Here is a 116,431-nt window from a genome sequence, read left to right as displayed (position 1 = left end):
TATTTTTTTTTTTTTTTTTTTACATAGCAGTTTATTTTTTTAAATTTTTTTAATTTTTTTTTTTAGTTTTTTTTTTCTTAAATACTTTATTGTCAAGTTGGTTTCCATATGGCACCCAGTGGCTGGGCTGGGTTCTAATCCTGCCTGTCGGCCTACTGTAGGGCCCTGAGCAGGCTCCTTCCTGAGTCTGGGCCTCAGTCTCTCCATCTGTACCATGGATACAGAGTCTTCCTAGATTCCGTACGGCCAATGCAAGGCTTCGAGATGGACTGTGGGCAAAGGTGTCATCCAGAAGCCCTGTGCTTGGTACAGTGTGTTGAAAGAGTGGAAACCCAGGGGTGGCAGAGTTGATGTTGACATGCAGAAGGGAAGGGGGTAGGGAATCCAAACTGGCAATAGGAAAAGACATGAAGGCTGGACCTAGAGGAATGAGGGAGCAGTTGGTGAGCCCAGAGTATCAAGGATGCCTCCCTGGAGAAAGTAAGAGAATGAGTGGGACTGGAACATCAGGGAGACTTCCCTGGAGGAGGTGAGGGAGGCCTCTTTAAAGGAGGTGAGGAAGGTGAGCAGGGATGAAGCATCAAAGGGTCCTCCCTGGAAGAGATGAGAGGGACAGTGTATGCGACTGAAGTATCAGGGAGGCTTCAGGAACCAGGCCACTTGCAGGAAGGAGGAAGCCAAGGGTGAAGGGAGCCCTCCAAGCCTGGCTGGCCTAGCCCACTCCTCCGTGTAGATGGACCACTCTGTTGCCTGTCACCCTCACCCTGTAGGCCTCTTTCCTCCTACTAGAATATAAAGTCCATAGATGATTGCTCTCGTCTGCCTTGTCTCCATGAGATCATCAGTATCTGCAGCAGTGCCTGGCACATAGTAGCTCAATAAATTTATGTTGAATGAATGAGTGGTACCCATAGGGATCATTATAGTGCTGCTCCCGATCGACATGGGAAAGCAGACTCAGAAAGGGGACCCCAACAAGCCTGGGGCCCCAGTCTGTGGTAGGGAATGAATCAATGTCAGGAGCTCCAACTCTAGGTCTGCAGCCCGCAGGTGGGCGGAGGCCACAGGTGGCCTGGCCCATAAAATTTGCATATGATTTCCCTGAGGCTGTTATCACAGCAGGAAGCCATCTTCCTCTAATTCCCTTCCTTTTCTTTTCTCCGTTGGAAAGTAAGACCCAGCAAGGGCCAGGGAAGGGCTCACATCGTGAGCCAAGGCAGACGTCTTTCTGCTCCACCCTGGGGCCCTATAGCTGGTTAAGAGTCCAGGCTCTGAAGTCGGGCTGCAGGCTCCATCTCTTCCTGGTGCGGGTCCATGGGCAGGTGACCTCACCTCTGTGCCCCAATTTTCCTCATCTACAGAATGGGGTAATAGCCGTCTCACCTCCCCGGGTAGTTGTGAGGCATAAAGGTGTGAATCCTGCCCACACCGGTCTCAGAACTGAGCCTGTCAGTGCGGAAGCTCTGTAAAAGTGAGTTGTTGTGCTGCTGTTGTTGTGATTGCCTAGGACACGCTGTGGCCCAGATGGATGTGCAGGCGGCACAAGGCGGCTATGAGGGCTGACGTCAGGCCCTCCACCCTCCCTCCTGCCTGGATCAAATTCAGGTGACTAAGCATGTCTGCGCAGGAGGCACTGGGGAGGCCCCAAGTTCCAGCCTCATGTCCAGGCAGCAGCGCCTGCCACCTGAGGCTATGCATCTGAGGGCCTGTGTCCACACGTGAAAGAATGTGTCGCCACATGAGAGAGACCGTGTATTCAAGCAGGGATGTGGGCTGGGGTCATGTTTGGGGAGTTGGGTAGGGAGTCCACACATAGAAGTGCATCTGCATGGAGATAGAACTCCAGCAGTGGGGTCTACACAGGCGTATAAATGTGTTAATGTGCACTGGGTGCCTATAGGTCCAGAACAGGGGCGGGGTGGGGGGGAGCTGCATGAGGACCAGGGGAACCTGATCTCAGAAGGTCAAGTCTGAACTCTCCATATGGTCACCTGTCCACCAAGCTGGGCTGTGTGTCCTGGGCAGGTGCCACCCCTCTCCAAGGGGCCACTGAGAAGGTCTCTCAAGGCCCTCCCCAAGCTGAGGCCTCATGAGTCACTTTGTTGAAACCGACAAAGGAGGCAAAGGGGACTATGTGGACAAACAGAAGGACAGACACGGGCGCTTGGGTGGCTCATTTGGTTAAGTGTCTGCCTTGGGCTCAGGTCATGATCTCCCAGTTCATGAGTTTGAGCCCCATGTTGATCTCTGTGCTGACAGTGCAGAGCCTGTTTCGGATTCTCTCTCTCCCTCTCTCTCTGCCCCTCCCCCACTTGTGGGAGAGCACATGCACACGCATGCACTCTCTCTCTCTCTCAAAATAAATAAACTTAAAAAAAAAAAAGAAAAGAAAAGACAGACTGATAGGCTAGGACCGAGGCCCAGGGCCCAGCAAGGACTCTATGGGCATGGAAAGCCTCCCAGGGACCAGCTTAGTCTAGTAGCCAAGACTGACCAGACTCAGGCCCTCTCTCTCACTGGGAAAAGCTACCCTAATCCTGTTCTCCCAGACTTGGGTCATAGTGCCTTGGAAAAGTCATTGAGATTCCCAGAGCCTCAGTTTCCTCATATGTGAATCAGACAAGGGGCTGCCGTCCGGCCAACTCCCAGGGCTATAGGAGTAGATGAGACGTGGCTAGAGAAGCAATTTGTGCTGAGTGATATGGGGCTAAGATGTATCCATCTGTAGAAGACACTGAGAGAGAGCCCTGATGTACAATGCACAACCCCATATCTGCCCCCTGGCTCCAGGATGGCCTGGCACATTAACCCCCTCAGGCTATTCCCCCATCCCCAGGCATCTGGCTCCTTCCAACATGCAGACTCTTTCCAACATGCAGACTCTGGCTCCAGAGGCCTACTTCACCCGGCCTCCTCCTCCAGTTGTGCCCCATCCACATAGGTCCCTCGGAGGAGGCCAGAGTACAAGAAAGCAGGCAGATCCCACTCTTGTCCAACTGTTCAAGCAGCCCCTCTGGGATGACTTTGGGCAGCACTCAGACCTCACCATGAGTTCTGGAAGGCTGCTGCAAATCGCAGGGGCAGGGTGAGCAGCTACCATGCAGGCAGAGAAGGCACTGGCCATCCAAAAACTAGCCAGAAGGGAAAGCTGCAAGGAGGTGGTCTAGCCGCCCAGGCCAGACACAGAAGGCGGCCCTGACATCGCCAGGCTGCCTCACAGGAGCAGTGTTTATGCTCCTGACAAGTGTCTGGGTGCCCTCTGCAGTTCCTGCCTCCGCCTGGGATGACTCAGTCCTCCTTGAGGGAGGCCCAGGCATCAGTGCCAAGTCATGCTTGAGGATGCCTACTGTGAGGATGCCCCCTCCCATCATCCCTGGAGAGGCCCCAAGCACCAAGGTGGGCCCTGCGCCCAGTTTCACACAGCAACTCTCAGTGCTTCCTCGGCACAGCTCCGCTGATGGCCTCCAGGCATCACCTTCTATCTCTGCCCCTCCTCATCTTCCACACAAGGTCTGCACCTCCAGCCCCACTCTTTCCAGCCATCTGGCTCCTTTCTGCAATGTTTCTGGGCAGATCAGACCCACAGGGTCCCCATTCCACTAAGCACTTCCCCCAAGCCTGCTCTTCCTCTGCCCCTGTCACAGAGCTAGGTACCATCATTCTCCCAATTCTCCAGACACCCAGCAGTCCTCCATATCACTCATCTTCTCCCTTTGCTCATCCTTGCTCCCTGAGCCCCACACTTACTCTCTTCTCTGGCTGCACCACACCACTTGCAGCTTCCCAAACTGCTGGCTATCCTGCTGCCAGGACTTTGTACAAGTTGTGCCTTCTGCCAGGAACACACCTCCCTCTAGTTTGCTGCTGGAGGATAGCTCAGATATCTCCTCCTCCGGGGGCCCTCCTTGATCTCCTCACTGCTGCATGAGGTCACTAAGTCAAATTCCTTACAAAATCAGGATGTAGACCTCTGCTTTTCTTTCCCACTGCTTCTGCCACACAGCCTCCCCACTTCCAGGCTTGTACCCTGACTGCACCCCCTCCTCCACGAGTTGCTAGAGGGACTATTTCTAACATGCAAATATGGTCATGGTACTCCCCTACCGGGCCTTCCAGGAATTTGTAATCTGGAGGACAGAAGAGGAAGATACCTAGCCTCATACAGGGGCTCATAGGCTAGGTAGCAGCCAGAGACACGGACTTCTGGGATCCAAATCCGGAGTCACTCATTCATGCAACAAATATTCAATAAGCACCTGCTATATATGTGCCCAGGGACTGTGATAGGTGCTGGGAGATAAAGCAGTGAACCACAAAGTCCCTGCTTTCACGCAGCTTAATTTCTAGTTAGGGCAAGAAGCAATAAACAAGAAAGGCAATAATTAACAGATGATATGTCAAGTAGTATGTGCAGTAGAGAAAAATACAGTCATGTATGGGGAAGAGTGAGGGGCTAGGGGTACTATTTATAGTGTGGTAGGAATGGTCTTTCTGCAGAATTTGAATAGAATCTGAAGAAAGTGAGGGAGCAAGCAGTATGCACCTCTGAGAAGGACATTTGAGGCAGAGGACCCAGTCACTGCAAAGGCTGTGAGGTGGGATGGTGCTCACACTGTCTGAGGAACAGCAAGAAGGCTAATATTGCTGGAGTGGGATTCTGCATGTGCAAGGTACCCAGGGGAGCAGGGTTACACCCAGAGAAGACCCAGCCATTCACTGTGCCTGGTCCCAGGGATGGCTTCCTGGAGGAGGGGGCACATAAGCTCTTTCATGACCACTGGGTAAGGATTTCAGAGGGGGAGAGGATGGAAGTTCTCACTGTGCATGTCAGAGAGCCATTTTTGGCTGAGATTCAGGGCTTGGCTTTGGAGAGGTTTGTGGACAGAGACCAGAAGGCCTCAAAATCCAGAAGATGCTTCTGAGCAGGGGGATGACTCAGTTGGATGAGGTTTAAAATGATCCCCCTGCCTGCTGTGGGTACTGAGTGAGAGGCGAAGGAGGAGGAAGAGGTCCCCGGAGTCTGTGGGCCTAGGACACACTCTGACACACAGTGGGTGTTCAGTCTGTATGTGCTGAATGAGGAGTTGGGGGGGGGGCAGTGCATCCCCAAGGACACACGCTGTGTGCTCCTCCCAACTCCCCCGCCCACTTGGCAGATACACAGCCCCATATGCACCCAAGCAAGACACAGTCCTATGACCTGGGACACAACCTTTTCTACACACCTCTGCACTCTCAAGGCACACACATACGCCTCTCCAGAGAGGCGCACGCCGACGTCCACGTCCATGTGATCGGCCCTCACACACCACTCCATCCAGTCATGCACTCCCCTCACACACACAGGCACACTCGTGTCCACGTGACACACACACCCACCTCCAAACACCACACACAGGTCCCCGCGCACGTGCGTACCCTTCCAGCCACCAGTTCTGTGCCTATCAGGCCCCTGAGGCCGCAGCGCCCGCCTTCGCCGCTCCCCACCACCCTGGCCCCATCCAGGGGAGGACTGCGCAGCTGAAGCCACCCGCCACATCTGTCCCATTCAACCACCCCCTCTCCTCCTCTCCCCAGCTCTTCTTGCAGGAAGACTCAGCGGAGGGCCGTGTAGGAGGAGCACTCAGCGCAGATCCACACGTGGGTGCACAGATCTGGGCCCACTCCGCATAGACACGGCCTCCCACCCAGAGCTGGGGCGGGGGTGGGTAGTGCGCAGGGTTATGAACGCAGTCCCGCAGACTAGAGCTAGGGAAGGGACGCCGATGGCGGGGCGCCTGCATAGATGCGGTCCCGGCTGCCGGCGCCGACAGAAGCATGCTCCCGGAGGCACCCAATAGATCCGGCCCCCAAAACGGAGGGAGGATCCCCGCACCAATGCGGTCCCAGCTGCCCTCGTTAGACGCGGCCTCGCGGACCATCCCTCCTCCCTGCAGGCTCCGCCGAGCAGACGTTCAGGTGTTAGTCCCCTCCCGCTCCCTGCCCTGGTCCCCTCCCCACCGACCCCTACCNCGCCGGGGCAGGGATGACAGAGCTCAGACTGCCGGCGCCGCTCCTCCAGACAGGGCTCCCTCCCTCGCTCGCCGCCGCGCCCGGCCCTCGCTCATTGGTCGGGCTCCGCCGCCCGCGGCACCGCCCAATCAGTGCCGGGGACTCCCGCCTGGCTCCTGGAGGGGCGGGGCCACGGGAGGCAGGGGCCCAGGAGGGGCCCCTCCCCCTGCGGCGGGGCTGGACCTCATCGCGCCCCGCCGCCCCAATTAAAACTGCCTGGGCTCCCCCAAAATCCCTCCAACCCGAGGTCTGGGCCTCTCAGCCGGGCCTGGAAGGTCCAAGGGCTTACCCCGCGAAACCCTTTGTCTCCTCCCATCTTGGCCTGGCAGGGGCTTGGGCGCATCGCGGGTGGGGAGTTGAGGGTGGAGATGCGCGGTGCGTACTAGGAGAGAGGCAAAGTGAGATCCGCGACTAAGGGATGAGGCGGAAGTTGGGCGCCAGGGGAAAAGGCTATGAATGGGACCCTCGGGAGTTGAGCCTTCTGCTGGGTGGGGGTAGCCAAAACGCGAAGTGGTTTATCATAGAGTGTTGGGGTCATAGTTGGATTCATGTTTGAGGAAGGGCTCTATGAACTGGTGGCAGGAATGCCCTAGCTGGAGCAGAGGGAATGGGAAGAACTCAGCAAGGCGTCCTGACCTTCACAGTGGCAATTCCTGGGGATTCTGCCCACCCCCATATCTGTCCTCGGGATCGCTCACCAATTCTTGGTTCAATTATTCAAAGTTCCCTTGTGAATCCTCTGGCACGTCACCCCACCACCTGCCCAAAACAGAGTCCCATATCACTCCCCCAAACCTGGCCTCTTGTGTCCCTGTCTCAATCTGGAGCCAGAACACCAGGAGTCATTGTAGCCTATCCCTCCCGGCAACCAGTCCTGCTCATGCTGCCTCTTAAACACGGCTGGAAGCCACTCGTTTCTCACCAGCTCTCGGCCTCTCTGTTAGCTCAGGCCACCATCTTCCTGCATCTGGATTGCTGCCACAGCCTCTTCACTGGCCTCCAGCCTCAGCCTCTAACTAACCTTTCTCCATTCAGCTCCTGCTTAGGAATCTTCTGTGGCTCATAGTATCCTGAGAATGGGTCTCAACAAGCCCTCCATGACCTGTCCTAACCACCCGCCTGTCTAACTCCTTTCAGGGCTTGGTTCAATGTCCCTTCTGCCAGGACCTCTTCCCTATGACCTCCTCACTGCCCAGCAAGGGTTAGCAGCCCCTCGTAGGGACTTCCTTCTACTCAGCATTCGTTCACCTGCCTGTTCCCCCTCTGGACAAGGTCTGTGTCTGATTCACCCAGCATGCATTCTGATGCATCATGAGCATGTAGCTGCTCAAAAGATGTTTGTCTGATGAATAATTAGATATGACACTTGGTTTCGATATGTTGAGACTATAGTTTAGGAAAGAGGGCTGGACCAGAAAGACAGTTTTGGAAGTTGTCAGAAAAGACCCATGATTGTAAGTAGAGCCATGGGAAAGGGTGAGATAACTCAGAGCAAATAAAGCAGGGGCCCAGAACATACTTGCTTTTAAGGGGGAAAGATTTCTGTACCAAGTAGGATCAGTTTTGACTTAGTAACAGATATCCCACACAGTCTCAGAGAAGATAGTCCAAGGCTAGTATGTCAGCCCTGTTCCGCAAAGACCTTCCAGATGTGGGTCTTTCCACTCACTGCCCACTCCAGCAACCTCTTAGTATGACTCTTGTCCTCATGATTCAGGGTAATGGCCAGAGCTCCAGTCATCGCATATGCATTCCAGGCAATGGATGAAGACAAGGATGAAGAAGAGGGCAAAGGATCTGCACTAGCTCTCCTTTAAGGAAAGTTCCCAAAAGGTGTTGCATGATACTTCCACTTATATCCCATCAGCTAAACCAGTCACATGACCAGACCCAGGTGCAAGAGGAGGCTGGGAAATGCAGTTTCCATCCTAGGCAGCCACATACCCAACTAAGAACCAAGGTTAGCATTACTGTAGACTAGATATCCAGGGACAACTAGTTGACTCCACTATTGAAAAAGAGGCTAGATGGAGAGGCAGAGCACTACTGGTGTGTCAGGCTCTGTGCTGGGCACTTTACATATCTTATCTTACCCAACCTGAGTAGAGATTATTGTTATCCCTGCCTTGTAGAGGAGCTTGGAGAATGAAGCAACTTGCCTAAGGACATACGGTGACCCTTGGCAGAGCTGCAGTTGAAAACTGTCCTTTCTCTGCGTACCGGTCTGGCTGGAAAATCAGGAGAGGGTGGGTCCTAGGAGCAGTTGGAAGGAAATCTTTTAACAAAGGAGGGCCCAGTCACCGGTGTCAGCAGCTGACAGGCCAAGCAGGATATGGGCTGAAATGTCTGCTTGGATCTGGCAGCAAGGACACTGTTGGTAACTTTGCCAAGGGCATTTAGGAGAAGTGGGGGTGGTGGCTGGAGGCCAACTGCACAGGGTGGGATGCAGAAGGAAGTGTAGAAATGTAGGTCTTCCTGGAATGGTGGCAGTGAAGGGAGAGCACGAAGAGCTGCAAAAAGGAGGAGGCAAAGGCAGCTCTTGGCAGAGAGGAGAGGCAGCATCTCCTGGGAGGCCTCTGGGCTGGATAGAAGGGTTGGATGCAAAGGAGGAATCCTCTGCTCATTCAGGAGGGAAAAGAGCAGGAGGTGCAAAAGCAGGTAGGACTGTGCAAGGAAGGGAGGGAAGAAGAAGGAGGTCCCGTCTTGTAAAATCTGAAGAACGGTTCTTGGCTGGGGAAGAGGGTAGAAAGCCAAGGACCTGGAGGACGAGAAGGGGTAGCTTGTGCCATCCAATATGGTTCCTTACTGCCACCAGCCATGTGTGGTGATTTAAATTAATTAAAAGTGGCTAAAATTAAAGGCTCCTGGGTCGTTCAGTCGGTTAAGTGTCCAAATCCTGATTTTGACTCAAGCCATGAGCTCATGATTCGTGAGATCGAGTCCACGTCAGGCTTGTGCTGGCAGTGCAGAGCCTGCTTGGGATGTTCTCTCTCCCTCTCCCTCTGCGCCTCTCCCTGCGTGCATGCTCACGCCCACACTCTCTCAAAGTAAATAAATAAACTTAAAAAAATAGTGAACAAAATTAAAAATTAAGTTCCTGGGCTGTATTGGCCATGTTTGAAGTATTCCGTGGTCATGTGTGGTTAGTGAATATTATTTTGGGCAGCGCAGATAATGTTTGCATCATGTGTTGGACAGCACAGGGCTAGATAGAGCACGGTGATGGGGGCTTCCCAGAGACACTGCCTGGACACAAGTCTCGAGCACCGGTCTTGCCCGCAGCAGGGCCCTGGAGAATCCCTCTGCAGTATCTCCATTCAAGGCCTTCCTCTTCCCTTTGGGATTCCCTCAGACCTCCCCCCAGGACAGCCCACCCCATTCATATCCTTGCTGTCATGGAGCCACTTCTGAGGGTATCTGCTTGTCCACATGCCAGCCCTCTCAAAGCTGTGGGAGGGGCATATGGAGGACCAGGAAGAGCTCCAATGTTCGGGTACAGTGGCCCAGGGACAGAGGCAAGCTGACCTCTAGCACTGACCCTGCTGGTTTCAAGGCCTAAGTATTGGCTCACCGCTGTCTACCAAGAGATGCAGAGGACCTCAAAGATCTCTCAACTCAGCCCCCCCCATTTCACAAATGGGGACAGCTAGTTTCAGAGGAAAAGTGGGGGAAAGTACAGAAAGCAGAGGTATGTCCTCATTCTTTTTATTGTACTCCGCCCCTCACTTTCCCCAGACCTTGGATTCAAACAGTACCGGGCAGGCCTTAGGCGCCGAGGCTGGGCCGCAAGCAGGGAGCCCAGAATTTGGCCAGGTTTCCACCCCAACCAGAGGTAGCCAAGTAAGGATTCATGGCTAGAAGGGACTGTGTCGGCCTGACACACTCAGGGAGAAGTATATGCCCCTGGAGGTGCTGTGGCATGGACCACGTGTCTGTACTTGAGGGCATGGGTATGTTTCGATGGTTGTGTTTTCAGGGCTCTAACTATTCAAAAACAAAGTGTGGATGGGCCAGGGGTGTGCATGTGGATAAGTGTGTGCAGAGGGGTGTGTACATGAGACACCACGTGGCTTACAAACACACCACACACCTGCTCACTACGGGCACCTGCCAGGTCAGGCAGGCCCAGGCTGGATCCAGTACCCAATCAGGAGCTGTTCTTAAACTGACATCCTGAAAATGGTCTGGAGTTTGCCATCCTTACAGCTCTGTGGCCAGCCCTACAGATTCTGGTTCGGGAGGTCTGAGGTGGGCCCAGGTGCCTGCTCTGTTGATAAGCTCCCTAGGAAAATCTGGGGCCAGTAGGAAACAGGGCTTAAGCAGAGCTGTCCACTAGAACTTTCTGCAATCTTCTATGTGGTTCAATATGGCAGCCACTAAACACATGTATCTCTTTAGCAGTTGTGATGTGGCTAGTTTTAGGAACTGCATCTTGTATTTTAATCAATTTAAGTTAATATAAATTTAAATGGTCATCATGGCTAGGGACTGCCTCTGGGAAAGCATGAATCTAGACAAATGAGGCAGTGGGGTGCATGAGGGCCCAGGGAGAGAAGCACACATCTCTGCCACAGGAGTGTGAGAGGAGCCTTGCCCAGCCCCAGCCCCAGCCCCTCCAGACCAGGAGTGGCTGAGGCTGGGGTGAGGCTCCCTTGGAGGTCGTGGAGTTGGGGCCAGAACCCAGAATTGCACAGGTGTCTCCCAGTGTCCACACTGAGCCACAAGCCACCTAGTGTGTGCCTTGCTGGGGGGATGGAGAGCTCCCGAAGAGACCACTGTGTCCCGGCAGGGGCCCTGGTGGGGGCCTGAAGCGTCATGCTGTGTCCGGTCAGGAGTCAAGGGCTGAGGGTCAGGACGTCCTCATGTTCTCCTGCAGGCCCAGGGTGGAGCTGGTGGCTGCGGGGTCATGTTCACCCTGTGGAAGCATTGGAGGGGAGAAAAAGTCAGCCCCAGGGAAGCAGCTGGCCCTGCAACGCAGACATGTGGGCCTAAGGCCTCAGAAAGGCCCAACTCAGGGAGTTCTCTTACCGCCCCTGGCCCCATGTCCTCCGCATACTTGAACTTCTTCTGCTTGTAGTAGTGCCTCTTGGGCAGGATGTGGAGCAGCAGCAAGTCACAGAGAACCGTGGCCTGAGGGCAGGGAGATGGTGGCTATAGCCTGGGAATATGGGCATGGGGACGGAGCCACCCCCTCCCACATCAGTCCCTACTGGCTTGGGGGCCTGGCTCCATCCTGCCCTATCTACACCTCAGGTTTTGAAGGGGGGATGATGCTCTGTTGTTCCCTCAGGAGATCAAGATTGCCCCATCCCACCTCTGTCCTGCCCCAGCTCTGGGCCTCAGTTTCTCCAGACATACTGTGGGTCTGGGGTAGTGGCGTGGGCTCAGTGAGGATGCGGTGAGAGACTTGTTGCTGCCACTGAGATGTGGAAGAGGGTCTGACACTAGCAGAGTGACCCCACAATTCTAACACTTACCACTCCAAAGATGCCAATCCCAGAGCCAATGGTCGTCATTGTGGGGATGATGTCAAACTTCCCAGCCTGGTGGCAGGGCCCAGGGAGAGAAGAATTAACAGTCAGAAGGAGCTGGGTAGAAAAGGCCTTTCTCAGAAACCCTAAGGCCAGACCTGGGGCAAGGGGCTCCCCCTCTCTACCCCGACTCCCACCAGTAGCTGGTCCAAAGACTGCTCCCCACAGCTCTGGCTCTACATGGGGACCCAGCTGCTGGTTAGAAGCCCTGGGTTTTGACGTTGGCTCTGCCTCCCTGAACACAGGGAGGTAGTGAAGGAGGTGAGGTCACAGACTGGAAAGACCTGCCCTCAGCAGGTATCCAGGTCTATCTGTTATTAGAAGTAAAAGTACTGAATGAAGCCCAGTCAACTTCCTGTTGTCCATAACCATGAACACCCAATAAGTGTTCACAGGAACTGAGATCGTGCCTCTGGCTGTCCCTCACACTGGACACTCACCTTGCCATCCACGAGAATGTCAAAGCGAATCCCAAACACCTTGAAGAGGTTCCGGTGGTTGGTCCCGTTTTCCACGAAGTACCTGGCAAACCTTGGGGAAAGGGTGAAGTGGCAGAAATGAGGGATGGAGAACAGTTTTAGGTCCAGTGTTCTCCGGGCTCAGCAGGAGAGGTTCCTGAGGTTCCTGAGGACAGGCCCATGCCGCCCTAGTCATTCCAGGACTGCTGCATTCAACCCTCATCCTAACTCCTGCTGTCGGCAATTTCACCTGGCAGCCCTGGCCAGGCGGGCCTCACAGGGTGGAGTGCAGGCTGCCAAGGCCTTGTTCCCTTCAGGCTCCCCGCTTTGTCAACCCCAGGAGAATGGGAGCTGCCCAGCTTCCTCTGCTTCCTTCCTGGGGACGCTTGCTTGACCTCAAGGGGTTCTGGGACCCCAAGGAAGGGTGCACTGGTGGGGTCCTGGCGGGCACCTGAAATTGAAGCCTCGAGACAGGTTTTTCTCCTCATACAGTCCATGGAACTCATAGATGGGCTTGCAGTGTTTCACATGCCAGTCCAGGTCACAGTTCCAGTCAATGGTGATGCCTACCACGCCGCCCTACATGGACACAGGGTGTCAGGGTCAAGAAACTGCTGTCTTATGCCGATGCCAGCAATCTCTTGAATGGGGGGACATTTATTTTGTTTGGGAAGAGACTTTGAGAAGCTGCTTCAGGGTGAAGGTCCTGTCACCTTCTCTGGCCCCACCTCCTATCCCCACTTCAACTTTCTGATGCTTTCTAGAAGACACCAAGTTCTTTCTACCTCAGGGCCTTTGCACATAAAGTTCCCTTAGTTCCAAAAAGCTGGCTCTTTCTTATCTTGTGGTCGCTTTCTCTGAGAGGCCTTCCCTAACCACCACTTCCGGTCTCCAATGTGTGCCTGTTATTCCCTCTGTGTTTTCTCCTGGAACATTCGCCACTTTGAAATCACGTATTTATTTCATGTGATTATTAGCCCATCTTCTCTAAGATTCCAAGCTCCATGCAGGTAGGGCTGGCTGTCTCATTCGTCAGTGACCCCCGAGTTCCTAGTGGAAGTCACAGCATGGAAGGTGACCGTGTTGAATTAAAGAGTGAGTCTGGAAAGACCTGGGCTAGGAAGAGAAAACTTGAACAAGTGAAGCTCCTCCGGGCAAGACAAGAAGCAGGGGCAGGTGGGGGAGGGGGTCAGGGACGGGGCCGGGGTAGGCTGTGAGCTACAGGAGAGCTGGGAAGTGGTCAGAGTGAGCTGAAAGCTGGGCAAGTGAGCAGGAGGCACGTACGCAGGTATCTGTAGATGATGGGGAGGGGTAAGAAGTGCAGATGACATGGAGATTTTAAGGACAGAGAGCTCTAACAGGAGCTTTCTGGTGGCCGGTGTTGCCACAGTGTAAACCCCTCCAGGGCTTGGCAATCTGAGTTCCGAGGGCCGAGTTTGTCTGCAGATTGTCTCTGGCTGCTACAGCCACTGACTTGAGTGGTTGGAACACAATCCATACAGTGTGCAACACTGAAAATACTTACCCTCTGGCCCTTTAAAGAAAAAGTTTGCTGGCCGCGGTGCTAGATGTGTTGTGAGCAAGTTGTGTGTGTATGTGTGATATCCCAGGAAAGAAGCTGATTTCCTTCCCTAAATAGGCAACTGCAGGAGAAGGATGCTAATGATCACGTGGGAACATGTGCACAGGGTGGCCACGTACCAGGCAGCCCTGAAGTGCTGTCCCACGCATGAACATGAACTCACTGATCCTCCAGACAAGCCTCCGAGCCTGGTACTATTATTGTCCCCACTGTGCAGGTGCAAAAGCTCAGACACACTGAAGGTAAAAGACTAGTCTGAGGTCACATTGCTCATTAGGGGCAGAGACAGGATTTCTCAGGGCCATGGGTCATGGCATTCAAGCTGCTTTCATCTAATATTTAAAAACCAGTGTGACCTCAGCAGACATCCAGGTGATAACATCTGCTCACATCCAGTCATTCTGGGTACCTCCTCTGCATCAGGTCCATGCCAGGCTGTCTGTGGACTAGGGCCTCATCCTCAGGAGCGCCCAGTAGTAGGGAATAGATGCATGTATGTACTCAGACCACACCAGAGGGGCTTGAGGGGAGCATTGTCTGGGACTGAAAAGCCTTCATTGACCTCTATGATCCCAGGACCCAGCCTCCCTCACTCGCCGGGCACCATACCTTTTCAGCCAGGGCGCTAAAACTCTGTCCTGACTCTTGTACCACATAGCCGAGCTTGAAGACAGGGCACAGCGGATGCAAGACCTTGTGGTAGAGGCAGGTCTTCATGTAGGCCGCATCCACCTCTTCCACCAGGTTGCGCCTATAAGGGGGGTGGAGGGCATCGGTGGCAGCAGAAGGCCAGCTGGGAGGTTGCCCACTGTGCCCCAGAGCTCTGGGGATCCATCACAAACTCCATTACGCCCCTCCTTCCACAGCCCTTGGAGACTGAAGGCAGCCCACCCGAGGGGCCCAGCTCAGGCTCCTGTCTCCAGATTGAAATCACCGGGAGTGGAAGGTGACAGAGGCGGTCAACACCAGCTGGAAGAGCCTCGAGGGACTGCTGCATTGCTGCCCCCTTTTCCCACAAACCTGTTGACCTTGAAGCGTGGAAAGCTGATGCTGTTCTTGATGAAGAGAGTGAAGTTCTCGGCTTCTTGGAGAAGGGCAGGGCTAGAGGAGACCATACTCACTCACTGCCCCCTCCCTGACTTCCCCGTGTGCCCACCAGAGTTTGTCTTGGGTGTGGGGGTGTGATAACTTATGGGATCTTCCTGTGGCATTGGCCTGGCGGGGGATGGGAGTGCTGTAATGACCAGGGGCCGGGGCATCGTTGGCTTGGGCCATACAGATGGGGTAAGGGTGAGGTTGGAAGAAGGGAGGACAGATCATTTCTAGAACTAGATCCAGATGCTCCTTTGTCTGTATTAGGGAACCTGCTCCCAGCCCCCGGGATAAGGCATTACCGTGGGACATTGTCATCCACCTCCACAGGACACCATCCAAAGATCTCACATGTCTGCACGGTGTCGTTGAAAGCCACACACTTGCCCGTGCGGATCCCTGGAGCAAGGGAGAAACCTGTGGGTGCCCATCCCAAGCTGGGGTACAAAGGAGGCCCCTCATCCACAAGAGCCCCCAGGGATGGGACACCCAAGAGCAGAAGCCTGAGGACAGAAATGTGGCTGCATCTGGGACAGGATAGGCCAAGGCTAGGACGGCAGGGAGGGAGAGAGCAGGAAGGACCTCCTGGTGGAGGAAGCCTGGAGCTGACCAAGGATGTGCAGAGGGACAGGAGGAGACTGAGCTTACCTTGGGCCTTCCTTTCTGCCTTCCCTGGGGTGCAGCCACTGTCATCTCTGCATATGCCCCCTTCTGGGTGCTAGGGGAAGAGAGAGTCCTAGGGCTCTTGGAGGCTGGTCCTAGGCCTCTTGGGTAGGGCCCTAAGAAGAGCCCCTCTTACCCTCAGGGCTCTAGGGAAGTCATGGGGGCAATCTTAGACCACTTTGGGGTGAATTTTGCTTACAGCTTCCTCCCCCCAGACTCCTCCCAGGACCCTTCTGGGCTCATGCCCAGCTGCCCTATTGGCAGTGCCAGCTTGCAGGGAACAGGGACGTTAGGGCTTGGGGATTGGGTGGGCATTGAGGCTCGGCATCTTGCTTGACACACAGCTGAGAGGGAAACCTCAGCACCGCCAATAGCAGACTGCTACTTTGAATCTATGCCTAAAATTCCACCATTATAGTCCCCTCAGGAATCCTATCCTCAACCCTCAGGGGGACTTTCTCTTCCATGTTATTCTGCCCTGGGTCCAAGAAGCAGGGAGGGGGGATGGGTAGCAGTCCTCACCTCTGCACAGTAGCCTTGAACCTGCCGGGGGGTCGCAATGAAATTGGTCATGATCACGAAGGAGCTGTCCCCCTGGAAGTGAGGGGCAGGGGAAGGGGAGATCAGGGCCCTGAGTTGGGAGCAGCCCCCAGAACCCAGGCACTGCCCCAACAAGCCCCTAGAATCCACAGGATACCCAGCAGCCTTCCCAGCCCATGATGGCAGAGTGGGATGGTATAACCACTTGCTCTTGCTGGTTAGGGAAGCCGAGGCCCAGAGGGGGATAGGAGCTGGGCTGGTCCCATCTGCTGTTGGTCAGAGGCCAATCCTGCTCTGAGCCAGGTCATCTGGGTGGAAGGTGTAGCTCACCTGGGCTGGGAAGACATAGTCAGCTACATCCCAGACCTGGGGGCCCAGGCCTGGGAGCTGTGTCACGGCCAGACCCTTGAGTTTCACAGACACGCTGCTGATGAGTCCACTTGAGGTCTGGTAGCCTTTCTCGTAGACAAACACCCACCTGTGGAGTGGGTTGGGGGTTAAAGGAGTCAGAGCTGAGCAGGACCATTCAAAGATGGCACAGGCTACATGGGCTGCTGCCCTTGCTGGCACCAGCTAGACATGTCACATCCTTTCCCCCCTGTCTCCAGACGCATCTCTGAGCCACTCTCTGCTCCTAAAGTGACATCTTGGGCTGGGAGCAGGAGAGCCTCACCTGCCTCCCTGAGCTGGCCTGTACCTGAAGTTCCACCCTGCTTTTCCCTGGGAAAATACTAATTCCCAGGGAGGAGACTCACTGAAGGACTCTTTCAGATCCTTTCCCAAGAGCAGGATTTGCTGGGGCCTGGAGGCCAAGCTTCTTAGCTCATAATCCTTATGCCCAGAGTGCTCCTTCCTTCCTAAGATTCTCCCACTGAGAACTAGCAAAGCATGATGGCTGATAACTTAGTATTTGGTGCCCAAGAGCCTGCATTAGAATCCCATCTACACTACCCATGGCTGTGTGATTTTGGATAAACTATTCAATCTCCCTCTCCCTCAGTTTTTTCATCTGTAAAATGGGAATAAAAATAATAAATAGTACTTGTGGTTTAATGCACATAGATCACTGAGAGTGGGGACTGGCCTGCAGTAAGTGCTATGGAGACATTAGCTCTGATTATCTCAGCCATGCTGGGAGCCCCTAGCAAGGAGGACTGGAAGAGAAACAGAAGGGGGCAAGTGGTCCTCTGAAGAGCTCACATTATCTGGCCCTATTTGAGGCCCTCGTGGGAATGACTCAGGCTGGAGGCCTACCAGCTGTCTTAGGAAATTCTGGCCTTCCCTTCCAGCATGAAGAACCCCTGTTCCTTTCGATTCCCCCACTTTCTGCTGGGAGGTTCGGTGAAATTTACCTCCATCCTAGCCTTGGGGACTGGAGAGTGTGACACATGACCAAGGCTATCAGCAGTGGTGGGTCTCAAGATGGACACACAACCTGAGGAGTTTCAGCAATGAGGCCAGGATTTTTCTAGGAATTACTGGGAAAGAGACATCCTTTCTCCTGGGTAGCTAAGCAAGGTAGCTATAAGACCAAAACTATGGTTAGTTGTTTTGCTACCTCACAGAAAGAGTAAACGTGAGAATGAAGCCAACTTAGAGGAAAGCTAGGCCAGGAGATGGAGAGGGAAGCCTCCTGATAATGCTTGAGCTCCTGGATCTAGCCATGCCTGAAGCATGCTTAAAAAATTTACTCCTGGGGGTGGCTCAGTTGGTTAAGCATCTGACTCCGACTCAGGTCATGATCTCATGACTCGTGAGTTTGAGCCCTGAGTCAGACTCTGTGCTGACAGCTCAGAGCCTGGAGCCTGTTTCAGATTCTGCGTCTCCCTCCCTCTCTGCCCCTCCCCTGCTCACACTCTGTCTCTCTCTCTCTCTCTCTCAAAAATAAACATTAAAATTTTTTCTTAATTTACTTCTGGACTTTTCTCTGTTACATTAGCTAATAAAGTCCCTTTCTTTATTTAAGCCAGTTTGGGTTTTGTTTCTGTTACTTAACAACTGAGGATCCTGGGTATGCCCCATTTCCTTCAGGAGAGACTGCATAGAGATTCAGTGTAACTCTGTGTGTGTGTGTGTGTGTGTGTGTATGTGTCCATTTGTGGTGCCCGTCAGAGTGTGTAGCTATGTAACTCCAGGGAAAATCTGTAACCACACCTGTGGCTGTGCCTGACTGTGGGCAGGTATGTCTATATCCGGTTCATCCCTCACCCTACCCTCAGCCCACCTGTCCAAGCAGAGCTCAAAGCCTCTCTCCTGTGTCCCAGAGTTCTGGCCTGGTAGCAATTATCTGGGCATCGTAGTCCCAGAGTCAGTGCTAGCTCTTTGAGGGCTGTTTCCCTGCCCCAGGCCCCAGGAAGTCAGCCCACCCCTCCCATAGTCCACTCTCCATCTTCTCTAAGTCCCTCCCCCAGCCTGGCTCTGGAGGCACCCCCAATCTTAAGCTTGGTCACTGCTGCCCCCTGCAGGTCCCAGGTGGAAAGAGGTGAGGCATGACCAAGGCCTCCAGTCCTGTGCTTCCAGCCTCATCAAGGAGAGTTGGGGGGGCATCACCTACTGGGAGGATTCTGGCTCCATACCCAAGCTCGGGGCAGCTGTTGGGGATGATGGGGAGCTGCTCCATGCTCTGAACCCCTGTAGGAGGGCCTCAGGCCTCCTTCCTGGCAGCCCCCGTCCAACATCCCAACAGAATTTTCTCTGGGCCCAACACCAACTACTTAGAGTATAGATGGGGAAACTGAGGCCTGAGGGAGTGTCCCTGCCAAGTCAGGGGGCAGACCCCAGGCTTGAGGTCCCAGCCCAGGTCTCTGCCCCTCTCCACTGAGCAGCCCAGCCAACAGCACGTCTGCCAGGAGGTGGGAGCATGGGGCCACACCACGGCTGTGTGCAGGGGCTGATACAGTCACTCCCAGCTATGCCCGCCTCTGTGGACTGTCAATCCTGGGGGTAAAATGGTAAAGTCAATCTGACATCCATGACCTCGGGTCTGATAATAATGGATTAACCATGGCCCCGGGCTCACCCCTCCAAAGCCATGCTTACCTTGACCTGGCCTAGCTGTCACCATCAAAGGGGTCTAATGCGAAAGTTATGAACATCTTCAGAAGTCCCTCCTTTCCCAGATATTATCTTTCTCAATCTTTCCACTTCACCCTCATCAATACCCTATCCCAAGTCTCTTCTCTAACAGCCCCCCAGTGGAAGAGGGCACATAGTGGAGTGGCCAAGAGCGTGGCCCCCTGAGGGAATAGAAGCCGAGATTCAGGTATGGGCACTGCCATTTACCAGCTGTGACTTTAGCCTCACCAGGCTAAGGACTAAACCTCTCAGTCCTGGCTTTCTCAGTAAAACAGAGGTGATGGCACCTACCTCAAAAATGCTGTTCATTCAACAAATATGAGCAAGGCCCTACCACGCACTCAACTGTGGGCTGGGCCCCAGGAAGAAACCAAGTCTAGGTGACAAGGGGACGTTCCCATGAGTTCTCTTTAAAGCAATTATCATGCAGTAGGCACATAATAAATAATTCTCTTATTTTCACTGTCTCGAGTCAGTAATTCCTCTTTAAATGTGCACCTGCCCCCATGGCCCTGGCTTCCCTCCCTTCTCAGCCCAGAGAAACCTCATGTCACAGATATATTGTGTCCCCAGATGTTTATCTCTACTTCTGCACTCTCCTTAGAGATCTAATTCCACAAATCCATTTAGTGATTCAACATACATTTATTTCTTATTTCTTTACTGTTCCAGGCACTAAAAATACAAAAGTGAACAAAACAGACCAAAATTCTGCACTCAAGGAACTTACATACATGCCTATATGGCCCACTGCTTTGTGACACACATTTGTTCCCCATTCCTTGGTCCCTCACCCCAGACATCAATCACACAGCTACCTCAAATCAACTCAACCCTTTGCAAAATAGGCTGGCAGTTCCTCAAAACCTTAAACATAGAATTACCATTGACTCAGCAATTCCACCCCTAGGTATATGCCCAACAGCACTGAAAATATGTCTGTACAAACACTTGCACTTGTAAGTGCTCACAGCAACATTATTCACAAAAGGCAAAAGTGGAAACAATCCACATGACCTGACACTGATGAATGGACAAACTAAATGTGGTATGTCCATACAATGGAATATTATTCAGCCAGGAAAAGGAATGAACTACTTATACATGTTACAACCAACATGGATGAAGTTAATAAATATCATGTTAAGTGAAAGAAGCCAAACAAGAAAGGCCACATATTATATGATTTTATTTATATGAAATGTCCAGAGTAGGCAAAATAGGCTGTAGAGAGAAAGAACAAACGGTGATTGCTAAGAAGTACAGGCTTTCTGGGGCGCCTGGGTGGCTTAGTCGGTTAAGCGTCCGACTTTCGCTTGGGTCATGATCTCGCAGTTCGTGGGTTCGAGCCCTGCGTCGGGCTCTGTGCTGACTGCCAGCTCAGAGCCTGGAGCCTATTTCAGAGTCTGTGTCTCCCTCTCTCTCTGACCCTCCCCTGCTCACACTGTCTCTCTCTCTCTCCTAGAAATAAATAAAACATTAAAAAAATTTTTTTTAATCTTTAAAAAAAAAGAAGTACAGGCTTTCTTTTTTGGAGTGGTGAATATTTTGTATAGTGATAGATAGTGATGGTGGTACAGCTTTGTGATTATACTAAAACCACTGAATTGTATATTTTTAAGGAATGAATGTTATGGCATTTGAATTCTATCTCAAAACAAAAATTCTGTGGGACCACCCCGAATGCCTCATGTCCCCACAGAACTTGCTCCTCTGGTGCCTTCATCTTGGAGGCTGGTGCCGTACCTACTGCATCCCCTCTCTAAGCCTGGGCATCATCCTCTCACCCTTGTTCATCCCCGTCATCCCCACACTCTTTGGGGCGGATGCCAAGGGAACCCAGGCATGGGATGGGAGGGCAGGTTGTGGCTAGTGGGACACAAGGTGTACCTGTGGGCTGTAGCAGGAGGTGACCAGCCCAGGCACATGCTATGGGACACGGCAGCCTTGGGGAGGGGTTAGACCAGACTCCAGGCACCGGAAGGACTGAGTTCAGAGCTGGGGCCCCTGCTGAGTGTTCAGAGGTTAATCAACATGCAGTCTGCAGATAAGTTAGGCTGACGATTTGTGTTTTTAAACATTTAATGAGTCACCAACTTCTGAACACCAAGAGGCTCCTTTGTCCAAAATTCAAATTTCCCACTGCTCTTGAGAAATCAACAACTCTGGCTGTGCTGGGCACACGTCCCCCTGCAGTGGTGATGTGCAGAAAGTGAGCATGGGTGCCCCCTCCACACACACCTCCTGGGTGGGGACCCACCAGGGTAACCACTTCTGTCTTCCTGGTCACTGCTTCTACATGGGCATGGTCTCATCCTCGCCTCTTGTCACAGCTGTCTCTTCACAGCTGCCCTGCTTCTGGCCTCCACCCCCACCCCAACACCTGCCTGCCCTGGGCCTTCCCCTGCTAGACATCCTTCTATGGCTCCCCCACTACCTTCTGTGGCTCCCCATGTTCCTTAGCCTGGCATTCAGAGGCCTGAATCAGTGGCTGTGCTCACCTCTCTACTTCTTTTCCCTTGGGTCCTCTCATGCTCCACAGCCTAACCCTAGTGACTCTTTTACTGTTCCTTTCCTGCCCCAGGACCTTTGATCACACTTTGCTTTCCAGCAGGAGTGCTGGACCAGGTAGGCCCATAACCAGATTCTACTAATCCAAGTATCTCATTCCCTTGGCCATAACAACTGGTTTTGTGGTAGGCCCCTGACCCAACCCCTGCCAGTAAGAGCTGGATCTGGGACTTTTGCTGGAACTCTGGAAGATGATACAGTGTTATGCCCCAGGGATGGCTAAGCTGGTGGGATGTCGGCCTGGAGCTACTGGTGGACATTTTGCCACTATGAGGACAGAGAGGCTGCCTCAGAATGAAGCTCAGAGGATGGCAGACTGGGGAAGGGGAGAAGATCCTGGCTTCAGTGGGGAACCCAAATGGGACCACTCTGAACTCCTCACCATTTCCCTGTGGAACTTGCTCTTCCTGGGCTCTCACCATGGAGGATCCAGCCAGGCCCGAAGCCTCTTTGATTTTTTTTTTCCCCAGTTATATAAACCACTCAATAGCCCCACTCTTCACTAGGAGCCAAAGAAGTCTTGGCTAATTCATCCTTCATTCCTCATTTTTCCTTTGCCTACACCTTTGTCCCAGGGGGCCCAATACAGCAATAGGCATAGACAAGATGCTGTAGAAATGTCCCTGAATGCTTTTTTCCCTTCAATACTTTGTATCTGTCCTAATCCCAGACTGGTGTGCTCCAGGATTCATATGAAAATCTCAGAAGCACGTGGACTTCTCAAGTGCTCTGTGTGGAGGTGCACAGGCATTAGGAAAGCCAAGAACAGGCTTTCCTGGACTAGGGCTCCCAGCAGCTCAAGGCTGCTTCCATCACTGTGTTGCCTCTTTCAGGAAGCCTTCCCACATTCTTCTTACCAAGCAGCATTCACAAATCCCACTGGGACTCTCCTGTGAGCCGCAGCCAGACCTCTCTCCTCTCTGAATCAGAGCCCTCAGGCAGGGACATAACCCAGTATGCTCCTTGTATGGGCCTGCAAGGTCATGGACGGCGGCCATTGCCTGTATACTCAGTTACAGAGAGCGCATCACCTCCCAGAAGATAGTTCTGACTGCAAAGTAACCATTTTAAAAAGTGTTGATGTTTATTTACTTATTTTGAGAGTGTGTGTGTGAGAGAGAGAGAGAGAGCACAAGCAGGGGAGGGGCAGAGAGAGAGGGAGAGAGATAATCCCAAGTAGGGGCCACACTCAGCATGGAGCCTAACTCGGGGCTTGATTTCAGACTCCAAGATCACAACCTGAGCCAAATCAAGAGTTGAACGCTTAACCAACTAAGCCACCCAGGCACCCCGCAAATTAATCATTTTAATTTGAGCCAAAAAGAGTAACATCTTAGCTCAGCCCACTGGGGCCTCATGCCCACTTGCTCCCTCCACTTGCCATGGGCTTCCCAGAAGAGTGTGACTGATAGAGAACACAGCCTCAGTTTCCCTCCTAAGAGTCTGTTCGAGTTCTCGGCATCTCAGCCTCTCCACCTCCATCTCAGAAACTCTCCATCTCTAAGTCTCAGGGCCTCTCTCTTCATCGGAGTGGTTGTGCTCCAGTGTCTGTCCCTCCGTCCAGTTCTGTCTCTGAGTCTGCCCATCCCCCATCTTGTTTGTGCCTTTGTCTCTGGAATGTGGGAGTCTGGCTCCTCTCCCATGCTCCCCTTTGTACCCTGCAGCACCCACAGGACCAGACATTCAGACAGACAGGGGCCTTGGGAAGGGGATGGAGGGTTAGTAAAGAAAAGCCATTCCTCCTCAGGAACGCGCCTACGTACAACATCTTTAGAGTGGCTCTCCCCGCCCTTGCTCCGTGGCACAGTTGGGAACTTGAAACCTGAGATAGTAAGACCAAGTCCAGCCTGGTTTCAGTCTCCAGCTGAATGGGTAGCAAAGCAGTGAGCAGTGGCCAGATGAGGGCGCCAGAGACAGCGGGAGTAGCAGTCGGAGCAGGACTGGGCTGGAGGGTGGGGTTGTGGGGGTGGGTATTGTGGGACACCCTGCCTTCCTCTCCCTGCTATATATTTGGGCAAGTCAGTGCCCCTCTCTGAGGACGTTTCCTTTCCAGGATATCAAGGCCAACTTTGGAAACTTGCAGCTGGATTCAAATCGGGTTGAGCCTCTTTCTAGTTGTGGGATCCACACTAAATCACTCATTGTCTCTGAGCCTCACCAACACAGAGGAGGCCACATCCACTTGGAAACTGAGTAGACTGTCCTTGGGAGGGAGGAAGGGAGGGAGAGAAGCAGGCAGGTCCCTGNGGGGGGAGTGGGGGGGGGGAGGGTCTGCCCCTTTCCCTCTGACAGTCTGTGACCAACACACAAGATGGCCCTGGTGCTGGTCCCAGTGCTGACCTGAAAGCAGAAATAGGGAGCCACAGGGACCACAGTGAGGACAGCATTCTCCCGCCTCTTTGGGCAAAGGATGGGCTGGGCCTAGGTGGGCGAGTTCTCTCTTCCCTGGAGGGTCAGGGGTGCAGCTAATGGTGACCTTTGAAGCCTGTCCTGTGCCTGGTATTGCAGCATCAGCGGCCCATTACAAAGTTCTCAGCCTGTGTGAGGTGGGAAAGGAGAAGGCAGCGCGAAGGCCTGGGAGTCAGGAGGCCTCGGTTCTAGCTGCTGACTTGCTATATGACCTGCAAGGCTCCTCTCTGGGCCTAAGTTTTCCTCAGCAGCTCAAATGACACTGCAGATGTCCAACGGATCTGTGAACAGGAGGGAGGCAAAGGCTGAAGGTATCAGAGGGCTGGGTCCTAGCTCTGACTCTACCTGACCAGCTCTGAGACCTTGCGGGCCAGATGGGAGTGGTGGGAAGGCTGTTTTGGGTAACAGAGGCCCCAGGGGGACCGGAGAGATATGGTCACCGTTTGGCCCCCCGGTCAGCCTGCCCTGGGCTCCAGTCAGCAGTCCGGGTTTGGTCCCATAGCAAAAATGGGGATATGGAGAGCAGAGGGGCAGGGCCCTCAGAATCACAGAGCAAAGAGCTCCTGCCAGGCATCCCCCACCCTCTCAGCAGGTGCTGAAACCCTTTCAGTGGCCCCGGGGCCTCCAAGAACCCTTTGCAGCCTCACTATGAGTGGACGTGATCCCCCCACCTCCACACCCAGCCAGGGGCGCACACGTCAGATACCTCGGCCGCAGGACATGCACATGGGGATACCCAGCCATAGGGACATACCCAGGTGGCACGTGCCCAGACACATGAGAACACACAAGTCCACACAGAGCTCTAGGTACAACACACACACGTGCTCACACAAGCACACATATGTGTAAGCCCCTCCCAGGCCTGTCGTGGCTTCTGGGACAGCAAAGCTGAGTTTAGGGAGATGGCCTTTGCGAGGTTCCCAGGATGGCCAGACTGCAGGGGAGTCCCACCTTGCTCCTGCCCCTGCACGCCTGGGACAGGGCTCAGGGCTTCATGCCTATAAAGGAGCAGTCATCCCTGCAACCTGAAGTGACCTCCCACCTCTGCCTGACATGCCACCAGGAAGGCACCAGGTGTCCTGAATTTGAGAGCTTCTTTGCTCTGGGGTCCCAGATATCGCAGGATGCCTCTGATGTAGGCGGGGCAGGTGGAAGCAGGGCCTCTCCCTCTTTGGCCTATAAAATAGGCTGCAGCCTCCGTCTCTTAGTAGTGACCAGCTTGGCCGGAAGGTCAGAGGTAAGACTTCACCTGTGGTTCGCTGGGGTCCTGGCCTCCAGACCACTCACCGCTTGAGAGACTGTTAACAGTGAGTCAGTTCCTTAGAACCCAATTGCTTTGCCTCTTGTTCACCATATACCCCGGAGCAAGGTTTCCCCTGTCTACCTCAGTGTCCCCATCCTGACAGTGAGTTATCAGGCTCCGGTTCCTTCTGAATAGCACTACAGTTTGTCATGGAGGATGACAATGGATGGAGACAGAAAGAGGCTCCTTGGGATCCTGGGGGATATCCCAGGGCCCAGAGGAAAGGCCAAGGTTGGGAGCTGCTACAAGAGGGTGGCAGGTAGGGGGCCCAGACTCACCCAATGACGTAGACCAGAACCACAAACTGGATCAGGCGGAAGACGACGCCCACCTTCTTGTTGCGCACGAGCACCATTCGGGGAGTGTCGTACTCAAAGAAGAAAGCAGACAGCTCATCCTGGAGCCGCTGTGCCATGGTGGGCCAGGCTGGGGGCTGAGAACTGAGCGCCGTGCACAACCTTTGCTCTCGAGGTGAGGAGCCGCGTCAATGCTCACGTCTACAGTGGCGTTTCTAGGGGTTTCCAGGTCCCTTAGGAAGGGTAGAGCAGGGCAGCTTGGGGCCAGAGGTCAGAAGTCAGGGGTTAGTTGGAGGCATTTGGATTGAGAAGGAGAATCCTTGGGTGGTCAGAGCCGCTCTTGGCCCCTGGCAGGCAATGGACTGTGGGCCAGCCCTGTCTGTGGACAAATAAATTCCCAAAGATGGACGGGGGCGGGGCTGGTGGGGCCACCCAGGCCCAGCCCCACTGCCCCTCCTGGCTCCGCCTCGGCCCTGCTGAGGCTCCGGAAACAGAAGCTGTTGGCAGGAAACCACAGGCCACTCGTCACAAGGCAAAGATAAAGCTGTCAGCCCCCAACGAACCTAAAAGAACAGAACAGGGCCAAGGGCTTAGGTGGAGTGGCCTCAGGCTGAAGCCCTTCCCAAACCAGGGACCTATCCCCAGATCCGAACATCCTTCCCACTCTACCTGTGCCCCCAGGTGGGGAGTTCAGTCCCTGAGAGGTTTGAGGCCAGGAGAGCAGAGGAGGAAGTGGGGCAGTTCTCGTCCAGCTACCTGATATTTCCAGAGCTTGTGACAGGAGCCCCACCTGTGTCCTTGTAGACCACCTTCCATCCACCTGTCTGAGTCCAAGCCTGGCCTGTGCCCAATCAACCTTAGCATTGGGCTGGCACCTCTATAGCTCACCTCTCCTCGCCCAACACCTGTTCTGTCCTGTCCTGTCCTAGCCACACCTCCACCTCCCTGAAACAAGCAGAGGGAGACAAGAGCCCAGAAGAGTCAAGGGCCATATCTGTTACACATTGCCACTGGGCTCCCTCCGATGCAACCGGGAAAGCCTAATAGCAGATGGCCTTGGTTAATATCCTTGGCTTTGCCACTAGCTGCCGGTGAGGGCTTGGGTAATTTGCCTCACCTGTCTGAGCCTGTGTTCTTATCTGTGAAATGGGGATGATAATGGATTTCCTTCATAGGTAGAGGCCCCAGCAAGGTGGGTCCCAACAATGTTGAGGACAGAAAAACCAGAGGCCACTATTGATCTTGGGGTACAGCCCCTCTGCATCCCTGTCTTCAACCCCAGCTCAGGGCAGAAATGCAAAGGCCCAGGGGAATGGGGTGGGGCAGAGGTCGGAATTTTCGCTTTTGGAGCCCTAGAGCCGAAGGCCTCCTCCAACCCCATGCCTTTGTTCTGCAGATGAAGAAATGAGCTCAGAGAAGAGACAGGAATTGCCCAAGCTCACCCTGGGCATTACCAGAAGCTTCAGCTTGCGGCAGGAAGGCCTTGCTGGCTGGCCCTCACACCAGGCCAGGTGTCCTTGGGACTTCCTCTAGAGGTGGGAGGTGGAGGCTGGGTGTCCCCGGGGTGTGGGGCAGTCCCCTGCAGTCCAAACTGCCTTGCCCTGAGGGCTGATAAGAGTCTTCTTCCTGGCAGGCCTTCAGCTGGGAAATTCCTCCAGGCAGGGAACCAGGTTCGAGGGCTGGAAATCCCAGCTGTACAGGAGCAGAGCTGCTCTCTGGACAGCAAGGGCCCCCAGAGAGGGCAGGCACCTGGCCCCTTCCAGTAGCCTGGGTCAATCCCCCCTTTTCAGACAGATCAGCCTCACCAATTTCAGACTCGACTGTGTCCAATGCCACCTTCAAGCGGGGCAGGCCAGAACCACGTCCTGGGATTTTCTAAGGAAACCATCCAGAGCTGCTGGGAGCCAGACCTAAGGGGGTCACGTCCCCTTGGCCTGGTCTTGATCCCAAACGGACCTATTCTCTTTCCAGCTGATCCCCTGGCTCTTGGAATAGCAGGACCCAGGACATGAATTGCTTGTAATGAATTGTGGATGCTCGCATTATCTGAGCCATGTTTGTGTCCCACTCCACCCATGATTCCTGGATATTAAGGAGGGCAGCCGGCACTTAGGTGAGGCGGGGAGGAGGGGGCAAAGGAAGTCAGGCAGTCATTCTCCAATCTGTATCTTCCCTTTTGATCCCATCACCATGACCTCCTCCACCTCCTCCTCCTTCACCCCTCTCTCCCGCTCCAAGGAGCCAACCTTGCTGACAGACAGATGGACCGATGGACAGAGGGCTTCCTTTGCCTGGCTACATTTTGGGGCCAGTGCCGTGCAGTGGGGGCCTGTGCTCATCCTGGGGGCCAGCCCAGGCCTTCAGGGGGTTCGGCACAAGGCTCCAATGGGTCTCCTTAGCTACTTGGACACCCTTGCTTGGAGCACACACATGTGCTCCTGTTGGAGCCTCAGTTCTGACCCTGACATTCAGAAAACAGACTGTCATGGAGGATTCTTTCGCTTGGCAGAAAGAATTGTCGCATCCAGACCACGACCCAAAGAAAAAGAAGTAAAAGCAATTACATTTCTCTTCCCAAATCTCTTTTTTGGCTAATAATTTTGCCAGAGTAAGACAGGCAACTGATAGGATCAATGCATCTTTTACCGGTTCTAAAGTACATCTTTCCCTCCAGGACTATGTTTTCCCGCCCTTGCCCCAACTCCAGCATCCCCAGGGACGGACACCTGTGATTATTCTGGGCGTTGTGGGGGACAGGGGCGGGCAGGGCAGGGGCCAGAGTTTACAGAGGACATGGTGCTTTCACACCCCACAGATTTTCTTTAAAACAGCCCTGTGAAAATAAATAAATAAATAAATAAAAAATAAAACAGCCCTGTGATGTAGGTACTGAAAACCCCCATTTTACAGATAAGGAAACTGAGGCTCTAGAAATTGAATGCCTTGCCCAAGGAGCTCCCATGTCTGCTAATGGCTGGAAAGGAGGCTCCCCAAAGTCTGAGAGCTTGGCCCAGAGCCCACCCCAAGACTCCAGATCTTGAGAGCTGCCAGACCTGCCTTATAAGCCCAAAGGCCAAGTGGCTGGCTCTGGTACGGGGCCAGACCTTGTAGGGAGACAAGGCAGTGCTGCCAAGCCCTCAGCCCCAGAACAGCCTCCTCTGCCTTGCTAAATTTAGCAGCTCCATGGAGTGTAGAGGGGGCCTGTGTCCATCCTGGAGGCCAGCCCAGGCCTCAAGGGGGTCAGCACAGTTTCCAATGGGTCCCTCAATGGGTCCCCTTAGCCATTCAGGGTCCCAAGGTTGCAGGGATGACACCTCTGCTTGAAGAGTCCAGGCCAATCCCCGACACTGGGCCTTCAGTGTCCCGGGGCTCACTCAACGCCACTCAACTCCTTAGATGCTGGCCAGAACAGGGCCCTGGGCCAGCGTAACAGAGATGGTCAAAGGGAGGTTGTAGGGGCAGGCATTTATGGGGAGGCCACAGCAAGAATCCTCATGGTTGGCTTCTCCCAGACCTTGCACTACTTCTCTGGCCTCTTCGACCCTCCCCAGCTATGGGCCATGACCTGGTTAGAGCCCCTTCTCCATGGCATCTGAGACATCACAACCCCCTGGTTCTCCTTGGTCCTTTTGGGTCATTTCCTCTTGGTCCCCATCCCCTTCCTGCTCCTGGAATGTGGGCACTCCTTGGGCTGACCTAGGTCCCTGCCCCTCAAACACTGAGCGCCCCTTGGGAGGCTTGTCTCCTTGCCTCCTGATGTTGCTGAAACTTCTACACCCACATGCCCACCCACCTCCTCGGACTCCTACCTCTTTCTTTTCTTCTAAATCAAACTATATTGAGGTGTAATTGACATACAATAAAATGTACCCTTTTAGGCACAGGTTTGAAGAGTTTTGACAACTGCATGTAACCCCACCCCCACCCGTCATCTGACACCCTAGAATGTTCCCTCCAGTTCTTTTGCTGTCAATCTTTCCCTAACCCCCAGGCAATCACTGGTCTGTTTTGTCAGTAGATTTGTTTTGCTTTTTCTAGAACTTCATGGAGGTGGAATTGCACAGTATGAGCCTCTTTCACTCAGCACAAGGGTTTCAAGCTTCATCCGTGCTGTTGCATATATGAAAAGTTTGCTCCTTCTTTTCACTGAGAAGTATTCTGTTGTATGGACATACCACAGCTTGTTGTCCTTCCCCTACTTTTTTTTTTTTAATGTTTTATTTATTTCTAGGAGAGAGAGAGACAGCGTGAGCAGGGGAGGGTCAGAGAGAGAGGGAGTCACAGACTGAAACAAGCTCCAGGCTCTGAGCTGGCAGTCAGCACAGAGCCCGACGCGGGGCTCGAACCCACGAACCGCGAGATCATGACCTAAGCGAAAGTCGGACGCTTAACCGACTAAGCCACCCAGGAGCCCCTGTCCTTCCCCTACTGATGGTCATTTCGGTTGTTTTCAGTTTGGGGCTATTATGAGTAAAGTTGCCACAGAGAGTTGGGTTCAGTTCTTGGTGTGGACATTAGGTCTTCACTTTCTGATTTTGCCCCTTCATTTCTCCCGGTGTGGCCCCAATGAAGTCTCCCTACCCCTGTAAGGGACGCAGCATGCAGCATGGGGGCCATGGGGAGTACAACATAGGCCGGCCAATGGAGGGGGCAGGGCAAGGCCACGGACATTTTGGCAGCTGCCATCCCCGAGCCAGTGAGAAGTGTGCCAGGGCCTGCCCCGGAATTCCCTCTTGGGTGAGTGGCTGTGAGGTAGGAAACCTCTGTTTACCTTGGCTGCTCCATCCTGACCTGTCAGGCTCCATGCTGTGGGCTGGCAAGGCTGGATTTGTGCAGGCCTGGGTGGGGACAAACGTGAGGCTGGCCTGGCTGTGACCTCCAGCAGCTGATGGGAGTGCAGGAACGGCCCTGTCTCCTAGGCAAGTCCCCCCTCCCCCCCCAGACCATCTTAGCTCCATGCTCTGCTTATACACCAGGAGGAAGCCACCTACATAGTCAGGCTCTCAGGGAGCCTTGGGGGTCTTTTATCTGTAAAATGGAGCCCTAACCCCTGCTTGACCCACCTCAAGGAGCTGGCTGGGCACCCAGGGAGATGCAGAGTAGGGAAAGGTTTTGGGATCTGAGAGGTCTTCCTGATGGACCATGCAGAAGGAGGAATCCTGCCCATCCTTGGCCCCAGCTGTGAGCTATGCACCAGGTCTCACCCTTCCCCAAATAAAATCTAGGAGCTCCTAAGGGAGTGTTCTATCTCTTCCAGTCACGGCTGGCTTAATGGATGTGGGCTCTGTGCAGGAGCCCATGATCAGAAAGGCCCTGCCCTTGGTTTTAATGCTCTGCTGTCACTATTATGAAACTCTTAATTTTTAAACAAAGGGCTCTGCATTTTCATTTTGTAAGCAGCTGAAAATTTCCATAGTCAGTCCTGTCTCTGGCTCTGTGGGTGCAGACTGATTTCCCTTCCCAAGGCAGCTGGGCAAAGGATTAGATACAGAAACTTCATGAATGAATCTTCCTAGAGAAAGGAAATAAGGGAGATAGGGGCGCACAGCTATCCCTTTCACAGAAGGCAGGGCCACGTGGGTGAGTCAGGAGTTAATATCAAGCAGCCTCTCAAAGGCTCTTGGACAATGTGAGCTGAAGGAAGTCTTGGGGAGGTGCCTTTGAGCTGGGCTTAGAAGGGAAAGAAATTGAAGGCATTCTGGGGTTCAAGGAAGACAAGGAAGCAGAGTGAGAAACCTCAGGGAGAGATTCAGGACCCACAGCATGGTCAGGGCTGGACGCCCTGGATATTTAGGTCCCAGGCCTAGCCCTGCCCAAGACCAAATCATGAGCCCCTCCCAGCCTGTTTCCTCACTGATGACATGTGATTTTTAACATGTGCAAAGGACTCTGAACACAGGCACCAACTATCAAGTGCTGTCCCTGCGAGGAGCAGAGCTGTGTCTCTGCCATTTGGGAGTGGCTCAGGAAGGCAGTGCCTTGTCTCAGAGGAAGAGGGCAATCCCTCGCCAGCAATGTGGGAACCCCAGACTTTGGCTCTTGTTTCCTGAAGGGAGGTGGGTACAGTTTGTGGGAGCCAGGTAGACACAGGGGCGGAGCCGCTCACTAGGAAACCAGATGGGGATGGTCCTCCATTGCCCCAGGCACTCAACCTTTATTTCTCTACCAACTGCATGTTGACAGATGGATTCAGGACCCTGCCACCCTCCCCCACCTCAAGGTCTCCCTTCCCTCCAGCAATACAGAAGCAGAGAATCTCTGTGGGCTAGTGCCCAAGGGAGCCCCACCTAACTGTTTCTCTATTGGCCTCTCCAGAAACTTGGAGAGAGGGATGGAAAGGTGTGGTACAAGGTCAGAGCCTGGTGCCTATTTGTCTGCAAGGCAGGCTAAGGGGGCTTTTTGCTTCTGGGGGACAGGACAGGGATGTGAGTCTTGATTTACATATAAAATAATCACTTGATACACTCTCCAGGAGGGGTGAGGATGTACATTGACCCACTGTTTTCTTCTATGCCTAATTCTGGCCAGAGGGGCAAAAGCTGAATTAAAAGAATATTTATGTCCATCAAACACTCTTTTCCCATCATCTGACATGATCCACATGGGCACAAATTCCTCCAGCAATGATGGAGGGAGAGTAAGTGCTGTTGGGTAACTAGCCATTCTTAGTGACATCCTTGCAGCTCATGGATACGAGGGGTTGGATGTGACGAGTGAGGCCAGGAGTCTGGAGGACTCAGAATCGCCCAGCTGCGCAGACTTTGGGATGGTGGACACAGGGGTGGGCTGAAAGGGCACAGTGATCAGGTACCCAAGGATGTCTGGGGCCGTAGGCACCGGGGATATGTAGGGCAAATCCAGCCTCTGCTTGGCAGACTGGACAGCACCGTGACTCGGCATGTCTCATTTGCTTAGGACAGGGAAATCTCCAGCTGGGAGTGTCCAGAGCTGAGGCAGGCAAGCCAGCTGTCTCCTGGGAAGGGGATCCTTGCCCAGCCCCCCCCACCCCACTACCATGTTCCTCTCTGACCCTTCAACCCCTTGCACAAATAAACAGTAAGAGGCTTAACCCTCACGTGCCAACTTTGTGGGAAGAGAGCAGAGTGGAGGGGGTGTTATCCGCCCTCTCTGTGCACAGCTGGGCCCAGATGTCCTCCCCTTCACCACCACCACCACACACACACACACACACACACACACACACTCCGCCGCCCCACTGACCAGGCAGCAGACGGCATTAAGCGAGAGGTCAGAGCTAGCAAGAACTCCAGGAGTCCTCCATCAGTACAGAAGCACCAGTCACCAAGTAAATGCTCAGCCTCCAAGCAAGGGGGTGCCTGCTCCCAAATGTGTTCATGGCTTCAGGGGTTGAGGGATCGGCTTCCAGCTCCGGCTTCCGGGCAGCTCCCTCCGAGGCGGCTGATCTTGAGCTGGAACTTCAGAGGTGAACCTCCCAGGAGAGTCCCAGAGACACAAATTACACAGCCCCCACACATGTGGAAGCAAGGACAAGGACCCTCGGCAGGGCTCCGTGAGCAAGCGGTGAGCGTGATGGCAGTGTGTGGAGGAGGGGTGGGCGCTAGGGCATCATCAGGCTGAGGTACACATTGGAGACTCCGCTCTGCTCCCGCCACTCACTTCTTGTCCTTTTCTTCTGGAAGAAAAACCCAAGAGAACGCTAAGATGTAAGTGTGATGGCACACATCCAGACTTGTTCTGTCGGGCCCCTCCCACCCTCCATTTCCCTCAGGACAGCTGTGTTCTCCCACGGTATCAATCAGGGGACCCCAGTTCCCCTGAGTCTTCTGATGCAGGCCCTCATATTCAGCTGCCGCCCGGGCACACTTCCCTGATGTCCCCAGGCCTCCTTCATTCACTCCACATGTTCTGTCAGCACCCCCAGCCCACTCCAGGGCACTTTTTCCTCTCGCTTTTCAGTTAGGGAACCACTACTTAGCGTGACAAGATCCAGGAACTGGTGGCATTAACTCTTCATTCATCCCAGAGACTCAGACTTGCTGAGTTTCCCACGTACATCTCTCCAGTTCCTCTCTTCTCCCGCTGCCCCCATGCCTCAAGTCCTCTCAGCCCTGCTCTTAGCCTCCCCTCTTCCCTCACCATCACCCCCCTGCCGCTGGCATCACACTACAAATCCAGCCTGTCATCCCTTTGATGGCTCTCCACGGGCTTCAGAATACAGTACAAGCCCACCTCATACCCCGGACTCTCCCAGATCAGTTTCTCTAGGCTCTCCTCCCCTCGGTTTGGCCCCTGGGCTTCTGCTGGCAGCTGCTCAGCCACGCCTAGGTGCAGCCAAGAGATGGGGCGAGAGGACCACCCTCTTGCCTACCCCCTACGGATCCACAATTCTCCCCAGGACACATCCCCCATAAATCACAGGGAAGCTTATGAGTATCAGGCCTCAGTAAAACTTCCCTAAAAGGCCACAAAGCTGGCTGGGAATGTGACAGGGTCCCCTCTCTCACCCCCGCCCCATCCGGCTTTAGAAGGCCCAAGGGACTCTGCAGCCACACAGGGCAGAGCTGTCTGGGCTTGCGGCAGGCACACACCAGGCCACCTCTCAAATGTGGCTGCAGGTGCCCAGCCTGAGTCTTTCCTGTGGGCCCCATAGCCACTCCCTACAGTAGGGTACCACCCTTTCAAGGCAAGCTTCACCAGAACCATAGTCAACATCTCAGGTTAATGGTGAAGGGAGAGGTATTGCCCAGAACCAGTTGGCCATCAGCTGGGACTCAGTGTCCCCCCCTAGACCAGCTCACCACAGCTCAGCAGCCTCCCTGCTTTGCTCTTCCCATCTGTCCTCCATGGTTACTCCAGTCCCTTCCATGCTTCTACCCTTCTGTGGCTCCCACTGTCATGAGGATAATGCCCAGGGTCCTTACCGTGGCATTCAAGGCCCTTTCCATGCTCTAGCCTCACTTCTCTACCCTGCGCTCTGAGCCCCAGCCCCGCCTGAGACGCCAAGCCATGCTAGCCCAGTCCTTTCCCACCAAGTTCGATCCTCCCGTTTCAAACCTCAGCTTAGGTCCTATCTATTCTAGAAATCACCTTCAGCCCTTGCCCAGCAGAGATTGCTCCTTCCCAAGCCCTTCCAAGCTGCCTTATCCTGTTAGAGGCACCCTCCCTCCTCCCAGGCCAGGGATCCTCCACCATCCGCCAGTCAGTCAGTGCTCAATGTAGCCTTTTCCCCATTGGCTGAGAAATTTTCTCACTTCTAAGTGTTCCCAAGAAAATGTGCTGAACTCCTTAGCAGTTATGGCTGCCAGGGAAGGCTCTCAGGAAAGACAGAGAAACTGCCCGAGCTGCCAATTAGGCCTGACTTCCCAGGTGTTAGTGTGATCAAGGCTGGCCAGCGGAATTCCTGGTAGAACCCCCCCACCCCCACCCCATGCTTCAGCCAGAAATGGGGAAGCCCTGGGCTCCCAAGGGTGGACTTTTAGGTGACAGTCCTATTTTGCCTTCTTCAGCTCCCTAGGAGTGTCCACAGTGGGTGCGTCAGAAAGAACCATACTGGGGGCAAAATGCCTTTTCTGGCTCCCTGCTACCTCACCCATGGGTCCCAACAAGGCCTTGCTTTGGCTGAGCACCTACCTCCACCCTCAGGTGGTGTCTCTAAATGATCTGGTCACACTACGGACAGACCTGTGGTGGGCCAGCTTCTCCAGAGAGGAGGCCAACTTGTTTTGGCCTCTTTAATAAGATACAATGTTTTCAGTGCCTAGGAGGGCTGGCCAGTGTGAGATAGAAGTCGATTGATCACNCAACTCCAGGCTCCCTCCCCTGGGGCCGGGACACATTCCTGCTTGAGATGGCCCTCAAGGACCCAGCTGTTCAGTGCAGGCCTCGGCTATGGCTGGGCCTAATCCAGACCCTCCTTAGCAGTCTGGCCACGGGGCTACTGCCTTGGCTCCAACTCCCAGGAATAGGGAGTTTCTCACCCCTGCTTTTTCCCTTTCCAGGCAGCTCTGGCAGCGAGAAGATGGCGCCTCCCTCGCCCCAGGGAGGTTAGAATCAGTCACCCTCCCCGGCTCCTCCACCAGCAGAGGCTGGCAGCTGGATGCCGTGCCCCAGCCCACCCAGCTACACACTGCCTCCACCTGTGACCCTGCCATTTGTCCTCCATTACTGGATAAAGGCAGACCCAGAGCTGTGAGCTGAGAAACAGAGAACGCCCTCTTCCACCCTCCTGCGACGTAACACCAAAGAGGCCAGTCCAGTGTGGTCTGCGGTCCTGGAGGTGGTCAGTGGTGCCCACCCCATGCCTGGGAGACTGGCCTGGGAATGCTGGAATTAGGACAGGCTGGGTTCAGAGAAGTCGGGAGGCCAGCACCGAGAAGGGCACACTGGGCCTGGCCATGCAGCGTTGATGGAAAGTGACGAGGGGGAGGCAGCATGGCCCTGAGCAGCGCTCCTGCTGGCTGGGCAGTGAGTCCAGGGCTCTGGCCCTTATAGCACAAGACCCTGCGGGTACCACGAGTCATAGCCACCAGAGCAGAGCCCCTTCTTGTCCCCTACTTGGTGATCCGAGACTACTTCTTTCTCTGTACGGACAGGGAGGCTGAAGCTGGCACCAGCCCTTTGCCGCCTGGGAGGAGAGGCAGGCAGGGAGGAGGTGGGTAGGGAAGCAGGCTAGAGGCAAGCAGGGTGGGAAGGGTCTGGGGCTTCGGACTCACCATCCACGTGGTGCCGGGACAGGTACTTGAGGGCCTCATCAAGCAGGATGACAGGCAGAGATATCTGGAGCACCACTACCCACTGGCGCCCACTCAGGGGGGTCACCTGGAAAATAAGCTGGGGGGTGGGAAGGTTTGGTTAAGGGAAGGACCTCTCGTGTCCCCGCGATCCATCTGCCTCACACACCAGGGCTACAGTGGACTCGTCACGAGCAAGACCAAGAGGCTCCTTGAGGTCCCACCTCCAGATCTTTGTCCACTGTTTCCTCTGCCAGAAGTGCCCTCCCCTGCCCTTACCCAAGGGCCAAATCCTGTTGGTCCTGTTGAAGTGGCAGGCACTCTGCACTGGGGAAGAGCACAGTGGTTCTCCTGGCCTGGCCCCAGAACATTGCCCAGAATAAGAAGTCTGGTCTCCACCTCCTCTGCCCCCCAAGTCTGAGGGCTCCGGAAGTACAGGCTGTATCCACCAAGCACCTTCAGATCTCCCCACTCCCAGTCCTTCAGGCCTTCCATAGCAAGAGGGCCCAGAGAGGCCCAGCGACCCACCCAGGGCCAGAAACGTTACAGGAAGGTTCGGACCCTGTCACAGAAGGGGACTGGAGCAGGGCAGAAACTCACGGGCAGGGGTGGCACCAGCAGGATGAAGAAATGCAGGGCCATGGACATGACCACGGCTCCCAGCAGCCAAGGGTTCAGCCAGGGTGGCATCCGCAGCAACGACTGGTTCTCCGAGACGCTGCCAAGGGTACAGAGTACTCACCTCGGGCCAGGAGGGGAACAGGCCCCACAGTGGGCACCTGCACACCCATGTGGAGGTACAGGGAGTGGCCTGAGCCTCGGCATTTTCCTAACTGGACCCGCAGGCTGGGGTGCTTCAGGGAGGCCAGTACAACTGGGAGGGATGTGTCACAGTAGTCTGCTCAGTCCCCCAGCAGCCTGTCCTTGGTGCCTGAACCTCCTTTCTCTGTCCCTCAGACCCAATCTTGGCCCCTCCATTTCTTTAGGCCCCAATCTTGGCCCTCATTGTTCCCTGGATCTAAATCCTGGCCCCACTCATGCTCAAAACCTTCTTCTGGACTCCTCTGACCCTCAGGCCCCAGTCCTGAACCTCCTGATTCTCAGACCACAGTCCTGGACATCTCTGACCCCAGTTCTGGGCCCTGACGGACCTTCAGTGCCCACACTTAGGCCTTACCCCCATCCCTCAACCCCAGCTCCAAGCCCCTCAGGCCAGCCCACCTGTTGAGTGCATTGCACATTTCAATGGTCACCAGCACAGACAAGGCCATGGTTGTCGGGAAGCGTGACTCGAAGACCTCGCAGTCAATGTCGGCAAAGAGAGGGTTGTCCTTGGAGCACTTCAGGAAGTTCCTCTGAGGGCACCAAGGTGGGGTTGGGTGGGGTTGGGGAGAACAGTGGTCAGGGGAGGGGCCAGTGTGTGGGAAAAGGGAAGCCTCATTCTATCCTCAGCCTATATCTGAGGACATAACAGAACCAGTGGGCTAAGTGCTGCTCAAGGAGGGGTACCCACCCAGGATGGGGTCAGAGGGGCTACATCGTGCCAGAGAAAGCACAGCTAGCATTAGAATGGGGAAGACAGCAGAGGGCCCTGGAATCAGAGGGAGGATGCAGGCTTTACCCTGAAGGTGTATGGGAAGCCCTGAATAGTGGGGGTACAGGAGTCGGGGTGGCAATTACCTGAGACTGCAGAATAAGTAAATGCATATGAGAACCAATCAGCCAAATTGTATGAATAGAATTCACCTTCAGCGGGTAGACAAATGCTTCATGTACCCCTAGTCACCATTAAATAAGGTTCCATTCACCTCTCCCTCCATTTCTGCCACTGAAATTGACCTCTACCAGACTCGCCTTTTGCTTACCACACAGATTAATGAATTATAGGTGCAGGCTTCCTACACGGCTTCTTCAGAATTAAGAAGAAGCTCTTAGGGCTGGTTAAGGGAAGTGGCTGTTGCCCCTCCAGTCCCAGGGGAGAGTTTTCTTCCTGTTCATAAACTTTGCTCGCAGATTCTACTATGATAAGACACTGAGCTGAGGCCATGTGTGAGAACTTCTGGCTTGTTCTCTTCCGCATTACTGGGATGAGCGTGAATGTCCATAACTGTTAAACAGCTCCCTTCTCCAATAATATAAATTTGTTCCCTGGACTCTCTGAGCACAGAGATCTTTTAAGCTAAAGGTTTAGAAACTGGATCCACATGCTGTAAAAATAACCCTCAAAGGGAAGCCTGTAAAATGACAGGCTGTCTGAGCTCTGAGCTCCTGTCCAGTAAATACATCACTGGTTTCCCATGCTACATTAATATGGATAAGGTGACTCTCAGCCAGAAGGGGCCGCTAGAACTTTTCTTTTCTCTCACATGCAGGATAAAAAATTATAAAAGCCTATGGCTCGGCCAGATTTCTTATTTTAACAAAGAGATGGAGGTTCTTATCTCATTAAAGTTAGCAGGGGGATTTTCTCCCCAAAGCAAGCTCCAGTATTTGGGACAAATGCATGGTTTTATTTGGCACTGATCATAGACCAGAAAAAATGTCATAAAGTGGGATCCCACCCAGAGAACAAGACCAAATGCCCCTGCCTGTTAAGCCACTGAGGTCAGGCCCCACTTTTCTAGATCCTAATGGCCGGTGCATACATGTGCATACAAATACATACACCCCTCCCACTCAGGCACGTGCATGCCTAGATCCTTATGCATATGCAGAGGGAAAAAAACAAAAAGGATTATATCAAGAGGTTTCAATGGATAAATGCCCTGCCCAGTTTAAACCTTCTGGGTTTTACCAGTGATCCTCTGCCACACACATACATTATGTCCCAGGTCCTAGGTCACTGAGTAGAAGGTACTCAGGGCNGGGGGGGGGGGGGGGGGCAGTGCTGTTTCTTTGGGCAAAGCCACTGTTCTGCCTCCTCCTTCCCTTTGGGTCTCTGGCTATTTCCTATTTACCTTATCCTGCAAGGCCTCCTCTGTGTTTCATTAACTTGACTAATATGTACGTGGCTCTCACTATGTGCCAGATGTTGGTCTCTGCAATTTAAAATTATTGACTCAGTTAATCATCCCTGATAGCTTTATGAGGCTGAGGCAGGTTCTTTTATTATCTATTCTGTAAATGAGGAAACTAATGGAGAAATACAGTAGCATATCCGAAGTCACACAGCTAGTGTGTGGTAGGACTAGGGTTTGGGCCCCAGGCAGCCTGGATCCAGGCTCCATGCTCTGCGCTCTCTGCCATTCTGCTGCCTTTTGACATGCTTCCTTCAGGAACCAAGGTGGGGTGGGGGGTGGCTCTAGGCAGCTCTGCTGGAATTCCAACAACTGAAGCTGACAGTTCTGCCTTATGTCTGACCTTTGACAACCTCCAAGTCTCACAGCCACCTGCATTCTCTCCCAAAGCACTTTTCACCATAAAATGTGACTGCCCACTTCCACATTCTTCCCAGTTCTTAGCAGAGACTTTGTCTGCTTGATCACTCCTAATTTGTGCCTGGCATGCAGTCGGTGCTTAATAGCCATTTCTTGACCAGATAGATAAATGAGAAATGGAATGACCTAAGGACAGTTGAGAAGGTGGTGCCAAGGGGACCGGTGACTACTTAGTAGTGGGTGTGGGGTATGTGCCTACCATGACCCCTGGCTGTCTGGCAGCATGGCTGACCAGGGAGGCAGTAGAACTGAGATGGGGATGAAGGAAAGGTATCGTTGGGGGAAGGGTGATAGATCTGATTTTGGACAATGGGTGCAATGGGCCTGTGGGACATCCCAGAGAGGCTATCCAGCTGGAATTTTGGGACTAGGCTCAGAAGACACATTGGGACAGTGCAATGGGTGTGTGTGTTTGAGGGGGGGCGGGTCTTGGGTGATGTGAGATCTATAGATAAAGGAGGTTAATTAAGAAAGTGCTGGAAGAAGGGAGCAGCAGGATGGTGAGCACGGCCCCGCTCTGTGCCTTGCTGTTCCCACAGGAGCTAAATGAGAAGAGGTGCCTGAGCCTTCTGTCCAGGGCTGGGGGTGCCCGGCCTTTGGGATGAGATCCTGGGTCTATGCTCTGCACTGCTGCCCGAAAGAAGAACCCATGAGCTTCAGGGCTGGTGGGTACAAGGGAAGCATCCCTGAGCTCACTGTACCTAGATGTGAACACCGAGAATGCCTGAAATCACAGAGCCTCCCCAGGGAGGATGGGGCAATGAGTCCAGTCCCTCTTTTGAGCTCTTCTATGTACAAGAAGGTAACAGAGACAGATACTCTCAAAGGAAGAAGATCCCAAGTCCCTGCAGCTCTCAGCATTACACGAGAATTCCAAACCTGGCTTCGCCAGATTCTCTGTGAAGGTTCTTTCAAGCAAAGGAGGTGGCCAGACAGGGGGACAGATTGACAGACAGAAGCTGAGAGGTCTCCTTGCATGCTGCCAGCTGTGCTGAGCTAAGGCAGTCCTGTGGCGGGAATGTACCAGCAAGGCGACTTCAAGAGGTCAGTGGATCCCTTTCTCAAGAAGAATGTTGCTATGGGGGGGCGGGGAGGTAGAGCCTGGCAGATTCTTCCCTTCATTCTTAATCTCCTTATTTAAAAAAATTTTTGGTGGGCGCCTGGGTGGCTTTGTCGGTTAAGCGTCCGACTTTCGCTTAGGTCATGATCTCGCGGTTCGTGGGTTCGAGCCCCGCGTCGGGCTCTGTGCTGACTGCCAGCTCAGAGCCTGGAGCCTGTTTCAGTCTGTGACTCCCTCTCTCTCTGACCCTCCCCTGCTCACGCTGTCTCTCTCTCTCTCTCCTAGAAATAAATTAAAAAAAAAAAACATTAAAAAAATTTTTTTTAGTATTTATTTATTTTTGAAAGAGAACGAGTCAGAGCATGGGGCAGGGGGAGACAGAGAGAGAGGGAGACACAGAATCTGAAACAGGCTCCAGGCTCTGAGCTGTCAGCACAGAGCCCAATGTAGGGCTCAAACCCACGAACCGTGAGATCATGACCTGATCCGAAGTCGGACGTTTAACCAACTGAGCCACCTAGGTGCCCCTCTTAATCTCCTTATTGACCCTTCACCTGGAGTTCTACATTTAAGGGGTCATATCTCTGAACCCTCAATGTTCTGGAGGTTCTGTGATAAAGGTAAGATACTTCTGGGCAGTTATGCCCCTTGGTAGCCCCCTAACCAAATGATTGGGAGAACCAGTAACCACTTCTCTGGCTCTGGGGCTGGGCTGCTATCTCTAGGTTTCCAGTGGCTTCTGAACTTGCTCCTTAGGTGGTGGATGTCCATGTATGTGTACGGTAGTAGGGAGGGACAGCCATTGGCCAACCACAGAGTTCCAGATCCCTTTCCCCTGGAGCTCCAACAACTTGGGCAGTGAGTTCTACCTCAGAAATAACCCCAACAGAGTCCCTGGCCATCCTTGCTTACCAGCTGGTAGAAGGTGACGTGAGGTCCCTCGGCATCATATAGGAACCACCAGGTGGCGGCAGCCACCGTGGCCAGGCCTACGTACACTGCAAGGAGGGCAGGAGGAAGCTGGCTATAGTGGATAGCTGTGGTTTTCTGGCATCCATTTCCCCTTCCTAAAAATCCCCTGAGTCCTGGTCAGGGAACCACCCTCTCCCTCTCTGAGCCATGTAGTTCGCAGCACCTACCCTCAGTGACGGTGGTGGGCCCTGATTGGCAATTATTATCTGCCACCCCCCTGGCCGTGGTGACTGGCTAGGAGATATGCAGGTGGCCCAATGTGGGACAAGAATGGGCCTGAGACTCTGATCATATGACTGAGGGGTAGGTCTCCCTTCTGCCGTACTGGGGGTTGTAAGAGAGTAGACGTGAGGGCTACAGCTGCAGCAGCCATCCTTCCATCCCAAGGGGCACCTGCCTGCGAATGGAGCTGAGGCAGAGCCAAAATATGCTAGTGATACTGACACCTGGATCCAGCCACACCTGAGGAATGCTCTACTATTTTCCATTAGATGAGACCACAGATCTTCCTTTGCATAAGCCAGGCTGTACTGCCTGCAGTTTGCAAGGATCCCTGATAGAAGCTCTCAAGAAGCTCCTGGAACCCCACAGAGGGCTGGGGCCCCACTCACCTCCAATAGCCAGATATCGAAAAAAGAGCCAGCCACTGATGAGGGCCTCACGAGGGTTTCGAGGCAGCTTCTCCATGATGTCCAGGTCTGGTGGGTTGAAACCCAGGGCTGTGGCAGGCAAGCCATCTGTCACCAGGTTCACCCAGAGCAGCTGCACAGGGATCAGAGCTTCTGGCAGGCCCAGGATTGCCGTGAGGAAGATGCTGGAACCAGAGTCACAGGCTCTAGTCCCCAGCAACTGGAGAGTCCAGCTCCTACTCATACTCTAGTCCGAAAGGCTCACCTACTGTCTCCACAGGAGCTTTGCTAGTTCTTATGTGTGTGCACGAGTGAGACTTGCATATCCATGGCCCTGCTTCACACTGGCCCACTCATGCCTCCTAACCTCAGCTCTGGAGCCTGGATGGTTCTGCTCTTTAGGCCCCTCATGTTTAGGCCGTAACTCCTGTCTAGGGCGTGCATACATGTGGACAACGCATGCCTGAGCACACACACGTCTGTTTACAGACAGAAGAAAAAACGGCACGGGCCACACAATCACACAAACACAAGCAAACACCTACATGCTTGCCCAGACGAGCAGAGATGGCAGAAGTCATGTGTCCAGGCAAACATGTGCTCACCATCCCCACAGGCATCTCACATGTGAACCTAAATGTGTACAACTTAGATGCTGGCATAGATCCTCCATGCTTCTGCTTAAGCCTCAAGATGCACAAGAGCACACATGCACATGGCTACACACACCTTACACTCAGGTTTACACACTACGTTTGCATACAACTGTGTACACACACTCACATGCACATGTGAACACATTACTGCCCCAAAGTTGGGTCAGTTCTCCCGTCCTGGAAACTGAATGTGGGGGTTATGGCTAGAGGGATGACAAGGACATTTTAGGCACCTCCTTGGGGGCTGGGGTGTACCAAGGCCTCTGGAGCAATGATGAGGCCCTGCCCTCCTTGAGGTGAGGTCCCAGAAGGCCACCGCCAGGGCAGGGCATGTGTCCCTCCATCCCTAGAGCTCCATCCCAGGAACAGGCATTTCCCTTAGTGACTGAGAGCTAGCCCAGAGGGCTGGGAACAGGAAATGGACGGCCTCACCAGACAACCTCGCCGACATTGGAAGAGATGAGGTAGCGGATGAATTGCTTCATGTTGTTGTAGATGGCCCGGCCCTCCTCCACTGCAGCCACAATTGAGGCAAAGTTGTCATCTGACAGCACCATCTCGGCTGCTGACTTGGCCACAGCTGTGCCAGAGCCCATGGCAATGCCAATCTCTGCTTTCTTCAGAGCCGGGGCATCATTCACGCCGTCTCCAGTCTAGGGGCCAAGGGAGGTAGGACCATGCCTGAGAAACTTCTCTTCCACCTCCTTGGCTCCCCTCAACTAAACCTATCCCCAAGCTCAGGGCATGTCCCCAAGGAAGCAGACAGATGAACAAAACAAATGGTGAGGTTGAGAACGAGCTTAGATATTGGGCTGGGGATGAGGCCAACGGGGAAGGCAAGGGTTGCAGACAAGTACAAATTTGAAAAGAAGATCAATTCTAAGGCCAGAGAAGATGGTGAGGTGGACTTGGGGATGAGAGTGGGTCACTGATGAGGGTGGAGATGAAATTCAGGTTGGATGTGGTATAAAATATGAAACTGAGGTTAGGGGCAAAGTTAAGGTTAAGTCAGGGATGAGGTCAAGGTTGTGGCCCAGGTAAAGGATCAGGTAGGTGTTACAGTTAAGGTAAAGGTTAAAACCAAGGTGAAGGTCAGGGTCAACAGTGGACTCAGGGTCAAAATTAAAAACTAGACAAAGGTAAAGGTCAAGTGAAAGTCAAAGGCCAAATCCAGGTTATAGCCCATATCAGGAGTGATGTAACAGACAAGGTTGGAGTTGCAATCAAGGTGAAGATTAGAGGCTAAATAAAGTTGAGGTCTAAAGAAAGTATTGGGGGAAGTCAAGGTCAATGTCAAAGATCAGGTCAGGGTGCATGTGAAGGTCGCTGCCCATATTACGGTTGAGATCAAAATAAAAATCAGATTTAGATGGTCAAATTCAAGGTCAGTGAGTAGGTCAACATGAAAGTCAAAAATAAAGTCAAGACCCAACTTACAATTGTAGTCAAGTCAAGATTGGTGCCCAGCTCAGTTATCAAGGTCAAGACTGGATGACAAGTCAGCATTAAAGTAAAGGTAAAGAACTGGGGAATGGAGGTCAACAGAGACCAGGTCAGGGGTGAGACTGGGCTCACGAGTTAGGTGAGTGTTGATGAATAGGCCAGTAATCAAGAAGGAGACAAAACAAAATGTCCATTGAAAGGTGAATGGATAAATAAACTGAGGTTATATTCACAGTGGAATGCTACTCACGGATTAAAAAAAAAAAAAAAAAAAAAAGCAGTCATCTACTGATACCCAAATCCACAAGGATAAATTTCCAAAGAAAGAAGCCTGACACAAGAGTACGTACTGTATGATTCCACTCCTATGAAACTGTAGGACAGACAATCTGTGGTGGAAGAATGGCCTCTTGTGGGAGAGGGTCCTGACAGGGAAGGTGCATGAGGGAACTTCGTGTCTCCATGGTAATGTTCCTTCTCCTGATAAGGTTTTGGATGACACCCAAAGGTGTGTCCGCATTTATCAAAACATATCAAATGAAGGATATGCATAAGACTTGTGCATTTCATTGCATATAAGTTTTACCTCAAAAAGGAAAAAAAATAGAACCACAAAGAAATGCTGCTCTCTAGATACAGTATGCATTCTAAGTTACATGCGGGTGAAGTGCACTGATACCTGTAGTTTACTTGGAAATTTACTTAAGAAAAGCTGGATTAAGGATGGATAGGTATGTGCAAAGCAAATATAACAGAATGTTCCTTGTGGAATCTAGATCATGGATATTATAGGTATTTACTAAAAAACTAATTTCTTTTTGTGCTTGAGATTTTGTATAAAATGCTGGGGAAAAAAAAAAAAAGAATGAAGCAGGGCCGATGCTGAACGCGTTGCTCTTTCCAAGCTCTATGGATGGTGACCCCTCCCCCAATTCCTCATCACCTCCACAAGGCTCCCGTCCTGTGGACTCACCATGGCAGTGATCTCATTGAAGGACTGTAGGTTCTCTACGATTCGAGACTTGTGTGCAGGTTCCACACGGGCGAAGCAGCATGCCGTGCGGCAGGCCTGGCGCTGCTGCTCGGGGCTGAGGTCATCAAATTCGCGCCCTGTGTAGGCCTTGCCCACCACATCCTCTGTGTCCTTGAAGATGCCAAGCCGGCGGCAAATGGCCACAGCTGTGCCTTTGTTGTCCCCCGTGATCATGACCACACGGATGCCAGCCTGGTGGCAGCGTTCGATGCAAGCAGCCACCTCGGGCCTTGGAGGGTCCAGCATGCCCACGCAGCCCACAAAGGTCAGGTCCGTCTGTAGGGAGGGTGCAGATGCAAGTGGGGCCTGGGCCCATGCTCCAGCTGCTACCTCCCCAGCCCTGGCAGGGAGACACACGGCTCCTAGCCCCGGGCCCTGCCCCAGCACCTACCTCGTACTGAGCAAACTTGCTGCAGTCATCCAGCTGCATGTCCTCCTTCCTTGGGGGAGCATCCCGAGTGGCCAGTGCCAGGCAACGCAGCGTGTCTGAGCCAGAGCCCCAATCCCGGATCTTGGCCAGGATCTGCTCCCTGGAGGTGGTGTTCAGGGGTACCGTGCGGCTTCCCACTCGGACTGAGCTGCAGCGGTCGATCACACTCTCAGGAGCCCCCTGCATCATGGGGGAGGGGAAAGGTAACTCTGTCAGTGAGGACCCCTCCCTTCCCTCTTGCCCAACAGAGGAAGTTGAGGCTCAGAAAGGGTAAAAAGCAAAAAAAAAAAAAAAAAAAAAAGAAAGGGTAAAAGGACATCCAAGGGGACACACAGCAAGGCATGGACCAGAATCCATTCTTTGAAAGCTCAGAGTGGGAACCAAATGAGCCCCACTGGGAGAAACCCAAAAGGAATGGGGGATAGTGGTTGCCCATGGGGTGGCCCCCACCCCCCACCAACCCAAAGTCGAGAAGGTCTGCTACAGCATCCAGGGGCAGGGTGGGAATAGGATTGGCAGCCTTCCTACACACCCTGCCTTCCTGCCAACATGGTGCTTCCGGGATCCCAATACTGTAGGGGTTCAGCAATGGGAGGCGGGCTGAGCCCTGCCTGGGGACCAGAGACACAGCCATGCTGAGGGGTGGTGAGCAGCCCTGGGAAAATGTGACAGAGGTGACAGGCTCCTCAGTAGCCTTGGGGTCTCACCTTGGGTCACACCCCGGGCCTCGGAATAGCTTCCGAGCCCTTCCTCATGCCTTCTCCCTCTCCCCAAAGGGCACTCCAAATGCTAAGTCTTTGAAGTGGCCGGAGATACCAATATAGAAACCTTTTCATTTCAAAAGGAGTTAAAACTTCCACTTCAGCGTGAAGTTAGGGCTGTGATTCCTACTTCAGGTTGAAAAGCGGTGACGGGAAGTGCTATGGGCAGAAGTCTGGATGGGGACTTCCTTCCCTAGGACTCATGAAGCATCAAAGATGGGCACCAACTACCTCAATGCCCCTCATCAGACGCGAAAGGCTTCCGAGACCTTCCAGCCTGACCCTGCCATTTGGATGGGGAGACTGAGGCCCATGGAGAGCCCGGGTGACCTCACGGTCATGTGGCGAGGCAGCGCCTCTCAGCCCCGAGCTAGGACCCATGGTGAGGGGCAGGCCTTGGTACCTGGACCTGGCTTTATCTCTACCAAGACCAGATCCTGCCCCCAGTACCCCATGGCAGGCTGAGCACCCTCAGTCTGGATTCACTGCTTTGACATTGGGCCTCATGCCGCCCTTGGTCTCCCACAGCTGCAGTCACTGGCTCTTGAGAGAACTGGAGATCAGATATCCCAGGGACTCCACAGGTTCAGAGGCCCCAGACCAGCCAGGTAGGCCCCACCTTGACAAACATCTTGCTGCCCTGGGCTGCCAGGCCAGGTCGAGTGGGTGTGCAGTACACTGACATGGACTTCCGGTCTCGGGAGAACTCCAAAGTAAACTCCTTCCGCATCAGCTGCTTAATGACCTACGGGGCCCAGGAGGGTCAGGATGTGAGTGGCAGAGCCAGCAAGTCTCACTGCTTTCTTTCCAGCTGCTCAATCCTACGAAGAGCCTCCTGCTCCCTGTGTGACAGTGTCTATCCTCCTCTGACCCTGGCTTGGAAGCCTCCACCCTCATTTCCAGCCTGAGAAATGCCAAACGGTTGCCACTTCCTGATCATGCTGTGCGCTTCCCAACTCTGAATCCTTGCCCACGCTCAGTCTTTTCCTCTCTTTTCTCCCTGGTCAAGTCTAGTTAGCGTCGGAAGTCCCTCCTCCTCCCAGAAGCCTCCCAAGACTTTGTCCTCCTCTCTTCCTTTTCTGGATGCCCAGAAGCCCCAGCTATGAGCCCTATGGCCAGAGCCCTCACTCTACTCACCGCATTGCAAGCACTGGCTCGTTCCACCTGGGACAGGGCCTCAAGGTTGGTGTCAAACACGTTCATTTTCTCCACCAGGCAAGTCAGGGCCGTCTCTGTGGCCTCTCCCACCTTCTCATATACGCCCTTAGCCTGGTGGGGCCCAGAGTACAGGGCGTGAAGAGCAAGAAAGCCTCACCTCCCACTCACTCCCTGACCCCTAGAGCTCCCTTTGCCAGTCACCTTTAACCTCCTTTGCATCAGGCCCGTGGGCCCTTCCCAGCCCAGGTGACGTGAGGTCTGGGTGGCATCGGGCACTGACGCTTCCCTTCCCTTCTGCTCCTCCCCTGACATCAGGGAACATGTATCCTCCCTGCCATCCACTTGACTTTCTGCATGCTCCTTCTCAGCCTCCTTCCCCAGGTTCTTCTGTATAAACCCTGCTGTCCGGCCTCTGCTTCTTCCCTCCCATCTTCTCTCCCCGAGGCCTCCTACGCTCCCTGCTCCCCCCACCTTTCATGTGCTTGACTTCCAGTGCCCAGCCTGGTGGTGATCTTTCACCTGAACAACAAGCTGCCGGTTGGACTTGGTTCCTTACGGACCCTCAGAGCATCTCTGCTTCTCCCTACATTTGCCACTCCAGCGACAGTCGCAGCCAGGACACCAGCCAGGAGTTCTCCTCCCACGCTTTCACCTAACCAGTCACCAAGTCCCAGGATTTTGGGTTCGTAAATCTGTCTCCAACCTATGCCCTCTCCCATTTCCCCGAAGCCCCAGCCAGCATCTCTCTGAGCTGGAGGACCACACAAGACTTCCGGAATCCAGTCTTGCCCTATCTGTTCCATCCTTCTGATAGAAGCTGGATCTTTTGTAAATGCAAATCGGACCGTATCATTCCCCTGCTCAAAACCCTTTGGGACTCTCTACTGTCCTCAGCTTGTAATGGGACCTGACTTGGTGTGGTCAAGTCCTTCCCTCAGGCAGGAGTATCTTCCTGCACGTTCCATCCTTCTCCTCCAGCTGCACTCCAGGGCATTCAATGCGTACATCACATCAGGCTGTTATGACCTGTGGGCCTTTTCTGGTCTGTGCCTTCTACTTTAAAGACCCTTCCTAGTCCTGCCTCCCAAATTTCTTCCTCTAGGCACCCTGGCACTACAGTCCCTTACATTACAGTCCCCCAGAGTCCAAGAGCCCTCAGGCACTTAGGGCACTGGTTCTAAAGCCAGTCTGAGGAAGGATTGGGAGTAGGGGTTGTGCAGGGATGGCAGTGCCCCTGGGGAGTGGCACTCCAAAGGGAAAGGCACTCCCAACCCTGGGATTTCTGAGACTCCTAGAGAAGCAGCTGTTCTGGGCACCTGGATGCTAGTGACGTCACGAAAGGGAGCCGGGGCCCACCTCATTGTAATCCAGCGCTGAGTCATTGCACAGGGCACAGATTGTCGCCAGCTCCACCAGACCATCGAACTGCCCACAGCGCACAAGCTGCTCCGCCTGCCTCCTGTGGGACTGGGTCTCAGTACCAGGACATTTGGCCCAGTCCCTGGGAGCCACGCTGCCTCTGATCCCGTCCCCAGGAAGCCCCGCCTGCTGACCACTCTCCGGATTAGCCCGGCCCCCCAGGACACCACGCCCACCAGCTCTCCCTTGCCCATCAGCCCAGCACTCACACTTCGCCCTCCGGGGCATAAGTGGTACCCGAGATGGTGAACTCGTGCAAACGGCAGGAGCTTGCTTGGGCCTCAGCTACCACGAACATCTGGGGAGCACAGAAGCATGCTCAGGCAAGCTCTTACCTCTCTTCTCCTCGGGCAGCCAGTCTGAATAAAGCCTGACACCAGGGTGAACCCAGGTTCACACCTCCCAGGGCAGCCCATTTTCTTGTCTGTTAGCCAGCTCTGCCAGGGAGAGCTCTTGCTTTCTGGCAACCGCCTTGCTGGACATTCCCAAGCCATTGGCCAGCTCAGCACCCAGTAGATGCCCAATAAACGTCCCTTCCTTTGAGCTCTCCTCCCTGCTCCTAGGGGCAGCCCTCCACCCAGCATAGCTCTTGAGAAGTCGTTTCTCAGCTTCCTGTCCAGCATGTACAGCCTCCACCACTTCCCCACAGTGTGTTTTCCAAATCTTTATTTCAGTTAAGGAACCCTCCATTCAAATGAAATCCTAATAGAGATTTTAAAGGTCAGGGGCCTCAGGATGTAAAGCTTGCTGGTGCCCCTTCTCCTGTGGCAACCTCTGATGGGCTTCAAGGTCTCAGATATAGAGCCTGAGTTTCCCAGTGGGCAGATTATGGAGCAGAGGTGGGAGAAGGGGGATGGGAGAATCTGAGAGGGGTGGGAAACCCACAACCTTCACCATTACCCCACTCACCCCTCTGCCCTGTGGGCCTACTGGAGTCTCAGCCAGAATCCTTGGAGCATGCAGACAGCAGGCCCAGGATCTGGGACTGAGTGCCAGGAAATGAATAATTCCTGCCCTGGCCCTTCCCAGGTCACTGGAGCTGGCATATCTGATGACAGGCGCTGACCGCAGAGTCACAGTAGAGCATGAAACAACCTGGCTCATATGCCAAGGCTGTACTTGACCCTTTCCCATGTACTTTAGGGTTGTCTACCACAGCTTGCAAACCCAAACTGCAGATGAAGAAACTGAGCTTCATAGATAGGCAATGACCTGCCACAGTGACACGTGTCCAGCCAGACTTTGCTGCTCTGCCCCATGAACACCTGGATCTGCTCCCCACCGTGGGGCAGCCCACAGGCTCTCTCCTCCATCCAGTGCCAAAGAGCAGTCAGGGGGCAGCCCAAAGAGGGATTCAGCCAGCTGAGCACCACCCAGCAACACCGGCGGGGCCCCCAGCTGGCTCAGCCACTCACCCGGCACACGGACATCTGATTGGTGGTGAGGGTGCCTGTCTTGTCGGAGCAGATGACCGAGGTGCAGCCCAAGGTCTCCACAGAGGGCAGGCTCCGCACAATGGCATTCTTGCGTGCCATGCGCCGTGTGCCCAGAGCCAGGCATGTAGTGATGACAGCTGGGAGGCCCTCAGGGATGGCAGCCACAGCGAGGGCCACAGCAATCTTGAAGTAGTAGACGGCACCACGGAGCCACGAGCCACCATGGGCTGGGTCAGCGAAGTGGCTGATATTGATGACCCACACGGCCACACAGATCACAGAGATGGCACGGGACAGCTGCCGCCCAAACTCGTCCAGCTTTTGCTGCAGTGGTGTCCGCTCTGGCTCCACTGCCGCCATCTGGCTGCGGATCTTACCCAGCTCTGTGCGCAGGCCTGTGGCCACCGCCACCCCCAGTGCCTTGCCCGATGCGATGTTGGTACCCTGGCCAAGGGACAGACAAGAAGGGCTGCTTAGCACCCCGGTTAGGGCCCAGGACCCCTGACTCCTTCAGGCTGGGGCAAGGTTCTTATCCCTCTATTTGGCTTTTTTTCTCCGTGCACTTAGTGCTCCCAGACTTATGCAGCTATATAGTACCAAGATATCGCTGTCATCCTCATGACAGTGTCAGCTCTGTAAAGGCAAGGACTCGATTCAGCACCTTGTCCCAAGCGCCTAGCACGGGGAAGCACCAGGCCAATATTGACAATATCATCAACCAGCACAGCACAATACCATCCATCAAAATGCGATTCATAAAAGACCAATGTGGCCATGTAGGAGCACCAAAGCCGACTGTGATCCTGGGTAAGTAATCTGTAAGTATTTCCAGAAGAATCCAGAAAAGGAGTTTAAGTCCATCCACTCTCAGGGCGCTGGTAAAACCCTTAAGTCCTGATGTGAAGGCTAGCTAGCCTGGAGCTTCTGTGCCCTCTTTTATAAAATGGTCCAACAAAGATGCTGCTCTGAAGAGGCTAATAACCCAGTACCCCTTCAGACAGGTGCCCTGTGCTGAGGCTGGAGAAACGGTAGGTATCAGGGGCAACCTCCGTGTCTTGTCTCCCATCCTGAGCAATGCAGCACCCACTCTCCCATCCCCCAACTCCACAACTTGCAGGCCCCTGGGCTAAGGAAATGACCTACAGTTAGGCAGAGCAGGCACCTTAGAAAGCTGCTTAGGGACAGCTGCTGATGCTGGAGGCTGCCTTGCAGAGTCCCTCCCCACTTCGAAGCGGCCTGTCCAAGGCTCCCAGGCATCTAGGCAGGCGATTCTTAAGAAGAACTCTGAGCCAATATTGCATTCTCCTTTTCTGATCACTTCTGGGGATGATTTCTACCCTTATTACTTGATGCCCTGGGACATGGCCAAATGGCCTGACCTATCATGGTTTCCGTGTTCAGCCTCTGGCTATTTCTGGGCAGCCTGTAACCATCACTGGTTAAGTACCTCTGGGGCCACAGGGACATATCATTACCGCCATGGCTGAACCCGCCACTCTCGCTGAAAAGAGCCACTGGACCCTGGCATCTTGCCTTAGGGGGTCACTTTTCCCATCTGAGAGATGAACTGTTTCTGCCGTCCTCCACCACTGCGGCACCCATCTTCTCTCTAGAGGAGTCTACACTGAGTGATTATAGGCTAGCTCTGTCCCTCTACAGGCTAAGGCAGGATAAAGCCTACCAGGTAAGAGGAAAAGCTCTGGACTCAGAGTGTCTAAGTCCACATCCCAGCTTTGCCATTCACTGGATGTGTGACCTTCAGCAGTTTACTTACCTTGTCTGTGCCTGTTTCCTTGCTGGAAACGCGAAGAACAAGAGTACTCATTTCAAAAGCAGTGTGAAGAGTGAATACACATAGAGGGCTTATAACAGTGCCAGGCACACAGCCTTCGGTAAACACGAGCTACTACTACTATAAATTTGTACATATTGTCAGTAATCGATGAGGTTCTTTTTGTAGGGCTTTAGCCAATTCATCTAAATGTTACTGTTTTTATAATCAGTGTCCAAACGAAGGCCCAAGCCATCCCAGGGACTTACAGAGAACAGCATGTTCTTCTTGTCCTGGTTCACAGCTCTGGGATCCAGGATAACGTCTGTGTGTTTGGTCACAGACACGGATTCACCTGGTTGTGGAATGAGAAATAAGAAGCCCTAGGTGAAGACACCCCCATCTGCTGAACTATCCCCTGCTCAGCTCCAGCCCTTACCTGTCAAGATGGACTGGTCCACTCTCAGGGTGGTGGACTTGATCTCGATGAGGCGGAGGTCAGCGGGCACCTTGTCTCCCACTGTGGGGAGAGGGCTGGCTGAGTGTGGCCTTGGGCACCACCCCCCCAGCAAAGCCAGGGACCAAGGCTCGGGCTGAGCAGCGAGGGCCTGAGCTGTGATCCCTGAGATAGGTGCTGCTCCCTGGCCTACAATCTCCCTATCTGTCCAACAGGGTTTTGGCCAAAGAATTCCAGAAGGATCCAACAGCCACCCCGCTCTGTGTACACGCCAGAAAGATGGGGATCCAGAGAGGGATGGGCTCGCCGGCATCACATAATGAAGAGAGGCCCCCAATGTACCTGCTACCTCCACGATGTCTCCAGGGACAATGTCCCGGGCACGGACCCTCTGCACGCCCTTGCGGTCTGAGCGGATCACCTTACCCATCTCAGGCTCATACTCCTTCAGGGCCTCAATGGCACTCTCAGCGTTGCGTTCCTGCAGAACACGAGGCAGGTAGGTGGTCCATCCCCACTGGCCCTAGCTGGCTGACCCCTTGCAAGGACACCCTTGGGGCCTGGGGTAGACCTAGAAGCAGAAGGACCTGCAGGACTCTAACACGGTCACATCCAGCAGCCGGGACACCCCAGAGTCCAGCCCCCCTCTGCCTCCCACCTGCCATACGCCCACGATGGCATTGGCCACGAGGATCAGAATGATGACCAGGGGCTCCACGAAGGCTGTTGTGGTCTCCTCGCCCTCCTCAAACCAGGCCAGGACCTGCAGAGTGGGGGGTAGTGAGTTGGGGCTACACTGCGCGCCAAGGGTCTGCTCACCGTTTCCTTCACACCCTGGATCTCCTGGCTGCTCTCCTGCTTTGGGAGAGATACCCCCAGGGTGCCCTGGGCTGGGAGGGCTGCTCTAAGGCCCTCAGCTCCTGCACTCAGTGACTGCACTCCATGGCCCACAGTGCACGCAGCCAACCTTCAGGACAAGGGGCGGCTATACAGCTGCCAGCCTGCCCAGCCGTGGTTCTCCGAGCATGACGCCAGACTGACGGCGACAGCAGCATCCGGGAACTTGTTAGAAATGCAAGTCTCAGGGTCCGTCTCAGTCCTCCTGAGTCAGGAACTGTGGGGTGAGGCCCCCACAGTCTATGTGTGAACAAACCCCGGAGATGTCGCTGCAGGTCACGCCTGAAGTCCACTGGCCAGAGAGGCATAATTCCAGTCAGGGCCAGGCCTGGAGGCAGAAGGCCCGGGTAAAGTCCCATTCCTGTGGCGTGGCCCGAGTGGATAATGTCGCTCCCCTCCACGGGTCTCAGTGTGTCCGTCTGACCGTGGAGGGGTCCCAGCCCCCTTTCGGCTAAGCTGCTGTAGGCCCCTGCAAGGATAGGGTTGTGCTATCTGTAGGAATCCTCAGGTTCCGCAGGCACGGCTGCCAGGAAGGCCACATACAGCCGCCGGGCCACTGCCATGCGCACTCCACATTACCTACGTGGCCTCCTCCCAGGCACTGCCGGCCACAGGGCCAAGGGCTAGAACCATGTCCACTCCCGGCGGGGGAGGGGGGCATTTCCCTGCGTTACCCTTGCGTTTCTGCTGCTCAGCCAGCAGTGACAATCGCTGTCCCCCCATCCCCACAGCAGCACCCTGGACCCCTGGCCCTATGGGTCCAGGAGGGTTTCAGGCAATGAAAATGGAGGAGGAGTAAAGGGAGAAGCAGTTACAGAGAAGCTGTAAGAGGTTAAGGCCCAAAGTCTTCTATGGGGCACTGGGAACCACAGAAAGGGCTCTCCACCAGGGATAATTTGGCAACACCTGGAGACTTTTTTTTTAATGTTTTATTTATTTGAGAGACAGAGACTGCATGTGAGCACTCATGTGTGCGCGTGAGGAGGGAGAGGCGGGGACGGGAGAGAAAGAATTCCAAACAGGCTCCGTGCTGTCAGCACAGAGCCCAATGTGGGGCTTGATCCCGCAAACCCATGACATCATGACTTGGAGCTGAATACAAGAGTCAGACATTTAACCAATCGGGCCACTTAGGCACCCCTAGAGACATTTGATTGTCGCAACTGGGGAGTCCCACTGGCTTCTGGTGGGGAGAGGTCAGGGATGCTGCTAAATACTCTCCAGTGCACAGGACAGCCCCCATAACAAAGAATTATCTGGTTCAATATGTCGATAGTGCAGAGGCTGAGAAACCTTGCTGCAAAACAGGGAGACCTCTGCTTCTGAAAGCTCACTCGGACCACCAGAGTGGAAGGGGACAAATGGGAGGCAGGAGTCCAGTGTTTGGGGGACTGGGAGGCAGGCAGGCACTGAGGGAAGCTGAAGTGTGATCAAGGCCAGAGGTGTGTAGGGGTCCAGGGATGGCCATAGCTGAGAGGACAGACCTGTGATTCAGAGCCTGGGCCTCTGAGCACTGCCCCAACCTGGCTTTCCCTTCCGGGCAGACTGATGCTGTGGGATGGGGGCCTTACTTACGAAGGAGACCAGGGCAGCCAACAGCAGGATGCGCACCAGCAGGTCTTCAAACTGCTCCAGCACCAGCTCCCACAGGGACTTCCCTGAGAACCGGAGCACTATGTGAAGCCTGGGTCCCTTACCCAGTGACTCGCCCCCATTCAGAGCTGAGACCGCCTCAGAAACCATCTGGCCCACTCCCTCCCTACCATTCAAAGGCTGAGAGCCTGAGGCCCTAGAGGCACAGGTGGGTGATACTGGGGTGCTCAGCACAGTATCTCTCTGTTGGGGAGAGGGAAGGACACAACCTGACAGTGAATGGCCCAAGGACATCACCTGGTGGCCTCTCAGGCCACCCTGGCCCCAGCCTTACCTTCCTCAGTTGGGAGCTCTGTAGGATCCAGGCAGTCACAGGAGCGGGGAGGAGATAAGAGACAATTCGGTTATGCAGTGCGGCTATGGAGGAGTCTCGGCAATCCCTCCCCACTCTGCCTGCCCAGACCACCATGATGGTTGAGCCATGCCCCCACAGCTCTCTGAGGTCACAGAGTGGATGATCTGAGTGCAGAGGCTTCCATTCCTCCCCTTGCTTCACCCTACTCTGGTTGAGGAAGATCTGCTATGGCATGGCCGACGCTGGGACAAGATCAGAGCCAGGAGGGCCCTTCTAGACCCTCCTCTGCTGCACAGAGAAACCAAACAAACTGTTGAAGAGAAGGGACCCCCAATGTCACCATCTCCCCTGCACTGCTCCTTCTCAGATGGATGCCCGATCCCATTCAGTGTCCCCCTCGCCAATGGCAAGGTAGCCCCTCCCTCAAATGTAAATGAATAAAATTAAGTAAAATTTAAAATTTTACTTGATTTTAGCTCAGGCTATTTCTGACCCACCCGCTCCTCCGGCAGCACTGGCATGAGATCTATAGCACAGCCAGCCTGCTTGGTCCCACTCTACAGGGGGTTCCCTTGGACACAATCTCAGCAGCCAGCACCCCAGGCAGTGCATAACCCTGAGTCGTCCCTTGTTCCCTCCCAAATCCACGACTCTGGGCAAGCTCCATGAAGAAAGGACTCGGAGGCTCTACCCTAGGCTGGCTGTCTCTTCCTCTTCCTCCTTTGTGGCCCAGGTCCTTGTCGCTGTCCACCTGTTTTGAGTGCAAACCTTTCCCCGTGGGAGCCCTCGCCTCAGCCCACCTGGTCCGAGGATCCGGGGCACCTGGACGTTGAACTATGGAGAGTATCCAGCAGCCCACTGGGCTGCAGAAATCCAGGAGGAAAACATATAACCTAAAAATATATTTTCTAGCATTTTCTCCCTAGTCCTATTTTAGGCAACGGCTGACATTTTCCGTGGAAAATGTAATCTCCAGTGTCCTGCGTCGAGATTAAAATCAAACAGACTTTTTCCTTCTGATCTATTTAGCTGAAGCGAACAGGAAAGGCAGGGGGAGGGCCAGGCCTGGTTTTTTGGGCCAATTCTCCAATCCAGCAGGGTCCTTCAGAGGTCGTCTCTGCCATGGCCCAGCCTCAGCCCAGAACATTTCCAACCTCACGGCACACATCAGCCTGCTTCTGCTGTGCCCTCAGGAGACTCCCAAACCCCTCCCTCTGTCAGGCATGTAGCCCTGAGGCCACCATTGTTCCTGGGCAGGGTCAAGGCATGGGGTTGGGAGGCATGTCATGGGGCACACGTACCAGCTCGAGTTCCCCCTAAGCTGCCCTCTCCCTGCCTCAGTCGTCTGTCAAGTCCTCCTGTTCTGCTCTGTGACCCAACATCCAACTAGGGATCCACTCTTTGGTGGTCATTTGTTCCCCAAACACTTCTGATTCTCTCCCACCTAGTTAGCACATAGTATGACCGCACTTCCTGGCCCTTGTGCAACTTACAGAAAGAAGGCTGCATGTTAGTTCTGAGAAGGAGCATTAAACTGGTGGCAGGAGACTCTTGATTTAGAACGCCACTGTCTAGTGGAACTTTCTGTGATGACGGAAGTGTCCTCTAGCCGCACTGTCCCATACATTAGCCACTAACCACAGGTAGCTCTTGATCACTGGGAATGTGGCTAGTGTGACTGAGTAGCTGAATTTTAAATTTTACATAATTTTCATTCATTTAAATTTAAATAGCCAAACAAGGCGAGTGGCTATAGCAGTGGACCGTGAAGATCCAAAGCTCCTTGTCCCTCTGCTAGCAGCAACCTGTGAGATGGCGTCTGCTCTGGGAGTCAGGATCACAGAGTACAGGACACACAAAGCCCCCAGATAACCTGTCACTGACATACAGATGTACAGCGTGAGCAAGAAATGACCTGTAGTGTTTTAAGCCACTGAGATATGGGGTTTGTTACTGCAGCATAACCTAGCCCATCCAGACAAACACCCCCTTCTCCCCAGACCTGGCCTCTCCCACAAGGTTCCCCTTCTAACCTACCCACTGCCCTTGGGGGAGGCTCAGCCAGCCATGAGGTCACAGAATGTCCTGCCCATCCCCCCACATGCAATGCCCATGCTTCTAGTCTTGCCTGAGCAGCTGCCTCCCTGTGGGATCCTCAACCTCTTTGGAAGATGGGGTACCCACTCCCACCTTGAAGGGCTGCTGGGAGGATCATTGTCATTATTAACATCAATAAGAGCCACGTTTGCTGAGCACCTACTATGTACCAAGCAGTGTGCCAAGTACTTTACCTACAGTATCTCCAGAGGTGAATGGGGTGGGTACCACATGCCGAGCATACAAGAAGGTATCCACAGACTGAATAATTATAGCAGAATTGTTAGTGCTGGGTGTGCCACATGCCATGCATCCCCTTGGGCATTAACACTCTTGTGATTTTCGAACAACCCGAGAAGGAAGATACAATTATCATTCCCATTTTACAGAGTAGATAACTGAAGCACAGAGGGGTTGAATGACTACTATATGGTCATAGAGCTGCGAAGTGGCAGCTTTAAACTTAGGTAGTCCAGGGGCACCTGGGTGGCTCAGTCCGGTAAACATCCATCTTCGGTTCTGGTCATGATCTCACCGTTTGTGAGTTCGATCCCCACGTCAGGCTCTGTGCTGACAGCTCAGAGCCTGGAGCCTGCTTTGGATTCTGTCTCCCTCTCTCTTTCTGCCCCTCCCCTGCTCACACACCCTCTGTCTCTCGAAAATAAAAAACCAAAAAAATTTTAACCTCAGGTAGTCTGGCTCTTGACCCCCTGCTCGGCACCTCCTGCACTAACTCCTAAGCAGCTCTGCCTTCCCACCCCTGTAGTGCTGCCTTCCCTCGCCAAAGTCACCTGAGAAAACTTGGCATCCTGTGTCCTGACTGTTAGGCTGGATACCCTCATTCCATCGACTAGCTCACCCCTCCGTTGTGAATCGTCCCTGCCCACAAAGGCTCCGCTCACCTCACAAAGGTGGTGTTTGGTGGGTTACTAGACTCTGTCTGCTCAGGCCTGGTCTGCTTTAAACTCCTTTCCTGCCAAGACTGCAGACAAGCCTGGGGTTGTCCCTTCATATGACCAGGTCCCAGGAACATGGAGGGAACCCAGGGCTGGGAAAGCGCTGTCCCAGCCTCCCCCCAGGCATCCCTGGAAGATGCTGGTTCCCCCTTGCTATCCTCAGGCTGCATGTGGAGGGGTGGTGGGCTGATCCCTCAACAGGGTCAGGTGCCATATTTGTTAAATGGGGAGAATGCCCCAGCCCTGCCCACCTCTTGGTGCCATTCAGCCTGCTGCAGAGCCAGAGACAGTAACAGGAAGTGCTATTCCCTCCCACATTGCAGCCAGGCCAGCCCAGTGGCACGCAATCCCCCACTATTCTTCCGAAATAGTGTACCTCTGGACCTTCACATGGTGAACTCTCCCAGCCAACCCCTTCCATGGGTCTTTACTGTCAGTGAGCTGGCCCCTGCCCCTAGATGCCCAATGCAGGGCTGGCCTGAAGGGGTCTGGAAGTTAGCCTGTGGGTCCTGGGGGGCTGGGGGGGCTACAGAAAGGAGTATATGATCAGAGAAGCTTCATGGCTTGGAGCAAGGAGCCTGGTCCCAAGGACTAAGTTCAAGTCTTGCTCTGCCTCTTGATAGTTCTTCGGCTATGGACGAGTCAATTAACCATCTCTGTGCTTCAGTTCCCCATCTGCAAAATGGGGATAGTAATACTAACTACTACTTAAGTCACTGTGAAGATTAAATAAATGCACAGCACATGGTAAATGCTTGATAAATATTAGCTATAATATTAGTTATTAAAATGTAAGCTCCATGCCAGTAGCACTTTATCAAGTACATGGTCTTTTTTTTTCTTTTTAATGTTTTATTTACGAGAGAGAGAGAGAGAGAGAGAGAGAGAGAGACAGTGTGAGCAGGGGAGGGTCAAAGAGAGAGGGAGACACAGAATCTGAAGCAGGTTCCAGGCTCCGAGCCGGCAGTCAGCACAGAGCCCGAAGTGAGTGGGGCTCGAACCCACGAACAGGGAGATCATGACCTGAGCCGAAGTCGGACATTTAATTGACTGAGCCACCCAGGCGCCCCCAAGTACACTGTCTTTAGCACCTCATGCAGTGCCTGGCACATAGTAGGTGCTCAATAAAGATTTGGAAATGAGTGAATGACCCTGCCTCTGCCCTGTTCACAGACCAACAGTGGCTCTCCTTAGCCTGTGGAATAAAGACCAACCTTAGCATGGCCTTCAGGGCCTTCCTAGATCTGCCCCAACCTGACCTGCAAGAATCCTCCTATACCCTGGACATCTGCCAGCCAAGTGAGATGCCTTAGAATTGCCACTACCTTCCCTGGTTTTGCTAAAGCTTTTCCTCTTCAAGGTTTTGCTTGGGCCATGCCTTCTGTGCAGAGTACCTTTCCTCAGCTCCTCAACTGAACCCCAGCCTTTCAGGAAGCCTTCCTGGAAAAGCCCTTCCACCCATCCCTCCACTCTTCTCTTACCAGTCATCAGTATTGCGGCTACCCGCCCCTGACGGGAGCCCTTCCAGGGCGGGGAGGGAATGAGTCATCCCTGGGTCCATAAAGAGCCTCACAGAATTGTTTACTCAGTTGCCCCATTGTTCATGTCAAGACCCTGGGCCCACAGCCTGGAGCCCAGGAGAAGTGGGGTACAGAGCCAAGGCTACCCCAGGCTGCATGCATCACCCACTCCCCTGATCTTCCTTCTCGACTTTTTCTCATCTCAAAACTGGAAACTGGTATTTCAGCTTCTAAATGGTTCCCTCCAGCCTGGAGAGGCCAGAGCTCACCAAGGTCTTCCTCAAAAGTAAGTTTACAGAGCAATTAAGCTATCACTTGCAGAATCAGGGAGAGGCCCTCACTGGGCAGACCGTACCGGCTCACCTGGCCCCGTCCGGGTCTCTAGGACCTATGTAGAAGGGGCTCTGCTCTCCAGGGGACCTTGGAAAACAGCTCCCTCAGGGCAGAGGCTTACAGACTACCTGGCTGATCTGGCAGGAGAAACCCCTGGCAAAGGGTTTGCTAACATCTGTGTGCCAGCTGTGCTGTGGACAGACTTGGTCCTNTTGGGGGGGGGGGGGGAGGGGGGAGTGCCAAGGCTGCCCAGGATGGCCATCTAGGGTGGAACCTAACAGATCTGGAACTTCCCATGCCTGAGGCAAACCACACTTTCCTCAGATCCAAGAATCATTTCTCACCCTGCAAGGCCTTCAGGGGAGCTCAGGATCTCATTTCTGTCCTGAGGAGGGCACTGAGGCCCAGGAAGGACAAGTCCTCCAGCAAGGTGGACCGCTCAGACCTCACCCCCTCCTCCTTCCCAGCCCCACTCCCCCTGGACAAGTTTCCTAGGGCTATGCATAGGGGTTTCCTGAGTTCCAGCAGCCAACCTGGACCACGACTGAAGGCAGGAGATAAGGCCACAGCCCAGACACAACTGGCAGTTATCTAAATCCAGCCACCCCTCCCACCTGCAGCTCTGGGGCTGTTGTACCCACGGCACAGATGGAAGGCTCCAGTTCCTGTTGGAGCCCTTTCCCCAGCTCCACTGAACAGGAACCACCCCAGACTTTCTGGGATCTTGCCCGACTCCTACACCCCTGGGCTCCCCGGGGCCCTCAGGTCTTGGCCCACATGGTATGACACGCCCAACACGGTCTTGCCTCTTGTGTTGGCTCATGTCCAGCAAAGGTGACTGGCAGCCCGTTCACGGACACAAGAAAATCAAATGCCTCCCAAATACATGGAAAAATGCCCAACATGACCGGTAAACAGAGAAATGCAAACCAAAACTGTGAGAGGACACTTTTCCATCAGATTGGCACAGATCAAACTGTCTGGTAATGCACAGCAATGATGCAGGGGTGAGGAAACCGGCAGGCCAATGGGTGCAACTTTAGAGAGAACAATTTAGCAACAGCTGTCAAAATGTAAAATATACATGCCGTTTGACCCAGCCACTCCGCTTCTAGGAATTTATCTTTTAGCAATATTAAGTGCGTGAAGTGATGTCGGGACAAGAATATGCCTTGTACCGTGTGCTGGGAGAGGCTACGAGCAATCCAAGAGCCCTCCAGAAGCCTAGTGAAGAAATACCGGACCAGGCACATGAAACCCTGCATAGCTACCAGAAGCCCGAGGATGCTCCCCGAGGCACCATCTCCAAGAGTGATGAACACGCAGGAAGCAGGGACACAACAGCCCTCACAATCCACTCCCTTTCATATAACAAAAGATCATAGATCACAGACCCAAATGAGTATGTACACAGCATACCTTGGGAAGGAGACACAAGACACTGGGAATAGTGTGCAATTGGGGACAGGTCTGGGGAAACTTTCCTGTATACCTTTTGTACCCTTAGAATGTTGTACTGAGTGCACATTTTTATTCCAAAAATAAACTGAAAGGATGCAGAAAGCCTCCCCCCGCTCTCCACCAAGGCTAAGAAGCCCTGGGCACCTCTGGGACCTGCTGGGAAGGGCACGCTCACGAGGGGCGCTGGGCCAGGGGCCTCCTGCTCACTGCCCTGTTGGCATTTCAGATGACACATATATTCACTGGGGTTGGGAGAGGCGTGTTCTGTGTGTATGGGGCATTCTCAGCCGGCATACTCGCATACTCGCTGCCAGCACTGCCGAGGCCCCATCCCCCAGCTCTGAGGAGGGAGGAGGAAGAGAAGGGAGGAGGACAGGATCCCCAGCCTCTGCTTCCCAGCCTCCTGTCCTCCCTCCACCAGCAGAATTTGCAAACTTCAGGACGTAAGCAAATGACTTCCTTGTGGTTTCCAGCACTAACGACCTTGCAGGTGCACAGACTCCTGGGGTGGGGAGGACACTTGTCCCCAGGGTGTTTCCCTCCACCTGTAGGTGTGGCCCACCCCACCACCCAGCTGACCTGGATCCTGGCCAGACTCTTCGACTACCAGGAGGGATGGCTTGGTGGACACAAACACTTGCAAGCAACTCTATGACACAGATCCTATTGTAGCCTCACTTATGAAGAAACCAAGGCACAGAGAGGAAAAGTAGCTTATCCAGGATTACACAGCTATAAAGGGACAGGGCTAAGGTTCAAAACTCTGTCAGCCCAGCCCCAGAGACGGGTAGATACCACTCCAGGTCACCCAAGAGGGAAAGACCTCCCAGGTTCCCACAGCAACCGCAGGACACGGCTGCCTCCTCAGCTGGGGCTGCTGGAGAGAGCGATGCAGGGAGGGGCAGCCGGCTCCCCTCTCCTAACCTGAGGACTTGCAGAGCCCTGGAATGCTTCCTGAGGAGGAAGCCAATCAGTGCTCTGAGGGATCTCTAGGGCCCTGGGAGGGCTGGGGGCAGGGCTGGGATGGCTCCTGCCTAACTGAACCACCTCCTAGCACAGCCACCACCACAGGCCAAAGCCTGTAGAACCAGTGACTCCCTCATACAGACAGGAAAAGCAAGGCCAGAGAGGGACAGGTACCCAGGACCAGCTCCACTACGTATTATGTGACCTTGGGCAAGCTGTCTAACTTCGTGGTGACTCAGTTACCTCCTGTGTAAAATGGGAATGACAACAGCTCTTTTCACAGGATTGTGTTGGGGAAGATATAAGAAATGAAAAGTGCTAAGAACAGTGTCTGGCACGTAGTAAGTGCTCAGTGAACGTTAACTTTTATTATTACTACCATCAAAGCACAACGGAACCAGGGACCGCATCAGTGCCCCCCAACTTTTCCTACTTACCACCCCCCAAATGCACATCCACCTCTTTGTGGGCCTACACACCACACCAACATCCTTATCCATCACTTCACACAGAGGCTCAGTGGCCTAGTCACCCCAAAACCCCTCGCTAGACAAAACAATATGGGGAAGAACTAAGGCTCCCTCCTTCTCAGGCAGCCTCTCCCCTCCCGGATCAATGAACATACAGAAGCAGAAAGATGAGGGAAGTAAGCTCGGGTCACACAGGGCTTCTGGAGGCGGCACCAGGGGCTGGGTCTCCAGTCTTCCTTGGGAATCAGGACTCCCAAGTTGGAGGCCACAGTGGCACAAAAGAGGCCGTGGAACCCCAAGCCTGCTGCCCTGACCCCCATCCCCACCCCTACCCCAGGGTCGGGGGAAAGGTCCTCCTGCCCTGTCCTCTTGCAGCAATGACACCCTCCCTGCCAAGTCACTAATGGAGGATATTAAATAATATTTATCTCCCTAGTTCCTCCCACAGCTCAACTAAATATAGCAACTAATTTTTTTGGAAAAGGATTTCTGCTCCAGAAAGATAATATTTATATAAGAGGTGGTTTTCATAAGCGAATACAAAACCCAAAGCTCCCTTTCTGACAGCTCTTTGTAATTTTCAGGCCATCTCTGAGCAGTGAGACACTCCTGCCAGAGCACCTTCCCCTCTGGCTGGCGGGGATCCCTGAAAGGGTGAGGCCCTAAGCCCCAAAACAAAGTGGGTCCAGGCTGCACTTGGGGGCTGGGGGGTACATTTCCTTTTGGATCCCTAACATTGTGCACAGTACCCTGGGGGTGAGTGAAGAGGGCGGCAAGTCCTGACTGGAAGTGACTTGGGGAGGGGACCCCTACATCTTCCACCTGTGTGCCTGGGGCCACATCTGGATAGCACCTGGTATTTGTTGTGCCTTTTGACAGACGGAGAATCCCAATCTCCTTGAAGTTAGGAAGAAATGATACCACTTCCACCCAAACAGCAACAGCATGAAGGCTCCCTCCCTGCCAGCGGCGGTCAGGCACCACTCCCGGTCACGGTCACGCAAGAGGGAAAGGCCCACGCTGGCAACTCCCTGAGCAGCGCCTTGAATCTGCCACCCCCAGGGAGGTGGGTCTCCCGCCTCTGCAGTTCAAAGCCCCCACCGACTCCCTCCCGCCAGCCACATCCGCCTTGGTTGCAGAAAGAGGAAGACCTGGGGGTGGGGGTGGGGGCGCCGAGGCTGCCAGCTGACAAGCTGCACCTTCTGGGTGTTTATTGAGCCCTCAGGGGAGACCCTCTGGGCCACCTGGGAGGCTGGGTCTTAGAGTCCCCGGTTGGATCCTCTGCAGCTGAGGCCGGCGAATGCATTTCCACAATGCGGGCAGGTTGCAGTGAGGGACCAGGCAGGTTGCAGTGCGGCACCGGAATCCAGCACTGACCGCGGATGGGGGTGGATTAAAGCTCGCGGGAGTGGATGGGGTCGAGAGTGGATGTGGGACGCCTGTAAGGACCCGACACATCCCTGGCACTGGAGGAAGGGGAGGCAGAGGTCAGGTCTCAAAACCCGGAACCCGCCCCCCACCCCCACGCGAAGGTGGCCGCGCAGCCCGTCCGAGTGCCCCAAGAGCATCTGCAGAAGTTTCTGGAGCCCTCGCTTCCGGCCCGCCTGCGAGGGTTGGAACCGGAGAGGACCGCTCCCCGTTGCGGCACAGGGGAGTAAACTGAGACTGGCGCGTGAAGTCCCCGCTTCCCTAGCCAGGCCGGCGCTCTCACCGTTGGGGCCGTAGCGCTCCCGCGCGCTAGTCACCTGCTCCGGCCTCAGGCCGCCCTCAACCGTCACCGAGAAGCGACGCAACACATCGGCGGCCGAGAACAGGTGCGCCGCCTCCATGCCGCCCGCCTGGTTTTNTGTCCCGTCGAGTCCTCCTCTCTACGGGACTACTGCGCTGTGCGCCGGGAGCTCCCGCCCAGGCGAGCGGCGCGCGAGGTCATGTCCGCGCTGGGACCTTCCCCGACGGCAGTGGCTGCGGCGGCGGCGGAGGCCAGCGCCAGGATGCAGCGCCCCGGGCTCCCTCCCCGGGGCGGGGCGGCGTGGAGCCCGCCCCCGCACTCACACCCCTTCCGGCAGCCCTAGGAGTCCGCCGCCTCCCCGCCCCGCCCCCGCAGCGCCCCGGGGCGCGGAGGCTGGGCCGCCCGCCCATTCTGCGGAAGGGGGAACTGAGGCCTCCGAATGGGAGCGCGCCTAACGTGTCCGGGAGGGGCAGCAGCCCCTGTCCTCTGGGCTCTCGGCGCCATCGAGGTTGCGGAGCACGATTCTCAGAGCTGCCCTCTTTTGAGCCTTCCTGGGCCCTGGGGGGTTGCAAAATGGAAGTGTCCATAGAATGGCTTCCTATCCCCGAACTTGAATTATGCAAAGGATGACCCTGGGTCTAGAGAGAACCCAAAAGCCTGCGAATAAGCGCAACTGCTACGAAGGAGACTACTTCTTCTTTTGATGTCTGTGCTTTCTTTTATCTCTTCCAAATGTTCAGCGATGCACGGTCGTTCCTCGTACAACCGGACCTCTAACAATGAACCAGTATATGAGAAAGAAAACCAGTCTCGTTACCTTAGACTCACACCCTCACCCCAGCAGGAAATGTAACTGTCGAGGTAGGGGTGGGGCTCCCTAAAGGCCTGAGGGGCTGGGGTGGAGGCCTCTGGCCAGGGCCCCCAGAGAGAGTGACCCTGAGTCAGGGATGGGGAGGGACCTAGGAACCCCCACTCCAGCACCCCCTGAGTTCCAGCCTCTCTAGGTGTGCCAAGAGAAGGAGTTTCAGGTCAGGGAAGCGAGCTGTGGGAAGCCAGAAACCACTCACCCCACCAAGAGGAGGAGCAGAGAGCAGTCTACTCCAGGCAGCCCGTTCAGCTTAAGAGCCATACAGTCTCATCCATCCGCCATCTTACATCCCACCCCCCAACCCCCACCCAGGCTGGCCTCTGCTGTCTTCAGCCCCTGGGATCCACCTTGGCTGTACAAGGTCATAGCTTCCAGCTTGAGCCCACCCAGCCAGCTGTTCAAACCCTAAACCCTATAGTGAGTGCCTGTGCAGCCAGAAAGCCTGCCCAGATACTGCAACTGCACCCACAAGGCCAAGCGTTCAGCCTGGCCGTGGTTGCTGACCCCTACCCAGACCGTGTGTACCCCCTGGCTCCTGATCTCTCCCCGCCAGGATAGAACTGTGGTCCTCTGTCTGATCTTCACTATGCCTCCTTGAGCATACACACACACAGAGTGAGTGTATGCTTTATCTGCACTTGGACAAACAGCTAGTGGCCAAAGTGACGTGGTCACAGGCATGCTGTCCAAAGGGCAGGTCTGTCCTCCTCACCTCCCAGCTGCCATGTACTGAGAACTTCAGTCCTGGCATCTGGTCCCAGCTTTCTAACTCTTGCAAGATAGATGATTGGCAGAACTTACCACCTCTCTGGCAGCAGACACGCCTACCTCACTTCACCTGAGGGGACCAGGGTGCAGCATGGGGGAAAGGTAAGTCTGCGTTAGAAGGACTTAGACACATGAAGAAATGGGTGTTGCAGTCAGGAGAAAAAAAAGAACAGCCAGCATTGAAGGTGGGACACCTCAGTTCCAGGGGCAGTGATTCAATCGCTCAGGATGGCCGGATCATAAGGAGCATGAGTATCAGGATCAGGAAGGTAGGTCAGAGAGACAGAGCTATGACACTGAGAACCTTGATTGTCCATATAATGGCTTGGATTTTGTACTGAAGGCTTTTTAAGAATTAAGNGTATCAAACTTAAAAACTTTAAAAAAAAAAGAATTAAGAGAAGGAGCTTTTGAAGGGAAGAGCAGAGGCTGAAGGGATCCTGCAATCTGCCCGACAAAAAGTGAGGCAGTATAAATAAACCAAGACAGACAGGGCTGTGATGGACTGGACCTAGTAATGGATTAGATTCAGTGATGAGAGATAGTGAGGAGTCCTACCCAAGTTTCTGGCTTTAGTAGCCGGGTGGCAGAGAGGTTCAGCCTTGAGCTAAGGGAGCAGTAGATTGGTGTGGGGAGAGGAACCAAGGGGTATATTTGGCGCCAGAGGGGTCTGGGAGAGTCCAGGTGGGGGGTGTCTTAACGCAGCTGTGGTTTGGGGCTGAAGAGGGACACGTGGGAGGCAGCTTGAGCCGCTCATGTAATCCTCCTCCCCAGCACAGTGTCCAGGGGAGGGCTCTGACCCAGGAATCCCTCAGCCACAGGCAGGTGAGCTGAGCCAATCAGTCTTTCTTGACAGTTTAAGCGTTGAGCCGGAGGTTCTATCCAGAGAGCCGTAGGGGCTTGGACTCCAGCTAGAGGGCCAGAATTAACATCAGGTGAAGGACAGCAGTGGGGGAGCAGAGGGAAAACCAAATTTACACAAAGCAAGATACTGAGACAAGATACCATGTGGTGTCAGGGGGAGAGAGAGGCAGAGATGGAGACTGCCTAATGGCATCCAAGTTCCTCAGAGCCTCTATTGTACTTCTGCCCTTGGCTTCCCGAGATCCCACAGGCACAATTCCGTGCACTTTTCACAGACCTGCCTGTATTTGTCACAGTTTGAGCAGGTTTTTGTCCTTTGCAGCCAAAGGACTATGGCTATGTGACTAGAGTCAGATATGTAACTAGAGTCAGATAGACCCAGCTTTGAATCTGGGCTCTGCTTCTTGAAGGCTGTGTGACCTAGCGCAAGGCACTTCACCCCCCTTGAATCTCACCTTGTTCATCTGTAATTATTAGGGTAAGCTAACTACTGTAACAAGGTCACTCCAAAATGTGTAGACTTAAGCATCAATGAAGTGTGTTTCTTGGTCATGTTAAGTCTGAAGCAGGTGTTCTGCATGGTGGGGTGGTGCTCCTGAGGCCCAGGCTCTTGCTGCTCGGTGGTTCTGCCATCTCCAATGTGGTTCTAAGGTTACCACACTCATGTGCATCCAGCCAGCAAAAGGAGAAAGAGCAAGGGGAGTGGTGATCAGTGTATGGGACAGCCCAAGATGTGAGGACATCATTTTCTCTCAAGTTCCAATGATCAGAATTCAGTCACATGACCACATCTAACTACAGGGGGAGCTGGGAAATGTAGTCTAGCTGTGCTTAGAAAGAAGGGGGGGTGGGCTGGGTGACTCAGTTGATTAAGTGTCTGCTCTTGATTTCCTCTCAGGTCATGATCCCAGGGTCGTAGGATGGAACCCCGCATCGGGCGTGCGCTGGGCATAGAGGCTGCTATGATTCTCTCTTCCTCTGCTCCTCTCCCCAACTCGCGTGTGCTCTGTGTCTCAAAAATAAATATATACATTTAAGAAAGAAGAGGAAATTAGTCTGGCGAATAGGTAGTCTTAGCCATATAGGGAGATAATAATGACCCACTTCCAGGATTGACAAAACCCAGCATCCATCCTCCTTGCTTGGTTTTCTTTATGAGAATCTTCCCTGCTCCTCCCTCATTCCTTGTGGTCCCCTTAGAACTGATCCATTGCCTAGATCTAGGGGTGGCCTTTGAGTCTGTTCTAACCAAGGAGGGACCTAAAACTCCCTGGCCATAGAGACTGATTGGTTCAGGACAAGCATGTGACCAGAAGTCAACAAACCAGAGCCATTGACTTGGATTTTTATTAGAAAATTAGGGAAAATATTGTTATTCTGTCCCTAAAGTGGTGGTGAACCTGGTGCAGTGTCAGTTTGGTGCAGTGTCAGTTATGGAGCCATATTGCCACCATGAGAGTAAAATTTTCCTGCCAATGAAGTTACCACAAAGAGAAGTAGAGAGATGGAGAAAGGCAAATTTCTGATGACATCTACCAGCAATCAGTCCACCCCTAGCTTTTTTTCAGTTGTGTGGGTCAGTAAATTCCTTTCTTAGTAAGGGTTTCTGCCATTTGGAAATGGCCTTAAAGAGCTGCTGTGGGAAGTAACTGATGGATGTTGGTAGAGTGTGGTGTCCAGAAGTAGTATATGCTCAACAAATGGTCCCTAGCATTACTCTTACCATTATAGGAGTGAGATAGGGACTTGCAGGGGAGATTGAGAAGGAGCAGCCAGAAAGGAGGGTGAAAAACATGGGACAACAGAGGAAGGCTTCCCAGATGCCCCTCCTCTGGGCCTTGTCCTCGAGCCTCATTGGCTGGCATGAGGGCCATGCCCCAGCACTCTGCTTTGCCTCTTGCCTGTCACCTGAGGTGAGGGATCACTATGTGCCAGGCCCTGTACTAAGTTCTTTTCCCATATTATCTCATTTAATCCTCACAACAATACTGGGATAAGTACTACACAAGCATTCCCAGCTACATGGGCATATAAACTGTGTGATCAAATAGGGTCTGGTGCTTGGTTAATGCTCTGCTATCATTGTCTTGAAATTCTTCATAATTTTATCTCTGGGGCACCTGGATGGCTTAGTCGGTTAAGCGTCCGACTTTTGCTTGGGTCATGATCTCGTGGTTTGTGAGTTCGAGCCCCGCGTCGGGCTCTGTGCTGACTGCCAGCTCAGAGCCTGGAGCCTGTTTCAGTCTGTGACTCCCTCTCTCTCTGACCCTCCCCTGCTCATGCTGTCTCTCTCTCTCTCTTAGAAATAAATAAAAATATTTTTTAAAAAAATTATCTCTGAACTTACGGTTTGTAAATGAAGTCAGCAGAGCATGTATGTGAACCCAATATTCTGTCCCCTTCAAATGTAGTTTGTGACACTCTATGAGATCAGAATTCTGGTGGACTCATGATGCATGGAAGTGCAGTGAGACTCAAACTGGTATAAAGTAAGCATGTTATGTGTACAACTGAGTAAGTGGAAGTGCTGACCACCCTGAAAGACCATGCTTTCCCTTTGAACCAGAAGTTGCTTCAAATACAAAAAGAAGGCAATAGTATTCTAAGAAACACTTCCTCATTAATGCTACTTCCGAGCATTTGCCAATGACTTACATTAGAAAGGATGCCCTACTCCATGCTGATGGTGCAAAAGCCTGCATGGGATTCTCTCTCTGCTCCTCCCTTGCTTGTTAGTTCTCTCAAAATAAATAAATAGACTTTAAACAAAAAAAAAAAAAAAGGATGCCATAGAAGAAAAGGGAAAGAAAGGGCAACCCAAAGTTCCCTTTTTTTTTAAGTACATCCTTACTAGTCAGTAAGCCCAAGGGCTAGGACGTACTCATATCAAGAAGTGAAATGAAAGCAATAAGTATTGTGCAGTATTCCCGCTGTTCTGACCCAAACTAAATATATACGCATGCACGGCAGAGTTGCACAGTGGAAATGTGCTGGGCCCACATATGCACACAGAAGCTATGAAATACAATCGGTGTCATTGTAGTAATTGAAGAGTGAAATGCTCTTAACTTTGCATTTAAAACTGGCATTGTATGGGCGCCTGGGTGGCTTAGTCGGTTAAGCGTCCGACTTTCCGACTTTCGCTTAGGTCATGATCTCGCGGTTCGTGGGTTCGAGCCCCGCGTCGGGCTCTGTGCTGACTGCCAGCTCAGAGCCTGGAGCCTGTTTCAGTCTGTGACTCCCTCTCTCTCTGACCCTCCCCTGCTCACGCTGTTTCTCTCTCCTAGAAATAAAAAAAAAAAAAAAACTGGCATTGCACAAAATAAAGAAGAATGGTACGATTTTGGCTAATAATTTAAATTTAGCATTTTTCTTTACTTAGAAGAGTAAACAGCAAATTTAAAAACCCATCATTGACCAGTAAAGCAGAGCTTGCAGAAGGAAAAAGCTTTGTATTTTAGTACAATGGCACATTCCCCCCCTTTTTTTTTTTTATAAAAAACATTTTTAATGTTTATTTACTTCTGAGAGAGAGACAGACAGAGTGTGAGTGAGCGAAGAAGAGAGAGAAAGGGAGACACAGAATCCAAAGCAGACTCCAGGCTCTGAGCTGTCAGCACACGGCCTGACCTGGGGCTGGAACTCACGAACCACAAAATCATGACCTGAGCAGGAGTTGGACACTTAACTAACGGAGCCACCCAGGCGCTCTTTCCACCCTCTTTTTAAAAGAGGGGCTCCGCATTTCATTTTGTGGGGCGCCTGGGTGGCTTAGTCGGTTAAGCATCCGACTTTCGCTTAGATCATGATCTCACGGTTTGTGGGTTCGAGCCCCGCGTCGGGCTCTGTGCTGACTGCCAGCTCAGAGNTAAAAGAGGGGCTCCACATTTCATTCTGTCCTGGCCCTACAAATGATGTTGCCAGCCCTATTCTTATTTCCCAGACAAAGAGAGGCTCTGAGAGGCTCTGAGAGGCTAGGGAAACTGCCCAAGAGCATGCAGCTGGGGTTCAAACCTGGGCTACTCTAACTCCAGAGCCCAGGCTCCTAAACACCCCACCCACCTACCTATCCGGAAGCCCTTCCCAAAGCACAAGGTGAATGAGGCTTGGACCAGTGGAGAAGGGTGGCCTCCTGCCTGGTCTATTCCTCCTGCCTCTTACTTCATGATCACCTCCTGTTTAAGCCCCACCTTCTCTCTCAAGCCTCTTTCTGGTCACCTCGCCTCCAGACTTACCTCTGCATATAAAGATTGCCAGGGCCCCTGGGGGGCTCAGTCGGTTAAGCGTCAGACTTCTGCCCAGCTCACGATCTCGCAGTTCCCGAGTTCGAGCCCCGTATCAGGCTCTATGCTGACAGTTTGGAGCCTGGAGCCTGGAGCCTGGAGCCTGCTTTGGATTCTGTGTCTCCCTCTCTCTGCCCCTCCCCCCCCCAAAAAAATAAACATGAAAAAATATTTAAAAAAGAAAAAGATTGCCTGACTGAGCTGGTGGCTTCATGAGTTCATCCCTCTGCTCGTGAACCTTTCTTGGCTCCCTATTACTTCAGGGTGAAGTCCAAAGTCTTCAACCCAGAAATCACAGCCCTTTACCAGTTGGCATCTTCAGGTAAACTGATTTTCTCAAAATTCCTCAAAGTGGCCTTGCGCATTCCAGCTCCATCTCTTCAGTCACGCTGTTCCCCTGGCCTGGACTGCTCCCCTAAAATCTCTCTCCACTTCGGAAACTCATTTCCCTTGGCTACCTCAGTCCTGAGTATTTACTCTCCTCCCTGTACACTTTTGATGGGCTCTGAGTGAGGCCAGAGAAAGACCTCCCTTTGTCCCTCCCTCCCTCTTTCTAAGATATTTATTGAGGACCCAGCATGCACTGGAGAGTGTGAGGCCCTGGAGGGATGGCCCTTGCTCTCCCTGAGCTCACTCCCTCAGCCATTATTCCCAAATAACCACACCTAGAAACACCTTGTAAGGTAGCCATTGGAGTCGTGACACATGGCAGGGAGGGGGTTTTCCCAGTCAGGGAGCTCAGGGAAGATCTCCCAGAGAAAGTGACACCTCTGCTGAAATCTGAAGGAACAGGAGGGGGAAAAACGAACTGCACTGAGGGACGGCCCGTGTCAAGTAGGCTTCGCTGTGAGGCCTTGGAGGTGCCTGCTGTCTCTGGGCTCCAGGCTCCCTGTCTGTGACATCAGTGCTGGCTGTGGGAGGGACTGAGGACAAGACGGAGAGGCTGGGGTTGCCCTGCTCCCTACTTTGGTTTGTAAATGGATTTGACTGAAAACACAAACAGCCCTAGAGACCTGGGAACCTCGTTTCCTCTTCACCAGGGTCACCCAGGCCCAGCCGGCTGGTGTCCCAGGCTCTCTAAGCCCCTGCTGCTGAGCACCGACTTTAAGTGCACTGTCTTCTCCTCCTACCTCCACTACTAGAACAGCCCCCTTCTGGAGGGGCAGGAAAGACTGGCTCCCAACTGTTCAGACCGGGAGATGCTCCCGTCTGTTACCTTCTCTCTGATGCCAGGTTCCTTTATTTTGATCTTTTGGGCTTTGGGGCCCCGTGTAAGGGTTCCCACCAGTCCTCCTGGGCCTGGAGCCCCAACTGTCCTGGAGCCACTTCTCTCACCTGTCCCTTCAGCTTCTCTCTATGCTCTGAGATGGAGACCTTCATGCTCTCATCTCCCCTCAACCTTGCCTCTAAGAGAGTATCCGGATTTCCCAGCCCACCATTCATCCTCACTATGTTCCGCCCCCCATGGTTGCCATATGGGGGCCACATCTAGGGCATTGCACACAATAGGAAGTTTCTTGCCTCTGAGTCTTTACTTATTCCATTGCTCCCTCTGATGGAACACCCCATCTTTTAGTGCTCAGCCCTACTAGTCTTTAAGGCCTGGAAGCCACTTCTCATCCATGAGGCCAACAGGGCTCTGGTAGCCCACGTGACCCCACAGGCTCACAGCATCCTGGTATCCATTGTCTGCTCTGCTCCCCTGTCTGTTGATATACTTGAGGGCAGACATCTGTTCCGACTCACCTTTGCTCCCAGGAGGTGTCAGAGAGGGTGTTTGCGTGACAGAGTTGAGGTAGGGAAACTCCAGAATCTCCTCCTGGGACAGGAGCATGCCTGGTCTTCAAGGGAGTGGAGAAGCATAGACCTGTCTGCAGCAGAACAGAGCAGGCACCCAGGGCCCCTCAGCCATCCCAGGGCACCTGGATCATTGCATTTTGGCCTGAGGGGCCCGGTCTCCTTCCCCTGCATTTACCTCTGCAAGAACACCCTGCACAGGGTGGGGGTGGGGACTTTGGGCCAGGCTGCCTACTCCTCAGCTCCTTAAGGCAACTTCCTGCCCGTAACACCTTATCTCCCTGGCCAGGCTGAGGAGAGGAAGTTGTCCACTGTCTCCCAATGGTGGGCAGAGACACCCCAGACCTCAGGAAGTGGGGAGCGTATCATGCGAGGGTGTCTGCTCCTTCCAGGCCTGCCTCCTTTTGCTACTGCTACCAGATTTCTCTTCCTAAAGAAGCCATGCTAATGCTCTCCTCTTCAAGTGCCTTCCATGGCTTCCTATGGTCTTCCTCCAATAAGATCAACTCCTCAGTGGCGCCTGGGTGGCTCATTCAGTGGAGCATCTGACTTCGGCTCAGGTCGTGATCTTGCGCCTCATGAGTTCAAGCCCCACATTGGGCTTGCTACTGTGAGCCCAGAACCCACTTGGGATGCTCTATCTGCCCCTCTTCTGCTCACACTTTCTCTCTCTCAAAAAAAAAAAAAAAAAAATCAACTTCTCAGCTTGCCAACCTTATTCATTTTTCTGCCCCCTCAACACTTCAAACTTAATCACATTGACTTATTTTCTCCTTCCTTGCTGCAAGAATTCATTCATCCTTACCTATCTAAACCCTCCTCATTCTTCAAATGCCTTCTCCAAGAACTCCTTCTTGACCCCTTGGGAGTCAGTGACCTTGTACCCGCTGAGTGACCTGTTCGTGTGCTCCTCCATATTTGCCTGAATTCTCATCTGCAGCTTCCAGCTGTATCTCTCTAGAACAGGAGCCGCACCAGAATCATCTCTATAGGGTAGCTCAGTCCATGAGGGTCATTATAAAGTTGCCCTTTAGGGGCGCCTGGGTGGCTCAGTGGATTGAATGACCAGCTCAGGTCATAATCTCACAGTTTGTGAGTTCGAGCCCCGCTTTGGGCTCTGTGCTGACAGCTCAGAGCCTGGAGCCTCCTTCAAATTCTGTGTCTCCCCTTCTCTCTCCCCCTCTCATGCTCATGCTCTGTCTCTCTCTGTCTGTCGATAATAAAAACGGTAAAAAAAAATTTTTTTAAGTTTAAAAATAAAGTTGGCCTGTACATTGGGAATCCCCTGAGGCCCAAGCTGAGTCTGTAGCATCTCAGTGCCTCGTACTTGGTCTAGTACCTACTAGACTTACAAGGATATAGCAGTTAAATGAACAAGGTTCTAGCCAATGCAATAAGAGGTAAAAGTAATGAGGTACAAATACTGGAAAGTAAAAGAATGAATGCATGTAAAACAAAAAATGCTGAAAGTAAAAGGAAACATCCATGAGCTGTGATAGTCTCGCCATGGGACGTATGAGAGTTGGCACTCCCCTTGTATGGACAGGGGCTTAAGGCCCATCAGGGTCCCACAGGGGCTTGGGCTCCCTGCTAGCTCCCTTCCTTGCTCCAGAGTCTGGCACAAATGCAGAGTCTCTCAGCTAGTCTTCGGCTTTGCCTATCAGTACCTTGGCCAATGAGGCAAGAGGACCTGCCTGGCAAGGAGGGGGTTGTCTGACCAGTCTGCCTGCAGGCACACATCGGGTAGGGGGTTGTAAGAAGATAAAACACAGGGGCGCCTGGATGGCTCAGTCGGTTGAGCGTCCGACTTCGGCTCAGGTCATGATCTCACGGTTGGTGGGTTCGAGCCCCGCGTCGGGCTCTGTGCTGACAGCTCAGAGCCTGGAGCCTGTTTCGGATTCTGTGTCCCTCTCTCGCTCTGTTCCTTCCCTGCTCATTCTCTGTCTCTCTCACTCTCTCAAGGATAAATAAACATTTAAACAAATTTAAAAAAAAAAGAAGATAAAACACAAAACCCTTATTTGCCTTGTAAATTGTTATACTCAACCAGGCTTGTCAGCCTGAGGCCCCACTTGAAAAAGAATTGGGGGGGAGGGGCGCCTGGGTGGCTCAGTCGGTTAAGCATCCAACTTTGGCTCAGGTCATGATCTCCCGGTTCACGAGTCCCAGCGTCGTGTAGGCTCTGTGTTGACAGCTCAGAGCCTGGAGCCTGCTTCAGATTCTGTGTCTCCCTCTCTCTCTCGGTCCCTTTCCAATTGGCACTCTGTCTGTCTGTCTCTCTCTCTCCCTCAAAAATAAATAATTTTTAAAAATTTCCTAAAAAGGGTATTTGGGACCTGGGACTTGCTTCCTGGTATGGGGAACGGGCTTTGGCCCTGGAGCATCTGGGTGCAAGGCTTGTCTTAGTCCCTCAATCTGGAGGGCCATCCTTGTGACCTGTGTGCAGAGAGCAGGGGCTGCTGGTTTAGCCTCTCCCAGAGGCTGTCCCCATGCCTAGGGCTGAGCTGCAGGGCTGGTCAAGTCCTCAAGCAAGGCTGGGCCCTCCTGGATATCACCCTGGCCATAGGAGTCTGAAAAGGCCTCTTTCCCTCAGGCCCTTAGGTCTTTGTCCAATGGGGGTGGACAGATGATGTCTGGAAGTCACAGGAACCCTGGCGGTTCCTTGCTCACACTGCCTACGCAGGACCAAAATCAGGACACGTGGCAGGAGACTGGGTCCTGCCCTTGGTTCCCAGACTGGGGCTGAAGGAGAAACTCGGGGCTCTATCTGTGGGCCCCTCACCGCCTGTCGCTATGGTTTCCATTGCACTCCAAGCCTGTCCTTTACCCTCTCAGGGCCCAGCTGTCCCGACTTTGTCTCCTCGGTGTGCCTTTTGGGCCTCTCGTCGGCAGTGCCAGGTCTCCGCCCCAGTGTTCCCTGTGTGGCAACCAGCCCAGCTCCTTGGGGATATCCTGTCATTGTGGCCCAAAGCCTAGGCATTGAATCTTGCCAAGTCAGCCCCGGTACCCTGGGTCCCTTCCAGGTCCCCAGGTGGGGCTCATAAACCCAGAGAGGTTGGGGAAGTTGGCAAAGGCACCCAGATCCGCAGTGTGGCAGAGCCAGGCACTGTGCCCAAGACACCTGACGCCTGGGCTGTGGCCAGCCTCCGGGCAGACACATGAGCAAGACCGGCTGCCCTGTTGCCAGCCCTCCAGGTGACCTTGGCGTGTCCTCCCTCCACTCCTCTGGGCTCCCTCCCAGACCCAGCCCAGGCCCTGCAGACCAAGGCAATCTGTGTGAGTGGTGAGTGGGGTTACTCCCAGGGGGGCTGGGGATGCTGGGCGTACTCACTGGATCTCGGGCTGGCTCTCTGTACGATGGAAGTGGGAGCAAGGGAGGGGACCTTCAGCTGGCCTCCACCCCTTGGTCTCTAACAACCATACTCCATGAAAATAACCAAATTTGCAAGTGGATTTCCATTTGCGTTTAATTCCCTGTAGTCACACCCCGTCATTTGTACACCCAAATCAGCCCAGGCCTTCCTGGGTGTTTCTTTCACAAAGCCAGCTGCTGGGGCAGAGGGAAGGATGGGATTAGGGATTAGGTAGGGACCTTTGCCTGGGGCACCTCACAGCACTGGGGGGTGGGGGGGCGGAGATAAAAGAACTACCTAACAAGAACTGGCTCAGTGGCAGGCACTAGGCTGAGGACACTATTTAACCTTTAGAACAGGCTCTTTATGCTTCTCTTTATAGAATGGCACAGAGGGGTAATGGCCACAAAATTGGTACCTGAGACAGCAGGAAAGTGAACCCAGGCTGTCTGGCCCCAGAGCCCAGGCTTTTAACCACTGTCCTATGGAAAGAAAGAAAAAGGTAGTGTATAGCTTGCCTAAAGTCCCTAGGCAGTGTAAGCCTGGGGTCCTAACCTGGCTCTTATTCAAAGCCCCTGCTGGTGACTCCTGAGATATATGGCCTGGTGAAAACCCCAGGGATGGGCCAGGGACCTCCTTGGCCTCCAACAGCACTCTCTTCAGGGTACCTGAGACAGTAGTCACTCTTGGCTGGGGAAAGAGCCCCACCTGAGAAGTTCATGGGCTTTAGTTTGTAATCTGAGCTCCACTGTGTGACCTTGGACAAGTGACTTCACCTCTCTGAGCTTTCTAAGCTGTAAAATGGGAAAGGTAGTAGTCCTAAGCCCCCAGGTGGCGGGGAGTGCTAAGTGAGCCAGTGTATGTGGAGTGGCCAGCCTAGTCCTGCTGGACTGCAGAAGCTCAGGGCCCATCTTTTTCTTGCATTCACTCCCAAGGACCCAGAGTCAGCCTGGTTCTGCCCTGTTCCCCAAGACACACCCTTGCGATCCAATTGTCTGTGACCTGACCAGGAAGCTGGCCAAGGGCAATACCCACCCAGATCCTGGAGGCAAGAAGCCAACAGGCGGGAACAAAGAATTTTCCATAGCTTCATAGTTAATGAGGAACTGCCTCTCTTTAGGGCCTCAATTAGTCTTTCACCCTCCTCTCCTTCCCCTAAATTTCCATCATTGGTAATATTTACATTGGAATTCCTCCCAGGACTTCAGGAACCCAGTATGGGTAAATGGAAAACAATACAGAAGACGAAATAGGTATATTTTTTAAAGGTAGCATTGGCAAGTTTGCATTCTTGGTTTTAAAACACACTACAAAGCAGCAAGTATCAAAACAAAATAATTTTGTATCTAAATCAACTCACTTAAGCCTCTGTCAACTGTAAGACACTGCAGAAATACAAAGAAGAAGACATGGTCCCTTCCCTCAGTAGGGAAGGGTATCTACCACCATGGCCTGGGTGGTAGATACCCACGCAGCAGGTGCCTACGGGGTATACAGTAGTTAAGAGCATGCTTTCAGGAGGCAGACCTGGCATTGAACCCCCACTAGTTGCCAGTGGTGGGATCTTGGGCAAGTTACTAAACAGCTGTGAGTCTTAGTTACACTATTTGTCAAATGGGTGTAAAGATGGCCTTGGTTGTGGGATCCACTGGAGAAACCAAGATTGCTCCAGGCCCGGCACGAAAGCTAGCAGTCTGGAATCACCAATGAGTGATGGCACCTGGCTCCCCACCCCTTCTAGAAGGGTTTTGGGGATAATTTCACTCCTCTTCAGTTTTTACCTTGTGCTCCAACTTAGGACTGGTGGCCTTGTTTTTGAGTCAGAACTGCGGGAGGTGCCTGTTACCCTGGCTGATGGAGCCGCTGGAGAGAAGCCAGGAGACCTAGTAGCTGACTGCCTCTCTAGAGGTTTCCCAGGGAGAACAAAGAAAGGGAAAGGGAGAAAGACAGCTCACTTAGAACCTAAGTGATTAATTACAGTCTTAATTTATGAATGAATGCTGTACCCTGCAACAGGCCTACCTGGGCCTTCATGTGACATCCCAGTGTACACAGGCTTTGGAATGAAACAACTTGACATCTCAAGAGCTTGCCTCCTTTTACATGACATGTCTGTGAAGATGGGAACGGTCTGGGACTTGTGCTAATGGGTGGTACCCAAGCAAGATAAATCCCATTTGGCATCTATGTCCCCAAACCTTTCTGGTTAGCTTCCTGGGTTGTATATATTACAAATTGGATTCTTACTTTTATTTATTTTACTTATTTTTAAATGTATATTTATTAGAAGGAGGGGCGGGGGGAAGAGGAGGTCATGACCTGAGCAGAAGGTGGACACTTAACCGACTGAGTCACCCATGTGCCCCAGGTTTTATTTTTAGTATTATTATTTTTTAATAGGAGGTGGTACAGTGTGAAGGTTAAAAACACAGATTCTAGGGACAGCTGGGTGGCTCAGTAGCTTAAGCCTCGATTCTTGATTTTGGCTCATGTCTTTGTCTCACTGTTCCTGAGATCAAGCTCTGTGTTGGGCTCTGTGCTGATAGTGTGAAGCCTGCTTGGGATTCTCTCTCTCCCCCTCTCTGCCCTTTCTCTGCTCGTACTCTCCCTCTCAATCTCTCTCTCGAAATAAATAAACATTTAAAAAAATCCAGGCTCTATTCTCTGTTTTGCTGTCTGAGAAATGGGAATAATACTAGAAAACCATCCCATCTGGTGTTAGGTAGCTCTGTGAAGTGAGGTGTCAGCCCTGAGCACAGGGCCCACCATGAGGAACTGCACCAGCGGCACCTGAGTGGCTCAGTCGGTTAAACGTCTGACTTTGACTCAGGTCATGGTCTCTCAGGTCATGGGTTCAAGCCCTGAATCAGGCTCTGTGCTGACAGCTCAGAACCTAGAGCCTGCTTTGAATTCTCTCTCCCTCTCTCTGTCTCTCTGTCTCTCTCTCTCTCTCTCTCTTTCTGCCCCTCCCCCACTGTGTCTCTGTCTCAAAAAGAATGAACATTAAGAATTTTTTTGTATGTCTTGGGACGCCTGGGTGGCTCAGTCAGTTAAGCGTCCAACTTCATCTCAGGTCATGACCTCACAGTTCGTGGGTTCGAGCCCCGCATCAGGTTCTGTGCTGACAGCTAGCTCAGAGCCTAGAGCCTGCTTCAGATTCCGTGTCTCTCTCTCTCTCTCTGACCCTCCCCTGTTCATGCTGTCTCTCTCTCTCAGAAATAAATTTTTAAAAAAAGAATTTTTTTGTATGTCTTTATTTTATTTTGAGAGACAGAGACAGAGAGCGAGCAGGGGAGGGGCAGAGAGAGAGGGAGATGCAGAATCTAAAGTAGGTTCCAGGCTCTGAGCTAGCTGTCAGCACAGAGCCCGACGTGGGGCTCGAACCCACGAACTGTGAGACCATGACCTAAGCCGAAGCCAGGCGCTTAACCAACTGAGCCACCCAGATGCCCCAAGAAATTTTTTTCAATTGAAAAAAATAAAGAGCTGCTCCAGACGGCTTCAGTGTTAGTGGCGTTGCTCTGCCATCGTGCAAAAAAAGGCACCCAAAGCACAGACAGGGAAGGTGCACCGAGGCACCATGCCCTCTCTGCAAGGGGTGCTGAGGAACTGCTGCCTCAGGGAGCTGGACAGAGGAGGCTGTGGCTTTATCCCCTGCACTATAAGTGACAAACCGGTACAACCCAGGATACCTGACCTGGGAAGGGCCTCTGACTCATCCCTGCCCACCTTCGCCTTGCACAGGTGAGACATGAAGCCTGGAGAAGCCAGGGACTCCCCCAAGGTGAAACGGCAAGGCCATGGAGAGGGGAAAGGAATCCAAGTATTGAAGAAACAGGTAATGCTATCAGCAAGAAGATAAACGAGGGCAAATTGAAACAACACACTTTGTGTGATGACATTCTGTGTCATAAATACCAAGAGAACAGCCACAGAACGGGAACCATGTGGGGTGGCGGCAGCCACACACTTTTCTCACATATGGCAGTGTTGGGATCTGGCACCAGCTTGACCAGTGCCCATGGTGGAGGGACAGCCATACCCTCAGATGGATATGCTGCAGGTGGTTATTGGGGAAAGTAGAGAACCTTCTTGCAATAAAAATGCAAATGTATGTATTCGTACAGCTTAAACTTGAGATAGATACTCCCCCTTTGTACTGGATGCCTGATCCAGCCCATAGTTTTCTCAAACAGCCAGGGCTCCTGTAGTTCTGTGACCAGAAGTTACGTCAGCCCATCATACGTTCCCGCACCCTCTCAAGGCTGACCAGATTCCTCCAGCTCCACCTCCAGGAGAACACGCTCATTTGCACGGGTTAATGATTGGAATGAGGCAGATACCTTGTACCCCCAACAACCTACCGGAGACCTCTGCCATGTCCCTAGCTCTGTGGATCCCCTCAATTGTGCAGCTGGAGAATGAACAGTTTGTACCTCTTCAGCAGACCAAGGGCAGCTGGGGCCAGCCAGAGCCCTCCACGCCGCTAGAGCCTTGAGTAGGTCCTGAACTACCTCCATCTGAGCACCCCCAGGGCAGAAGGAGACCTCCCCATAAAAATCTTCCTCAGGGGCACCTGGGTGGCTCAGTCGGTTAAGCATCCAACTTCGGCTCAGGTCATGATCTCACAATTCTTGAGTCTGAGTCCCACAATGGGGTCTGTGCTGGCAGCTTGGTGCCTGGAGCCTGCTTCCAATTCTGTCTCCCTTTCTCTCTGCCCCTCTGTCGTTTGTTTTCTCTCTCTCTCTCTCTCTCTCTCTCAAATATGAATAAACATTAAAATTTTTTTTTAAATCTTTCTGAGCTGACAATCCCCACTGGAACTGGCTGCCTGCCTGATGGGGTCTGAGGCTCACCAGGAATCAAAACTCCCAGCTGTCTCTCAGCGCAGGACACCCTCGCAGCCGCATAGGCCCCATCCAGGCAAGGCATCCAGACACCTCCGGCTTTCCCTTGGGAGAAATATGCACATTGGTATAGGATAGGCTTTAGAGTTAGGCAGGGGCCTTAGGCTGCCAAGGCCCAGCTCTTGTGGCCTGGCCTCTGGGCACACAAGGTCTGCTCTGGGTCCCTGGCTACCTGTGCAGCTCAAGCATCTGCGATAGGCCCCCTCCAGCCTGTTTGGGGGAAGCCGGAGCCCTCCAGGTCTGTGGAGGTCCGGCTGCTCTGAACCATTTGAACAGCCTCCTGGGTCCCATCCCCAAGGGTCTTTCAGAGGGGGTGACTTGAATGTGGTGACAGTCACTAGTCGTTTGGACTGCCTGCCTGATGGGGTTCCTGGCTTCTCTCTCAATCCACTCCCAGGAGTCTCTTGCAAGGAGATACCTTGGTCAGCTGTCCCATCCTGTCATTTGCAAGGCAGTGCTGTTGCCTCCAGGTTGACATTCAGTGGAAATTTGTGCGTTTGTGTAGGCTAAGGCCTCGGATGAGGCAGATGCCAGGCACCTCCTAACAGCCCGCTCCTGTGCCCCAGCCTCTCTCTACGGCCACCCAGGCTCCCAGCTACTCTGACCTGTGCAGTGCATAGATGCATCATCTGTGCTTTGCCAGTGGACGTTTCTCCCGCTCTTTCTTCTGGGAGAATATATACCTTTGTGCAGGTTTGGACTCGATTTAGAATGATGTCCTGTATCCTCCAGTGCCTGCTCCTGTGACTGCCTTTCCCTACAGTTACCCTGATGTAGGTGCCTGGGTCCCTTGGCCTATTGGACCTGCATGCTCATGGTGACCCTGTCAGGCAGCCTTGGGTAGTGAGGGCTCACCTGCGGGGCCCAGGCTAAGACCACCCACCTGCATAGCTCTCAAGCTGGGGGGAGCCCACTGGCCAAAGATCTTTCTGACATGACAGCTTTCAACTTGTGGCTGTCCCTTACCACACAGCCAGGCTGCCCGCTCGGGTGGCAAGCTCCCAGGTGTCTCTTTTGGCTGCTAAACAGGCCAGTGGTCAGACCCTGACATGACAGGGCAGTTGAGGTCCTCCAGCTCTGCCCTAAGGGGGAATAGGCCCAATAGTGTAGGTGAAGTCCTGGGAAACTGTAGATGTCAGGTGCCCCCAAAAGTTTCCTCCTGTTACCCAGTCTCCCCCCACAGAGCCCTGTTCCAGGTCCCTGGCTCCCCTGACCTGTGCATCTTGTGCTTGTGCGGTCTGTACCTTATAAGCTGGCCTTGGGCTGCAGGGGGACACTCCAGACCTGTGGAGCCAGAGCCAGTCTCCAACCACGTGCATGGCCTCCAGAGTGGAAAAAGCCCACCCTCTGAATAACTTCCTGTGGGCTGTTTTACACTAGGGATTGTGAGTCCTCATTTGGCTGTCTCTATGGGCCCCAGGGGTTCTCCAGTAATCAAGACTGCCTACACGTCTCTTCTTGGAGGTCATCCCTGACTGCCTCATGGGTCCCACCCTGTCAAGGTGACCCAGATTCCCCTAGTTTAGCCTTCAGGGAAAATATGCACATTTGTGTAGGTTAAGTGTTAGAGTTCGGCATACACTAGCTACACTCAGTTGCCTGCTACTATGGTCTGGCCTCTTCTACAGTGGCCCTGTTCTCGGTCCCTGGGTCCCCTGAGCCATTCTGCCCATGCATGTGCCACTGAACTGTGTCAGCCAAGAGATGGTGCAAGGCTCAAAAGTGTTTCCTTAATAACCTTCTACCCTGACTATTCCTCTTCAGCCACTTGTCCTTTTCCAAATCCATGGTTACCTAGACGTGGGGCACCCATGTATATGCAGTTAGCAGCCTGTCAGCTGGCCTTGGGCTGCAGATGCACTCTGGAACAGGGCACTTGAAGGGAGAGGCCAGGTTCCACTAACAATCTCTCTGGAGTGAGTGGCATCTACCAACCTGAATGAGCCTTTCCCCTGAAGGCAGAGCTGGAGGAACCTGGACTCCCTTGCCGACATGGGGCCAGGAAGGATGGCCTGGGGAGCCTTCACTAAAAGAGACTTAGGGAGATCAGTTGTTGGAGATGTCTAAGACCCCTTCAGGCAACCAGTCCAAAAACAGACGAACAGTCCCATTTCAAGTGTGGGCTCAGAAAGATTTCCTGGGAATATCCTCTTTCCATCCTGGAGGTTCTGCAAGAAATTGGGGACTGGCTTGAGCCCCACAAGCGTGGAGGGCCCCTGCCTGCCAAGCCCATCTGATGGAGTGTGCTCTGTACATGCACGGTCTGTGTGGGCCATGGGAACCACGGACCTGGAACCAGCAACCTCTTGGGGAATCTAGGTTTCGTGAGCAGGCTCCTGGGGGCCATGGAATCTGCCTAATGCCAAGCCCCAACCTATATAAATGCACGTATTCACAGTGACAGTAGAGATTGGAGGAATCTGGGCCATCTTGCTAGGGTGGGGCCAGGCATGCTGGCAGAGGTATCCTTCACTAAGAGGGACCTGAAAGCCTTAATGACCTGTAAGGCCAGGACCCCATCAGTGAGCCAGTCTGAATAGGGAGTGACTGCACACTAGTTTGAAGCTAAAGCCTCAGAAAAAATTTTGGGGATGGTAACTCTCCACCCAGGAAGCTGTCCTGGTCACTGAGGACAGGCGAGAGCTCCACAGGGCTTGAGGGCCCCTAATGCCCAAGGCCGGCTTCAGGGCGTGGGCTATCCAGGCCCAGGTCCTTCAGGTCAGGGCATCTGAGGACCTGCAACAAAGCAGCCATAAGGGGAGGCTGACATATAGGAACAAGCTCTGTGGGGTACCTGGCAACTGCCTCACAGCAAGTTTTATCCTGTTCCATAAGAGACACCCAGTTTCAAATGCGACCTTAAAGAGATACTTGGGGGGTTCCTGGGGGGCTCAGTCAGTTATGTGTCGGTCAGCCCAGGTCATGATCTCACAGTCTGTGAGTTTGAACCCCTCATCAGTCTCTGTGCTGACAGCTCAGAGCCTGGAGCCTATTTACGATTCTCTTTCTCTCTCTCTCTCTCTCTGTCTCTCTGTCTCTCTCTCTCTGTCTCCCTCTCTCTCTCTGCCCCTCCCCTGCTAACACTCTATCTCTCTCTCACAACAAAATATTTTTTAAATTTTAGGGGCACCTGGGTGGCTCATTCGATTAGGTGGCAGACTTCAGTTCAGGTCATGATCTCATGGTTTGTGGGTTCAACCCCCGCATCAGGCTCTGTGCTGACAGTTCAGAGCCTGGAGCCTGCTTTGGATTCTGTGTCTCCTCCTCTCTCTGCCCCTCCCCCACTCACAGTCTCTCTCTGTCTCTCAAAAAGTGAATAAAAATATTAAAAAATGTTTTTAAAAAATTTAACACAAGAGATATTTGGAAGGTGTGTGCTGGACACTACAAAATTTGAGGACCAGTTTATGCTCCACCAGGTTAGAGGACCAGACGGCCAAGGGCCATCTGACTCAGCAGAGACCACCCATGTGAGGGAGACTAGGGTCTGGGAAGCTGGGGACCTAAAACAGGGAAGCTGTAGTAAGAGGCTTCACAGGAGCGGATTCATTGTGGGTACCTGATATCTGCCTCATTTGTAGCTGTAGTTTATACAAATGCACATATTCCCCCTGCAGGGCGATCTAGAGGCAACTGCACTCCCTTGTCAATACTAGGTAGGAGAACTGACCTGCACAGGTCAAGTGTCCTGAAAAGATGGGTTTTGGGGGTGGGCTGTTGGGGGTACAGGGCACGTGCCTATTTAAAGCCCTACCAACACACACATGCATATTCTCTTTAAAGGTACAGGTGGCTGGATGAGCCTGGATTGCCTTGCCAGGATGCAGCTTGCTGGGATACATGGGTATCCTTCGCCAAAAGATATCTGGGAGCCTTGATTATTGGTAATCCCTGGACTCCTCGGGTAACCGTTCAAAATGGGGACTGAGCTTGGTTATTTGAAATGTGCCATCTCAGGAAGATTTTTGGGTGGAGAGCTCCCTCTGGGCTGGAGGCTATGCAGGTAGTTTGGGACCAACCTAAGCTCCACAGGCTTGGAGAGCCTCCTAGCTACTCTCGGCAGGTTGAAAGGGTGGTTCTTGCCAAAGCATGAGCCATGTAGGTGAGTGTAACCAGGGATGTGATAAAGGGCAAGTCTCTCTGGAGAGTCTGGTTCCCAGGAGTGAGCTCATGGGGGGACATGGCACATGCCTATTTATAGGTGTCAATCCACATAAATGGACATATCCTCCAAAGGCAGAGCTGGAGGAATTTAGAAGCGGAGCAAGTGCTGATTCTAGTGCGCTGACCGTGGTATCCTTAATAAGAGACCTGGGAGTCTTTTTTGATGCAAAAACCTTGGACTTCAGCAAACAGGAAGCAAACACGGGAACTGATTGCCACCCATTTATTTCAGTGGCTTCCTCAAAGAGAATTTCAGGGGAGAGCACCCTCCACATTTAGGGCAGTGCAGGTAGTTGGAGATAGGCAATGCAGGGCGGGGAGGCCCCTGTCTGCTCATGGGCAGCTGACAGGGTGTGTCTGTACAGGTGTCAGTTTCACAGGTGAGGGTAGCCAGGGACCTGGAACAGGGCAATTTTCGACAAGATCCGGGCATAATATCAGACTCTTGGGGGTACCTGGCATGTGCCTAAATCCAAAGCCTAACCTACACAGATGTGCGTATTTTTCCTGAAGTCTGGTTTGGGGGGCACCTAATCCTCAGACTGATTATGCCATTGCCAACAGTGTCTTTAACACTGGTTCACTATGGGAATTACTCCAACTGTTTTCTAATATGAGTTTTCCTTGGTGAGTGACAGGTGGAGACTACAGCAGGTGAAGTTGTCACACAGAGGAACTTTATTTGCAACAAAGACATCACAGGGAATGACCTCTAAAGCCATGACTCCCTGAGCAGGGGCGAGTGGATTTCTCTTATTTAAGGTTAGGGTGAATATTCAGAAAGGGGAGTTTTGTCATCTGTGCATTACCCACTGCTCATCACAAAAAATGCACTTCTTTTCTTTTTTAAATGTTTTATTTATTTTTGAAAGAGAAAGAGAGACAGTATGAGCAGGGGAGGGGCAGTGAGAGTGGGAGACGCAGAATACAGAGCAGGCTCCAGGCTCTGAACTGTCAGCAAAGAGCCCGACGCGGGGCTCAAAACCACGAACCGCGAGATCATGACCTGCGCCGAAGTTGGACACTTAACCGACTGAGCCACCCAGGCACCCCAAAAAATGCACTCCTTAATACCCATAACCTATTTTACCCATCACCCCACCCACCTTCCCCCTGGTAACCATAGTTTTATTCTCTACAGTTAAGAATCTGTCTCTTAGGGCACTTGGGTGGCTCAGTCAGTTATCTATAAATATAATCTCCCACATCTTTATCCATTCATCAGTCAATGGACATTTGGGTTCTTTCCATAATCTGGCTATTGTTGATAATGCTGCTATACACATTGGGATGCATGTATCCCTTTGAATTGGTAGTTCTGTATTCTTTGGGTAAATATCTAGTAGTGCAATTGCTGGATCACAGGATAGTTCTATTTTAACTTTTGTGTTGTTGGGTGGCTGCACCAGTTTACATTCCCAGCAGCAGTACAAGAGAGATTATCTTTCTCTGCATCCTCGCCAACATCTGTTGCCTGAGTTGTTCATGTTAGCCATTCTGATGAGTGTGAGGTGGTATCTCATTGTGGTTTTGATTTGTATTTCCCTGATGATGAGTGACATTGAGCATTGTTTCATGTGTCTGTTGGCCATCTGGATGTCTTCTTTGGAGAAGTGTCTGTTCATGTCTTTAGCCCATTTCTTCACTGTATTATTTGTTTTTTGGGTGTTGAGTTTGATAAGTCCTTTATAGATTTTGGATACTGACCCTTTATGTGATATGTCGTTTGCAAATATCTTCTCCCATTCCATCAGTTGTCTTTTAGTTTTCCTGTTTGTTTCCTTTGCTGTGCAGAAGCCGTTTATTTGGATGAGGTCCCAATAGTTCATTTTTGCTTTTGTTTCCCTTGCCTCCGGAGATGTGTTAAGAAGTTGCTGCAGCCAAGGTCAAAGAAGTTCTTGCCTGTTTTCTCCTCGAGGATTTTGATGGCTTCCTGTCTTACATTTAAGTCATTCATCTATTTTGAGTTTATTTTTGTGTATGGTGTAAGTGGTCCAGGTTTACTTTTCTGCCTGTTGCTGTCCAGTTTTCCCAGCACCACTTGCTGAAGAGACTATTCCATTGAATATTCTTTCCTGCTTTGTCAAAGATTAGTTGGCCATAAGTTTGTGGGTCCTTTTCTGGGTTCTCTATTCTATTCCATTCATCTAAGTGTCTGTTCTTGTGCCAGTACTGTACTGTCTTGATGATTAGAGCTTTGTAATACAACTTTAAGTCTGGGATTGGGATGCCTCCTACTTTGGTTTTCTTTTTCAAGATTACTTTGGCTATTCGGGATCTTACCTGGTTCCTTTCAAATTTTAGGATTGTTTGTTCTAACTCTGTGAAGAATGCTGGTATTATTCTGATAGGAATTGCATTTAATATGTATATTGCTTTGGGTAGTATTGACATTTTAACAATATTTGTTCTTCCTATCCAGGAGCATGGAATATTTTTCCTTTTTCCTTTTTTTTTTTTTTTTTTTTTTTTTGGTGTCTTCTTCAGTTTCTTTCATAAGCTTTCTACAGTTTTCAGTGTATAGATTTTTCACCTCTTTGGTTAGATTTATTCCTAGCTATTTTATGGTTTCTGGCGCAATTGTAAATGGGATTGGTTCCTTGATTTGTCTTCCTGCTGCTTCATTGTTGGTGTATAGGAATGCAACCCCTTTCTGTGCATTGATTTTATATCTTGCCACTTTGCTAAATTCATGGATTAGTTCTAGCAGTTTTTTGGTGGCATCTTTTTGGTTTTCCATATAGAGTATCATGTCATACGCAAAGAGTGTAACTCTGACCTCCTCCTGGATGATTTGGTTGCCTTTTATTTCTTTGTGTTGTCTGATTGCTGAGGCTAAGATTTCCAATACTATGTTTAATAAGAGAGGTGAGAGTGGACATCTCTGTCTTTTTCCTCACCTTAGGGGGAAAGTTCTCAGTTTTTCCCCATCAAGGATCATATTAGCCTTGGGTCTTTCATATATGGCTTTTATGATCTAGAGGTATGATCTTTCTATCCCTACTTTCTTAAGGGTTTTTATCAAGAAGGATGGTGGTTTTGGGGCGCCTGGGTGGCTCAGTCGGTTGAGCATCCGACTTTGGCTCGGGTCATGATCTCACGGTTCATGGGTTCGAGCCCCATGTCGGGCTCTGTGCTGACAGCCAGCTCAGAGCCTGGAGCTTGTTTCGGATTCTGTGTCTCCCTCTCTCTCTGACCCTCCCCTGTTCACGCTATCTTTCTCTCTCTCTCAGAAATAAATAAAACATTTAAAAAAAAAAAAAAGAAGGATGGTGGTTTTTGTCAAATGCTTTCTCTGCATCTATTGAAAGGATCATGTGGTTCTTGTCCTTTCTTATTTTGATGTGATGAATCACATTGATTGTTTTGTGGGTATTGAACCAGCCCTGCATCCCAGGTATAAATCCCATTTGCTTATGGAGAATAATTTTTTGATGTATTGTTGGATCTGGTTGGCTAATATCTTGTTGAGGATTTTTGCATCCATGTTCATCAGGGAAATTGGTCTATACTTCTTTTTAGTGGGGTCTTTGTCTGGTTTTGGAATCAAGGTAATGCTGGCTTCATAGAAAGAGTTTGGAAGTGTTCCTTCCATTTCTATTTTTTGGAACAGCTTCAAAAGAATAGGTGTTAACTCTTCCTTAAATGTTTGGTAGAATTCTCCTGGAAAGCCATCTGGCCCTGGACTCTTGCTTTTTGGAAGACTTTTGATTACTAATGTGATTTCTTTACTGATTAGGGTCTGTTCGAATTTTCTATTTCTTCCTGTTTCAGTTTTGGTAGTTTATATGTTTCTAGGAATTTGTCAGTTTCTTCCTGATTGCCCATTTTATTGGCATATAATTGCTCATAATATTTTCCTTATTGTTTTTATTTCTGCTATGTTGGTTGTGATCTCTCCTCTTTCATTTTTGATTTTATTTATTTGGGTCCTTTCCTTTTCCTTTCTGATCAAACTGGCTAGTGGTCTACCCAATTTGTTAATTCTTTCAAAGAACCAGCTTCTGATTTCATTGGTCTGTACTACTGGGGTTTTTTGTTTGTTTGTTTTTTGGGGGTTTTTTTTGTTTTGTTTTTTGGTTTTGATAGCATTTAATTCTGCTCTAATCTTTATTATTTCCTGCCTTCTGCTGGTTTGGGGACTTATTGCTGTTCTTTTTCCAGCTCTTTGAGGTATAAGGTTAGGTTGTATATCTGAGACCTTTCTTCCTTCTTTAGGAAGCCTGGGTTGCCATATACTTCCCTCTTATGACTGCCTTTGCTGAATACCAGAGGTTTGGGGCTGTGGTGTTATCATTTTCATTATCTTCCATGTACTTTTTAATTTTGTATTTAACTTCTTGGTTAGCCTATTTATTCTTTAGTAGGATGTTTTTTAGTCTGTAAGTGTTTGTTATCTTTCCAGATTTTTTCTTGTGGTTGACTTCGAGTTTCATAGTGTTGTGGTTGGAAAATATGCTCAATCTTTTTGTACTTGTTGAAGGCTGATTTGTGTCCTAGTATGTGATCTATTCTGGAGAACGTTCCATGTGCACTGGAGAAGAATGTGTATTCCGCTGCTTTAGGATGAAATATTCTGAATATATCTGTTAAGTCCATCTAAGTGTCATTTCAAAGCGACTTGACAGTGTGTCATTCAAATCCATTGTTTCCTTGTTGATTTTCTGTTTAGATGATATGGTCATTGAAGCCCCCTACTGTTATGGTATGATTAGCAATGAGTTTCTTTATGTTTGTGATTAATTGATTTATATATTTGGGTGCTTCACATCTGGAGCAAAAATGTTTACAATCATGACATCTTCTTGGTGGATAGACCCCTTAATTATAATTTAATGCCCTTGTTCATCTCTTGTTACAGTCTTTATTTTAAACCCTAGATTGTCTGAAATTAGTATGGCTACTCTGGCTTTGTTTTGGTGACCATTAACATGATAGATGGTTCTGCATCCCCATACTTTAAATCTGAAGGTGTCTTTAAGTCTAACGTGGGTCTGTTGTAAACAGCATATAGGTGGATCTTGTTTTCTTATCCATTCTGCTACCCTATGTCTTTTGACTGGAGCATTTAGTCCATTGACATTTAGAGTGCGTACTGNGAGCCTGTTTCAGTCTGTGACTCCCTCTCTCTCTGACCCTCCCCTGCTCACGCTGTTTCTCTCTCTCTCTCTCCTAGAAATAAATAAAACTTTTCAAAAAAATAAATAAAATAAAATTTCTTGCAAGTCTTGTTTAGTGGTCACTAACACCTTTAATTTTTGTTTGTCTGGGAAACTTTTAATCTCCCCTTCTATGTTTTTTTTTAACTTTTTTTATGTCTTTATTTTATTTTGAGAGACAGAGACAAGGAGCAAGGAGGGAAGGGACAGAGAGAGAGGAAGACACAGAATCTGAAGCAGGCTCCAGGCTCTGAGCTGTCAGCACAGAGCCCAACACATGGCTCAAACCCACGGACTGTGAGGTCATGACCTGAGCTGGAGTAAGACACTTAACCAACTGAGCCACACAGGTGCCCCATCTCCTTCTATTTTGAATGGCAGCCTTGATGGATAAATATTTCTTGGCTGCATATGATTCCAATTCAGCACACTGAATATATCCTGCTAGTCCTTTCTGGCCTGCCGAGTTTCTATGGATAGGTCTGCTGCAAACCTGATCTGTCTTTCTTTGTAGGTTAAGGACTTTCCTTTCTGCTTTCATGATTCTTTCCTTGCCTGAGTATTTTGTGAATTTGAGTATGATATGCCTCACTGATGGTCATTTTTGTTGAATCTTATGGGAGTCCTCTCTCCTTCCTGGATTTTTATGTCTGTGTCTTTCTCCAGGTTAGGAAAGTTTTCCACTATGATTTGCTCACAAAACCCTTCTACCCCTTTTCCTCTCTCTTCCTCTTCTGGGACTCCTTTGATTCTGATGTTGTTCCTTTTTAATGAGTCACTGATTTCTCTTATTCTTAAATCGTGCACTTTTGCTTTAGTCTCCTTTTTTTCTGCTTCATCATTCTCCATAAGTTTGTCTTTTATATCACTGATTCACTGCTCTGCCTCATCCTTTTTAGCTGCCATAGCATCCATTCGAGATTGCAGCTCAGTAATAGCACTTTTTATTTCATCCTGACTAGCTTTTACTCCTTTTATCTCCATAGAGAGGGATTGTGATCTACTTTCGACCCCAGCTAGTATTTTTATTATCAAGAGTCTTAAATCTGGTTCAGACATCTTGGTTGTATCTGTGTTGGTTAAGTCCCTGGCTGTCATTTCTTCCTGCTCTTTTTTGGGGACTGAATTCCTTTGTTTCATCGTTTTGAAGGAAGAAAAGGAATTAATAAGTTAAAAAAAAGAATTTTAATTAAAAATTTGAAAATAACACACACACACAAAAATCCAATAAATGATGCTAGAGCCTAGGTGTGTTTTGGTCTGGTTATTGAAAGGAGCTTTATTGATTAGAGAAAACAGGTGGGATAAATAAAGCTTTTGAAAATTTGAGAAAATGAATATGATGAAACAGAATAACTTGAAATGATGGAAGTAAAATAGAATTTGAAAAATTTACAAAAAATACTAATTTAGTAGAAAAAATACATAAGCATATTTTCAATAAAAATTGAAAATAAAAATAATTTTTTTCTCTTTCTGTAAAAGAAAAGAAAGAAAAAAAGAAAGAAAGAAAATTGAATTGATGAACTACCAAACACACTGAAATACGATTGATATTACATTGTTTTCCCCTAAGAATTCAAACGATGAAGCACTTTATATTCCGTAAACTACTCAGTGAGAGAGATTTGTGATGCTCCTGAAGAGCAAGGGTGACCCACTTAGGTGGGGCTTAGTGTAATGGCTCTGGTTTCCACTAGAAGGTGCTGTTTTGCTTACTGTGGTGAATCGTTCTGGTATTCATAGGTGTGTATGCACATGCGCGGGAGAGATGAAAATGACAGTCACCCAGTTCCCCAGTCTCTAGTATCGGAATGTCGTGCTCTCCCCGACCAGGAATCACACGTCCCTCCTTTGTTCTGGTTTCTGTCCACTCCCCGGTTTTACACTGTCTGTGACCACACCGTCGGGTTGCCAGGTGGCACCTCCCTCCTGAGTTTTATCTCAAATGTGGCCGTGTTTCCCGACCCCTCACTTCTGAAGGACTGTGGCTTTGACCCGCTCAGATACTCTGGGGGAGGGTCTCACTGAGCAAATGGCCAGGTGACGGCTGCACCCAGGAATGTTCGGGAGACCGCGCTGCTGCCGATGCCCAGAGGCTGCAGCTGGGTGCCAGCCTACCCCAGAGAAAGTTCACGCAATCGTGGAGCGGCAGCGTTTCTGGGATTATGGAGAATCACTCGTGGCCCAAGGACCTCCTGGACCTCGTTCTGCTCCTGGGGAGTCGCCCTTCCCACCAGAGCACTGTCAAGTATTTGGGCTGTAGAGTTTCAGACTCTGTGATCCCCGTTTATAGACTCTTAATGGAATTTAAACTCTCTCCTTTTTCCTTTCTTCCTTTTTTTTTTTTTTTTTCCCCTNTGGTTTAATCCCTTTCATACTCTTTCTTTCGTCTCCAGCTACATTCCGAGGGCGGGAGGAGATGCTTTCCCACACTCCCTCTCCCCCTCTACACCCCTCCCCACACCCCGTCTCCGTCCTCTCTCTGCAAGCAAAAACAGCTCCCTCCCCTCCACGGCTTCTTTCTCCCTGGAGCCACGTACCCGCTGAGTTCTGTGGTTCAGGTTGTGTGGATTGTGGTAATCCTCAAACTGGCTTCTAGGTGTGCAGGATGGGTTAGTGTTGATCTGGCTGGATTTCATGTACAAGAGATGGAAAAAAGACTTACGTGCTGTTCCACCATCTTGGCTCACCGTTTCTATTTCTGGATTTTCTATTCTGTTCCTCTGATCTGTGTGTATTTTTGTACCAGTACCCTATGGTTTTCATTACTATGGCTTTGTGGTATAGCTTGAAGTTTGAGATTGTAGTACCTCCAGCTTTGCTTTTTTTTTTTTTCCAAGGTTGCTTTGGATATTCAGGATTGTTCTAGCTCTGTGAGAAATACTGTTGGTATTTTCATAGAGATTGCATTAAATGTGTAGATTGCTTTGAATAGTATAGACATTTTAAAAATACTTGCTCTTCCAACCTATGAGCATGGAATGTCTTTTCATTTCTTTGTGTCATCTTCAATTTCTTCCTCAGTATTTTATAGCTTTCAGAGTACAGATATTTCACACCTTTGGTTAGGTTTATTCCTAGGTATTGGGGGGGGTGCAATTCTAAAAGAGGTTGAACTACCCTGTGACCCAGCAATTGCACTACTAGGTATTTACCCAAAGGATACAAAAATATAGATTTGAAGAGGTACATACACCCCCATATTTATAGCAGCATAATAAAAATAACCAAACTTTGGAGAGAGCCCAACTGCCATTGACTGATGAATGGATAAAGAAGATGTGGTAGATATATATACAAAGGAATATTACTCAGTCATCATAAAAATGGAATCTTGCCATTTGCAATGACATAGATGGAGCTAGAGAGTATTATACTAAATGAAATAAGTCAGTCACTCAGAGAAAGATAGATACCATATGATTTCACTCATATGTGGAATTTAAGAAACAAAAAAGATGAACATATGTGAAAGGGGAAAAAGAAAAGAGAGGGAAAAAAACTACAAGGGACTTTTAATGATAGAGAACAAACTGAGGGTTGATGGAGGGAGGTGGGTGGGAGATGGGCTAGGTGGGTGAAGGGTATTAAAGAGGGTACTTTTGTGATGAGCACAGGGTGTTGTGTGTAAGTGATGAATCAGTGAATTCTACTCCTGAAACCAAGATTGCACTATATGTTAACTAGAATTTAAATTAAAATTTAAAAAGAAAAAAAAGAAAAGGTTGTTTTCTTAATGTCTCTTTATGCTGCTTCATTAATTAGTGTATAGAAATTCAATAGATTTCTGTATCTTGATTTTGTATCTTATGACTTTACTGAATTCATGTATGCTAGTTTTTTTTTTTCTTTTGGTGGAGTGTTATAGGTTTTCTACATACAGCATCATGTCATCCGCAAATAGTGAAAGTTTTATTTCTTCCTTGCTGATTCAGGTGACTTTTATTTCCCTTTGTTTTCTGATTGATGTTCCTAGGACTTCCAGTACTGTTCTGAATAAAAATGAGAGTTGTTCCTGACCTTAGGAGGAGAGATCTCAGTTTTTTCCCATTAAGAATGATATTAGCTGTGGTTTTTTCATATATGGCCTTTGTTATGTTGAGATATGTTACCTCTAAACCTACTTTGCTGAGGGTTTTTTATCATGGATGGATGCTGTCCTTCATCAAATGCCTTTTCTGCAGCTATTGAAATGATCATATGGTTCTTATCCTTTCTGTTCCTGATGTGATGTATCAGATCAAATAATTTGTGAATACTAGACCACCTATGCAACCCAGAAATAAAGCCCACTTAACTGCGGTGAATGATTTTTTAAAACATTTTTTTAAAATTCAGTTTGCTAGTATTTTGCCGAGAATGTTTGCCTCTATGCTTCTCAGGGATATGGGAATTCTCGTTTTTATATTTTTTATATTTTTATTTATTTCTAGGAGAGAGAGAGAGAGAGAGAGACAGCGTGACCAGGGGAGGGTAAGAGAGAGAGGGAGACACAGATTCTGAAACAGGCTCCAGGCTCTGAGCTGGCAGTCAGCACAGAGCCCCACGCGGGGGGCTCGAACCCACGAACCGCGAGATCATGACCCAAGCGAAAGTCAGACGCTTAACCGACTAAGCCATCCAGGTGCCCCTAATTCTCCTTTTTAGTAGAGTCTTTATCCGGTTTTGACATCAGTGTAATGCTGGCCTCATAAAATGGATTTGGAAGTTTTCCTCCCTTTTTTACTTTTTGGAATAGTTTGAGAAGAGTAGGTATTAACTCTTCTGCACATGTTTGGTAAGACTCACCTGTGAAGCTCCCTGGTCCTGGATTTTTGTTTGTTGGGACTTTTTTTTTATTACTGACTCAATTTCTTTGCTGGTTATGGGTTTGTTAAAATGTTCTATATTTTCTTGTTGCAGTTTTGGTAGCTTTTATGTCTGTAGTGTGTGTGTGTGTCACATCTTATTTCTTCCTTTCCAATTTTTATTTAAAAATTTTTATGTTTTTATTTATTTTTGAGATAAAGAGAGACACACAGAGTGTGAGCAGGAGAGGGACATAGAGAGAGGAAGACACAGAATCCAGTGGGCTCCAGGCTCTGAGCTGTCAGCACAGAGCCTGAAGTGGCGTTCGAATTCACAAGCTGTGAGATTAGGACCTGAGCTGAAGTCGGATGCTTAACCAACTGAGCCACCCAGCCTCCCCTCCAATTTGTATTTAAATTCTAGTTAGTTAACACACAGTGCAATGTTGGTCAAGAATAGAATTCAGTGATTCATCATTTACATACAACACCCAGGGCTCATCATAAGAAATGCCCTCCTTAACACCCATCATCCATCTAGCCCATCCCCCACCCACATCCCTCCCTACTTTCAACCCTCAGTGTATTCTCTATTGGTAAGAGTCTCTTATGGTTTATTTCCCTCTTTTTGTTCTCTTGCCATATGTTCATATGTTTTGTTTTGTAATTCCACATCAGAGTGAAATCATATGGCATTTGTCTTTCTCTGACTTAGTTTGTTTAGCATAATATACTCTAGCTCCATCCACATCATTGCAAATGGCATCATTTCATTCTTTTTGATGGCTGAGAGGTATTCCAGTGTATATATATCTACCACATCTTCATTATCCATTCATCGGTTGATAGACATTTGGCCTTTTTTTTCACAGTTCAGGTATTGTTGATAATGCTGCTATAAATATTGGGGTGCGTGTGCCCCAACAAACCTGTACTTTTGTATCCTCTTGGTAATGGCACAGTACATATGTTTTATCTCAGGTGTGGTGCTTGGTTTCAAAACTCAAATTTTAGGGACCTGGTGTGGTGTGGACCCATGGTAATCCTTTGGAGTATGGTCTTGCCAGGGTGCAGCTGATGCCAGTTTGTCCCAGAAAGCAGTTACATGATCCTGCAAGTGATCAGTGTTTATAGTAAAATGCAGTAAAAAGTTGGCACCAAGGTTTGTGCCCTCAGCAGGTGTCTTTCTTTCCATGCCAAGGAATGGGGAGGGGCGCCTGGGTGGCTCAGTCAGTTGAGCGTCCAACTTCAGCTCAGGGCATGATCTCGCACTATGTGAGTTTGAGCCCCGCACCGGGCTCTGTGCTGACAGCTCAGAGCCTGGAGCCTGCTTTGGATTCTGTGTCTCCCTCTGTCTCTGCCCCTTCCCCACTCACACTGTCTCTCTCTCTCTGTCTCTCTGTCTCTCTCTCAAGAATAAATAAACATTTTTTTAAAATGGTAATGGGGAGCACATTGGCGCCTGCTGGTTCTTCTGTTCCCTTAGAGACTGTGCCACCTCTCCAAAATGCACTCCATGTAGAACTGTCTTTTCCAGTGCGACCCAGGGAACTCTCAAACCACACTGTCTGCTCAAACAAGTCTCTTCCCTTCTTACACACAGGAGCTCCTCTATACCCACCAGGCTCCACCTAGTGGTGGCATAGATTTTTAAAACTTCAAACTTTAAGCTCCACTGCTTGTAAAAATTTGTGACACTACGTCACTCTAGTTTTCCCAGTCAATGATTTTGGGAAAGTGTTTCTCTTATATAATCCTTATGTGCAGCTTTCACTCTATTTCTCTTTCTGTCTCTCCTATTCAGATTAAAGCTCCCTCCCCTCTGCAGCACACACAGAATCTTGTTTCTGCAGCTCCTATATTCTATGATGTGGCTTCTTTTCTCCATTTAGTTCTGAGGTTTGTTCTCTCACCATTCAGATCTTTGATTTCCTGGTTGACCCCATTCACTGCTTAGTTGCTTGTTATTTAAGCTCCATGTATTTGTGGTTTTCTAAACTTTGTCTTGTGGTTGACTTCTAGTTTCATAGCACTGTGGTCAGAAAAGTTGCATGGTATGATTACAGCCCTTTTGAATATGTTGAGGGTTATTTTGTAGGCTAATATGTGATCTTTTCTGGAGACTCTTCTGCCTGCACTTGAATATTTTTCTGTTTTAGGATGGAATATTCTGCATGAATCTGTTAAATTCATCTGTCCCAGTGCCTCATTCAAAGTCATTGTTTCCCTGTTGATTTTCTGTTTAGATTATCTGTCCATTGATGTAAATGGAGTGTTAAAGTCTCCTAGTATTATTGTATTATTTCCAACTGGTTCTTTTGTGTTTGTTATTGTTTTATGTGTTTGGGTGGTCCTATGTTGGGTGCACAAATATTTACAAAAGTTGTATCTTTTTGTTGGATTGTCCCCTTTATTATTATAAAGTGTCCTTCTTTGTCTCTTGTTACAGTGTTTAGTTGTTTGTTTCAGTCTTTTTTTTTTTCTTTGGTCTATTTTTGTCTTATATAAGTGTTGCTACTCTGGCTTTATTTTGACATCCATCTGTATGATAAATGTTTCTCCATCTCCTCCCTTTGTATCTGCAGGTGTATTTAGGTCTAAAATGAGTCTATCATAGGCAGCTTGTCTTGGTCTTTTTTATTCCATTCTGATACCCTCTATCTTTTGATTGGAGCATTTATTCCTTTTACATTCAAAGTAATTATTGATACTTGTGGTTGTTTATGAAGATCTTCTCCGATCCTTTCTTGTCTTTTTTTTTTAATGTTTTATTTATTTCTGAGAGAGAGAGAGAAAGAGAGAGAGCAGGGGAGGGTCAAAGAGAGAGGGAGACACAGAATCTGAAACAGGCTCCAGGCTCTGAGCTGGCTGTCAGCACAGAGCCCAATGCAGGGCTCAAATACATGAACCATGAGATCATGACCTGAGCTGAAGTCAGACACCTAACCGACTGAGCCACCCAGGCAACTCTCTTTTCCGGTCTTTATTACTTGTTTTGTTGATTTTCTTTAGTGATATATTTGGATTTCTTTTTCACAATTCTTTGCACATTTATTAGTGGTTTTGATATTTGTTTACATTAGATTTGTGTATAACATCTTTTGCATATAGCAGTCTATATCGCTGATAGTCGTTCAAGTTTGAACCCAGTTTCTCCTCTCTCCCCATAGTTTAGGTGTATGTTATGATATTTTACATACTTTTTTTGTGTGAGTTCCCTGACTAATTTTTTAAAATAAGAATATTCATTTTTACTGTATATACACCACCCACACACTACACATATGCCACATGCACAAACCAAACACACATGAAATAATTGACACTTATAGCACACATTTTCCTCACACCACACACACACCATAAAAATAGACTACAAAGAGAAACGCTCCACATAAACACCACATACACTACACACACAACACATAGATATGCAACAAACACATCAAAAATATAACACACACACACACCATACATAAACCAACCACCAACCACTCATAATAAATGTACACACAACAGACAAAAAACATTCCATAAACAACACTCACATATATACACCAAACACCACACATTTACCACATTCTGAAACACTCAACACCTACACAAATGCACCACTCATATACAATATATATGCCACACTTACACCATACACACACACACATCATACATCACACAGTAACCATAGACATACCACAAACACAACTCATACGCTATACAAACATCACCACATAACACCCCAAAGACAACATACACACACTAAAATCACCACACATACACTACACATATGTACACACCACTCATTCTGAACACAAACATCTAACATACACAAAACCACAAACACCAAACATTGACCACACATACACCACACTATACCACACACACACACACACACACACACACACCACAGACCTCACATACACCAGAAACAGAAGTACCACAGATATGAACACATACCACACATGCACCACACACGGCACATACACTACACACATACTCATATATCATACACATAAACACAATACACATACACCACACCCACACATATACACATCACATTTACCCCACTCAAATCATACACACATACACACATACCACAACTCCCCCAAAACACCATACATAAAACAGATACAATACATGCACAAAACTCTTGCCACAAATATGTCACATGCACTACACACACATCTATACCGCATACATCCTGCACATACCACACATGCCACATAAATACCACACTAGCTCCCAATCCACGCATGCACAACACATACAATACAAATACCATGCATAATCACATGTTCACCACTCCAAAACCCCATGTTTACCACACACCACACATAGAAAATACACACTCCATACTCACGACACATATATCACATATAGATAACACCTAAACCACTCATACTGCACACAAACACCACATATACATGTTGCTTATAGTACACACATATACCACATGTGCACCAAACACACACAACACATATACACATTCAACACATACACCACACACACTACAAACATACCTTCCACACATCACAAACACCCCATATATTCCACAGATATACATCACATATGTACTACCCAAAACATACGTTTATACAAACAGCACATATACTTCACACATACCACATATACATACACCATACACGACATATATATGCCACACACACCACACATCACACATATACCACATAGACGTGAAACATACGTTGCACACATTCACACCACATATCCACCACAGACACACCAAACATATGCCATACACACACTGTATAATATACCATACACTCACCACACATATAACACATACACACCAAAAATATAGCATACATACCACATACACCACACACACCACACATATACCAAACATAGACAATACCCATACCACACATAGCCACCAATACAGCACACAAACAGGCATACAACATGCACACAAAACACACATTATATATGTTAAATACACTCCACACAGGCACCACAGTAGGAAAAATACCACAAATACACAGCATACATACTCCATGTACACAATACATAAACCACACAGACCCACATACCACCAACTTATAACAAGTATACCACAGAGAACACACATACTACACACACAACATGCACACCTACTACATACAATATGTAATGCATACATTACTCCCACACTATTCCTATGTCACATACATCACACATGTACTGCTTACAGACCACAAATATACTACAGACACATAGCACACATATTCTACACATACACCCCACAACCACTACACATAAATTACCAACACTCACCACAAAACACAATGTGCACTCAACACATATACCACATACACACCACACACACACATACATACCTCAGATACACCTCAAAATCTTCACATATACACAATAGACCACACATACACAATAAACTTACCACACATAGCATACACTAACACAAAAAAATATACCGCATGTCATGCTTACACACAAACACACATATAGAGTACACAGACCAAATATACACCAAACCTACATGATATATACACACCCAGATATCAAACACACAAACTACACATACACCACACATATTCCATGCAAATAAACATCACATATGCTCCAAACATACACCATATACATACCACAAAGATACCATGCCCACCAACCATAGCATATAACAGACATATACTACACATACATTATGAATACACCACATAAACCACATATACAACACACACAACCAGACGTACACCTCACTCACACCACACACATAACACATACCATACATGCATATATCATATATATACATATCACACATATACCAGACAAAAACCACAGATAAACTACAAAAATAGCACCACAAACACACAGAAAATACATATAGCACACACACATACTGCACATTCACCACACACATACTAAACATACATCACATATATACATCACACAAACCATACATGCACCTCCTGGCACACACACTCTCCACACATACACCAAACACACACACATGCATCATATTTGTACCACAGACATCACAGATACATCATATATACACCATGCATATGTTTACACACGCACATTACAAACACACAAACCACTCACCCAAGGCATACACTAAATGGAAAACACACACATAATACACATGCCACCCACATATAACACACCATACATACACAAAGCACTAAACACAGATATATCATACAAACACCACACGTTACACATACACAACACATATTATGTATACAACAAACACAACATATATATCACAGAAATACCACACACAAATACTCCACACATAAACTACATATACAATACATACACATCACACATATACTATGCATATATTACCCTAATAAACTCCACATATACCCTGCCCACAATACATACACCACACAGAAACCGCATACACATCTCACATCACATGTATACAAAGCACTGAAAACAGATATACCACACACACACCACACACACCACATACACACCATATACATCACTAAAGTACCAAACACTAAAGTCCAACCTACACCTAAAATACATTGGACACAAGCATACGTACACATTACACAACACAAACAGATATATCAAATATACAATACCCTCCACACACACATCATAAACATACCTCAAATATACCACTAACAAATGCAACACAGGTACACCACATACACCTCACATATGACACTTATACACACACCACACATACACCACAGGTATAACAAATGCACAACACGCATACACTACACACATAAGCACACAACACAAACACAACACACATACATACATACAATGCAGACACACACACATCAGAGATAACACAAATTCCACACATACAGCCCACAGACAACACACGTTCACCACACACACACACCACATACAAAACATATATCATACAAACACACACCATAGATTCACCACACAAGAACCAAACACTACACACAGATATTGAACACAAACTATTCATAACCAACAAACACAACTACAACGCATCCACAACACGTACCATAGAAACACTATACATACTCCCACACAACATGTATACAGTATACTGAGATCACATATATCCCACACACCAAACATAAACCACAAACATATCCAGCAGTCACCACACATATACCACACACACCACACATACCATACAAACATGCCACACCCACACATTCACCACTCAAATGCTATACATGTATTTCACGCACATCACATATATATCAGAGAAGCACTGTACATCCACCACACACTACACACACACATTACACACATATAACATGTACATCATACATATATTACACACATGTGCAGCACATGGTCCATACCCCATGGAAACCACATATTCATCACATACATGCCACCCACACACAATGCACACCACACCTAAACAAGCACTAACCACACATAACACACATATATCACACACCAATGCAGACCCACACAAATCACTAAAATACCAAACATATCACCAAATGCTTAATATACACCCACACAATCATATATACAGCACACGCCACACACCGAAAATACACACCACAGATACAACACATACATATCACAGACCCCCGAAATATAGTACCAACACACACAACACAGACAAACCATGGGTACCAAACAAATAACACTTATACAAATACCATATGTACACCAGAGTCATGCCACACACACACCACACAAATACCAAGTATACCACACACACAACACATTCAACACAGCACAATACAACATAGTGAAAAACAGACAAACTGAACACATACACCACACTGGCACATATTCACCAGATACATGTCATTCATACCAAACATCTGCAGTACGAGGTCACACTCACTACAGATACACCAACACACACCAAATATATATCACACACACACATCAAACTCACATACACCAAAAACACAGCATAGATATAACACACAACTATCATACACAACACACATATACCACATAAACATCACACAGATACAAATATACATCACATATAACCACATGGACAATGTACCACAAATATAACACATACATACACCCCCACACACAAAGCACACACCACACTCGCCACACAAATATGACATACACAGCCACAACACACATACACTGTACATGCCATACATACATTACACACACCATATATATACACCACACACTCACCATGCATCTACAACAAACGTATCTAATATACATGACACATGCACCACACACCCACACTTATACCCCGTCACACAAAATTACCACACACATGGATACAGTACACATATACCAAACAAAATACGATACATATGCCACATACAGTCAATATATATACCACACACACCAAACATACACCATACACTAAAAACAAACAGCACCATACTTTACACATATACCACAATACCACACAAACAAAAACACCACACATACAGTGCACAAACACCATTCATGTATCCATCAAGAACAATTAGCACACACAAGTCACATATACCAGCAAAACACATACATGCATTCCACATGAGCACACATCACATATGCACCAGGCACACCGTCTATCACACACCACACATATACCATACACAGACCAAACGTACACTACATATAAACCAAACACACACCACAGTACTTCACATATTAGCACACACATCACACAAACACTGGACATATGCCATATATGAAAAACAGACATATACCAGACATTGCATAAAATACACACTCATTACATATAAGCACAAACACATAACACACATACCTTACACACATAATGCACACACACCTGTTATATACCACATATGTGATACTTCACAATTAAAGCATCCTACAAGTAACATCTTAGTTTCATGAAATTAAAGGGTTTTAAAAAGTTATGAGTGTAGGGACACCTGGTTGGCTCAGTCAGTTAAGCGTCTGACTTGATTTCAGCTCAAGTCATGATCTCAACATTCGTGAGCTCAAGCCCTGCATTGTTCTGAGTGCTGACAGTGCCAAGCCTGTTTGTGAGTCTCTCTCTCTGTCTCTCCCCAATTTTTGCTGTCTTTTTCTCTCTCTCAAGATAAATAAAAAAAATTAAAAATAGAATTTTGTGAGTATAAGTATGTCTAAGTCCATATGCTTAAACATTGAAAGTAGACACTGTGTAAAGGGTTCTTTAAATAACACTTTTCATAATTGTATTTTTTTTAATTTGTAAGTTTATTTAAATCCAAGTTAGTTAACATATAGTGTAATTTCAGGAGTAGAATTTAGCGACTCGTCACTTATATACAACACCAAGTGCTTAGGGACCGGGGTGGCTCAGGTCAAGATCTCACAGCTAATGACTTCCAGCACCACATTGGGCTCTGTGCTCACAGCTCAGAGCCTGGAGCCTGCTTTGGATTCTGGCTCCCTCGCTCTCTGCCCCTCCCCCGCTCAGTCTCTGTCTTTCTGTCCTAAAAATCAACATTTAAAACAGAGTCCAAGGGGCGCCTGGGTGGCTCAGTTGGTTAAGCGTCCGACTTCAGCTCAGGTCATTATCTCCCAGTTTGTGGGTTCGAGCCCCGCGTGGCGCTCTGTGCTGACAGCTCAGAGCCTGGAGACTGCTTCAGATTCTGTGTCTCCCCTTCTCTCTGCCCCTCCCCTGCTCATGCTCTCGCTCTGTATCTTGATAAGAAATAAATGTAAAAAAAGGGGGGGCATTTTAGAGATCATCATGAGGAGGAAGAACATTCCAGAAAGTGACAGACTTTATCTTCTGTTTTTAGTATGAGCAAGCCCATATGACTTAAATCTTATGGGAACGAAGAGGGTTTTTGTTTTGTTCGGTTTTTCTTGTCTTTATGTTTGCAAGCCCCCTTTTTAGTTATGTTTTCAACTATTTAACAAAGGAGACGCAAAATCTGTGCTTGGGACAGAACAAGAGCCCATGCTTTGAGGTTTTCTGGGGGGTCACTTTGACCTTGGTAAATGTTACATGTATGGCTTCCTTGGGAGCCAGCCCACCAATGTGAAAAGTGGAGAATTTCCTTTATCAGTCCCCACTTTTGATCGATAACCTTTCTTCAGAAATCAGTGATGATCAACTTGATGTTTTTCTGTCCCTCGGTGCCAGGTAACTGGCTTATCTGCGCCCTGAGTGTGTCCCTCCTTGCTAGGGGTGTGTGTCTGTGTGTGTCTGTGTGTCTGTGTGTGTGTACACACATATACAGGTCTTTCAACCCAGGGTTCCTCATTGCAGGTGAACCTATTGTAACACAAATGGTGGGAAATTTTATAAAGTGATGTATGTTCTCGGCAAGTTCCAGTGACGAACAAGCATAGTACATGTGCTTGGCCCAGACTGTCTGCCTTTGGATCTGGCAAAGCATGTGTAACAAAGGGACGGAGACAACAACATAATTTGGATGAGGAAGATTTGAAGGAACCAGTGCAACATCGGAACAGACTTGAATGGACAAGAAAACAAGGGCATAAAAGGGCAGGGACATTTGTGATTATTCCTGAGGAAAGCTGGAGCACACGCACATTGAGGAAACATACCTGTCATGCATATTCCCAAGTTTGCTTTGGGGCGGAGACTTCATGTCAGACGGGTCAAAATTTAGTCCCTGGTGTCAGGAGGTTATCTTAGGACAAGGAGAAGGGGCTGTGGGCATGCCCTGAGAGCAGGCATAACCTGGATGGTGATTTAGGCTCTTTTGCTGCTGGGGGGGAGGGGAGGGGGCGGGTTGCATATCTATAGGCTGTCAGTTGACCTTGAGGCTTCTTCAGAGACAGCTACTGTTTGTTCCTGGGAGCTGAAAGGACACAATAGCTGATTAGCAGCAAATAGGTCTCTGAAGAACAAGCTTTAGGCTTACTGCTAGGGTGCCTCCGTCAACTTCCTGTGACCAAACCCACTGTGGTGTGGTTTCAATTCCCCCACCNCCCTGCCCCAACCCCCAGCCCCAGCCCCTGCCTCTGGAGTTTGGATCATTTCCCAATGGTAAGGAATGTGGACGATGATGGGTGATGGCTCTGGCTATTCTTTATCTCCTCAGGTGAAAACACTTACTGTAAATCTTACTTGTCACATGCCTACGTGCAGGGCTACACATAAGTTGCTAAGCAGTAAGTTAAAAGGGAATCGTAGCAACAGGGACTCCGACATGCTACGTTTTTTTTCCCCTTTATAAGTTTCCATGGTCAATCCCTCATTCCATTTCTATGGAAGAGGGGTGGAAGTCCACCTTCGGAAACTATTGCAAGCTGAATTAGGGTGCAGTAGGGAATTTGGAATGGAAGGATTTGACAGGATGTGGGGTTGCAACTTTTGGTCCCTTGACTAATGGAGGGGGTATCAGAGAGAGCTCCTTACCTGAGATCTTGGATATGTTTCTACATGGTTTGGTAGTGCATCATATCATGAGTTTTACCCCAAGTATACTCCAAGGCATAGTAACAGTACAGTCAAACCCAATGCTATAGCCACCTTGGCGGGGGTGGGGGGTGAAGGGATCTTCCCCTTCCAGTATCCTTTGGATAGGTTCTGCTGCCCTCTGGGGAGTGGGGGGTGGTCAAGAGCCTCTTACTTTACCCAAGTGGCTTTCTGATTTTATGTATATGGAGTGTGTGTGTGTTTAAAGATCTTATTAAGTAACCTGTACACCTGACGTGGGGTTGAAACTTACAACCCCAAGGTCAAGAAGAACATGCTCTACCGACTGAGACAATCAGGTGCCCGTTTTATATGGATTCTTATTTCTGGGGCACCTGGGTGGCTCAGTCAGTCAAGCATAGGACTTTGGCTCCGGTCATGAGTTCGAGCCCCGCACTGGACTCTGTACTGACAGCCAGCTCAGAGCCTGAAGACTGCTTCAGACTTTGGGTCTCCCTCACCCCCACCTCTCCCCACTCTCAAAAATAAGGAAACATTAAGGCAATAGTAAAAAGATAAATGAAATAAGGGTTCTTATTTCTAAAGAGAAGTTAATACAGGTACAGTAAGTGGTGATAACTAGCTTAGACTCTGCCTTTCGTTCAGCAAGCAATCAGGTAATTGATAAGAAGTATTTCTAAGGAAAGAAAAGTAAAACACAGGTTAATGGTTTGAACGAGTTAGAATCCTGGCATCTTCAGTCCACAGTGTGGTCAGGTCAGCGAGACTGACTCTAAATGCCAGGCTCGAAGCATCCTCAGATGGACTGTGAATAGGCAGGGAAAATCGGATAGATGTTTCTGGTGTGTAGTTTACATGCTTCATTTTGGAGGCCCCTGAGGTGGCTCTTTGGGTTAAGGTTAAGTGTTCAAAACTTGATCTCCACACAGGTCTCATGCCTAGGGTCATGTGTTCAAGGCCCTAGTGTGGCTCCACATTGGGCATGGCAGAGCCTACTTTAAAAACAAAACAGAGGTGCCTGGATGTGTCAGTCAGTTGAGCGTCTGAATTCAGCTCAGATCATGATCTCCCAGTTCATGGGTTCAAGCCCTGTGTCGGGCTCTGTGCTGACAGCCACCTCAGAGCCTGGAGCCTGTTTCAGATTCTGGATCTCCCTCTCTTTCTGACACTCCCCTGCTCCCTTGCTCGCTCTCGCTCTCTCTCTCTCTCTTTCTCTCTCTCTCTGAAATAAATAACTCAGAATAAAGAACTAAACTCAATTGGGGACCTACAGGATGTGTGTCTCAAAAGGGGTTAATATTGAAAAGGAACCGTTCTGTGATAATAAGGGAGAAAGAATATTGAGCTGTAGACCTTCCTTTGGCATTTGAAAAAGAAAGTATTTTTCAAAGTACAGGTGTTTGGTGCACCAGGCCAGCTCAGTCTGTGGAGCCTTTGACTCTTGATCTCAGAAGTACAGAGTCTGAGCCCATGGTGGATGTGGAGATTACGTACACAAACGAACATCGATGGATGGATGGATGGATGGATGGATGGATGGATGGATGAAGTGCTGGTATGTACTTTTTCGAAAGATATGGGGACAGGCAAGGGAACTCAAATATTTCAGGTTGTCTCCAACAAGAGAATCGAGGGTGGGGGGTGGGGAACTTGGGCATAGGCGAATAGAGAATGTGATGCTGCCGGATACGGGGACACGTTGACCCCCCGAACAGAACAGGAACCCTGAGAGATACAGCAAAGCCCCATACAGTTTTGGGAAATGGGCAACAGTCTTCAAAGCACTAAAGATGGACTCCCTCCCCCACCAAAGCAGCAGACGGTCATCAGACATGCCGGGCCCAGGCATGCTCGCTCTATAGCTCCGCTCTCGGAGCTTCCAAAGCCCCCAAGCCTATCGACATTCTCTGCCAGAGCCAGAGCCAGTGTCTTTCTGACAGTGGATTAATTCCTATGGAGGCACCCTCATCATCCCTCAGTATCACGCATGCAGGGTCCAGAGTCGACACTAGGGTTCGCTCTTGGCGTGGTCCATTCTATGGGTTTTGACAAAGGGATCTTCCCCTTCCAGTATCCTTTGGATGGGTTCTGCTGCCCTCAGAATCCTCTACACTCCACCTATTTGCAAGTCAACCGCACCCCAGCCCCGACCCTGCCAAATCCCCCCGACAGACAAACGGATCCGTTCTTTTTCTGTTTTCTTCCTTTTTTTCTTTTTTCTTTTCCTTCCTTTTCTTTTCTTTCTTTCTTTTCCTTCCTTTTCTCTTCTTTCTTTCTTTCTTTTTCTTTTCTTTTTCTTTTTTTTTCTTTTTTTCTTTTTTTTAGGTCATCAGTTTAGATATCATCAGCTTCTCATCAAGGAGAGACATGGAAATTATTTACGTGAGACACACGACGTCACAACCTCGGTGGATGGGGGGAGGGGGGGCTCACAGAATGCCATCTCAATAGTGGTTCATTTCAGTCTGCGTGCTTTCCGAGAATGTCACCGTCTCTAAGGAAGAAAGAATCGGTGTCCTCCAGAACTTCGTGGGGGCCTTCGACATTCTGGCAGAAGAACTGGATCTCCAGACGCCTGCTCACCGGTTGAACCTCCACCGTTTCCATGAGACCCTGATCCATCCAGCTACTCCTGTTACCTGAAAGACTTTCCCTGGAGAGCTCACGGAACGAACGAACACACAAACTTCACAGGAAAACAAGTGCCCGTACGTACTTCTCTTTAAAGACACAGGTGGACAGGCAGAGGCACTGGAATCCTGAGGGCTCCGTTGGAGGGGCTGAGGGCTCTCGATCTTGTCAGGAGGAGGACCCTAGGGCAGGACAGGCGCGATGCCTGGGGAAAAGGTACATGTTCTACAGTCTCCCTTGGGTGAGCTTTTCCCTGCTTCACCGAAACAGGAGAGGAGTTTGTGGGCAAGACAGTGTCTGTTCGTGCCTTTCGCCAACTTCTTCCATGGAGTATTTCTTTCTTGGATGTTGAGTTTGAGAAGTTCTTTCTAGATTTTGGATACTAACCCTGTTTCTGATAATGTCATTTGCAAATATCATCTCGCATTCCAGCGGTTGCCTTTTATTTTGGCTGATGCAAAAGCTTTTCATCTTGATGAGGTCCCGATAATTCACTTTTGCTTCTGTTTTCCTTGCCTCTGGAGACACGTCCACTAGGAAGTGGGTGCCACCTAGGTCCAAAGGGTTGTGGCCCCCACTTTCTCCTCTAGGATTTTGATGGCTTCCTGTCTTACGTTAGGTCTTCCCTAGATCTTGTGGATGGTAGGAGAAATGGTCCAGGTTCATTTTTCTCCATGTCGCTGTCCAGTTTTCCCAGCACTATCTATGGAAGACACTGTGTTTATTCCATCGGAGATTCTTTCCTCCATCGTCAAAGAGTAGTCAGCCGTATGTTTGTGGGTCCATTTCTTGATTCTCTATTCTGTTCAATCGACTGGAGTGTCTGGTTTTTTTGGCCAGTGCCATACTGTCTTGAGGATGACAGCTTTGTAACACAGCTTGAAATCTGGGGTTGGGGTGTCTCCAGCTGTGGTTTTCTTCTTCAGGATTGCTTTGGCTATGTGGCGTCCTCTGGGGTTCCACACCAAAATTTTAGGATCCTGCGTTCTAGCTCTCTCAGGAATGCTAGTGCTGTTTTGATGCGGATGGCATGGAGTATGTAGATGGCTTTCGGTAGTATCATCGTTTTCATACTATTTGTTCTTCCGGTCCGTGACCATGGAATGTTTTCCTTGTGTGTGTGTGTGTGTGTGTGTGTGTGTGTGTGTGTGTTCGTTCTTCGATTTCTTTTATAAGCTTTGTATAGTTTTCAGCATATATAGTTTGCAGTGTATAGACTTTTCGACTCTCTGGTTAGGTTCCTTCCTACATATTTCCCGTTCTTTGGCTGCAATTGTCAATGTGATTGATTCCTTGGTTTCTCATTCTGTTGCTTCATGAATAGTGTATAGGAACGCAATCGACGTCTGTGCATTGACTTTATGTCCTGTGAGTTTCCTGAGTTCATGGATCCGTTCTAGCAGTTTTTTGGTGGGATCTTTTGGGTTTTCCATACAGAGTATCATGTGGTCCGTGAAGAGTGAAATTTTGACTTCCTCCCTGCTGATCCGGATGCCTTTTGTTCCTTTGTGGTGTCTGACTGCCGAGGCTAAGATTTCCAATACGGTGTTGAATAACAGTGGCGAGAGTGGACATCCCTGTCGTGTTCCTGACCTTAGGGGGAAAGCTCTCTCGGGTCTTCCCCGTTGAGGATCACGTGAGGGGTAGGTCTTTCACAGATGGCTTTTAGAATCCCAAGGTACGGTCTTTCCATCCCTACTCCTTTGAGGCTTTTCATCAAGAAAGGATGCTGTATTATGTCCAAGGGTTTCTCTGCATCTATCAAGAGGATCCTCTGGTTCTTGTCCTTTCTTTGACGGAGGTGATGTCTCACGTTGTTCTGTGGATTTTGAACCAGCCCCGCATCCCAGGTGTACATCCCACTGGGTCACGGTAAATACTCCCTTTACTGTATCACTGGATCTGGTTGGCTAGTATCTTGCTGAGGATTTTTGCGACCATGTTCATCGGGGACATGGGTCTGTAGCTCTCCTTTGTCAGTCAGGTCTCTGTCTCCTTTTAGAATCCAGGTAAGGACGGCCTCATAGAATGCGTTTGGAAGTTTTCCCTTCGATTTCTATTTTTTTTTCTTTTGGTTGACTCATTCAGCTTCTTTACTGGCTATGGGTTGAAGGTGTCACTTTTAAGAATTCATGGACTCTACAGCGCCTGACATTGAGTGACACAAAACCCAAACCCATTTGCCTTATTGACACCACTTTCGGGAACATCATCGTGATTTCTTGATATTGACTTCCGAGGTGTCCTCTGCTTTCACAGTGAATCCATGGAAAGGAATATTTTGATCAGAGTCGTTCTTGTGTACTATCACAGCGACTACATTCCATTTGCGAAGCAACGTACGTGGAAGCAGGTGTGAAGTATCATTTTTCGTTCTGCTGCCTTTTACATCACTCATCCCTGCTGCCCATCAGGCAGCTTAGAATAACAGAGTCAAAGTCAGCTTCCATGTGTTGCATGGGTCATCATCTCCCAAATGATCAAAAGTGATGTGTGATTCACTTAGAGAGTGAGGAGAGAATCCAAGCGACGATACTTTGGATGAGAACCTTCCACACTAAAACTGACTGGCACCACCAACCTTACTGGATGTGAGATTATAGGAAGGAAGGAAGGAAGGAAGGAAGGAAGGAAGGAAGGAAGGAAGGAAGGAAAAGTTTTTTGTTTTTTAATTACCTTGCAAGTACGATGTTGCAAGTACCACATTATAGTCCATAATTGATATATATATGAAATACAGTCCATGATTGATATATATATGAAATACAGTCCATGATTGATATATATATGAGATACAGTCCATGATTGATATATATATGAGATACAGTCCATGATTGATATATAAATGAGATACAGTCCATGATTGATATATATATGAGATACAGTCCATGATTGATATATATATGAGATACAGTCCATGATTGATATATATATGAGATACAGTCCATGATTGATATATATATGAGATACAGTCCATGATTGATATATATATGAAATATAGTCCATATTTTATTTATATATGAAATATAGTCATGCAGCCAGTTACAAAATCAATATACAAAAATCATTATGAAGTAAACTCTAAAGTTATTGAGACCAAAGAAGGCAAAATGGAGAAACATGCTGTTTTTAGATAGGAAGACTCCATAGTATAGGATGTCAATTTTCCTAAAACTAATTTAAAGGTATAACATTATCTCAATTAAAATATGAATCATTTTAATGATTCATTTTAAATAATTCTTAAATCCATTTAAAAGTGTAGTTGGGTACAACTCTTTGGAAGGTAGTTGGACTTTAGGGATTAAATTTGTCCTTTGACTCAATAATCCCTCCTTTAGGAGGTTACTAGTACGGAAAGATACATGCAAAGATACATGCAGGAAGATGTATAGCATTTTTATAATTTGAAAAAATAGAAAGGAACCTATATCCTATAACAAACTAGTTAGATAAACTAAAGTATGGCAAATACTGTTGATACCTAAAAGCTGCCCGCCCCCTCCTCCTGTCTTTCCTTTTTTCTCTTCCTTCCTTGCTTCCTTCCTTCCTCCCTTCCTTCCTTGCTCCCTTCTTTCTTTTTATTTTTTATTAGGAGAAATTACAAACATATACAAAAACAGAATGATTAAAACCCCCATGCACCTATCATTCAGCTTCATCAATTAGCAATTCACAGCCAAACTCGTTTTGTCAATACTTCTGTCCACCACCATATTATTTTGAAGCATCTTATCATTTCATCTGTAAATATTTGAATGGATGTCTCCTAAAGATAAGAAGTCTTTTTTGAAAAACAACCAAAACACAATTATCATACTTTCCGGGAAAACTGACTTTGATCATGAAAGGTCCTTTCAGAGCTCAGTTTTTTAATTACCTTGCAAGTACGATATTGCAAGTACCATGTTATAGTACATATTTTATATATATATGAAATATAGTCCATCTTTTATATATAGATGAAATAGAGTCCATCTTTTCTACATAGATGAAATAGAGTCCATCTTTCATGTACATATGACGTAGAGTCCATCTTTCATGTACATGCGACGTAGAGTCCATCTTTCATGTACATACGACGTAGAGTCCATCTTTCATATATATATGAAATATAGTCAGCAGCCAGTTACCAAATCAATATACAAAAAGCATTATGAAGAAAACTCTAAAGTTATTGAGACCAAAGAAGGCAAAATGGAGAACAATGCTGTTTTTAGATAGGAAGACTCCATAGTATAGGATGTCAATTTTCCTGAAACTAATTTTAAGGTATAACATTATCTCAATTAAAATATGAATCATTTTAATGATTAATTTTAAATAATTCTTAAATCCATTTGAAAGTGTAGTTGCGTAGAACTCTTTGGAAGGTAGTTGGACTTTAGGGATGAAATTTGTCCTTTGACATATATTTATATGAAATATATAGATGAAATATAGTCCATCTTTTATATATATTTGAGATATAGTCCATCTTTTATATATATATGAAATATAGTCCATCTGTTATATGTATATGAGATATAGTCAGTCTTTCATATGTATATGAGATGTAGTCCGTCTTTCATATGTATATGAGATGTAGCCCGNGTCCATCTGTTATATGTATATGAGATATAGTCAGTCTTTCATATGTATATGAGATGTAGTCCGTCTTTCATATGTATATGAGATGTAGCCCGTCTTTCATATGTATATGAGATGTAGTCCGTCTTTCATATGTATATGAGATGTAGTCCGTCTTTCATATGTATATATGAAATGTAGTCCGTCTTTCATGTGTATATGAAATGTAGTCTGTCTTTCATGTATATATGAAATGTAGTCCGTCTTTCTTTCATGTATATATGAAATGTAGTCCGTCTTTCTTTCATGTATATATGAAATGTAGTCCGTCTTTCTTTCATGTATATATGAAATGTAGTCCGTCTTTCTTTCATGTATATCTTTCATGTATATATGAAATGTAGTCCGTCTTTCTTTCATGTGTATGTGAAAGGTCGTCCGTCTTTCATGTATGTGTGAAAGGTCGTCCGTCTTTCATGTATGTGTGAAAGGTCGTCCGTCTTTCATGTATGTGTGAAAGGTCGTCCGTCTTTCATGTATGTGTGAAATGTCGTCCGTCTTTCATGTATGTGTGAAAGGTCGTCCGTCTTTCATGTATGTGTGAAAGGTCGTCCGTCTTTCATGTATGTGTGAAATGTCGTCCGTCTTTCATGTATGTGTGAAAGGTCGTCCGTCTTTCATGTATGTGTGAAATGTCGTCCGTCTTTCATGTATGTGTGAAAGGTCGTCCGTCTTTCATGTATGTGTGAAATGTCGTCCATCTATCATGTATATATGAAATATAGTCCGCAGCCAGTTACCAAATCAATATACAAAAAGCATTGTGAAGAAAACTCTAAAGTTATTGAGACCAAAGAAGGCAAAATGGAGAACCATGCTGTTTTTAGATAGGAAGACTCCAAAGTATAGGATGTCAATTTTCCTAAAACTAAATTTAAGGTATAACATTATCTCAATTAAAATATGAATCCTTTTAATGATTAATTTTAAGTAATTCTTCAATCCATTTGAAAGTGTAGTTGCGTAGAACTCTTTGGAAGGTAGTTGGACTTTAGGGATTAAATTTGTCCTTTGACTCAATAATCCCTCCTTTAGGCGGTTACTAGTATGGAAAGATACATGCAAAGATACATGCAGGAAGATGTATAGCATTTTTATAATTTGAAAAAATAGAAAGGAACCTATATCCTATAACAAACTAGTTAGATAAACTAAAGTATGGCAAATACTGTTAATACCTAAAGCTGCCAGCCCCCCTCCACCTGTCTTTCCTTTTTTCTCTTCCGTCCGTCCTTCCTTCCTTCCTTCTTTCTTTTTATTTTTTTATTAGGAGAACTTTCAAACATATACAAAAACAGAATGATTAAAACCCCCATGCACCTGTCATTCAGCTTCATCAATTAGCAATTCACAGCCAAACTCGTTTTGTCAATACTTCTGTCCACCACCATATTATTTTGAAGCACCTTATCATTTCATCTGTAAATATTTGAATGGATGTCTCCTAAAGATAAGAAGTCTTTTTTGAAAAACAACCAAAACACAATTATCATACTTTCCGGGAAAACTGACTTTGATCATGAAAGGTCCTTTCAGAGCTCAGTTTTTTAATTACCTTCCAAGTACGATATTGCAAGTACCAAATTATAGTCCATCTTTCATATCGATATGAAATATAGTCCATCTTTCA

The 116,431-nt window shown here is 50.0% G+C and overlaps 2 protein-coding genes, 1 long non-coding RNA gene and 1 other non-coding gene across 12 annotated transcripts; 2 read left to right on the top strand and 2 right to left on the bottom strand.

Annotated features, from left to right (window-relative positions):
* Positions 1-9,742: 9,742 nt before the first annotated feature.
* P2RX1 (purinergic receptor P2X 1) lies at positions 9,743-25,946 on the bottom strand. Of its 2 annotated transcripts, XM_077749671.1 has the most exons (12): positions 25,557-25,946; positions 16,248-16,395; positions 15,900-15,971; positions 15,363-15,432; positions 15,017-15,113; positions 14,643-14,723; positions 14,232-14,373; positions 12,492-12,619; positions 12,023-12,113; positions 11,529-11,594; positions 11,080-11,181; positions 9,743-10,966 (listed from the first exon to the last, which is right to left on the bottom strand). In XM_077749671.1, exons 1-12 carry the CDS (start codon positions 25,691-25,693, stop codon positions 10,901-10,903), a joined length of 1,200 nt encoding a protein of 399 aa, XP_077605797.1. In that variant the 5' UTR covers positions 25,694-25,946; the 3' UTR covers positions 9,743-10,900. The 2 variants fall into 2 exon arrangements, with proteins under 2 accessions (XP_077605797.1, XP_077605798.1); XM_077749672.1 differs by lacking the exon at positions 14,643-14,723.
* Positions 25,947-31,698: 5,752 nt separating this feature from the next.
* On the bottom strand, positions 31,699-65,439 carry ATP2A3 (ATPase sarcoplasmic/endoplasmic reticulum Ca2+ transporting 3). 7 transcript variants are annotated; one of them, XM_077749607.1, is made up of 21 exons: positions 65,308-65,439; positions 55,773-55,790; positions 55,421-55,503; positions 53,607-53,711; positions 53,291-53,429; positions 52,931-53,011; positions 52,761-52,846; positions 50,700-51,164; positions 49,494-49,582; positions 49,222-49,324; positions 47,845-47,976; positions 47,327-47,452; positions 45,908-46,126; positions 45,457-45,792; positions 43,473-43,693; positions 42,367-42,569; positions 41,696-41,781; positions 37,508-37,641; positions 36,887-37,004; positions 36,269-36,386; positions 31,699-33,228 (listed from the first exon to the last, which is right to left on the bottom strand). In XM_077749607.1, exons 1-21 carry the CDS (start codon positions 65,423-65,425, stop codon positions 33,209-33,211), a joined length of 3,000 nt encoding a protein of 999 aa, XP_077605733.1. In that variant the 5' UTR covers positions 65,426-65,439; the 3' UTR covers positions 31,699-33,208. The 7 variants fall into 7 exon arrangements, with proteins under 7 accessions (XP_077605733.1, XP_077605734.1, XP_077605730.1 ...); XM_077749608.1 differs by lacking the exon at positions 55,773-55,790; XM_077749604.1 differs by having other exon boundaries at positions 55,421-55,790; positions 65,308-65,362.
* On the top strand, positions 65,298-68,863 carry LOC144219590 (uncharacterized). Of its 2 annotated transcripts, none has more exons than XR_013331469.1 (4): positions 65,298-65,410; positions 66,066-66,186; positions 66,330-67,063; positions 68,724-68,863. It is a non-coding gene; the product is annotated as an uncharacterized LOC144219590 (long non-coding RNA). The 2 variants fall into 2 exon arrangements; XR_013331470.1 differs by lacking the exon at positions 65,298-65,410 and adding an exon at positions 65,442-65,505.
* Positions 68,864-89,375: 20,512 nt separating this feature from the next.
* On the top strand, positions 89,376-89,460 carry TRNAQ-UUG (transfer RNA glutamine (anticodon UUG)). Its single transcript has one exon. It is a non-coding gene; the product is annotated as a tRNA-Gln (tRNA).
* Positions 89,461-116,431: the final 26,971 nt, after the last annotated feature.

The sequence above is a fragment of the Crocuta crocuta genome, unplaced genomic scaffold, assembly GCF_008692635.1.
Source record: "Crocuta crocuta isolate KB4526 unplaced genomic scaffold, BGI_CrCroc_1.0 scaffold149, whole genome shotgun sequence".
Taxonomy (NCBI): Eukaryota; Metazoa; Chordata; class Mammalia; order Carnivora; family Hyaenidae; genus Crocuta; species Crocuta crocuta.
The sequence above is the reverse complement of the archived record's forward strand: the minus strand, read 5'-3'. Positions and strand labels throughout refer to the sequence as shown.

Coding starts and splice junctions, on each gene's coding strand:
- ATP2A3 (XM_077749604.1), bottom strand. CDS start 55,732: ATGTCCTTGGGCCATTCACTGTCAGGTTGTGTCCTTCCCTCTCCCCAA. Junction 42,570..43,472: donor AATGTCGGCGAGGTTGTCTG/GTGAGGCCGTCC, acceptor CTCTGGTTCCAG/CATCTTCCTCACGGCAATCC. Junction 36,387..36,886: donor TGCTGGTGCCACCCCTGCCC/GTGAGTTTCTGC, acceptor CCCACCCCCCAG/CTTATTTTCCAGGTGACCCC.
- P2RX1 (XM_077749671.1), bottom strand. CDS start 25,693: ATGGCACAGCGGCTCCAGGATGAGCTGTCTGCTTTCTTCTTTGAGTAC. Junction 12,620..14,231: donor TTAGCGCCCTGGCTGAAAAG/GTATGGTGCCCG, acceptor GTGTCCATGTAG/GGCGGCGTGGTAGGCATCAC. Junction 11,595..12,022: donor ACATTCTCGTGGATGGCAAG/GTGAGTGTCCAG, acceptor CCCTGCCACCAG/GCTGGGAAGTTTGACATCAT.